A 136,235-nucleotide genomic window follows, 5' to 3' on the forward strand; every position below is an offset into this window, starting at 1 on the left:
TTGATTTTATATGTAGCAGTTAGCACTTTAACACTGTAAATTAACCAGATGTCTCTAACAATCACATTTATGATTAATTCCATTTATGTGAAATCTATTTTACTTATTTTTTTAAATTTTTAGTTGTATAATATATTTTATGTATTTATGTGGTGCAGAGGATCAAACCCAGAGCTCCACATATGTGAGGCAAGTGATATCCTAGAAGCAATGGATATTATATTCTATACACTTTATAGAAACTAACACTCTATTACCTGTCTGATGACCTAGAAAAACTTGTGAGTTAATAATTTTAAAGACATCTTTATTTTCATCTGTTTTTAAACTGAAACTCTTTTTTTTTTAAAGACATGTGAACTAAAAGATAGTTGGTCCATTTCTCATTTAAATTTTAATTTGAATGCTCATTTATCCATATGCCAATTTCAATACCACGTACGTGATATATGGACACAAGCACATGTGGACACAACCACACAATGCATAAGTGTGCACACATACACACACACACAAAATAAGAAACGAAGATCTTGTAGCTTTTTATAATTAGATCTCTGCTTCAATGGTACAGAGGTTTATTAAAGCTTCTATTAGATGTATTTCCAGCATCACCATTTCTATGTCTTACTTAGAATCTTTTTTTAAATATAAATTTTTTTAGTTGTCAATGGTTCTTTTGTTTTATTTATTTTTTTATGTGCTGCTGAGTATTGAACCCAGGGCCTCATCATGCCAGGCAAGTGCTCTACCACTGAGCCACAACTCTAGCCACCAGCTACATAGAATCTTTTTTTTTTTAATTTTTTTTTTTATTTTAAAGAAAGAGTGAGAGAGAGTGAGAGAATTTTAATATTTATTTTTTAGTTTTCGGCGGACACAACATCTTTGTCTGTATGTGGTGCTGAGGATCGAACTCCGGCCGCACGCATGCCAGGCAAGCGCGCTACCGCTTGAGCCACATCCCCAGCCCCATAGAATCTTTTAAGAGGAAATTTTCCCAATGTATTTGGGAGCTAACCTTTGAAAATTGGCCCCTGAACAAACATAGAATGTAAAAACCTCTATAGTCAGATAAAATAAGGTTGATCAGAAAAATGTATTACTCTAGGCATGCAGAATCAAAATGTGAATTCACCATAAAACCATGATCTCAAAAATACAGAATTTTTAAAAAGAGGAGTTCTAAAAAGAAACGACACAGCTATAATTAGTAAAGGAACATGCAGAACATCTTTATCAGATCCAGGTTTACTTTTCAACTCAGACTAGAATGAGTTCAGATATTGAAAGAATGAGAGAATCCTTAGGTAAAGATTCACAAGGTAAAGGAGACTTGTATATATGAGACCACTAGATTGCAAGAAGGAGATAAACCAGCCATTTAGGTCTCACAAGCACCTTGGATTTAAAAGCAACACTTTTTTTATAATATTTATTTTTTTAGGTGTAGATAGATACAACACAATGCCTTTATTTTTATGTGGTGCTGAGGATTGAACCTGGGTCCCGCCCATGCTAGGCGAGCGCTCTACCGCTGAGCCACAATCCCGGCCCCTAAAAGCAACACTTTTTAAAAAAATATTTTTTTAGTGTTGATGGATCTTTATTTTATTCATTTATTTATTTGTGGTGCTGAGAATTGAACCCAGTGCTTAACACATGTGAGGCAAGCACTCTACCACTGAGCCACAACCCCAGCTCCTAAAAGCAACACTTTTTCCTTAGGTCCCATATCCAAAATTGGTCCCCTGCAAGCCCTACTGGACTCCACAATTTACATTTAATGCAAGCCTTGGGGAGACAGAGGCCTGGCGGAGGCCAAGGGAGGCTGCTGTTTTGAGCTCTCTTCAATGTGGTCCTATAGTCCATGCTTCCTCTGGAGGCCAGTTTTATTGCCCAGTTGATGATCAGCCCAGGATGGATGCAGAGGCTGGTCAGGGGGTCAGACTTATCCGGGTACGCAGGCTGGTGGTGAACCTGGCATAACTTTTGAGGATGAAGCTCCTTCCGACCACCTCACGAACACAGGAACCAAGCAAAAGGCAACAGGGCCTGTGGTTGTCGGCCCCGAGGAGCTGTCTCTTTGGTGTGGGGACGTCTCCCCATAAGGCTCGCCACAGTGGCCCTCCTAGGAGCTTCTGAGGACCCAGCACGTGGACTCTCACCACATGATCTGCCCAATCCCGATGCTGGCTCCATTGGCACATGCTAGGCCTCTGCTTTGCCCGGTGCCAAAGACCTGGGAGAATTCAGACTTACAGGCATTGCTGACCTTTCCTGCCAGTATCAACTTCCAAATGTGATGACCCATGAAAAAACCTATGATGGGGTACATTGCTCTGCTCCGTGGGCTACAGGAATCTCCGGAGGGTAAGGAGGACAGTTAGAGCTCGTTAGACCTTAACGTCCTCTTCCCAGAGGAGTTTACGGGAAAGGACAAAAATGCCCGGCTTCTGTGGCCAAAGAAACTTGCTGAGCACCTTGGAGCACAGAGAGTACAATAGGGAAAAGCCTACAGGCTTGTCAAGGCTTAATCTATGACAAAGGAAACCCAGGGGGTTCCTGGTGACCCACTCCAAGCCCGGGTCAACCCAGAGTCTGAACAGCTGGCGCTCGCCTGTAACCCCAGTGGCTCAGGAGGCTGAGGCAGGAGGATCGCAAGTTCAAAGACACCCTCAGCAACTTAGTGAGGCCCTAAACATCTCAGTGAGACCCTGTCTTTAAATAAAATAGAAAAAAAAAGGTCTGGGGGTGTGGCTCAGTGGTCATGCACTCCTGGGTTCAATCCCTGATATTAAAAAAAACAAATAAAAGCCAAATTAAAGATAAATAAGATTTGATGTTTAAGTAGTGACAGGAATCATTGCTGCAGATTTCATTTTTCCTTCTTTGGCAATGGAACCCGGGGCCCAGTGCTTGCTAGGCAAGTACTCTATCATTGAGCTACACCTCACACCCTGGATGATTTTTAATGAAATATAAAAATTTGAGCTTTGTGTGGCTAAGGCAACTGTAGATTTGATTTGCTCATTGAATAACTCATGGGCAGGCTAGGACTTGGAGCAAGCAACGTGGAAGACCAAGAGAGGGGCAGGAACAGGCTGCAGCCACACAGCAACTTTATTGGGATTCCACACTGGCAGGGAGGTGATGTGGTGTGAGCTCACTCTTGAGAAGCTATCCATTTGGGGAGGATCCCAGTTCCATCCCCAGTCTGGGACCTGATTCTGGGGAGGACAGGATGCCAGGAAAATCCTTCCACCTTGCACTTCATGCCTCAGGTGAACCTGGAGCCAGCTGAACCTGAAGCTGACACAGCCATGGGTGGAGGAGGAGGCAGGGCAACCCACAGGAGGCAGTTTACCTACTTCCTGCCTGATCTTGCAGGAAGATTCAGCCTGGCTGCTTGACAAGTCTCCTGCTGCACTGGAATGAACAGGAATTTAGGGCCTCCCTCTTGGCCCCAATGTGGATGTCAAGATCAGCAGGGGTGAATGAAGCAGGCCTGGGAGGGGGCGGGGCCCTACTTCCTGGCCATTTAGAACAGTCAACAGAACCGGAGATGGAGCCTGGAGGAGGAGGAGGAGGAGGAGGAGGAGGAGGAGGAGGAGAGGAGGGCGCTGTCCAAGGTGCCTGGGTGGGCTGCGAGGTAGGCAATGGGAAGAGCACTTCTAGGCAGGGAGCTAGGGGGCCAGGGGACTGCTGGATTGAAGTCACCAGATTGAGTTTGTGCAGAGATTCCAGAACCCCTGTGGGAATGGGCTCCTCTGCAGGGTATGGAGATGCTATGAATAGGTCAGGAGGCTGTGCATGCAAAAATGCTAAAAGAAAACATTAGCAAATTGAATTCAGCTGTGCTTTAAAAGACCCGAGGAGCATGCAGGATTTTACTCCAAGAAGGAAGGAAGATTCAGCCTCAGGAAGCCTTTCATTCAATGAAAAGATGAAAGGAGGAAAATACCACAAGATCATCTCACCGTGCAGGAAAACTATCAGATAACACTCAGCAATCACTTCCAGTTTTGTAAACAGTTCATACTAAATGGGATGAGGAGGAAATTAACCTGATCAAAGATAATGATTGGAAGGAACCGCCTGCATCCTGTTGGATGGTCAAATGGGAGAGATGACATAGTCCAGGATGAGGCAGGGATGCCCACAGTCATGGCTAATACTTACTGCTGATGTAGAGGCATTGGCCAATGCAATAAGACAAGAATTATGACCAGATAGGATCATCAGTAGAAAAAAAAAAGAATAAGTAAACAAAGTAAGACCAATAGAGGAGTTGTCACTATTCTGTATGATACTATGATGGTGAATGCATGTCATCATGCATTTGTCAAAACCCACAGAATGGCTGGGCATAGTGGTGTGCAGCTGTAATCCCAACAGCTCGGGAGGCTGAGGCAGGAGGATCTTGAGTTCAAAGCCAACCTCAGCAACAATGAGGCACTAAGGACATCAGTGAGACCCCATCTCTATAAATCAAATACAAAATAGGGCTGGGGATGCGGCTCAGTGGTTGAATGCTCCCGAGTTCAATCCTCAGTATCCCCCCAAATTAAGAGGGACCTGATAATAAATAAAGTCACTGGGTAACTTGGTGAATGGCACCCACTGCCTGTCACCTGGGCAATCTCACCCTGACCTTTGTTGGCTAGGTTTTGGTTTGCAGCTCTGGGGACGAGCCTCACACAGGCAAGGCAATCGCTCTACCGCTGAGACACACGCCCAAGTCCCACTGGTCTTTCTAAGTCACCTGCCAGGTCTTCTATGTCCTGAAAACACCAAGTCTTCTAGGTTTTCATGCTGCACATCTGAGGAGTCGTTTTTTGTCCCCCCCCCCCCCACCGCGCTTGGCGTCTCCGAACCCCCGTGTACTCACCATATGCAGGGGCCCTTCCTCCAGCCAGGGTTGGCTGCCATTGTGTGGAGACTCAGTCCCTGATCTCTGCTGAGGCTGGGGCGGGCTGCTCTAGGGCTGGTCCCGGGGCGCAGCGCAGGGGTGGAGCTCCGGGCTGCGTGCACCAGGTCTGCGGTGGCCCACTCCAGCTCAGGAGGGGGAAAGCCACCTGGGAAGATGGAAGCCTGAAATAGTGAGAAATAAGGGGCAGAGTCGGAAAATAGGTTTTAAAAGCAGAGCGCCCAGGAGGTTCTCCAGCCTGGGTAGGCGCTGGAGCCGAACAGAAGTAGCAAATGGCTCTGGTTCCTTATTTACAGGAGGCACATCAAGGGCAGGGAAAAGGTTTTGGTGGAACGAGTCTGGCTTCTCTGTGTGGCAGGAGACTTGTAGCAAACAGGTTGACTGGCATCTCAGCAAGCCACACCCATCTCTGAGAGGCTGTGTGTCTCTGCCCCTTCCCTGGGCCACCATCTCTGGTGCTGTGAGGAACCTGGCAGAGCTGGATAGGACTTCACAGATGTGGGTCTCTCCCCAGCAGGGGCGGCGCGGGGAGTTCCCAGATACCAGATTTTCCTATTCAATGGCTTCAGTGCCAGTTTGGTTCATGCACAGTTCACAGAGAGCTCTCGACAAAGGTCTTGGGTTGGATCTCCAGCACCATCATCCAGGGACAATTCTTCACCCATGGGACATTGGCAATGTTTGGAGACAAGTTTGGTCATGATAAATGGAAGGTCACAAAGAATGATCTGGCTGAAATGTCAGTAGTGCTGAGGATCAGAAACTCTGGCATGGAGAAATACACCAGTGCACCAACATAGGGAATCCAGAAATAACTCCACACATGTTCTTTTTTTTTTTTTTTAATACCGGGGATTGAACTCAGGGGCACTCAACCACTGAGCAACATCCCCAGCCCTACTTTGTATTTGATTTAGAGACAGGGTCCCACTGAGTTGCTAAGCACCTCACTATTGCTGAGGCTGGCTTTGAACTTGCCATCCTCCTGCCTCAGCCTCCCAAGCTGCTGGGATTACAGGCGTGCGCCACCGCACCCGGCTCCACACATATTCTTACCACTTGAATTTTGACACAGGTGCCAAGGAAATTCAATTGGGATTGGAAAGAAAATTCTTTTCAACAAATGGACTAAATCAACTGGATATCCATTGGTTCCCTACCGCACACCACACAAAAAGTTTAACTCTTAACATAACAGCTTCTAGAAGAAAATACAGAGGAATGTGTTAGTGATATTGGATTAGGGAAAGATTTCTTAGGTTGAATGTTGGGTGTAGTCAGTGGTAGAAAAATTGCCTAGCAGGCTCAAGATCTGGGATTCCATCCGAAGGACACACACACACAACACACACACACACACGCACACACACAATTTTTTAGATTAAACACAAAAAAGCATTCACCTTAAAAATAAACTTTGCACTACTCTGATTAAGCTGACAAGTGCATTATAAAACAACAATAGTAACAATAAAAACCAAAGTGATAGACCAACTTGCTCTATGAATATTGTTGCAAAAACCTCAACAAAATGCTAGCAAATCAAATTCAGCAGCACATCAGAAACTTCAAACAGAGCTGCGGATGTGGCTTAGTGGTGAGGTGCTTACCTAGCACAATCAAGGCCCTGGGTTCCATTCCAGGCACTGCAAAAACAAAACAAATGAGGATTGTACAATGTGACCAAGTAGCAGTTATTGTTGGAATGCAAGAATGACTCAACCTATGATACTCTGTCAAAGAAGTGTACAGATTAACAGAATGAATGGGGACACATGACCATCTCAACTAATGTAGAGAAAAACATTAGACAAAACTCAGCACGAATTCCTGATTAAAAAAACACTCACCAAACTGGAAATAGAAAGAAACTACTGAGCCAAGTGTAGTGGCTCACACCTGTAATCTCAGCTGAGCCAGGACAATTGCAAGTTCAAAGCCAGCCTCAGCAAGTTAGCGAGGCCCTAAGCAACTTAGTGAGACCCTGTCTCAAAATAAAAAGCTTAGTGATTAAGAGCCTCTGAGTTCAAACACTGGTGGAAAAAAAAATCTAGCCAAAGGAATTAGCATGAAAAAAAAACAAAAGACATCTAAATTGGAAAGAAAGAAATAAAATTGTTTTCAGGAAACATGAATTTTTTGTAAGTAATGGGAATGAAACCTAGGGACTCATACATTCTAGGCAAGTGTTCTACCACTGAGCCACATCCTGAGCCTTGATGACATGTTTTCCTTAAGATTCTACCAAGGGGTGGCTGGGGATGTGGCTCAAGCGGTAGCACGCTCGCCTGGCATGTGTGCGGCCTGGGTTCGATCCTCAGCACCACATACAAACAAAGATGTTGTGTCCGCCAAAAAAACTAAAAAATAAATATTAAAAAAAAAAGATTCTACCAAGGGGCTGAGGTTGTGGCTCAGCGGTAGAGCGCTCGTCTAGCTCGTGTGAGGCCTGAGTTCGATCCTCAGCACCACATAAATATAAATAAATAAAATAAAGATATTGTGTGACATTTGACCTGAACTGAGTGAGCCTTGGCCAACTACAACTAAAAAATAAAATATTTTTTTAAAAAAACATTCTACCAAAAAAAAAAAAATAGAAAGAACCTGGTAGAATAAGCAAATTTATTGGGTACAAAATCAACAGATATTGCATTTCTATACACTAATAACAAATAATCTGAAAAGGAAATTGAGAAACAATTCTATTTACAGTATCCTCAAAAAGAACAAAATACTTAGGAATGAACTTAGCCTAAAAAGAGAAAACTATAAAACATTGCTGAAAGAAAGAGATAAATGGAAAGACATACCATGTTCATGGATCGGGAGGTGTATATATATAAAAATTACCTCCAAATGAATCAAAGACCTAACATAAGAGCCAAGACTAAAGAATTCTTAGGAGAAACTTAATGACCTTGGATTTGATAATGATTTCTTAGATAGAACAAAAAACACAGACAATGAAAGAGAACAACAGATAGGCTGGACTTTATAAAAGTTAAAGAAACAACCAAGAAAGTTAAAAGACACAGAATGGCAGACTATCTGCATAAATATATATATTAATAATATACATATTATTAAAGAATGGTTACTAACATCTAAAGACAATCAAACTCTGAGAGGGTACATTGTCCAAGAAAAACTGGGACCAAAGAGAAAACAATAATAAATGTATTAATAAATGTATGTATAAATGTATATATATATAAAAACATACATTTATTTTTTTCAATGCTGGGAATTGAACCCAGGGCCTCACACATGCTAGGCAAACACTCTACCACAGAGCTGCACCTCCAGTGCCTAGAATATATATTTTAAAAATTCTTAAGTCATCAATAAAAGCCAGAGCCGAGTGTAATAGTGCATACATATAATTTTAGCTACTGGGAAGGCTGAGGTAGGAGGTTCACAAATTCAAGGCCTGCCCAGGCAATTTAGCCCGACCCTACCTCAAAATAAAACATAAGTAGAGCTAGGAGTTAGGTGCAGTGGCACCTACCTATAATCCCAGCAGCTTGAGAGGTTGAGGCAGGAGGATCTTGAGTTCAAAGCCAGCCTCAGCAAAAGTGAGGCCCTAAGCAACTCAGTGAGACCCTGTCTCTAAATAAAATATAAAAAAAGGGCTGGGGTTATGGCTCAGTGGTAGAGCACTTGCTTAGCATGTGTGAGGCACTGGGTTCAATTCTCAGCACCACATATAAATAAAGTCCATTGACAACTAAGAAAATATTTTTAAAAAAAGAATATGAAAATCTGCAGTGTTCAGGTCCCTTTTGTGAAATGATGTATTTGCACAGAACTTCCATGCCTACTGCCATAGATTTTCACATTTCTTGTGTTTGGGCCAGGCTATGTGGGCAATGACCAAACTGACGCCATCTTACCCTGAGACTCCACTTCATGGAAGACAGGCTTCTCCCATGGGAAAGCCCCGCCTCCGAGCCCATCAGCAGTTGCTTAGCATAGAATGACAGCATGTTTGGCAACACAAAATGGCAATTCTTATACAATGTAAAATTGTTCTCTCTTTGGTTCCCATTTTTCTTGGACAATGTATGCTGTCAGAGATTGATTGTTCTTTAACTTGTACTCAACCCAGATAATTTTTAACCCACTTTCCCTTCTGCTCCTGATTTTATATCTCCTGACGTTTGTTTATGGTTTTGAATCATAGCAACAGCCACTTACAATTAATGTGGTTTGGGACTATAAATATTCACTCTACCCTTGAGGGGGTCTAAGGGTGTAGACTGGCAGCCTGCCCCTTAGCCCACCAGCTGGTGGATCTGGACCGCTGGCTGGTGAATAAAGTTTCCATCTCCTGATTTAAGATTGACTCAGTGATTTATTGCAGTCTCACCATAACACCTGTAATAACTAATGCAATGTAAGTGCTGTGTACATATTTGTACATATGTGTACATATAAACAGTAGGCTGTATTGTTTAGAGAATCATAACAAGAAAAAAAGTTCATGCACATTTAGTAAAGATGCAATTTAAAAAAAAAAATTCGACCTGTGGTTGGTTGAATCCACAGATACAGAGGCCTGGGTATTATGTCCACACAAGACTTGTACATGAATGTTCATAGCAGTTTTATTTGTAATAGCCAAAAGCTGGAAACAATTCAGATGCCCATTCACTGAAAAAGGAATGACACACTGTGGGTCCATCTGCACAATGGAATACTAATCAGCAATAAAAAAGGATGAAATATTGATACACACAACAATGTGGAGAAATATTGAAACAGCTGCTAGATCATCTTGTTCTGCCCTCAGGGGAACCTCAGCCCATCCCTGTCCTTCATGCCTCTTCCTGTCCCAGACTGTTCTAAGTGAGGACCATGAACAGGTGGAAGGTCTAGTTCCCCAATTATCCAGTCATTGATTTTAAAGTTGCGATGGTCAGTTCTAAGTTCAAATCTAAAGGTATCCCATCAACACAGCTTGCATAGCTAGATCAGGTGGTGTGTATGAGCTTCCTGCAGCTGCTGTAACAAATTATCATAGACCAGGTAGAAGAAAAAAGCAGAAATATATTCTTGACTAGTCTGGAGGCTACAAGTCTAAAATCAAGATGTCTATCAGACCACACCCCCCCCGAGGGCTGTAAGAAAGAATCCATATCACGCCTGTCTCCGGGCTTCTTCTGGCTGCGGGAGAGCCTCAGCTGTGGAAGCGTCATGTTAATCTCCATCTGTCTTTCTGTGGCCTTCTGCCTTCTGTGTTTCTGGGTCTCTCCACTTCTTCTAAGGACACTAGGCCCTGGATTCAGAGTTCACCCTATTCCTATGGACTATTCACCTACCCATCTCAAATTAGCTAATTATACCCACAAAGACCCTGTTTCCAAGGAAGTTCACTTTCTGAGGTTCTAAATGAATTGGGAGGGATGCTACCAAAACCTGTTGGGGGTCTCCATTGCCCCGTGAGCAGGAAACATTCCCCTGAGGGTCAAGGGAGCCATATATGGGCAAAGGCTAGGTGTTTGGGCAAAGGTTGGAGGCCAGGTGATATCTGACTCTCCCCCGCCCACCCTGGGAGGGAAAATGCAGAGAGGCGGGGGAGGAAGAGCCAGTCTCCAGCTCCGGGTGAGCACCTGCTTTTCTGTGTGACTTTGGTCAGGGGCTACCCCTCTCTGGGCCCCCTGTCCCGCCTGATTAATGGAGCACAGGTCAGGCCTGAATTCCTCCAAGATCCTCGCCAAGGTTGAACACATTCCAGGGGAAGGTGGGGTCTTTCTCAGGCCCTGGTGTTGGGTCTGCGGGTTTTCCATGCTGTCCAGAAGGGCCACCAACAGCTTTCTCTTTGTGGACAGAGAAAACTCCGGTCTCATTTTGAGGGGCAGGAGCGCGAGGGAGGGCAGCCTCTAGGACTAGAGCCGAAGCCGGGAAACCACCACCTGGAGGCGGGGCCGACCTCCTGGAGGCGGGGCCTTGGGCCGCGCAGCCCCAGGCTTATTTGCATCTCATGCCCTCCAGCCAGTCAGAGGCCGGGCCTGTTGGCTGGTGGCCTGGGATTGGTCCATCCTGAGATTCCACCCCAGGTGGTTGGGCCAGGCCGGCCCTGCCTTCAGAGGTTCGTCTCTCCATGGTCATGGCCACCAACGTGTCCAGGGCCAGGGGTCCCTTCCATCTCCTGCCCCAGGAAGAGCGGATGGTCCTCATCGTTGGGCAGGGATCCAGGGGGCTTTTTGGTTCCAGGAAGGATTTCTTCAGGACCCTGAGGGTAGGGGAGAAGAAAGACCCCATCAGAGATCCTGTCCCCAGGTGGGGATCCTGATGACCTTGGAGGACCAGCAGTGTGCAGGGTCACACAGTATCTCCTTGTCCAGTACTTTGTCTAGGCCTGTCCCCTCTGTCTGCAGAACCTCTCTTCTCTGTGCCTAGGCCACCTACAGTTCAGGCCACTGATACTCGCTCGGACACCGTAGCTCCCTCCCACCTCTGCCTTTCTATTTCCCTTTGAGAAAAAAATATTTTCCCACAGCAGCTGGAGGGAACTTTAAAACACTCGGGCCAAACCATTCCCTCCCCAGCAGGCCTGTCTCTGCCGGGGCTGGTGCACCCGCTGTGACCTCCCGTGTCCTTCCCTAGGGCTGGCTCCTCCTCATGGGCGGCCAGACCTACCTCTTCCAGAACACCGACCTGACTTTTCTGGCTGCAGATGCGCCCCACCACAGCACCCCGCTTTGTTATCTTAGCCCCCACTGCCTGCTGGGACCCAACTTGTTTCTTTTTGTAGATTTCATCTGCTCCCACAGCAATCACATGGTGCTGGCCAACGGCCATCTACCCCCATCGTGTGTCTTATGTAAGATTTTTCTCTGAGTTGGCTCATTTTTGAATTAAGTCATTTTATCTTAAGAGATTATATATAAATATCCTAAGAGCAAATCTCTTGGCCCTGCCAGAGGTAGGAAGTCATCATAAAAAAACAGATACAAGCTGGTCACTGCGCACACACCTGTGATCCCAGAGACTGGGGAGGCTGAGGCAGGAGGATCACAAGTTTGAGGCCAGTCTCAGCAACTTAGCAAGACCCTAAGCAACTCAGTGAGACCCTGTCTCTAAATAAAATATTAAAAAGGCTGGGGATGTGGCTGGGGACGTGGCAGATGGGCTCAGTGGTTACATGCCCCTGGGTTCAATCCCCAGTACAAAAAAAACAAAACACAGATGTGAGAAAAGTAAACAGTATTGAGCCCCGCTTGCTCCTGTGACAGGAAACACTGCATTCTGTTGAGGATGACCCTGCATCCACCTGAGCCTGTCCACAGGAGGGAAGACAGGCAGGGACAGATGGGGACTCACCACATCCCTCCCCTGAGTTATGCCACCCGCCAAGTGCCCAGAACCACCGGGCAGTCCCTTGCTGTGCAAGCCCAGCCTGAGACTGACCTTCACCAATGTGTCGTCCAGGGCAGTGATCTCCTCCTTGGGGGCCACTGACGCCGTCTGTCGAGCAAGGTCCCACCAGAGCAGCCCAGGGCCCAGGGCACTGCGCTTGGTGGGGCCTGGGGGCGGGGAATTGAGGCCATTAGTGAGGAGGCAGTGGGGGCTGGGACGGGGCCTGGGGGTGCAGGGGAGGGCCTGGGGCCAGCGTGGGGTGGCTCCAGTCCCAGCCCCAGCAGCTCTGCCCCTCTCTGAGCCCGTCTCCTGTCTGCACAGTTGCTGGCCGGGGCGGGGCGGTGCCAGCCTGTGTGTCGCCCAGGGCAGCATCCAGGTGTCTCGAATAGCACCTGGCACAAGGAGGCTCAGCGAGGCCTAGGGACTGGAAGTCTGCCACTCGGGGAGTGGGACTGCCACTCTGTCGCTATTCACCTCTCTTGGCTTCTTTCTATTCTCTGTGGGAGTCAGAAATCCGCGCGTAGTCACCGCGTCGCAGAGAGAAAAGGCGTTTCAGCACCAGGGACAGCGCCCGCGCCCCCTCCCTCGCCTACAGCGGGGACTTGTGTGGAGAGGGGACAGCTGGTTCCTGCTTCTGCAGTAGGGCCAGCCTCGGAGGTGGGGACTGTCCCCGAGGTGCAGCACAGGGGTCCCAGTGTCAAGCCTGCAGACTCCCTTCTTCCTCTCCCTGCCGGGAGAGGCCCTGAGGCAGGGATGACCCAGATGACCCAGGTGGCCCTAGGTGGCAGGCCCGCTTACCGCTCAGGTAGCTGACCAGGGCCCCGCCCAGCATGGTGGTCAGCGTGCCCAGGGCGCCGTAGTACAGGTAGGAGATGGCGTAGAAGCTGTCAGCTAGAGCCGGCCTGCCCGGGGCCACCCTGGAGCTGGAGGTGGGAAGCGTGGGCAGGAGCCTCCCGTCGCACACCTGTGTCCCTCCCAGAGCCCTCCCAGGCCTCCCGCTGCTCTCCACCTCCACGGCCACAGCCTGGCCCGGAGGACCCCTCAGCGCTCACTGGATGTCCTCAGCAGCCAGCCCTGCTCCCAGGGACCCACTCCCAGGCCCCGCCCCGCTCAGCAGGAGACCCGGGCCTCTCCTGCCGCTGCCCGTCACCATCCATGGCTCCCTATTGACCTCAGAATCAAACCAAATTAAACCCTTGGAAGAAAATGTACACATAGATCCATGAAGATGGTGTAGGCACTGGGCTCCTAGACGGGACAAATCAGGCAGAAACTAAGGGGGGAAAAAGATGAATTGGACTTCATCAAAACTAAGAACTTTCACCGGGCATGGTGGGGCCCCCCAGTAATCCCAGCAGCTCAGGAGGCTGAAGCAGGAGGATGGCAACTTAGCAAGGCCCTAAGCAACTCAGCGAGACCCTGTCTCAAAACCAAATTAAAAAACGGCTAGGGATGCGGCTCAGCCCCTTGGATTCAATCCCTGGTACCAATAAATAAATAAGTAACAGCTTTTCGGCTGGGGCTATCGCTCTGCAGTTCAGCTGGCACTTAGCAAGCTCAAGGTCCTGGGTTTGATCCTTAGCACCACCGCAAAGTAAACATAAATACATAAACAAATAATTCTAATAAGAAGGAAAATGCAAATTAAAATTTTCTTTGTATCAAAGAACACTGTCAAGAGAATAAAAAGATAAATTATAGAAGGTGAGAAAATATTTGCAGAATCACACATCTGATAAGGGTCTAGTACCCAGAATATATAGACATATATAGATGATGTAAATTAAAACTCAACAACAGAAAGACAAAGGACTGCTGGGGTTGTGGCCAGTATCACTATGGGGAAATGTAAATCGACCCCCAAGGAGAGGCCCTCCACCCTCTAGGAGGTCTGGGTATTTTTTTTTTTTTTCTTTAAGAAACAGCAATGGAGAGGATGTGGAGAAGTTGGGCCCCTGGTCTGTGGCTGGTGGGAGTGTAATTAAACAGAATTACCGTATGACCCAGCATTTCCACACCCAGGGATACACCAAGAGAGAGGAAAACACATTTCACACCAACGCTCATGCGCAGATGTTTACAGCGGTTCATGATCCCAAGGAGTGGACAACCCGCGTCCATCAGCAGATGAGCAGATTAACCAAACGTGCGGCCACCCCCACTGCAGATGTACTCGGCCACAGGAAGGAATGGAGTCAGCCTGGCTGAGCCTCGAACTAGGCTGAGGCCAAAAAGGTCACTTTGTCCAATTTCGATTCCAGCTACATGAAATGCCACAAGAGGCAAATCCGTAGCAAGAGAAAGAGGAATTGTGGTTTGCCAGAGGCTGGGGATGAGAGGAAAATGGAAAGGGACTGCTCATGGGATAGGGCTTCTCTCTGAGTTGATGAAAATCTTCTTTGTTAGACGGTGCCGATGGCCGCATAAATTTTATCCATGTACGACCAGACCCCCTTTTAATCCAATCTGTGGTATGTGACTCCTATCTCAATTTTAAAAACTAGAATCCAGTTGAACTCCTCTCCCTGCATGTCTCCTACCTTCCCTCCTCTCTGCACCTGGGCTGCAGCAAGCTGAAACGAGCCTCAGGGTCTTTGCACTTGCTCCCCTGTCCTCCAGGAACACTGTTCCCGAGCCTCGCTCCTTCTTCCTCAGGGTTCAGGATTCCTCCCTGACCGCGCACGCTCAGGCCAAGTGTCTGCCACCTCCCAGACCAGCCTGCTCACCTGGAGGTCCTGCTGGAGGCGTTGGTGGTGAGGGTCAGCTCCAGAAGATCAGAGGCGTTGGCTGAGAGAGTCCCGCAGCCGTAAGTGGATGATGGCAGGACTCCCATGATCTGGGCGCTAGGCGGGTAGAGCGAGGCGCCCATGGCCACCCACAGCGAGAGCGCCAAGCCCATGACTAGGCCAGAGAGGACGCCCTGGAGGCGGAGCCAGCGTCAGGGAAGGGGCTGCCAGGCCACGCCCCCAGGCCCTCCCCCCCCCCGCCCCACTGCCCCCCCCCCGCGCCCTCCCCACTCACGGGCGTGTTGCAGGCAGGCAGGAACATCCCCAGCATGAAGGCCCCTAGCAGGGGGCCGCTGATGACACCCATGACCGTGAAGGACCCCTGTGAGAGTAAGGGGGGCAGGGCTGAGGGCAGAGCCGTCCTCAGGTCACCCACTGGGAAAGCAGGACCCAGGGGTTCCACCCGGGGCTCCAGCGTCCCAAAGGAAGGGGAACCCCTCCTCCCACTTCTCGGAACGGTGACAAGGTGACAAAGAGTCTTTCTCCAAGGCAGGGAAGTCCTTTCAGTCCCCAGGACAAAGCCCCCCACCTCCCTTGTCCCCTCGCCGCAGGAAGCATCCTATCCAGTTCTGCGCGACGTCGGCGACCCTCTCTGAGCCTCAGTTGGGCCGGGACGATGCCCCACGTCTTGGGGAGATCGGACGGGGTGGGGTGCAGAGCTCACCTGGAGGACACCACCCCCCAGCAGCGAGGACAGAGCCGCCACCGTGAGACAGACTGAGCCGTAGATGAGCGCTGCAGGGGACACGGGGTGGCCCGTCAGTGGGAGGCACCGCCCCGCTCCCGTGCCCTAGGTGCCCCAACTCACAGAGTCCCTTGGAGATCAGCATGAGTTTCCGGGTCGCCAGGTTGGGCTTCCGGGGCTTGATGAGGTCCTCCACGGTGACCGCGGCCATGGCATTGATGCTGGTGGACGCCGTGCTGCGAGGGGGGAAAATGGGAGAGGGGTCGGCAGGTAGGGCTTGTCACCCCCGCTCTGGGGTCCACCTGTTGCACCAGCCACTCAGCTACCAAGTCCAGCTAGGCTGCCAAGACCTCGCCCATCAGGAAGCAGAGGTGGGGGTGACCAGAGTCCCCAGGGAGTGGAGGAGCCCTGCAGTCCTGTCCTGCTCCGGAGACAGGAGATACTCCCAGGAGAGCAAGGGTACTGTGACCAAGGTCACATGAGACAGAAAGGCTGGTTGCACCAGGGAGACTGAAGGCATGTGTAAAACCACCAGTGTGGGTAGCCCCAGAGGGCAGGGGTGGGGTCAGCATGGTCAGGATGCAGGACAGCAACACTTGCCTCATAATAGGTGCTCAATAAACACTCATTTGAGAAGGAAGGCAGAGGAAGAGGGCAGTGTCCCTGCTGGAGCTGGGGTCCCTGTGCTCAGAGCCCACACTGGCTGCCATCAGGGCAGTGGGCAGGAACTGTGAATGGGTGGATGTTCCAGCATATTCCAGCCCCGGGGAGACATCAAGAGCGAGGACGCCCTTGGGGACTTAGATATGGCTGCTGAGCAAGTCGGAGGCTCACCTGAGGGTGCCACTGTAGGCACAGGCAAGGAAGAGCCCGGGGACTCCAGGCAGGTCCTTGAAGATGTCCAGCACGAACAGGGGCATGTACTGGGGGAGGAGGAGCCGGGGTCACCCTCTAGGACAGCAGCGTCCCAGGGGAAGCCTCCTCTCTGTCGTGACCCTGCATGTCCCCACTGCCCAGGACACACGGGACTCAGAGTGACAATGTAGATCTGAGAACTGTCCCTGAGCCCCACTGTGTGCCCAGTGACACAGGGTCCCCTGCCATCAACATTTTACTCACGAGGACTGTAGGGCCAGAGTGGCACCATTATGGGGCCTAGGATCTGACCCCGTTGGCGGGACAGCAGATGGGATAGCCTTGTGACCTCTGCCAACTCGGAACCCCATGGCTTAAGCTCCAGCGGGGGTGCCACCCAAGAAGGGGACCTGGTCCCAGAGCTGCCCAGCCTCCTGCTAACCTCAGGTGCATTCTTCCCCTCCGAGCCCCAGTCTCCTCCTCTGTAGAGGAGAGCTGCGGCAGCCTCGCCCTCTCCACTCCGGAAGAGCTAAGGGCTCGCTGACGGCTTGTGAAGGGAACAGCATGAGGAACAGCAGGTGCTTGGGACATCAGTGTCAACACCACTTCATGCTGGATCACATTCCCATATCCTCCTTTTTTTTTTTTTTTTTTAAATTGGGGATTGAACCCAGGGGCATTTGACCTACAACCCTAACCCTTTTTATTTTTTACTCTTAGACAGGATCTTGCTAAGTTGCTGGGGGTCAAGGTTACGAAATTGCCAAGGTTGGCCTCAAACTTGTGATCCTCCTGCCTCAGCCTCCTGAGTAGCTGGGATTACAGTTGTTTGCCACTATACCCAGCTCCATATCCTCCTTGATGTCCCCTAGGGGGTCTCTGGGACTCTCAATATGAATGTTCCCCTCCCCTGCTCATCGGGCTTCCCATTGCCTCCCGGACTCATCTCCCCCTTATCCTACATCCTCCTCTGAGCTGTTTCCTGCCTCCGGGCCTTTGCACAGGCTGTTCTTTCTGCCAGGAAGGCTCTTCTAGCTCCATCCCCCAAGATTAAGAAGTGGGGCGCAGGACTGCCAAGGGCGGGGGGGGGGGGGCGCTCAGTGGGACTCACTTGATCTGGGGCAGAGATGCGCCCTGTGAGGAGGGGGTCACAGCTGTTGTAGAACACAAACATGACGATGCCGCAGAAGGCCGCACTGGACACGATCAGGACCAGGCCCAGCTGGTTGATGAGGAGGGCCCTGGGGGGAGGGGCAGCTCAGGCCAGGGAAGGGGGCCGCGGCCCGGAGGCCTCCCGGGCCCCGCACTCACAGCTTGGCCTGCCTCTCCGTGCGGCAGGCGACGTAGCGCTGCACCTGGGCCTGGTTCACGCCGTACACGGAGAGCCACACCAGCGTGCCGCCCACCACGAACGTCCAGAACGTGTAGCGGCTGCGAGGATCAGGGTCGAAACTGGTAAGGACAGGGCGGGTCAGCCATGTGCACATGTCACATTGACCTCACCTTCCCCAGGACCCCAGATGGCCATCCTGGATGTCCTGGGCCCTCGGAGAGCCTCTGCGGCAGGCCCTCAGTGTGAGAGCAGTTTGTCTGATTGAATGCACTCTTTATTCCGAGTCACCTCCGGAAGCATTCAGAAGACACTCTCTCTGTGCAGCTCGGTGCTAAGGCGCTTGCTCACCATGCATAAGCCCTAGCTTCCATCCCCAGCACGGAAAGAAGAAGAAAAGAGAAAAATAGATCCTTCCTTTGCTGTTGGGTGTGGAGGCGCAGGCCTGTAATCCCAGAGGCTCTGGAGGCTGAGGCGGGAGGATGGCAAGTTCAAAGCCAGCCTCAGCAACTTAGCGAAGCCCTAAGCAACTCAGCGAGACCTTGTCTCTAAATAAAATATTAAAAGGACCGGCGACGTGGCTCAGGGGTTAAATGCCCCTGAGTTCCATCCTTGGTTCAAAAAAAAAAAAAAAAAAAAATCATCCTTTCTTTGTCCAGCTGGGAGATCCAGGAGGCTTCAGTGTCCAGGCTGGCCTGGGCACAAGGGACAGAGCTGGATGTAGACCTGCCTCTCCACCCCCCAGAGCCAGTCCTGGCCAGAAGGAGGGATGGGGCTGGAGGGGTGCAGGGTGGCAGAGGCAGGGCTCAGTCTGCAGGGAGCTGGGGAAGGGGCAGAGAGGCTTCCTGGAGCAGGCAGCATTGGCTGGTCCCCCGGGGCACAAAGGGGGTGTCCTGCTTTACAGTTAACTCACTCCAACAGGTTGATCCTCGAGTGATTCTGAGCGAGTCTGAGCACACGCCAGGGCCCTCCCATGAGCACGGTGCCACGGGCCAGGATGGCCCAGAAGCCAGCAAGCATCACCACCACCTGGAACACATCCGTCCAAATCACAGCCTTCATGCCGCCCTGCAAGGAGGAGCAGAGAGGAGTCAGCTGGGCGCCTGACCGTGGCTGGCCCCGTCTGACTTGGGGACCAATGTGTCTCTCTGCCTTAGTTTCTTCATCAATAAAATAGGGTTAATAGGGCTGGGCTGGGGCTCAGTGGCGGAGCGCTTGCCTGGCATGTGTGAGGCCCTGGGTTCAATTCTCAGCACCACATACAAATAAACAAAACAAAGGTCCATTGACGACTAAAAAAAATATTTTTTAAAATACAGTAGGGTTAACAATGCTTTTGTTTGTGAGATCTAAATAAGTTAATAAGTGAAAAAGACTCAGAAGAGCACCTGGAACTCAGGGACTCAGTGAGCGATTACTGCATGACTATGCCCATGACTCTACTGTCATTACTAATTATTATTATTATTGGTACTGGGGATGGAACCCAGGGGCACTCAACCACTGAGCCACATCCCCAGCCTTTGTTTGTATTTTATTTAGAGACAGGGTCTCACTGAGTTGCTTAGGGCCTCGCTAAGTTGCTGAGGCTGGCTTTGAACTTGCCATCCTCCTGCCTCAGCCTCCAGAGCCGCTGGGATCACAGGCCGACTCCACTGGGCCCAGCCATTATTAGTTACTTCTTACCCAGCCAACCTGGTGGCTTAGAAGTCCCTGATTTTTCTTTGGAGAAGACCCTCCCCTCTTGCAGGGCAGCTTCAAGAATAGCCAATCAGAGCGCCCCAGACCCTCAAGCTGCCTGGAATGTTTCAGTCGGGACCTGGGACCACGGTGAGCCAGAGGCTGGAGAGGCGGGTGCTGAAAGGGCCCTTCTGGGCAGGAAGCCAGAAGAGGTGGGAGCCTGGACCTGATGGAGCCCAGAGAAGTGGGAGAGGGACCCCGTCGGAGGCCCTGATTCAGCCACGCCTGAAGCTAGCCTATTCCTGGGTTCTCAGCAATGAGCTTTTCAGATCACTTTTCATTAGAAAGAAGAGAAAACCGAGACCCAACTAGGACCGGGGCTGACTTGGGAGATAGCAGGTCAGAGATGAGCTGGCGGACCCCAAATCTCCCCACAGAAGACCCAGTGGGCATGAAGCCCCCGCGTCCCCCCCCATCGGGGACACTCACCACAGTCGTGTAGAAGGTGCAGATAATTCCGGTGGACAGGAGTGACGCCCAGATGTCCAGCCCGGTCACTGTGCAAATTAGACATCCCCCAAATTAGTCGTCCCTGCGGGGAGCAAAGTGGCCCTCGGAGTCTTCGGCCCTCCTCTCCCTCCCCCTCTTCCTGGCTAGCCTTATCCGCCGGGACCCCCCTCCCCGATCTCCCAGGCGACCTTGGTTCAGGATGAGCGCAGGTGCGTAGATCACGATGCCGGTGTAGAGCACCTGCAGGCAGAAGGCGGGCGGGTGAGGCAGGGCGGGGGCGGGACCGGCCTGGGCGGGGTGCGGGCAGGGTCCTGTCGGTGGGTGGGAGGGGCCTAAGAGGCGGAGCTAAGTCGCTATGTGGGCGGGGCCTGGGGCTGCGCTGGATTGGGGTGGGTCGGAGGAGCTGGGGACCGGCTGTGCGCGCTAAGGTTGGAGCCTACGGGGTCTCTGGGTTGAAGGCGGGCGGAGGCCACTCACTGTAGCCACCAGGTACTGCACCGTCCCGCAGAGCCGTACCACGCGGCTGAATCGCAGCTCCAGGTACTACAAAAAAAGGAGCCGAGGGCTTGTGGTCACCGGGACAGTCCCGAGGAATCTGGGGTCCCTGCCCGGCCTCTCGGTTTGGACCCTCCCTCCGGAGGCGAACTGCGCTGGCCCTACTTTTGCCCCAGCGCCCCGCGCACACCCGGATCTGTCCGCGCACTCGTGCCATCTCGGTGCCTTGCACAGGACGTGTGCCCTGGAGGAGCGATCCATACTTGCACACCTGTCTTCCCACTCATGTCTGACCGCCGGGGTCGCCCTTACAGCGAAGTGCGACAAAGCACAATGCAGTGCCGGGTGGCCAATGGCATTGGAGGCTACTGAATACCGGACACGATTACCGCTTTACTCTCCGTCCCGGGGCGGGGGGCGGGGGGAATCATATCAACGGCTCACCTGGGACAGGTAGAAAGCCCGAGCAGAGAAGCGCCCTTGCTCAAGGTAGAGGTCAAGAGTTAAGCTGGGTTTTGGACCCAGAGCAGGGGGTCGCCCCTCTAGAGTGCATAAGTATGAAAGTTTGGGACACGTTGGGGACAGGTGTGTGCCTGCCCACACGCGAGTACACTTCGGGCTGAGGCTGCACCGCCCTCGTGCGCCCGCACCAAGGAACCAGGACACCCTCTTCGCTTCCTCCTTCCTGCCCCTCGCCCCACTGCCTGGGGCTCTTCCCAGAACCCTCCTGCAGGTCTGCCCGGGGCCCCACCAAGCGCCAGGAGCGGATCTGCCTCCCGCTGCACAGTAGCTCGCAGCCCAGGGCCTCCAGCCCCGGTCCCGGGTTCCCAGACAGGCAGGTCCCCTCCGGGTACCTGGTAGGTGCTGGTGAGGCCGAGGCGGTAGAAGACGGGCATGAAGAGCAGCGCGGTGAGCAGCGAGTTGAGCATCTGGCCCAGGCACATCCAGAGGAACTTGAGGCCGTAGCGGTAGGCCTCGGCGGGCACGCCCAGCACCTGCACGGCCGACATGAAGCTGGCGGCCAGGGACAGGCCCACCGGCAGGGCCGTCAGGCTGCGGCCCCCGGTGAAGAAGTCCTCGGCGCTGCGCTGCCCGCCCCGAGCCAGCCCGACCCAGAGCCCGATGCCGGTGGACACGAGCAGCATGAGGGCGAAGACCCCGTAGTCCCAGGCTCCGAACGTGGCCCGCGCTGCTGCCTCAGTGACCTCCATGAGGGCAGGTGCGACGGCCACCGGTGTCCTCGGCCAGGAGGCTGCAGCGGTGTGGGCGGTGGAGGATGCAGGGGGCCTATAGGGGAGTCCCAGCCTGTCCCCCTCCGTGTGGGGTGACAGCAGCAGGAGGGGCAGGGGCTCCCTGGGCCGGGGATCTGCGGGTCCTCGCGGTTTGTCCCTCTGCGCCTCCGTCTATCTGTCCACTTCACCCCGCACTCTGGGACCAGCTGCCCGACCCAGCTGCGTGCGAGCAGCTGGCCAGTCGGACCCCCTCCCCGGGCGCTGCGCCCCGCTGACAGCGGGAGGTCTCGGTGGGGCTTAAAGAAACAGTTCCAGGTTGTGGGCTGCGGATTTATTGGGCTCAGGGGTCAGAGTGGCTCCGCCCCAGACCTGGAGGCGGCCGGACCCGCACCCTTTCGCGTCTGGGGCAAACAAGCTGGGAAAGGCCACGTGGTGTCTGCTGGGGGCGGGGGCGCGGGGTCCTCCCCAAAACTCCACTCCCCCCCCCACCCCACCCCCGCTTCCTTTGGAACTTTTCCCTGACCCCTGCCTGTCCATGCCAGCGGTGGACCAGTAGGGAAACAGACTTAGAGCGGGCCTGCCATTTGCCCAAGGCCACGCAGCCTGCTTCAAGCACTCAAAGTCCCCGGGCGCTCATTGTCCCACAGGTCGAGGTTTCACTTCAGGGTTTTGTGGGCGCCAAAGGGAAAACCGCTGAGCTTCAGCCGCTCGCCCCAACTAGTATCTGGATCTACTGTTTCCCCGGAGTCTCTGGGAAAGGACATCATCAGCCCCTGCCCTCTGGGCACCTGGGCGGGAGGCATTCAGGGCTCAAGTCCTGCGCGGGAGTCCTTGGGGGATTCTTTGCTCTTTCTCTAGGAAGAGCAGCATTCCCTGGGGCTCCCGTTCCCCATCTGTAAACGGGAAAAAATAGCCCGCGAGGAATGAATTGAGCCTGGTAACGTCGCCTGGCCGCGGGGTGCTTGGTCCGGTGACCTGGAGTCCATTATCTCCCACTCACTGCCTCCTTCAGCAACCGAGCAGGGAAGTCATCTCGGGCCAAGGGAGGAAAGTGGACCACAGAGGTCATGAGGTGACTGCTGTGGCTGCCAACCTCAGTACCTGAAGACCTGCTGCTACTGAGGAGGCCCTAAATAATCCCTGCAGCTTCACTTGCTCTTTAAAAAAATATATTTGTATTAGTCGTTGATGGACCTTTATTTCTTTATGTAATGTGGCGCTGAGAATCCGGCCCAGTGCCCCACACGTGCTAGCAAGCACATGGCCTCTGAGCCACCGCCCCAGCCCTTCACTTGCTCTTAATTGACTTAAAAAGCACTGGCCGTGGAGGCCACACAGCTGGACAGGACATCTCTGGTCCCTCTCTGGCTTTGCTGCAGATCACACCTCTGATCTGTGGGTCCGATGATAACAGTTGCCTTTAGGGACTGGAAGGTCACTTGCTGCAAACACCAACTCTTCTTTTGGGCCCACGGGAGTGTGCTGGGTGGCTGGAGCCGGTGGGATGCCCGGCCTCCCTGCCTCCACATTGTCTGTGTCTCCTTTAACTTAAGGAGCAGGTGCAACGCCACTCTGCACGGAGACATGTGGCTGGTTTGAGTTTTGTCCAAAACTCTCCCATGGTCAATGACTGGACTCTGGGGCTCTCTCTGCCCCTTCCGGCCCCCTTTAAGGCTAAGCACACCCACCAGCCACCTCGACCCGAACAGCAGACCAAGAAAGGAGTGACCGGAGGTGAGAGCCAGTTCCTGGAAGACCTGCACCTCTGCCCAGAAGGACAAGAGGACTCCTCCCCTTTCCAGCCGGTCCCTCTCCCTCATTATTCCTGTCCTATGTTCTGTCCCTCCCCTCCCCCCCACCCGGCACAGCCCCAGGGAGAAGCGGTGGTGAGCTCTCTTCTTTCTGTGGCCACTGGACACGCCCTGCTCCCCACACTCGTCTCCACGACATCACCTTTTTTGTGGGCTCGAAGCACCTTGACTACCCAGGAAGGAGGGGGGATCTGGGGGTCTCCACTGTGCCCACCGCTCGGAGGAGGGACAGGAGGCTCAGGGTTGGAGGTCTGCTGCCTAGGGTCGTGTAGCCACGGTCCCTAGGAGCTGTCATCTCAGCGCCCTTCCTGGTGGACCTGGGGTCTCTCTGGGTTGAGGTCCTGCTGGGACCCGATTTCCCAGGGGACCTCACTCTGAGAGCTCAGTTCCCTCAGATTACTGTCCTCTTCTCCAGCTTCCGTCGCCCCCTGGTGGCATCCTGTGGCCTGCACATGCCACCTGGCAGGGTCCAGCACCCCCCAGAGGTCCCACCCTGGACAGTCTTCTCAGGCCTTCACTCCATGCTGTCACACAGGCAGCTGTTGCCTGCTGGCCTGTCCCTCCACCAGGGTGATCCTGCATGCACCAGGCTTGGGCTGTGAAACTGGCTCATTGAGCACCTACTGTGTGCAGGGCGTGTCAGGCACTGTGACCCAGCAGCACCCAGGAGGGCCTGCCCTTGTGCTGCCTCCTGACGCTGACCCAATCAGCAGTCATTTCAGGAGGTGAGGTGAGAGGTGGAGACAGCCTGGGGGTCCTGGGAGTCCCTCCCGGTGGAGACCTGCAGGGTGCACCTGCTGGAGGCCTCGGGGAGGGAGCTCCAGGAACAGCACCTGCTGTGGGAAGAAGCAAGCAGGGAGGCCACTGTCCCCCTGGGTCATGGGGACAGTGCTGGGGAGCCACTTGAGTCTGGGGCAAGTGACCATATCCAAGATGGAGCTGCAGGCTGGATTTGGACATGTTCTGGAATCCTGGGGGGAGGCTGCAGGGTGGGCGGGGCACTCTCCTGTGGTGGTGGGGACGTGGGGGAAGGAAGGACTAGCAAGATGCACACAGGGTGGGCGGCCCCAAGTCAGGAGCTGGCAGGGACCACGGGCAGCTGCAGATGGTGGGGTGGAGGGGGCTCGGGTGCTGCCTGCCCCAGGCACCCCAAGGCTCCCTGAAGATGTGGCAGAGGCCAAGGGTGACAGCTCAAACTTCTGTGAGGTAATGATAATCCCCACAGGGTTTGTCTCCAGGATTCTGTCCCTGGGCTTCAGGACGTGGGTCTGGGCTCTCCTGTGCCCCTACTTATCTCACCTGCTCTTGGCATTGCCCTGGCTCAGGAATGGAGGCTCACACCCATCTCCCACGTTCCCCAGCCCTGTCCATGCCTGACACCCGGCACTTTGGCACCCAAGAAGAGGGCTCTGGAGAGCCTCAATACCAAGAGGTGAAGGGGTCCCTGGACCTTCCCCCTGCTCCTCCTTGGGCCCCAGCCACCCTTCCATGCCCGCCCTGGCCAGCCCCACTCATGGCCATGGGGAAGGCTTCCCTCCTCGCTGGCCACATCTCCAGCCAGCAACCCTAACGCCTGTCAGACTAAAGAGGGTAGAGATGTCCCCAGCAGTCTCTACAATGCCCTGCCTCCTTCAGGCCCTGCTTTAGTTAAGTCCCATCTAACAGGGCAGCCCCCGACCACAGCCTGGTGACTTGACATATTCTAGTTTTGAGGAAGTGGGTAAGGCCCAGGGGTGGGGGCACTCTACGGGGTCAAGGTACCAAAGTTCCTCCCACAGTGTTGCTGGTCTTCCTCATGGTCCAAGAGGATTGCTGGAAGGCTGGCCCTATGCCCACACTCTGACCCAATGGTTATTTCCTGAAAATGGCTCACATCACAGAGCCACCTGATAGGGTGGCATTTAACTAGGGCGATCCTGAGAAAAGACAAGCAGGTTAACTAGGAGTTTCTGTCAGAAAACACGAACATTAACAAAACCCATTAGACAAGTTTTTTTAAGTTTAGCCACATCTCCACTAACATATGCTAAGGAACATCACAGGTGTCCTGCAAAACAGCATCTGGGACTTCCCCAAACAGCCCAGTAGAGCAACGAACCACTGGGGAGGTTTGTAGTTTTAAAAACCAGCAAAAAGTGCTCAGCTTCCTTCACAGAAAGAAAACAAGACAAATTCAAATGTGACTTAGAATAAGGTGACCCACGGTTGGAAGTGGCCTGTTCTTCAGTATTGTTGGGAAGGTAAACTGGTCCATCCGTAGAGAATCTTCAATGTTAAAAAAAACCCAGGCTGCAGGCCGGGGCTGTGGCTCAGTGGCAGAGCACTTTCCTAGCAAGCGTGAGGCACTGGATTCAATCCTCTGCACCACATAAAAAATAAAGGCATCGTGTCCATCTACAAATATTAAAAACCAAAACAAAATCCCTGGCTAGCCAGCCACACCTGCAACCCCATGGGCTCAGGAGGCCAAGGCAGAAGGACCCCAAGTTCGAGGCCAGTCTGGGCAATGTGGTTAAGACCACAGGAAAATTAAAAGGATGTAGCTCAGGGATGGGGTTGTGGCTCAGTAGCAGAGCACTCGCCTAACACACCGGAGGCCCTGGGTTCGATCCTCAGCACCACATAAAATATTGTGTCTAACTTAGCACCCCTGGGCTCAAACCCAGTACCAAAGCTGCGGGATGGGGGTGGGGGAATGGGAAGAAACAGTAGAATGAATGGGACGTAACCTGCCTGTCCATGTGTGAATACACAGCCAGTGTACTCCACACAATGTACAACCACAGAATGGAGAACTCATGTATATATGATGTGTCAAAACGCACTCTACTGGGCCAGGGCCGTGGCTCAGTGGTAGAGCGCCTGCCTAGTAGTATGAGGCACTGGGTTCGATCCCCCCGTACCACATAAAAACAAATAAAGGTATTGTGTCCATGTATTATAAAAAACCAAACAAAACCAAAAACCCCCCACTGACATTTAAAAAGAATTAAAATAACCCCCCCAAACCCTGTCAACCCTATCCAGCAATTTATTAGCAACAGCACCCCACACGGTAAAGGGACATCCATTTCCCCCAAGACTTGCCTCAGAGAAAAGGTCCTGAGGTGGAGGAGCCAGCTGTTGAACAGGGACAGGGTGACCAATAGGCTTCTGCAGGGTCCCACCCCCAGACCTCTATTTCCTGTGACTCCATGGACACAGCTCAGCAGGCCCAACTCCTGGGCCTCTGCAGGCCCACTGTGGAGAGGAGTGGGGTGCTCTGGACACTGCAGATCTAGGGGTTGCCCTCTCAACCTGTGGGTCTCTGGGATATTAAGGTAGGCCCCGTAGCCTGTCCCCAGTGTTCACATGGTGGTCATTTTCCAACTACTGACAAAACAGTAAATGTCATGCTGACCTTCAGATGAAAATACTAGGCTCCAGAAAGCCAGGGCTGCCCAAGGTCACACGCCAGGGGAAGGAGGCTCCCCAAACCAAGTTCTTGGCTGAGCCTCTGCTCCATCTCTGCAGGCTTAGCTTTCTGCTGGTTGGGGGCTCAGCCAGGGTGGCGACCTCCAGGGTGGGATTAACTTGTGCCTGGTATTTTCCAGGCCTGAACTTGTTCCCTGGAGACAAGCACCTATGGGGAGACCTTAATCTCCTTAGGCAAGATTAGCGCTACCTCACCCAAGAGAGCAGGTCCCCAGGATGGCAAGCAGGTGCCCCCACGTGCCTGCAGAGAATCTGGGGAACTGCAAACCCAGTTAGTTCTAAGCCAGGGTCAGCCAAGAGGGTGAAACCTCAGGAGGTGGCAGGGAATGCTGCCCCACCACCTCAGAGGACTCTGGCCATGGGCAGGAGATAGACAGGGCTGAAGCCTGTGTCTCAAACAGAGTGGGGACAGATCCAGGGAACTATGACCTGCAGCTCACAGCCCTGGACTGGCTGAACAAGCAGGAGGGAGTTCAGGGGACTGGGGAGATGTGGGTTGGTTCGTTTGCATTGAGGACTTTAGTACGCAAGGCTCAGCTCAGTTGTCCCCCAGGGAGGTGACCCGGCTGGATTCCTCTCACTGCTCAGTCTTGAGTTCTGCAGAGCGTGCAAAAGAAAACACAGGTCTGAGCCTAAGAATCAAGTTTATTTGGGTAACGCCTGGGGGGGCCCTGAACCTAGAAGAAGGTGTTGGGCCTCTTGGTGGTGAAGCGTGGCTTGTGCTGGCGACGCAGGACCCGATGGGGCAGCGGGAACTTGATCTTGGAGTCCTGTGGGGAGAAAGTAGTGAGGGGATGGAAGCCTCTTACCTGCATCTTCTGGGGCTCACCCAGGTGTGACAAGCCCCCTGTGCGGGGCCCCCTAGGTGCAGCCTGCCCAGCAGGGCCCTTAGGGCACTCACGTGGAACTGCTTGACCGCCGGCCTCCGGCACTTGCTGGCCGCAATCTCCTCCACCTTCATGATCTGGATGGAGTGGGCCCGGGCACGGTGCCGGGCGCCCATGTCTCGGTCTGCACGGGGGGAAGGGGCAGTCAGCCAGGTAGTAGCCTGGGGGCTCCAACTGGGGGATGACTAGAGGTCACAGGCTCTGGCCCCAGCAGGCCTGGTCAAAGGAGTGTAGAACCTCCAAATTCACTTTGAGGGGCACAGCCACAGCCTCTCAAAGGCGACGAGATCCACTTGCTGTGCGCACCTCTGTTTAAACCACTGCTACGAGAAACAGCAATTCTTGGGTTGAGGTGCAGGTGGGAGGCACGGGGAATGGAGCCAGCCGCCAACAATGGACAGGGCCGGGCCAGTTCTTGGTGGGTCTGGAAAGACGTGGGGAGGACTCTCTAAACCGGGGAGGTTGGGCATGGGTATGATGAAAGATGGCGCATGATCCACACAGCCAGGGGTTCTTCCCTCTGAGCTAAGGTCCACCTGCTACCAGGGTCCAGACAAAAAAGCCCCCTGGGGCCTGAGCCCCTCCATCCGTCCTGCCCTGGAGTTCTGGTGTGCCCATGTCAATGGCCTGAGCACCTCTCTTTTGCTCTGAGAGTCAGATGGAACTGGAGATGCCTGTACTATTAGCCTGAGGTAGGCGGCGACACCAGCAACTCACAGCACTGGGTGACAGCGCCCGCGGTGGTCAGGTCGCGATATTCCCGGTACATATTGTGGGTGCCACTACGGGAGTCGTAGCGCAGCCAGATACCAAAGTTCTTCACCCGCAGTGGGGACTTCTCAAACACCTGCCAAGGCAAGGGGTGGTCAGCATGAGGTGCAAACGGCAAGCAGGCCTCCCCCGGGTCCTTAGTCCTGCCTCGGAAAGACAGCCCAACCCCCAGGGCCAGACTCTGAAGCAGCAGTTTCCAAGTCTTGCTCCTCTAGGCACCCTCAGGGGGCATACTAAGTAAGGGAAATACCCCCAAAACCCAGTGTAGAAAGGGTTCAGGCAGGGCTGCCTCCTAGCACATGGACACAGCTGTGGACAGTCCCCAATCTCCAAAGACAAGCAGGCCAAACTAGCCACTGCCTAATGTCCACTACAGTGCACCTGCCCAGTTACAGGACCTCTCCCTACTTCACAGACATGGCCTAAGAGTCTTCACCAAGGAGTCCCGCGACGCCAACTACCCTCCCCCCAGGGTCCCAGGCTATATAACTATGGATCTGCACAGGGAAGCCCATCCCACATCATGGCTCCAGGTCTCTGAAGACTGCTAAGCCTGTAGATATGCCCAGTGCCGGCTGGAAGGCGGAGATCCACTCCAGATCGAGTGCCGTCTCAGACTCTCCATACCTGCCCACAGTAGACAATTTCCCCTGAAGACTTCTTCATCTTCTTTAGCTGAGATACAAAATACCAGAAGCGGGACTTGGCAACAACGTGATTGGGTGCAAAGATTCGCATTCGGTAGAGAGGTGGGGTGTGGCATTTGGGGGTGAGAAGGCAGCGGCCCACCACCTTGTATTCTCGAAGCTGAAAGAAAATAGCAGTAAGGCCAGGCTAGCACCCAGAACCAAGCCTGGCAATAGCCAGATATAGGAAATGGACGCAGGGTTCTCCTAGGACCTCCAGCAGGAATTCAGATGTCGTGGATCATATTCCCACCCCGACCTTCAACCACAAACCAGAGCAGTGAGGATTCTGGGTGCATTTCAAAATTTCTGATGCGCATTTCAAACCTGCTGTCCCTCCCTTTCTTTTTACAAGTGGGAAAACTGAGACCTAGATTGGCAGCCTCCTTTCTCAAGCTTTCATCCCTAACTGCTCTGTGATCCCTGAGAGTCACTCTGCAGTTTAGCAATCATCCTCTTCTATCCTGGGGTCTTGAGATCCGGGACAACTCAGGAAAGAACCAGGACAAGAACCCGGGGCCCTCTGCAACTGTGGTTCCCTGCAGAACCTTTGTCTACAGGTGTAAAGGTGAGGATGTCTGCCAAGTCCACAAATGGCAACGCAGCCTTTACTGACATCAATGAAAAACAGCCACAACTTTCCAAGACTCTGCTCCTACTTTCTGCTCTGGGCAGATCCACTGGTCTTGTGACCACCCACCTAGGAAGGGAAAAATGGAGCTGGCCCACAACTGATCCAGGGAGGAAACTGAGGTTGGAGGTCTGTACCTCACCCGTTCTTTTTTCCCAGAGGCAGAGTCTTGCTAAATCGCCCAGGCTGACCTCGAACAGGCGATCCTCCCACCTCAGCCCTCCGAGCAGCTGGGACTGCAGGCGTGCGCCATCGCGCCGGGCTGGCCGTACGTTTTCCCTGGTGCACTACAGTGCCCCGACTCTGCCCGGCGCGTGCACAGTCCTAAGACCCGCGCTCCTAGTTTGCGCTCGATGTTTGCCATGTCTCCTCCCAGCCACGCCAGGGCAGAAGCGACTGCTATCCCCTACCAGGTTAACTTCGCAGACGGGCAAACTAATGCTCAGAGACTAGAGAAAAGGCCGCGACACAGCCCCCCACGCTGTGCGACGTGTCCCTTCCCCTGGGAAGCGGACTCGGCCTCCCTGGGCCCTTGCGCCGGCCCAGGCCACGCGCAGGCCTTCCCACGCGGCGCCCGCACGGCCGCCATGTTGGCAACACCTCGGGGCGTCGGGGCGCGGCCTAGGAGGACCCAGACAGGAGCACGCACCGCCGACTCGGCCTGCGCCACCGACCCGGGCCCCTGGTGCGTTCCACACCGCGTTCCGCAACCCCAGGCCACACAGCGCCCATCTTACCGTGCCCGAGGCCTTCATAGCGCTCTCTCTGCGATCGCCGCCACCCACAAAAGGAAGTTGCTTCCTTCGCGCAGCCGCTCACCATGAGTCCACGGCAGGAAGTCCCGCCCCCTAGAAGCTATGCGCTCATTGGCTTCTTGTCTCGGCGCTCAAAGAGGTCCGCTTCCTCATTGGCTTCGAATCCATCCACCAGTCCCAGCCCGGCCTCGCCTCACCGCGAGACTACATTTCCCAGGTGCAGCGAGCGTCACCTGTTCCGGGGCCGTGACCCAACGTCGGCGCCAGCGGCACTCGAATGGTCTCGTGTGGACTCCAGCTTTCCTTTCCCCACAGAGCCCAGAGGCAGCAGAGCCTACGAAGCACTCGTGGGGATTCTTCCAACCTGGCGCCTCTTCTCCCCGGAAGTGCGTTACGGAGGTCTTGAGTCACGTGCCTAAGAGTTCTCATCTGTAAAATGGGAATAAAGATGTTTTTCTCCTATAGATGTTCTACACCAACGTTGATGAAGCGCTGAAATGCTAGTTGTTTTTGGAGGCCTGATTCGTGTTTTGTAGTAGCTGGGATTCAAATCCCACCTGTTTGCTCCCGGTTCTCACAGCTCCTGTGGGACCCGAGGATGGTGGTGGAGGACATTGGGACTGATCAAGATTCAACCCTTAGGGATGAGGGTGTATCTCGGTGGTAGAACACCTGCCTAACATGCACGAGGCCCTGGGTATGATCCGCAGCACAGAAGGTGGGGAAAAGACCCCCCCAAATCCAAGATCCAGTCCCCATCCTTGAGGGGTTTCTGGCTTAGCAGTTTGCTCAGGCAGAAAGAAGTCTCTGGCGAAAAGGAAATAACTACAAACAACTTACTGATAACAGGTTATAAAATAAAGCAAAGAGGAATAAGTACTTATTTTCGAGCGGGGGTGGGGCGCGGGCTCCTAGAGGAGATGACACTTGAGCCCCATGAGCATTTTTCCTTTTTTAAATTAAAATGTAGTAGCAGCTGGAACTGAAGTAGAGCGCTCCCTGTCACCAAAACAAAACAAAAAAGTAAAAATAAAATGAAATAATTAATAAAGGTTTAATTAAGATTCCATACAGTTCATTGAACGTGTACAATCTACTGGATTTAGTGGTGCACACCTGTTGTCCGAGCTATTCAGGAGGCTGAAGCAGGAGGATCACTGGAGCCTAAGGTTTCAAGGCCAGCCTGGGCAGTGTGGAAAGACTTGACTCTTTCTATTGGAAATAAATTGTACAATCCAAGGACTTTTAGTACATTCGAAGATGCACTTTCATATATCTTTCATATATGTACAGTTGTGTAAACATCACATTAGAATATTTTTACCATCCCCAGAAGAAACCCTTTACCAATAGCTTTCACTCCCCATTCCCTCCCCCAACCCTAAGCAAATTTGCCTATTCTGGACATTGCACATAATCCTATAAGATGAGGTCAATTGTGATTGGCTTCCTTTACCTAGCATAATGTTTTTTTTTTAAATATTTTTTAGTTGTTGTTGGACTTTTATTTTATTCATCTGTATGTGGTGCTGAGAATCTAACCCAGTGCACCACAGGTGCTAGGCAAACGTGCTACCGCTGAGCCACAGCCCCAGCCCCAGCATAATGTTTTTAAGGTACATTCACGTTGGAGCATGGCTCAATACTTCATTTTTTGAAACCTATTTGTTCTTCTTAATTATACATTACTGTTGAGTGTATTTTGACATATCATGCATATGTGGAGTGTAACTTCCCATTCTTGTGGTTGTACATGATACAGAGATACACTGGTCGTGTATTCATATGTGAACATAGAAAAGTTATGTCTGATTCATTCTACACTAAAGTTATGTCTGATTCATTCATACACTACTATTTGTAGTATGAAACTACAAATGGAATCGATGGGTTCTATGGTAGCTCTGTTTCCTATTGCCATCTACCCTCCTTAATTAAAAAAAATATTTTTGGTTATAAATATATGTGATACCTTTATTTAATTAATTTATCTATTTTGGGGTACCAGGGATGGAACTCAGGGGCACTCATCCCTAGCTGAGCCACATCCCTAGCTCTGTTTTATCTTTTATTTAAAGACAAGATCTCACTGAGTTGCTTGGAGCCTTGCTAAGTTGCTGAGGCTGGCTTTGAACTCGCCTCCTGAGGTGCTGAGAATTGAACCCAGTGCCTCACACATGCTAGACAAGCGCTCTGCCACTAATATTACTAAAAATAATAGATTGTACGAATACATTATGTTTTGTTTATCTGCTCAACAGTTGGGCAATTTGTTTTTTTTTTTTCCCCTTTTGGCTACTGTGAATAAAGCTGTCAGAACATTTGCATACACCTCTTTGTGTCAACCTGTACCTTCAATTTTCTTGTGTGTGTAACTACAAATGGAATCGACGGGTCCTATCGTGGCTCTGTTTAACCTTTGATGACTGCTAGGTTCTTCTTCAAAACACCTGCATCAGGGCTGGGGCAGAGCCCCTGCCTCGCATGTGTGAAGCACTGGGTTCCATCCTCAGCACCACATAAAAAAATAAATAAATAAAGATACTGTGTCCATCTACAACTAAAAAATTGCCTGCATCATTTTATATTCCGACTATCAACACAGAAGGGTTCTGACTTCTCCACATCCTTTACAATGCTTTTTATTATTTTTCTCTCTTATTGTAGCCATCATAGATGTGTGAAATAGTATCTCATTGTGGTTTGGATTTTCATTTCCCTGGTGGCTAATAATGTTGAACTAATTTATTTATTTCCTTTTTAAAATTTTTACGGTGCTGGGGATGGAAGCCAGGGCCCTTGGGCATGCTAGGCAAGCTTTCTACCACTGACATGCAACCCCAGCAAATATTTATTTTATTAATTTATTGCAGAACATCTATCCATTTGGCCATTTCTATATCTTCTTTGGAGACATCTCTATGGAAATGCTTTACCCAATTTTAAATCGAGTTGTCTTGTTCCTGTTGAGTTGGAAGAGTTCTTTATTCTATAGATACAAGGTTCTTATCACACATGTGTCTTGTAAGGTTTTTCCCTCCTGTGGGTTGTCTTGTCACTTCCTTGATGGGGTTGCTCTGAGATGTTAAAAGATTCAATTTGCACTAAGTCCAGTTTATCTTTCTTTTTCCCCTTTGGCTTCTTGCGCTCTTGGACACATCTAAGAAACTATTGTGGAATCCAGGAGCATGCTAGGTATGCCCAGGCTCTCCTTAGAAGAATTTGTAGTGGCAGCCCCTATCACTACCTCTTCCCGGGTTAGGACCCACTTTTCCTGGCCAACATCAGGCGAAAGGCAACTCGGTTCTAAAGGCGCTGCCGCCAACGTCCACCAGGTGGCAAAAGAGCCCTTCTTTCGTTGTGCGCAGCGAGGCCGAGAAGCCAGACCGCGGTGGGTGCGTGCTCCCGGTCCTCTGGCGCTTCGCCCCGCTGGGCAGGTTTCTCCACCCGTAAGATGAGGCCAACACCAGTGCCCAGCCCGCAGGGTTACTGTGAAATTCAAGTGGCCGCCGGATTATTCCTCCTGGGAAGGCGGGGACCCCCGCCCCGCCCCTGGGCTTAAACCTGCGCCTGAGCTGCTGCAAGGGGACCGGATGACAGAAAGAGATCCTGCAAACCCGACGACCGAGTCTCAGGTTGCAAAGGGATCCTGGGAGCTGGGGAGAGAACCGGGAAGGGAATTAGGGCAGGGGCGGGAGGGGGTGGGGGGGAGGGCCGGTGAGCCTCAGCCTTGGCCCTCCGCCTTGTGCTTTTATGCGCGAAGCCTGGGTCGCAGTGACCCGGGAGAGGAAGGAGGCTGCGTGGGCGTGGGTGCTCGGGGTGGGGTCCTGGCCTCCGCCCATTTACTTATAAGTTTTATTTGCTTGTTCCCCACTCCCCTCTCGGACCTGCGGGGGCCCCTACCTTCCCACCACACACCCTCTGACCCCCCAAGAGCCTCTCCCCAAGATCTGTCCTCAGGAATCTAGGCCTGGCAAGTTGGTCCGGACACCTGCTGAGTGACCTACCCACCACCCGCTGTGCGTCCTGGCTGCCTCTGTCACCACGGCTCACCCAGGTGTGGTGAGTTCCTGGTTGGCAAGGCGGTGGCCAAACACCCTGTCCCCCTGTCTTTCTTCTCCGCAGGACCTTGAAGGCACCCATTTATTAATCCAGGGTACAGGGCCACACCTCAGCTTGGATCGTGGCAGGGTGGCCCAGTGGGTTTGTCCCCTTCCTACTCACTGCAGACTCAGGAGTCGCACCTGTGCCCAGTCAGCTCAGCGCAGGATTCTGCTCCTGGGACCGTGAGTTCAAAGCCAGCCTCAGCAACTTAGCGAGGCCCTAAGCAACTCAGCCAGACCCTGTCTCTAAGTAAAATACAAAAAGGGCTGGGGAGGTGGCTCAGGGGTCAAGTGCCCCTGGGTTCAGTCCCTGGTACCAAAAATAAATAAATAAATTTAAAAAATCTGCTTCTGGCTCTTGACCCTTGATCTCCAAAATGTCCCGAAGCCACGTCCTCCCCTGAACCCCAGGTGCCTCTTGACCCTGATTGTCACCTCTCCTGCTCCTCACCTGCCCAAGGCTCCTTCTCTGAATCCCTTCCTTCCTTCCCTGCTTTGACCAGGCCCTGAACTGGCCCTGAGGACTCAGCTGGAGCCTGGACAAACTAAAGCCCCAGGCCCTTGGCTGGGGTGGAGCTGGGGGGGGTACAGCTTGCCTAAGGGAGGCCCTGATTTTACCCCCAGTCCCCCCCCCAAAAAAAAAACACCAAAAACAAAAACAAAAGAAAAACACACACACACAAAACCTCCCAGTCCTAGAGGGGGCCAGGGACAATGATGGGGGTAACAGACAAAAGCCAAAACAAATGAGTAAAATACACCCCTGGCAGAGTGGGCCGCGTGCCAGGCAGAAAGTAAAGGGAGGAGGGAGGGGTGCCGGGCCCCATGTGGCTCTTCCCCAGGCCCCTTGACCCTGTCACTTGCCTCAGGGCCATGGGTATGAGTGAGTCTCTGAGATTGTTGTGATGTCAAATGAACGGCTACTTGGAAAGAGCCGCAGTTGGCACCTGGGGAACTGCGGACACTTGATCTGTTTGCCATTCCCATTGTTAAACTGATTGTTTTGCTTCCTGGCCAAGCTCAAGGTGACGGTTTCAATAACTCTCATTTTCTTCCGTTCCATTCAGTTGATTGTCTCTCTTTTAACCAAACAACTTCCCTTTAAACACGATTATCATGAAATGCGCTTACAAACAAGAAAGGTCAACACTATGAAATGTCTCCCTCCTTCGCCCTTCATGGCTTCTGGGTCCCCTCCCAAGCTGACAAATAAATTGTGTTCCCTTCCGGAGACAGTTTGGGCAGATCCAAAGAGGTCTTTGTTGCCAGCCTCATCTCATTTAAAGTTTCTGACCGAGGAAGTCTGCACCTTCCTCTTCAAAGTACAGTGAACATCTTTCCATATCATATTATCTTTTTTCTTTCTTTCTTTTTTCTTTTTTTTTTTTTTGTACTGGGGATTCAACCCAGAGGTGCTTAACCACTGAGCTACATCCAGTGGGGACCACGGGTGCATGTCTGTCATCTCAGTGCCTCGGGAGGCTAAGGCAGGAGGATTGCAAGTTTTGATTCCAGCCTCAGAAACTTACTGAGTCCATCTTTCAAAATAGAAGATAAAAAGGGCTGGGGATGTAAGTCAGTGGTCGAATGCCCCTGGGTTCAATCCCTAGTACCAATATATAAATAAATGGGAAATGCCAGAAATAAACAAATTACAAACTTTAAATGGTGCACTCTTTTGCATAGTATGATGAAATCTCTTGCCACCCTTCTCCATCCCACCAGGAACAGGAAGTATCCCTTTTTCTAGTGTATCCACACTGTATCCCCTACCTACCCGTTAGTTACATAGTAGCTGTGTCAATTATCAGATCAACTGTTGAAATGTGTCAGTGCTTTTGATCAAGTAACCCTAAGGAATAGCCTATTGCTACTTCACATTGCATATGTCACCCACCTCATTTCATCTCAGATTATCACAAAAAGGGTGAGTACAGTACAATAAGATATTTGAGCTGGGCTTGGTGGCCCACACCTGTAATACCAGCGAGTGGGGAGGCTGAGGCAGGAGGATTACAAATCAAGGTCAGCCTCAGCAACTCAGCAAGACCCTATCTCAAAAAAAAAAAAAAAAAAAAAAAGGGCTAAAAATGTAGCTAAGGGGTAAAGCACCCCAGGAGTCAATCCCTGGAACAGGGAGGGGGGACCCAAAACATGTATAGGGAAAGACCCAGCATGTATGGAGTTTGGTATTATCCAGTTTTCAGGCACCCACTGGGGTTTTAGAACATATCCTCCATGGTGAAGGAAGTACTCCTATATTCCACAGTAAGACTGGCCTTAGCTTTGTCAGAAAATCCCCTTTAGCTGGGCATTTAGGTTGTTTCCAACTGGTTGTTGTTATAGAGAGATACATTCCTGGAAGTCCCAGTTCCTGGAAGGAGCGCAGCTGGGTTCGAAGGCCCGGGCTTTTGCTAAGTCTTCCTTTCCTTCCCCCCCTCCCTTCTTTTTCTTTTCTTTTCACCAGGGATGGAACCCAGGGCCTCACACAAACCAGGCAACCCTCCCACCCCCCAGAGCCATTTTTTCTTCCTGCTCCTCCCTGATCCCATCCCCAGGGCTGGGTCATTGACACTCCCAAGAGCTGGGGATGAGGATTCCCATCTGCACACCTTTGCCAATATGCGGAGTTCTCACCTTTTTCATCTGTGTTAGTCCAACAGGTGGGAGACGGGTTCATGTGATTGCTCTCCTGCTCCCTTGGCCATTTTTCAAATTACTGAGGTATATTCTGAGTATTAAATTACATGGTTTTAAAACACATCACTGAGCCAGGAGCGGTGGTGCACGTCTGTAATCCCAGCGACTCGGGAGGCTGAGGCAGGAGGATCACGAGTTCAAAGCCAGCCTCAGCGATGGCCAGGTGCTAAGCGACTCAGTGAGACCCTGTCTCCAACTAAAATACAAACTAGGGGCTGGAGTTGTGGCTTGGTGGTATTTTCCTAGCATGTGTGTGGTACTGGGTTCGATCCTCAGCACCACATATAAATAAATGAATAAAATAAATGTCCACCAACATCTAAAAAAAAAAACTTAAAAAAATACAAAATAGGACTGGGGATGTGGCTCAGTGGTCCAGTGCCCCTGAGTTCAATCCTGAGTACCGCCCCCCAAAAAATACCACTGAGATGTAATTGGAGTACAAAAGTCATGTATTTAGGATGCACTGTGAACACAGTTTCGACAAGTATGTGAACCCATGAAACCATTGCCAAGGTCAAGGTCCTGACCGTCATCATCCCCAGCAGTTTCCTTGGCCCTTTGCTGTGATTCTTCCCTCCTCCTCCATCCTTACACAGCTCTGATCCACCTTTGGTCACTATAGAGTCATGTGTGTGTTCCAGAATTTTATATAGTGTCTTTCTTTCTTCCTTTCTTTCTGCTGGGGACGGCACCCAGGTATCACACATGCCGGGCAAGCCCCCTACTGCTGAGCTACATCCCCTGACCATTTAATATTTAAATTTTGAGAGAGGGTCTTGCTAAGTTACTGAGGCTGGCCTTGAACTTGTGATCCTCCTGTCTCAGCCTCCAGAGTTGCTGGGCAACTCACAGGCATGTACCATTGCTCCCACAGACTCTGAGAATCATTTTGAGATGAGTCATCTTAACAATATGGAGACTTCCAAACCATGAACATGGTATACCTTTCCATTTATTCAGGTCCGCATGAATTTATCTTAGTAATATTTTGTAGTTTTTAGTGTTGAGGTCTTTTGTTAAATTTTCCCTAACTATCTGTCTTAGTCTGTTTGGGTTATAACAAAGTACCATGAACTATGTAGGTCATAAGCGATAGAAATTCATTTCTCTGTTTTGAGTCCTATGAAGTTCAAGATCAAGGTGCCAGCAGATTTTGAGGCTGCTGAGGGCCTGCTTTCTCATAGCTGGTGCCTTCTCTCTGTGTCTTCACCTGGTATAAGGGGCAAGGCCTTTCTCTGGAGCTTCCTTTTTAGGGACACCAATTCTATCTATCTTCTCTTATGACCTAATCATCTCCTAAAAGTTTCTGCCTCCCAATACTATCCATTTGAAGGTTAGGAGTTCAACACATTAACTCCCTTCTCCTCCGCAGAGCTAGAGATGAGATGCAGGGCTTTGTGCATGCTAAGTATGTCTTGTATCACTGAGCTATGTTCCCAGCCATCAGCACATGAATTTTTGGAGAGACACAAACATTCAGACTGGAGTGATATTTTACTTCCTTTTACATATCCTATTACAAATGGGCCTTTAAAAAAATTCCCCTCCCAATTGTTTTCTGCTAGCATATAAAAATTTAATTTTATTTCATATTGAATTCAATTGCTTTTTGGGGGGGGCTACTGTAGATTGAACTGAGGGGCACTCCACTACTGAGCCATATCCTCAGCCTTATTTTGTAGTTTTTAATTTAGAAACAAGGTCTCACTGAATTGCTTAGTACCTTGTTTTTGCTGAGGCTGGTTTTGAACTCATGATCCTCCTGCCTCAGCCTCCCAAGCCACTGGGATTACAGGTGTGTGACACTGCATCAGGCTCAAGTGCTTTTTAACCAATGCATTTGCTAAATTCATTCATTACTTTTAGTATTTCTCTTTTTTTAATATATATTTTTTTAGTTGTCAGTGGACACAATACCTTTATTTATTTATTTTTATGTGGTGCTGAGGATGGAACCCAGTGCATCGTACATGCTAGGCAAGTGCTCTATCACTGAGCCACAACTCCAACCCCTAGTTCTAGTAGTTCTTATAGATTCCCTTGGGTTTTCAAAATAAACAATTGTATTACCTGCAAATAGCAATTTTTACTTCATCTTTTTGAGTCTTTATGCCTTTTATTTATTTTTCTTGCCTTATTACAAGGGCAAGGACAATGTTGAATAGATGTGCTAAAACCTGCCATTCTTGTCTGGTTTCCAGTCTCAAGAGGAAACAATTTGATCTTTCACCATTAAGTGTAATATGACCTGCAGGGATTTTGTAGATGTTCCTCATTTCATACCTAATTTGCTGAGAGTTTTTCTTTTTCTTTTTCTTTTTTTATTTTTTTTTTTAGTTGTAGATGGACACAATAATTTTATTTTGTTTATTTATTTATTTTTATGTGGTGCTGGGGATTGAACCCAGTGCCTCACACATGTTAGGTGAGCGCTGTACCGCTGAGCCCCAGCCCCAGCCCCATCTTTTTCTTTTTTTGGTACCAGGATTGAACTCAGGGGCACTTGACCACTGAGCCACCTCCCCAGCCCTATTTTGTATTATATTTAGAGACAGGGTCTCACTGAGTTGCTTAGTGCCTCACCAATGCTAAGGCTGGCTTTGAACTTGAGATCCTACTGCCTCAGCTTCCAGAGCCATTGGGATTATAGACATGGGCCACCACACCTGGCCTTGAGTTTTTTATTTTCAATCATGAATGAGTATTGAATTTCTTTAAATCATTTTTGCATCCATTGAAACGATCATGTGAATTTATTGCATTTTAATACACATTTCTTTCATCATGCGCTGTGTGTGCCCACCATGGTGTACAAGCTATACAGCCAGGTGACCATGAACTGAAACCTCTACAAGTGTGAGCCAAAATAAACCTCTCTTCTTTTTAAGTTGAATGTCTTAGGCATTTTGGTACAGTAACAGAAAGCTGACTAACACATTAAGAATGAGGCTGAACCTTGTTCTTGTGCTTAAGAGCCATTTGCACTTCATATTTGTGTGATGTCTGGATTTATATCCCTCTAGGTCATTAGCATTTTCTTTCTGCCTTGTACATGTTGCTTATATAAGGAGAACAGGTCAACTTTGCTTTTCAGTTTCATTTATTACTTTTTGACATTATTTATGAAGCTTCTGCCAGAAGAAAATTTAAGGTGTATATACGTCACCTCTGTCCTGCTCTCAGGTGATAGCTTGGCTTCAGGTCTCTAGCGATGGCAACACAAATGCTGAGAGCTAGTCACAGAGCAAAGTGCTGCCCTCGTGAACCAGGAAGCACAGGAGGGGGGGAAAGCAGCAGGCCCCTGGATTAGGATCTAGGGACCTCCTACTTGGCCCATGTCCTAGAGGTCCCACCCACTCCCAGTACTACCACCAGGGACTAAACTTTCAACACATGGTCTCTGAGGGGGACACTCTTGGTCACAGGGTGGAGAAATCTGAGAACGGTGACTCGTGTCCATGGCATGGTTGGTACCAAATTCCAAAGCAACCTTCCTGCTCGGCCATTAGAAACCCTCAAGGATTTAAACTTATGAAAAAAAGAAGAAGAAAAAAAAAAAAATATATATATATATATATTAATGTTTGTGTCACTGAGTTCCCAGTTTTCCCTGGGCAGGTTTCGGGCTTTGTCCCTAGACCTTCCTTATGGGGCTTCTCTGGGGCTGAAGGTGTCACCTCTGTCCTGCTCTCAATCTTCTTGCTCATTCTCAGAGTATTGCAGAGAATGTCACCCAAGGTTGTCAGTGGCCCAGAAACCGGCCAGTCCTTTTGAAGGGCCGAAACCTCAAGTTTGGGGCCAGAGAGGAGGACACAGGTCTGTGTCTATGGGCTGTGGCTCACAGAAAGTGAAAGAAAAACACTGAGCTAAGCCCCCACCGGCACTTCCTGCCCCACGAGGGCAGCTCCACCGGCAGGGGACACATGTCTACCCGCGTCCCTCTGTCTTATGCTCCAAGTGAGGCGCCCTGAAACCTGTCTTCTCAGGAACACCCTGATCACCGTCACCCTGACCCCGGGGGCCCTTCCCGGAAACCTCAAATCACTCTGGCTCCTCCCACTTGTCAGCCTGTCCCAACCCGGCCCTTCCCGGAACACCCTGATCCCATCCACCCTGATTTAGTGCCCTCCTCCCCAGAAACCCCCAAACCTCAAACCACTGTCTGCTCCTCCCGCTTGTCCTTGGGTTTCAGTCTCAAAGTCCTTTCCTCCAGGAAGCCCTCCTGGGAGCTTGGCTCCGAGGGTCCCCGAAATCGCTTCGGGGTGACAATCTACCTTGGCCTCCACTAGACCGCCAGCTTTTCTGGGCAGGAGCGGGGCCCTCCTTGTCCCCCAGGCCTCACACACAGGTGGTGTCTGGCAAGCACCCAGAGTTAAAGTCAACAAAATACTCATCAAAGTCAGGACTTACCATGGGATTACAGAGACAAAGAAGAACTCTTAAATCTGTCCTTAAAGCTCTACTTCCTCTTGAGGACACTGGCTCAGCTGTGTGTCTGTGTATGTGTGGGTGCATGTGTGTGTGTCGCAGTACTAGAGATTGACTCCAAGGGTAGCTCCCCCTGAGGTACACTCCCAGCCCTTTTATTTATTTATTTATTTTTAATTTTGAGGTAGAGTTTGTAAGTTGCTGAGGCTGGCCTCGAACTTGTGATCCTCCTTCCTTAGCCTCCCAAGTCACTGGGATTTCAGGGGTCTCTTGACCTGGATGCTGCCCAGGCTTAGCCCCTCCTCCTCAAGGTGGCTTCAAGGCTCTAGTGAATGCCACCAGCCCCTGCTTTGTACCTTCCTGTGGCTCCTGGTTACTCTTAGAACAAAATCCACCTTCTCCTAAAGACCCTGAAGTCCCAGGATCTGGCTCCTGCTGACACCCCGGCCTCCCACAGGGGTCTCCTGGCTGTCCCCCTGAACTGCTAACCCCCCTCTGCCCTGGCTGTGTCCTCCCGGGTACCCCTTCTCGGGCCAGTTCTTAGCCCTGCTTCAAGTCGGGACCCCTTTGTGTCTGTCTCTCCTGTCACCACGCCTTTACTATCCTGGATAATTTGGCTTGTCCTGGTTTGCTGCCTCCCAGCCAGGCTGCCGACCCCGAGGGGGCAGGGCTGTCCCCCTGTCTTTCTAGGGCCAGAGTCCAGGGAATGATGGGGAAGTGGCTGAGTATTAAGAAGTCTCCCGAGAGAAGCACCTCAGAGGAGAGCTTGACACTGCTTGGCCCTCTGTGTCCTTCCCGGGGAAACCCAGCCCCTGCCCTTCCCTAGGTGCCGATCAGTTCTACTGGGCACCAGGCCACACTCGTCACCCGTGGGTAAACCCCAGCACCAGCGGCTAAGCCACGAGTGGACCTGGGGCCCCCCGACCCGCTGACATGACCTGGGCCCCATCTGTGCGTCGCCCCTTCCCCCGAGTCTGGCTCTCCAGCAGCTGGACTGAGAAGGGCTACCCCTGCCGAGTTCTGGAACTTTCTGCCCCTCCCTGGCCAGACCCTGCCGCCTCCCCTCCCCCACCCCCACAGAGGGCTCTGACTTTCAGTAAATGACAGAGGCTCAGGAAACCAAGGGGCCCGCACAGGAAGGAGCCAGCGGGGCTTTCCTGCCTGGCCTCCCGGCCTCACTGGGCCTTCCTTAGTCCAGGGTTCCCACCGCCAGGTAAGAGCTGGCGGGGCCACAGGCTCTGGCCACCCCTGGGGGGACGGTGGTGGCTGGGGACGGCTGGGCTGGTGGAGGGACTGAGGAAGCCAAGGAGACCCGGTCCTCAGGCGCCAGAGCAGCGGCGGCTGGGCCTCTTCTCCAGGGACAGCGCATCTCTCGCTCTTGGGGTCCCCGCGTGGTCCTGCCTAGAAGAGCGCCCCAATTCTAGCCCTGCGCCCCTGCAGGAGGCATTGCGCATGCGCCGGGCCCCAGGGGGCCGAGGTCGCAGCCCCCACTCCAAGCCCGCCCGAGACTAGAGGGCGGCCTGGCTCTGACAGGGGACCTCGGGGGCTAAAAAGAGGGGCATTTTTCTGGGCCCAAATTTTACCTGTGACTTTTACTTTTTTACTTTCAATATGCTAAAATATATATATATATATCTTAAGATTTATTTCAAAAACAACAGTACTGTGTCCAGGAGGCCCTGTGATGCTGGCCTCTGGTGACACTGGGGTGTCCCTTGGAGAACATTCGCTCTCCTCATGCCTCCAGCCAAAATGGTACCCACCACACCACTGGACCAAGTGTCCTTCCCGTCAGTGGACAGGCATTTGTTGGACACTCCCTGGGCTGGCGTGGAGGACTGTCCCACCATGTCCTCGCTGTGGGCCTGGGTTGGGTCCAGCCAGTCACCTCCCCGAGACTGGAGGGGGTTCGGCCCATTTTACAGCTTGAGAAACTGAGTCCATGAGGACGAGATACGGCAGGGCTGGAATTTGAATCCAGAGCCTGGGGGCTTCACGCGTCCCCAGCAGGAGGCTATATTATGGGGGTGTTAAAACATCATTTATGCTGTGTCCCGTTTCCTGCCCTGCGGGGGCCCCCCATTATTTTGGAGCATACACACAAAAAAACTTTTTTTAAACCCAAGGTTCTCTCTGGGTGTCTCCTCGGGTCAGCTGCAGTCCATCTTGAAGACCTCTGTGTTTTTTCTCAAAGCTCCACCCCTTGTCCCGCCCAAATGGGGTCCCTGAGCTGAGGCGGTTGCGCAGGAAGGAACCACAGACTGGGAGGTGGAGGGGGTCGATTTCCTCCTGGGCCCATCCAAGGAGCTTTCTTGCTATGGGAGCCCCGTGGAGCATGGGGGTGGGGGACCCTGGCGCAGGCCTGCAACCCCAGCAGTTCTGGGGGCTGACTCAGGAGGATTGCAAGTTCAAGGACCCCCTGGGCAATTTAGCCTGACACGGGGGAGGGAGGCAGAGAAGACCCAGAAAGCACTGTCGGTTGTCACCTGACTGGACCCACCCCCAGGGCACATGGGGCACCAGGTGCAGAATCCTTCAGCGGTGACCTCAAACCCACAAGGAAGGATGGCCGTCCCTATCCCTCTAAACCCCACAGGCACAGCCAGCAGCCCTTGGCTTTTTGGTCCAGCGAATCTGCACAGCTGTGATTGGTTGCTCAAGCTGCCCCGGGCGGGGCGGGGCGGGGCAGGGCTGGTTGCAGACAGGTGTCCACCCGGACCCAGGTGTCCAGCCCCAGCACAGCACTCACCGGGGCTGATGGCTCCTTCCACACCTGCCCACTCAGCTCCTTCTCCTGACTGTGTCCCTCTCCAGCTCTGCCCTCCCCGCCCAGAAGCCCTGAGCCCTCTGGAGAGGACTAAGCGCCCCAGGCAGGCTGCACCCATGGCACCTCCAAGTGAGGAGATGCCCCTGATCTCCCAGCGCTCCTGCAGCCTCTCCTCCTCGGAGGCTGGTGCGCTCCACGTGCTGCTGCCTCCTCGGGGTCCCGGGCCTCCTCAGAGGCTGTCTTTCTCCTTTGGGGACCACTCGGCTGAGGAACTGTGTGTGCGGGCTGCCAAGGCCAGTGGTGAGTGGATCCCTAGAGGACTGGGTTAGAGGGAAGGACAGGGCTGTGTGGGGCCCAGACTGGGAGAGGAAATAGTTGCCTACAGGGATCAGCCCTGGAGCTGGGGCTTTGAGGGATGAATAGGAGTTTGGTCAAGGAGGAGGATGGACATTTGAGACTCTGAAGTGTGATGGCACATGAGAACAGCTGGTCATCCTTTGAGATAAAAGAAAGCAGAGGGCAGCCGGGCGTTGTGGCTCACCCCTGTAATCCCAGCAGCTTGGGAGGCTGAGGCAGGAGGATCTCGAGTTCAAAGCCAGCCTCAGCTACTTAGGAAACCCTAAGCAACTCAGGGAGACCCTGTCTCTAAATAAAATCCAAAATAGGGCTGGGGATGGGCTCAGTGATCGAGTGTCCCTGGGTTCAATCCTGGTACCAAAAAGAAAGAAAGAAAAGCACAGAGTTGGGGAGGGCTTAGAGGGAGGTTGAGTGACGTGTCCTAGCTGAAGGTGAGATAGAGCCCTGTGAGCCTGCGTGGGGGTGGCCCAGCAGCCCTGGTGCTCAGGAGGGAGCTCACGGCCCTCTCCTAGGCATCCTGCCCGTGTACCACTCACTCTTTGCCTTGGCCACGGAGGACTTGTCTTGCTGGTTCCCTCCGAGCCACGTCTTCTCTGTGGAAGATGTGGGCACCCAAGTCCTAGTCTACAGACTGCGGTAAGAAGCCCCTCCCAGCCCCAGGGATCATAACATTTTATTGTCTCCCTGAACTTTGAGGACATGATCACAGCCCAATTCATAGATGAGGCTAAAGAGGCCAGAGAGGGTGGTTCACTTGCTCAAGGTAACACAGCAAAGCAAGGGTAAACGACCTGGGCTCTGAGAAGCCTTGACCAAGTCTGCTACAGCACCCCAAACCCTAATCCTGCTGAGGCCAGGTTGCCCGTTACCCAGGGCTTTCTCCTTTCTCACGCAGCTTTTACTTTCCCAACTGGTTTGGGCTGGAGAAGTGCCACCGCTTTGGGCTACGCAAGGACTTGGCCAGTGCCATCCTGGACCTGCCCGTCCTGGAACACCTCTTTGCCCAGGTGGGAGTCTGCGGGGCTCAACCCAGAGGTGGGATCCCAGGGTGACATGGGCTAGTGACTAGTGGTTGCTGACCTTCGCTGTGGCCTCCCCCAGCACCGCAGTGACCTGCTGAGTGGGCGCCTGCACGTGGGTCTCAGCCTCCAGGAGCAGGGCGAGTGTCTCAGCCTGGCCGTGCTGGACGTGGCCCGGATGGCCTGTGAGCAGGGCCAGCGGCCTGCCCAGCTCCTGAAGACCATCAGGTGAGGCCTCTGCTGAGCCTGGCAAGGAGCCAATGTGGCCCCCACAGGGCCCAGCCCCCAGTGGGGCTCCCCGACCAGCCTGTGTGTCCATGTGACTCAAGAGTCTCCATGAACTCGGTACCCCCCACCAGGGCTCCAGATGGACGGAGGTCTCTCCTCCTGAGCTCAGAGACCTGTGAGGTCCTTGTTTGTCCAGTGGATGCCAGTGGCCTCCCCCCCACCGAGGTCCTGCCTGCCTCAGTTGTGTTCACGAATGTGTCCCTGTCTGCCTCGTGTCCCCACGGAGGCTGCAATTGCCCCTAAAGCTTGGTTTGTGTGTGACCTTGGAGGACCCCTCCCCGTGCTGTAGGCCACCTTGCTCCCCTCCAACCCCCACAGCTACAAGGCCTGCCTACCGCCTGGCCTGCGCGACCTGATCCAGGGTCTGAGCTTCGTGACCCGGAGACGTATTCGGACCACGGTGCGCTGCGCCTTGCGCCGTGTGGCGGCCTGCCAGGCGGACCGGCACTCGCTCATGGCCAAGTACATCATGGACCTGGAGCGGCTGGACCCTGCTGGGACCACCGAGACCTTCCGCGTCGGTCTGTCCGGGGCCGCGGGTGGCCAGGATGGGCAGGGGTTGCTGCGTGTGGCTGGTGGCAGCGGCATCTCCTGGAATCCGGCAGCACAGGAGGTGCGCGCTGGCACTGGACCGGGTTGCACCGGGACCAGCTGGGAGGGAGGGGCCGACTAGGGGCGGGGCCTAAAGGAGGGTGGGAAAGTGGGCGAGGCTCAGGAGGGGCAGGGTTGGAGCCATTGGCAAGTGGTGGTGGGCGGGGCTTAAACAGTGAGGGAGGGGCGACCCAGGGGCGGCAATGGAATGGGAGGAGCTGAGAAGGGGAGGGGACTTAGTGGTGGGCGGGGCCAGGGGGCTAACAGAGGGTCCAGGAAAAAGGCGGGACTAAGGGAAGGGGCGGGGCTCCAAGAGCTAGGGACCCAAGGACGGGAGGAGGCGGGGCTTGGCAGGGAGAAGTAGAGGGGAGAGGCCAGGATGGGCGTGGTCGGTGGGATCCAGGCTTCCAAGAGGGACTGAGACCCCCAGCCTCAGCCCTTTCCCAATTTCCCAGGTCTTCCAGCCCTTCTGTGACTTTCCAGAAATCGTGGACATCAGCATCAAGCAAGCCCCACGGGTTGGCCCGGCCGGGGAGCACCGCCTGGTCACTATCACCAGGACAGACAACCAGATCCTGGTGGGTACAGCACCCCTTGCCCTAACACTTCCCCAGAGTGGCAGGGACACGGGACCCCGGGGCTGCACCGAGCGCTGATGGGGGTTCTGCGCAGGAGGCCGAGTTCCCGGGGCTGCCCGAGGCGCTGTCCTTCTTGGCTCTGGTGGACGGTTACTTCCGCCTGATTTGCGACTCCCGCCACTTCTTCTGCAAGGAGGTGGCACCGCCACGGCTGCTGGAGGAAGTGGCCGAGCAGTGCTATGGCCCCATCACGTAAGGACTCACCCCTGCCGGCCAGCTCAGGGTCACTCCCCTTCTGGGCCCTCAATGTCCCAGCTTTTCAGGAGCCCTGGACCAGCGGTCAGGTGCTCAAAACGCACAGGTGGCACTCCATGAGGATCTGCCTTCTGCTGCCAAGGGCAGCCTCTCTCCTGCTTCCGACCCGTGGGACCCCAGGGCCATTTCCTGGAAAGGCCCTGATGCCTGGGTTCACCTACAGCCTCTCCTTAACCTCCCAGATGAAGTCCTCTGCTGACTTACGCAGGGGAGGGGGGACCTGGGAGAATGTTCCTTGATGAGGGTCCAGGGCTTCAGAAGGATCAGAATTCAAACCCAGTCTGGCCTCTCCGCCGCCCTCTGTCTCTTGCTGCCATGGGCTCCCTCTCCGTGTCCTCCCCCTTCACTCCGCCCTCCCTCAGCCTGGACTTTGCCGTCAACAAGCTCAAGGCGGGGGGCTCACTTCCCGGCTCCTACGTGCTGCGGCGCAGCCCCCAGGACTTCGACAGCTTCCTCCTCACTGTGTGTGTCCAGGTTGGTGCACCTCCTGGGGCCAGGAGGCCAGAGCGGGCTGCCTGGAGAATGTGACATTCGACCTGAACTGAGCGAGCCTTGGCTCTTGGGGGAAGGGGAAAGGCTTGGAGACCCAGTGAGCGGCCGGAGCTGAGGGAGGAGGGAGGAGGGGAAGTGCGGCCCAGCCCCCACTCAGGGTCTCTCCCCTTTGCAGACACCCCTCGGCCCTGACTACAAGGGCTGCCTCATCCGCCGAGACCCTGTAGGAACCGTGTCGCTGGTCGGCCTTGGCCGTCCTCACAGCAGCCTTCGGCAGCTGCTGGCAGCCTGCTGGGACGGCGGGCTTCACGTCGATGGAGTTGCCCTGCAGCTTAGCTCCTGCTGCACCCCCAGACCCAAAGGTGAGCCCACCCTCTCCCCTGAGCGGGGCCATCCATCTGCAGCCCTGACTTTCTACACCTGTGACAACTCTTGTGTGGTGACAAGTGGCAGAAACCACAGGTCCGGGTGGTCTCTTGGCCCCTGGGCTAGCGTTCAGCCTTCAGGTACAGGTGGATCCAGGCACAGCTGGATCTGCGTGATACCAATAGCATGTACTTTCTCTCCGTCTCCTTCCTCTTGTGGGTGACAAGAAGAGGAAAGAGTTTTGCTCAGACAAACCCCTCTGAAGGGACAGCTCCGTAGGAGCACCAGTCGGTGCTCTGGTGACACCCCCGAAGGGCTCCTTCCTCCCTGCTCACATCCCTGACCCCTTCTCAGGATCTCCTTTCAAATAAACTGTGTCCCCTGAGTCTTCATCTCAGAGGACCCCAAACTAAGAAAGCACGTTGATTCTTGGGGACCTTTCTCTGACCTCTGATTGTCTCCCCCCCCATAGAAAAGACCAACTTGACTGTGGTCCGGAGGGGCTGCGGCCCACCCTCCACCTCCCCTGCTCAGCCCCAGTCCCAACATAAGCTGAATCAGATGACGTTCCACAAGATCCCTGCCAACAGCCTGGAGTGGGTAAGGGTCCCAGGAAGTGGGGGGCTCCCTCAGCCTGGGGACCAGAGACTCAGCTCAGGTCCTCCTGTCCTGCGCAGCCTCGGGCTGTAACCTCCCCAGCCTCCGTTTCCCCATCTGCCAAACGGGGCAGAGGCCGAGCCAGGAGCGGGGCCCCACAGGAGCCCCTCACTGGCCTCTCCTGCTGTCCCCTGCTCCAGCACGAGAACCTGGGCCACGGGTCCTTCACCAAGATTTACCGGGGATGTCGCCACGAGGCTGTGGACGGGGAGGCCCGGGTGACGGAGGTGCTCCTGAAGGTCATGGACGCCAAGCACAGGAACTGCATGGAGGTGAGCCCAGGGGGACAGATGCTGGGGCCAGGGCTGGCTGGAGGGAGGGAGGGCCTTGGATTCGGAGAGCTTAAAAGACACACAAGGCTGGAAAGCAACCAAAGCGCCCCTGCGGTCCCAGCTGCTCAGGAGGCTGAGGCAGGAGGATCCCTTGCACCCAGGGGTTGAAGGCCAGCCTGGGAAACAAAACAGATGGCTAAGTGCATGGCTAAGGAGGCGTGAGGAGGCCAATTGGCCGGAGAGGAGAGCAATGCAGTGGACATCAGCAGGGGCTGGACACACAGAGGAAAGTTGAAGCTCTTTTCAAACCCAATTCTGTGTGGGACTTCCGCTCCCCATCAGAAAATCATCATCAAGTGTTGTGTGCATTGATGGTGAACTTCAGGACCAAAGGGGGCCTGTGGCCAGTTCTCCTGGTGCGGGTTTTTGAGCATTAAGTCCGGGGTCCTCGGTTCCATCCCAGAGTCCAAGGAACTCATGCACCTCCTCCCCCTTCCCGCCCTCTCCAGTCCTTCCTGGAAGCTGCGAGCTTGATGAGTCAGGTGTCCTACCCGCATCTGGTGCTGCTCCACGGCGTGTGCATGGCTGGAGACAGTGAGAGCCCCGCACCCCACCCCGGCACCCCGAGTCCTGGCCGCACCTCACCCCCACTCAGCTCTGGAGCGGCAGCACTAGCGATAGCTGAGCCCCTAGTTGGCCCCCAGGGTCCACCAGGTTCCCACCAGTCTCCAGAATGATCTCGAGTCACGCGGACCTTGGTCTCCACCTCAGTGAGCTGTGTCCTTGCTGTGCTGCCCTGCACGGCTGCATAACCTCTCTGGCCCTGGGTTCCAGTAGCTCAGCTGAGAAGCTATTTTTCCGGAGTCTGGTGTGTGCCAGGAGCTGGCACACGGCCTGGAAGGTGACAGACAGAGCAAGAAAGGGCACTGTGGATGCTCAGGGGACCCTTCTGGGTAGGGGACCTTTCAGAGAGTCAAGGGCGAGGATGGAGAAGGGGGGGATGAGGCAGAGTTCTGAGGGCAGGAGAGGCTCGAACCCGAGGTGAGGAGAGGGTGGGGATGGGCGGGAAGGAGGTGGGCGGAGCCAGCGCTAGGGATCCTCCCACAGAGCGGGGTGGGCGGAGCCTGCCATCACTGCGCACCTCCCTCACCCTGCCCCCGCTGCCACCAGGCATCATGGTGCAGGAATTCGTCCTCCTGGGAGCCATAGACACCTACCTGCGCAAACATGGCCACCTGGTGCCAGCCAGCTGGAAGCTGCAGGTGGTCAAACAGCTGGCCTACGCCCTCAACTACCTGGTGAGTGCACTCCAGTTGCGTTGGCAGGAGCTCTGGGTGGGATGTCAAAGAGAACCTCATGCAAAACGTGAGCAAGGGTCTTAACTGCAGGCTGAGGGCTTTGGCTTGGACCAGTGGGGAGACAATGGGGAGCCACAGGTGGGGTGCTTTTTGAGAGGGGGAGGGACACAGTCAGGTGGGTTAGAGGAGCCAAGACAGGACACCAGGAGTCTGGGGAGGTTGCCGGAGTCCATCAGATCTGTAGCGGGTGGGCTTTGAAGGGTGTGTAGGAGTTTGCCAAACAGGATTCACTCATCAAACCCTGGCTGGCATTTCCCATGCCCCGCCCACTCAGGAGGACAAAGGCCTCCCTCACGGCAACGTCTCAGCCCGGAAGGTGCTCCTGGCTCGGGAGGGGGCTGACGGGAGCTCGCCTTTCATCAAGCTGAGTGACCCTGGTGTCAGCCCCACTGTGCTAAGCCTGGAAAGTAAGTGCTTAAGAAAGTGGGCTCTGGAGGGTGTGCAGGAGTCTGCCAGGCAGAACGTGGCTCATCAGATCCTTTCTGCATTTCCCTGTGCCCGGCCCACTCAGGAGCACAGAGGTCACCTCCACGGCAGTGACCCCTGACCTTGTCCCTGTCCCTCAGTGCTCACTGACAGGATCCCCTGGGTGGCCCCCGAGTGTCTCCAGGAGACCCAGACGCTTGGCTTGGAAGCCGACAAGTGGGGGTTTGGTGCAACAGTCTGGGAGGTGTTCAGCGGGATCCCGATGCCCCTCAACCACCTGGACCCCCCCAAGGTCAGCACTCCCACTGGACTGAAGTTCAGCTCCGGGAAGTTGGTGGACTCAGGTGGGGGGATCCTGAGGATGGACTGGGGGTCACCACCACCCTCTCCTCCCTGCCTCAGAAACTCAAGTTTTATGAGGACCGGCAGCAGCTGCCGGCCCCCAAGTGGACAGAGCTGGCCCTGCTGATCCAGCAGTGCATGGCCTACGAGCCAGGCCAGAGGCCCTCCTTCCGAGCTGTCATCCGGGACCTCAACAGCCTCATCACTTCAGGTACCAGGCGGGGTGGGCAGAGTGGGTGGGGCTGCAGTGTCCAGTTGGGCCAGTGGGAGGAGCATGGTTTGCATTCGGAGCCTCCCAGGTGCCTGGCAAGGTTGGAGTCGGTGATGACTGCTCACAGTCAGCATGAGCCATGAGGTCTGCTATAACAAACAGGCCCCTAATTCAAAGTTCAACTCACTGGATATTTAGTTTTCATTTGATGAGGGTGTCCAGATCCATAGGCACTTGGCATTTTGTGAATCTACCCAGCTGGCTTTCCAATGGCCGGAACTGGAGGAGCACCAGAACACCTCCTGCATCGGTCCCAGTTCACTCAAATTCTGATCTCATAGGAGATGGGCAATGGGGTCTCACCAGGCCCCTCTGGGTCTGTACCATATATGTGCACTGGGCAAGGGGGCTGCCTTGGCCAGAAGGTGCCTCTTTCCATTTCCCACGAGGTACTCTTTGCCTTGCCATAGTGCACAGAGACGGGTAGTGTGCAGATCTGCAGTTACACAGCAGATCAGCTTAGGTGCCGCCAGAATGAAATGTGCCGCTCACCACTCTCTGTGCCCCTAGACTATGAGCTCCTCTCAGACCCAACCCCTGGTACCCTGACGCCCCGCGATGGGCTGTGGAGTGGTGCCCAGCTCTATGCCTGCCAGGACCCCACGATCTTTGAGGAAAGACACCTCAAGTACATCTCACAGTTGGGAAAGGTGAGGGGGCTGGACTGAGGAGGCAGGGCAGACCCCAGGCTTGAGGATACCAGCTCTGTCTCTCCCCAGGGCAACTTTGGCAATGTGGAATTGTGCCGCTATGACCCGCTGGGTGACAACACGGGCGCCTTGGTGGCTGTGAAGCAGCTGCAGCACAGTGGGCCAGATCAGCAGAGGGACTTCCAGCGGGAGATCCAGATCCTCAAAGCCATGCACAGTGACTTTATTGTGAAATACCGTGGTGTCAGCTATGGCCCCGGTGAGCCACCTCTGGGAGCTCTTCCAATTGCACCTACTCCTGCTGTTACTTCATGTGGGCTCAGAATGCCAACCAGGAACGATTCACGTTTGGTAATCTAGACTCAGATGGACATTGGTTCAAACCCTGCCTCTGCCCCTTACCAGCCGGGCAAAACCTTCAGCAGGCCGTTCAACCCGAGTCTCGGTTTCCCAACTGAAAAACGAGCTATTATGAGATTTAAATGTATCAATGTATGTTGTAGAAGGTGCTCAAGAGAAGTACCATTGTTGCTGTTCCTATTTTGTGGACAGCAACACTGAGGTAACAGGACACAAGGAAAAGTGGGAGGTCGGCTGTGGTGGGGTGCATCTTTAATCCTAGCTGCTCAGGAGGCTGAGGCAGGAGGATCCAAAGTTTGAGCCCCTGCGAGACCCTGTCTCAAAATAAAAGTAGAAAAGGTTGGGGATGTAGCTCAGTTTACAGTGGTTGCTAGCATGTAAAAGGCTTGAGTTCCATCCCCAGTACTGAAAAAACAATCAAAAACACCAGGGGAGCTGTCAGGGCCGGTGGGCCTTCGGTGACACCTCTCACCCTCTGCAGGTCGCCAGAGCTTGCGGCTGGTCATGGAGTACCTGCCCAGCGGATGCCTGCGTGACTTTCTGCAGAGGCACCGCGCACGCCTGGACTCGAGCCGCCTCCTCCTCTACGCCTCGCAGATCTGCAAGGTGCGGGGCCGGAGTAAGGGTGGAGCGACCCCAGGACCTTCGGGGCCCATCTGGTGGGGTGCAGGCCGAGGGGCGGAGTTTGGGATCCAGGTGGGATTGCGGGGTGGGGTCGAGTTGGGCTCTGTCAGAGCCGAGCCCAGGAGTCCGGGGTAGGCTCCGGCTTGGGGTCTGGGTCGGGGTGGGGTCGAATTCCGACCCAGTTTGGGGTCCCTCGGCAAGTGCACGCCGCCCACCCGCAGGGCATGGAGTACCTGGGCTCCCGCCGCTGCGTGCATCGCGACCTGGCGGCCCGGAACATCCTGGTGGAGAACGAGGCTCACGTCAAGATCGCCGACTTCGGCTTGGCCAAGCTGCTGCCGCTCGACAAGGACTACTACGTGGTTCGCGAGCCCGGCCAGAGCCCCATCTTCTGGTAGGGACCCACCCTGGGCGCCCGGCCCCGCCCCTACCTGGCACCGACCACGCCCCTTGACCGTAGCCCCGCCCACCACCCGCGGCGCCCCGCCCCGCCAGAGGCTCCTCCCCCTCTCATCTCTAGCCCCCAGCCCAGGCCCCGCCCCGCCCCACCATGGCCCCGCCCACCAGTAAACACTGGCCCCGCCTCCTCCCTCTACTGGCCGGGCCTCCAGCCTTAGCCCCGCCCCTCCTCCCTACCTGGCTCAGCCCCCACCCCTCAGGGTCCTGGCTCCGTCCTCTCCCGCCGCTTAGCGCCTGGCCTTGCCCTGGCGCCAGGTGGGGTCGGAGAACCCCCCTGTCCTCCAGTCAGGGAACCAGACCGCGGGGCGCGACTGGCCTCCGAGCCACCACCTACGCTGGCAGTTCCCTGTCTCGCGTCCGTCCTCGGCCCCCCACGAATCTCAACTCCCGTCCCCCCCCCCCCCGCCAGGTACGCCCCCGAGTCCCTCTCCGACAACGTCTTCTCGCGCCAGTCCGACGTCTGGAGCTTCGGGGTCGTCCTCTACGAGCTCTTCACCTACAGCGACAAGAGCTGCAGCCCCTCCGCCGTGAGCAGCATCCGCACCCCGCTCCCTGGTGGCCCATCCCCATCCTGCCTTCTGCTGGGATCCCCTAATTCTAGGCCCCGTGGGGAGGACCCCCTTCCTGCCACCCACACCCACGGACGGCCCCTCCCCCTTCCCTCCCCCTTTCACTGCGGCAGACCCCCAGCCCCCCACCCGCCGCCCCTTCCCCCCTCGTGGATGGCCGTCCCCAACGCGGGCTCTCCCTTTTGGTCCCAGGAGTTCTTGCGAATGATGGGGTGCGAGCGAGATGCCCCTGCCCTCTGCCGCCTCTTGGAGCTCCTGGCCGAGGGCCAGAGGCTGCCGGCGCCCTCCGCCTGTCCCCGTGAGGTGAGCGCTGAAGGGCGGGCCTCGGGTTCCGGGGTCTCGAGCTCCCCACCGCCGTGTCTCTTGATTGACAGCTGGGACTGGCTGTGCGGCTGGAGGGGATCCTGACCCCGAGGTAGCCCCTAGCGCCCTGTGTGGCAGCTCACAAACGCTCATCAGAACCTCAGTTTACTCATTTCCAAAATGGGGATAGTAAGGTCTCCTGGGGAGGGAGGCTTAGGCTAGGCAGTGCCTACAAGAGCCCAGCTCCGAGCCCTGCCCCCTGTGCGTGCTTCATGAGTGATGGTGATTCTCACGGTTTACGACCTTGTGTGTGTGAGACAGGTGGGTGGTCATGCACAAATTCATCCACTCAGGTCACCATTCATTGAATGCCAACTGTGTGCCAGACCCTGGAGTGGGTGCCGGGGACTCAGTAGGTAGAGAAGAGACAGATACTCTCTGTCTTCAAGTGAACAGGAGCACCCCTGGGCATGGGCGCCTTGACATAAGAAACAAACAACAAAAACCTTGGAAGAGATAAACAGGGAGGAATGGTGGAATGGGGTCACCAGGAGGTCCTGTTAGAGGGGGTGATGCCTGACAGAGGAGGAGAAGCCCATCCCTGGGTACAGATGGGAGAAGGGATCCCAGTGTACATACAGGAGGTGCAAAGGCCCTGAGGTGGGAATGACCTTGGTGCGTTTAGATAACAGTGAGGCAGAGGTAGGAGTGGCTAAGTGGAGCAAACATGAGAGGGTGTGGGGGGGGGGAGATGCTAGGAGGAGGGCTTCAGGGCAGGGATCCACTGGGAGCCGTGGGAGGAGAAATGGGATGGAGATTAATTTCTGTTTTAAAACTGAATGGGAGTCCCGTCCTTCCAGCTGCCTGGGCCTGATCCCACTGTACTCCCGTCCTTTCAGGTTCATGAACTTATGAAGCTGTGCTGGGCCTTGAGCCCACAGGACCGGCCGACCTTCAGTGTCCTGGGTCCCCAGCTGGACGTGCTGTGGAGTGGAAACCGGGGGTAGCAGCTGAGGGCGTCAGACCTACGCCTTCTCCGCTGGCTCATCCCAAGGGCAAACCTGTTCCCCGTCCTCTTTATATCTCCAGAACTCAGATCTCCGTGTGACCTCAGGCAGAGGACTGCCCCTCTCTGGTCCCCTGAGGCCTTGGGAGGGTCCCCTGCTTCATGAAGATCCCTCCTGGGGCAGATGACATTGGTCAGCAGCCTGGTGGCCCCAGGAACTTGTAAAGATGCACGGCAGATGGCTCCTGAGCCCTGCCCGCAGATGCAAGGGACAAAATTCAAGCCCCTCCTGGCTTCCCATCCCTTCTTGGTGTGGCCCTGAGTTTCCTTTCTTCTTCCCAAAGTGGATACGATGTAACTTTAAGTATATGATCTCAGCCATTGCTTTTTGGGGGGTTCTGGGGATTGAACTCAGGGGCACTTGACCACTGAGCCACATCCCCAGCCCTATTTTGTATTTTATTTAGAGACAGGGTCTCGCTGAGTTGCTTAGGGCCTTGCTAAGTTGCTGAGGCTGGCTTTGGACTCATGATCCTCCTGCCTCAGCCTCCAGAGCACTGGGATTACAGGGGTGTGCCACGGCGCCTGGCGAGGGCATTGCTCTTTGACCCAAGGATGAGAGATGCTGTCCTGCTTGGGGTTTGCAGGACAGAGCCTGTGTCTGTTCCAGATGGAGTAAGGGGACAGGAGGCTGGGGTTCCAGTGTCCCCCTAGCCATGCCTGAGTGTCCCTGGACTTCAGTTTCCCTAGCTGTCAGTAGGACCCTTTCTGTCCTGACCCTCTAAGGTCACACAACAGATGATATGAGAGCCTGGTGGGAACTTTTGAGGCAATTGAGAGAAGGAACAGCATTCCTGGCAGAGAGAACAGCATGCCAAGGGTGAAGGGGCTCAGAGTACGGAGGTGAAGAGCCCAGGTTTTGGAGCCCACCTTTCCCCCACTTACTGTGTGAGGGTGGGCAAGTTGCTTCTCCTCTCTGGTCTCAGTTCTGCAAGGGCAGAACTGGCCCTTTGGTGGTAGAGGCAACTTCCTGAGGCTGGTGAGGAGGTGTCTGGTTCGGGTTATGCTCCCGTCACTCTTCTTTATCTGAAGGGTTTTCTGTTACTTTGCCTCCCTGTGAAGCTCTTATTCATCTCTCAAAACCCCAGCTGTCATGTCCTTCTGTGTGGCCCCCACACACGCTGCGCCGGCCCTGTCCTGCTCTCCAGTCCAACCGCTGACATGGGGGGCTCTTTGGGGCCTGAGCTGAGGTCTTCGCTCAGGGTGGGCACACAGTGGAGTCTGGGAGTTTGTTGAATGAATAAAGGATTCAGTGGGAAGGAGGATTTGTTGGTGTACTTGGCGTCTGAGGGTCTGACAGGGCTGTGGGCCAGGACACTTTGGGGGTCCACTGTGGGATTCTTGGGCCAGACTGGGGAGGAGGGCAAGTGGGGGAGATCTTGGCCAGAGGACAGGCCTCCTCCCCTCCAGCCCAGCTGCCGGCCTTGGCTCAGACCGTCCTGGGAGAGCTGATTACAGGTTCCTGGGGGGCGGAAGGAACAGCCTGCTCTGGGGTCAGAGGGCAAGGCTGGACAGCAGAAGGCAAGGCTACCAGAATGGGGCCAGCCTCAGCTGGGGCAGGCCAGCCCCCATGACGCAGAGACGGAGAAGGGGGGAGACAGGGAGGCTAAGCGATGGAGGCCAAGAGACTTAGAAGCAGAGACCAAGGACCTCAGAGGTCTCCATCCCTGCTCTCTCAGCCCCAGCAAGGCCCCGATTTGATGGGAAAAGGGAGGGAGGGGGCTGCTCTGGGAGGGAGCCAATCCGCTGCCCACCCAGCTCCCCTCTCTCAGCCTCAGTTTCCTTCTTTGGCAAAAGGGAACCATAAGATTCCCCCCACCCACCCCCTGGGCCTTGGGCAGGCCCAGGACACACGGGCTGTGCCGGTCTCCAGCCTGGCTCCTGGGAGACCCTGTGTGTGGAGACCCCCGCCCTGGGGCTTGGAGGAAACCCAGGCCCTGCTCAGTCCCCTGGGGCCTTGGACAGGCCTGGGGTCCCTGTGTGGACCTCCGTTTCCTCAGTGTGCAGTGTCAGGGACAGGAAGTGTCTGAATGCTGCTGAGCTCAGGAGACCCCGTAGCCCCCCATGCTGGCTGGCTTCCCCCTTTCTTTCTCTGTCTGCTGTCCATCTGTCTCTGTCTGTCTGTCTCTTGGGGACTGACCCAGGTCGGGTGCATTCATTTGCTCACACAGGCCCTGATCCCACCCTTGACCTTGGCCCCGCCGGGAAGGCTGTGTTCCTCCTCCAAGGGCCCCCAGCTGGGGCGGCCCAGGCCCTATAAGGGGAGAGTCCCCGGTGGGGCTGGACGTCTTCTGCCACCATGGACCCTCGTCTGCCCGCCCGGGCACTGGCGCTGCTGGTCGCGGCCCTGGTGCTGGCGCTGGGCCCCGCGCTCGCCCTGGAAGCGCGCGAGAAGCTGTGCGGGCAGCACTTCGTGCGCGAGCTGGTGCGCGTGTGCGGGGGCCCGCGCTGGTCCCCCGAGGCTGGGAAGCCGGCGCCAGGCGGCGACCGTGAGTGGGGACGGGCGGGGACTGCGCTCGGGGATGCCTGGGTGGAACAGGTGCAGGCGGGCAGCGGTGAAAGTCGCCAGAGGCTGGGTCCCCTGCGGGTGTGGGGACCGTGGGCGCAGGAGAGCAGGACATTCCAGTGCGCGGGTGGGACGCTCTGTATATAACAACATTTTGATTTTGATGAATTTTCCCCTTAATTTTGATGTATTAAAGATTTTTGTTTTGAGACAAGGTGTCCCGAGCTGCTCAAGGCCTCGCTAAGTTGCTGAGGCTGGCTCTGAACTCGCCATCCTCCTGCCTCAGCCTCCGGAGTCGCTGGGAGACCCTGACTCTATATACAACAATAAGAGAGGGGCTGGGGATGTGGCTCAGGGCTAGAGCTCCCAGGTTCAGCCCCCAGTGTACATGGGAGGGTTATTGCTTTATATTTTTTTATTGTCATTGTCGTGGTGTTGGGGTTGCCGGGCACCAGCTTTACCACGGAGCCCCATCCCCAGGCCCTAAAATATTCGTCTTGGTTTTTTGCTGCCTTCTCTGTGCCTCTTCCTCCTTACTCTGTCCCTGAGTCTCCTGTAGAGGGTGCTGGGTCCCTGGGTGTCCCCTTCCTGCACACGTGTGCACCTGGAGGGGCCCCACCAACTCTGCACCTTGGGGAGTGTGTGGCTCCATCTCTGACCAGGTCTTGGACCTGCTGGGGAACCAGCACCATCTGCAGCTCCAGGAGCCCAACATTCTTTGGGTCGGGCTTGGGGCACGCAGGTGGCAGGTGGGGACATGTACAGCTGGGGACGTAAGTGTGGGCATGAGAGTGGATGACGGAACAAACAGCTTCCTGTGTGTGCAGGGGCCCCAAATAAGCAAGCCAGTTTCTCTCTCTCTCTTTCTGTACCGGGAATTGAACCCAGGGGCCCTTGACCACTGAGCCACATCCCAGCCCTATTTTATTTAGAGGCAGGACCTCACTTTTGCTGAGGTTGGCTTTGAGCTCACCATCCTCCTGCCTCAGCCTCCTGAGTGCTGGGATGGCAGGTGCGCACCACAGCACCAGGCTTTTATTTTTTATTTAGAGACAGGGCCTCACTAAGTTGTTGAGGCTGGCCTCAAACTGACTTTCCTCCTGCCTCAGCCTCCTGAGCCGCTGGATCACAGGCGCTGCCACCGCACACAGCCACTCCCTGTTCCCTGTGCATGAGGAGCCTCTGGTGGGTCCTCGGCTGGGTGCACACAGTGTGGGGTGTCCTCTGGGACCCCCGTTCCCTGCTGACTTCTGCTCTGTCCCCAGGTGAGCTGCTGCAGTGGCTGGCGGGAAGACACCTCCTTCACGGGCTGCTGCTGGACGGGGACACTGCGCTAGTGCCCGGCCCCGGGGCCCTGCTCCCAGCTTCTCACCGCCGCCGACGGGAAGTGGCCACCAACCCCGCAAGGCGCTGCTGCCGCAGTGGCTGCACCCAACAGGACCTGAGGGCTCTCTGTCCCCACTGAGCCCTCCCTGGGGGTGGTCCCAGGGACAGGCCCAGAGGCACAGAGCACTGTGATGACCGGGGGCGGGGCATGGGGGTTGCCTGGGACAGGCGCTCACCACCTCTGCAGGCCACTATGAGCTGTCCTGTGAAGCCACCTGGGGACACACCGCAGCCTGGACTTGAGGATCCCCCGGTTCATGGAGCTGACACACGGGGCGGCGGGGCAAATGTCCTCTTTGAGAGGGGTCCCAGACGCTGCCCTCCTTGTCCCCGATGGGAAATAAACAATCCAGAGCAGCTTCGCGTGTTCTCTAGAGAAAGGGACGAGCCTGGGTCTGCCCTGCGTGGGCCCGTCCTGATGCCACCCTGAGGATCACCCAGTGCAAAGGGGGAAATTGAAGCCCACAGAGGGGCACCCAGTAGCCCGCTGCAGGGCTTCTCCCAGCTCCCCTCCAAGGGACCCCCCACCTCCAGCCCTGGAGCAGTGGACACAACCCAGAAATTCCTGAGTGACCATCAGAGTGGACATTTATTACTCCAGCTCTGAGCGTTCCTCTCACCGCAGCCTCCCTCCACCCTGGGTGGGGGATTGTATGATAGGACCCTTTCGCAAGACTAGTGAAGCATTTGGCTCAGTGACCCATTTACCTAGTGCCCAGGGCTGCTGTCACCAAGGACCACAAATTGGATGACTTAAACCACAGGAACTTATTCTCCTTTGGAGGCCGCTGGTCTGGAGGCGAGGTGTTGCAGGGTTAGAAATCCTTAGTGTCTCGGTTTGTGGCCACATCGCGCCACCGCTCCTCCATCATCACGTGACCTTCTGCTCTGTGGGTGTCTTTCAAACACCCCTGCTGGGTTTAGAGGCCACCCTAATACAGCCCTCAATATTTACCTTAATTCCATCTGTAAAGATCCTCTTTCCAGATAAGGCTGCATTCTGAGCTTCTAGGCGATATGAATCCATGTGGGAGGAGGAGGAAGCGGCCCAGGACTGCAGGGGAGCCGTGGGGCAATGGGGAGCCAGAGAGGGTGTGTGAGTGTGAGCAGGGACAGGGCGGGGGCAGTTGTGGCCTGGATGTCCCCACCATGCTGGGTCCCCTCACCTGGTTTTGGGTCTCCAAGCCCTCACCACTCTGGTGCCTGCCTGTTCAGTCTTTGACAGGTTTGCCTTTTTGTTACAAGGTGGGTCCGAACGGGGACCCTTCCCCCAGGAGGCAGGAGGAGCACCCGGCAGGGTGTGAGGCACACAGTAGGCGCCCAGTAGATACTTGGGGGAGGAGAGGAGGGTTGGAGATGCGCAGCCATTGTCCTGGTGGGAGGAGAAGCGAACGGGGCCGGATGGTGGCCCCACAGGATTCAGAAGGGGGTCTAATGTCCCAGCTGTCAGGAGCAGTGCCACCCACCGCCTTTCACTCCAGGTCCTGCAAACCCACAGCCTGAATCAGCCTTGGCAGATGTGAGCTGGGGGCAATAGGGAGCCACAGAGGGCGTGTGAGCGGGGCTGGGGTGAGGTCCATATGCCTGACAGAAGCCCTCTGCTCCCACTTTCAACCACCCACTGCCGCCACGGGTACTTCCTCCTGAAATCTGAGACTTGAAGAGACAGATGTCGACCAGTCTCTCGTTAACACTTAGAAACAGCTTTTTTAAAAAATAAATTGATTTCCAGGTTTTCACAAAATGCTTTATTCCCTGAGGACACTCTGCCCAGCTGCCTCATCCCCACGGGGCCTGGGGAGCTCAGGTCCCGCCTGGGGGCAGCAGGGAGTCACCAGCTCACGTGGACCCTCCCACCTGTAAAACACACTGGGGCCGCCTGGGGACCTGTCACCCCTTCCCTGGGCAGTGGGTGGGTGAAAGTTGGCCCCACTCTGAACTGTTCCCTGAGCTCTTGGGGGGGTGCAGGTGTGGGGACAAAGCCCTGCTGGGGACCCGGAGCCACTCTGAGCTCCCACAGCCTGACGCGGACAGCTGTGTCCCTCCAATGACACTCGATGCCACAGGTGAGGCGGGGCGGGCCGGTCTCTCTCTAACTGAGGGGCCTGAAGCCCACAGAGGCATTAGGAGTAGAGCCGCCGGCCCAGGCTGACCACTGCTTCCCACTCCAGTGGACACAGGGGCCCCTGGATGGCCTTGAGCTGTGGCTGGAACTATCTACCACAAAATGACCAGAGCACCAGTTGGAAGGAGGGGTTGTGTCAGTCCAGTCTGTGATTCAGGTCAGAACTGGGAAGTGGGGCCTTCACCCAGGGGACCGGAGGCATCCACAGCTGGAATCCTGGCAGAGGGGCTTCCCGTCATCAGACACCATGGAAAGGTGCCGGTCACATTGCCTGGGTTTGCTCCCGACGGGAGAGGGAACTCTGGAGCACAGACCCGGAGGGTTTTGAAGGGTGTGTAGGAGTTCGCCAGGCAGCGTATTCACTCCTTAGACCCCAGGGCTCCTTATGCTCAGCTCCCCTGGGAAGACCAAGTCCTCTGCCTCCCGCTTCCCAGGAGGAAGGGATCCTTCGTTTTTTGTTCAAGTGGAGACAGGAGCTCAGTGGCGGGGGACCTTGAGGTGACCTTAGAAGACCTGCACCCGCTTGCCACAGGTGAAGTCAGGCTGGCTCAGCGCGTCCCACATGAGCAGCATCTCGTAGGGCAGGAAGCGGTGCACCAGCAGCAGCTCCCGGTAGAAGCAGGGGTCAAAGGAGGACAGGCCGGTGGACGGGGCTTGCACCCCAGCTGTGCGGATGCCGCTGTGGGAGGTGGGCTTCAGCCCCTCGCGCTCCAGGCACATGCCCAGGAAGACGTCGTCAATGGGGAAGAGGTCCAGGGCCGGGGCGGCCCTGCGCAGGGCGGCGGCGGTGAAGCGGGACAGCAGGAAGCCACCTCCCCCGCAGTAGGGAGGGTAGCGCTCCTCGCGCGTCACCACCTGGGGCACGTAGTACTTGCTCCAGGGAACCCGGATGGGGCCCACGTTCTGGATCAGATGCCCCACGAAGAGGTGTTGGTCGGGGTCAAGGCCCTGCAGGTAGGTGACCATGTTGTCAGTGTGTGCAAAAACGTCATCGTCCCCGTTGAGCACGAAGCTGGCGTGGGTGCACCTGGTCTTTTGCCACTCGAGGAACAGCACCTGCAGGGCAGGAGGGGTGTCAGCTTGAGGGCTGGAGTCCCTCAACAGGGATAGCCTGTTACTGCCACTCTCTGGGGTGACCTGGGTCTCAGTTCCCAACTTTCCCACAGGCCTCATTATGGCACCTGCTTCCCCAGTTGGTGGAGCTTTGTAAAGAATCAAGATGTCCTGAAAATTGTGCCATTTATATTTATTGTGATTCCTTTTAACTCCACCTGGCTGAGCCCTGTAGTTACTCATGTGACTACTAGTTGACACCTACCTTTCCCACTGGTCTCTGGGCTCCCTCAGGGTGGGACAGTGTCTTTCCTTTGTATTCCATCTCCCCAGCACCCAATATGGGGCCAGCATGTCACTAGCGCTAGGTGCATGCTTGTCAAGGTGAAATTTACTGCACTTATGCTTTAAGAAATCCCAGCTACTTGGGAGGCTTGAGCAGGAGGATCTCAAGTTCAAGGCCAGCCTCTGAAACTTAGTGAGGCCCTAAGTGAGTCGGTGAGGCTCTGTCTCTAAACAAAATACAAAAAGGGCCGAGGATGTGGTTCAGTGTTAAGCACCCCAGGGTTCAATCCATGGTGCCTCAAAATGTGACCTTGGGAGATAGGTGTGGTCCTCAATCCTGGTAAGGGAACAGACAGGGCATTGAGCAAGGTGACCCATGGAGAAAGAGTCACCAGAAGCCTTGGCTCCAGGCCTATGTGCCCCTGTGCTGTCCCCTAATGTGTCTCCACTTGGCTTTGCTCTTCCTGCTGCCCTGGGCTGGGTTCTTGTCCATCCAAAGGTCCTCATTGAGCACTTACTATGTGCCAGGACTGAGACACAGACCCAGCCTCATGGGGAGATAGAGCCAGCACAAATAAGTGAGAGGGAGCCCCTGTCACTGCCAAACTTAGCTGAGCACCAGTTGCCTGTGGAAGTGCCTTAGGGTTTTGTTTGTTTTGTGATGCTGGTGATGGAACCCAGGGCTTCAGTCATACCAGGCAAGTGCTCTACCCCTGAGTGACATCCTATCCCAAGATGCCTTACTAATACTGTCTTATGTAGTCCCCAGAGCAGCCCTCAGAGGTGGGGGGGGGGGTGTCTAATTCACATCCCATTTCCCAGGTCTGGAAAATAAAGGCACAGAGAGGCAAATGAACTCCCCCAAGGCCAAACAGCAACCAAGAGGCAGAGGCTGGATTTGAACCAGTGTCATCCCAGCAGATCTCTGCAGGTCATCTTAATCCCTCTGCCCTTCCTCCCAGTCACCCAGGGGAGGAGCAGGTCACTAAAAGGACAGCGAGGTCAGAGGAGGGGCAGTAGAGGGATGAGCGGAGGTTTCTGGTCCCCTGGGCCCCTGGAGGCAGGAAGGATCTGCCAGCGCACCGCCACCCGGCGCCCGGTCGCGCCCACCTGCTTGAGCGTGAGGTTGAAGAAGGAGTCGTGGAAGTCCCACTGCAGGATGTCGCCGTGCGTCCGCGCCTCCAGCTCCAGCAGCCGGTTGACCTTGCGGGCCTCGTGCTGGTGGCCGGCGCTGCCCACGAGGAAGAGGCGCCGCAGCTGCGCGCCCCGCACCTGGCGCTCCTGTCCCCACGTGCGCCGCACCAGCTCCCGGCGCTCGTAGTTGCTGGGCGACGACTTGATGGCCAGGAGCAGGAACACGGGCCGCGCGCACTTGTCGGGCGACGCGTCCTGCAGCAGCGGGAAGCTGCGACAGTGGCGGTACAGCAGGAAGTCGCGCACGTGCCGCGGCTGCCCCGCAAAATCGGGGTGCGCGGCGGCGGAGGCGTTGGCGAGGCACGGGGCGGGGCGGAGGCGCGCGGGCGGCGAGGGCCAGGGGAGGACGTCGGGGGTCCCCAGGGGCTTCTCGGGCAGCAGGCAGCTGGGCGGTGTGGACACGTGCAGGCTGAAGAGGACCAGGACGGCGAAGGTGGCCACGGCCAGGACCAGGCCCAGGTCGGGCCGCAGGGGGCGCGCACACCTCATCCTGGCCAGCCGGGCCCGGGTCCCAGGAGCAGGCCGTCGAGGGCTCCTGTGGAGAAGGACGGCCTGGAGGGCTGGCCACCGCCGGGCACCCCCAGCCACCTGGTTTATCCGGTCTCCCCCCCCCCCCCCCAGGCTAATCATGTCCAGAATCTCTCACCCAGCCCCCAGCCGGGTTCTCCCCACTCCTGCTTCAGAGAGCACCAAAGAGCCACCCGGGGGGAGGCAAGGAAGCCTTTAGATTTTGTGGTGCTGGGGGTTGAGCCCAGGGCCTGGTGCATGCGGGACAAGCGCTCTACCAACTGAGCCACATCCCAGCCGGAACCGCTTTGTGACAGAGGAGGCGGCTGGGATCCTTTCCACCTCCCCACCAGGAAGCTTTGAGCTTCTGGTTACAACAGTTCCCATTCTTCCTGTTTCTTTCTTTCTCTTTTCTTTTCTTTTTTGGTACTGGGGATTGAACCCAGAAATGCTGAACCACATCCCCAGCCCCTGCTTTTTTAGTTGTAGATGGACAAAATATCTTTTTTAGATTATTATTTATATGCAGGGCTGAGAATCCAACCCAGGGCCTCACAAGTGCTAGGCCAAGTGCTCTACCACTGAGCCACAACCCCAGCCCCCTTTTTATTTTTTATTTAGAGACAGGGTCTCACTAAGTTGCTTAGAGCCTCCATAAGTTGCTGAGGCTGGCTTTGAACTCATGATCCTCCTGCCTCAGCCTCCTGAGTCCCTGGGATTACAGGCGGGGGCCACTGTGCCTGGCCATTCTTCCCGTTTTTAGTGGTCCTCTAACCTGACCACGGACCCTGGCTCTGCTTACATCCTTCAAACACAGCAAGGCTCAAACAAAGCCATCTTCCCTGGCAACCTCCTACGGATGCCTCAAAACCCATCCCAAATGGCCCTTTCTCCAGCAAGCCCTTGTTGGTCCCTCTGTAAGGGTCCCGGTTGGCCCTTGTCTCTAGTCCTTCTCTCCCTCCCTGGCCCGGTCCTGATTTCCTGGCGGTGTCCATGTCTGGCTTCATCTTTCCCAGTATGGAGGCAGCTTGTAGGTTTGGCATCACCCAGAATGAGGCAGACACACGGGGAGGAAGGGAACGTCTACTGAATTCACAATTCACTCAGTGTCTCTCTGGTGAACTTATATGTAGCCTTCAAAACCCCGGCTGTCATGATCCTTCCTCCTGTAAACTTTCCCTCCACGCATCCAGGCAGAGCCCACGATGTCCCTTTCAGATTCCTTCCCCAGGCTTCCCCGGGCACCTGCAAAATCCTTTTGTTGGGCCAGGTGGGTCTGTGTTGTTCTCCAGCCTTGAATTGAGGATCTACTTTCTGGTGAAGCATGACAGGACCAGATTAGACTCAGGCAGGACTTTTCTATTCAGCAAATACATACTGGCACCAGGGAGACCCGGAACATGGCAGTCTCGGAGAGCACACTTTAGGGTCCAACTTCTGGGTTTGAAGTTAATTCTCTCATACCCTGGCTGGGCCTCTCATTCCCTGGGCCTTGGGTCTCCTCAGATGTAGAGGGGACCTCCAAGCAGCCCCCAGCTCACAGGGTTGTGTGGCCACAAAGGGCACCAGCCACTTGTGCATAGTGGCACTTGAGTGTTTGTCGAATGAACATCTGAACGTACTCACCTTGGACTGTCTTGGGGTGCCTGTGCTGAGCTGGGGTCTCTTCTGTCTCCCCAATGGCACCTGAAAGAGTACAGGGCGGTCAGAGGGTCCTGTCAGGCCTCTTTAACCCCGAGTGACCCCCCTCCCAGCTACAGGCTGGGAGCAAGGCAGAGAGTAGCTTCCTGTTTCTATCTTGGGTAAAAACTTAGCATGGAAACCGGGGACAGGGCTTCCCTTGCCGACCCACGAGGCCATTTCCCAACATGTTCCTCTCAGCCTGGCCAAGGTCTCCTGGGCCAGATAGACATGTGCAGCCCCCAAAACAGGGCTCAGATTCTACACCGCAGGTTCCACTGTGTGACCTTGGGAAAGCAGCTTGCTGTCTCTGAGCCTCAATAGAAACAAGAAGAATCAACCCTACTAAAAGTACCATGGACAGTTTCTCCTCCCATACACCGGGCGTGGTCCTGCCTCAGGACCTTCGCACATTCTCTTCACTCTGTCTGGATTGCTCTTCCCCCACCCCCTAATCCCAAGCAGTTCAACTCCTTCCTGTCATTGCACAACTGTCACCTTCCCAGGAAGACCTTTGTGGGTGGGACACTAACTATTCTGATCTGTATTCATCTTACTACTTCTTTTTTCTGTAGCACTAGTCACCGCCTAAAATACATAATGAAACTTTTTAAAGGGTTTTTTCTTTTTCCTTGACCATTTCTCCACCACAACGCGTTTTCCCATTTTATTCCCAGCCTCTATGTGCATAGTAGGTGCTCAATAAACGTGTGACTAATGAATGAAAGAATGTTGGGTCGCCACAGCCCCTGGAAAAAACCCCGATTCTCAGGATAATGCACCACATCTGTTCATGGCCTGCGCTCCTCTAATACACCAGGAGCTGGGGACGCATCGGTGGATAGGCGCGGGGGACACGTGGGTCCCGCCACTGTGGGGCCCACACCCTGGAGTGTGGTGAACAGCAAGTAACTAATTCAACCAAGGTGACGGGAGAGGAAGACTCAGGGGGGAGTAGAGAAGCAGCTCAGGCTGGGTTCCTGGCTGGGCACACACCACGTCACCGCTGCAACCCACGACGGGTGGGGACTTCTCACCAGCCGCCAGGCGGTCAGCTCTGCAGTGGACACCTGCGCAGCTTCCTCTAACCCAGTTCTGTTCTGAGTCTCTCCCCCCCTCCCCCGAGGCGGCTCAGACCCCACAGGCCGAGGCTCAGCCCCCAGCTGGCGCCCCATGCCCAGCCCCAGCCCCAGGGGGTGTTCTCTGGGCTTCTGGCTGCAGTCGGGGTCCCGGCCCTTCCTCGGGTCTGGTCAGTTTGCTCGAGAGGCACCTGCCCACGTGGAGCCCTGCCCCCAGACTGCCAGCCTCCGCCCTGTGGAAGAGCCTGGCCTCGAACCTGCGTCGTCCTGCCTCAGCTCCCTGGAGCCGCTGTGAGGACAGGTGTGCCCCTGGCCCAGCTGCAGCTCTTTTGCAGGTGTGGTGGGGCACGCCATCATCCCAGCCGTCCGGAGGCTGAGGCAGGAGGATCGCGAGCTCAAAGCCAGCTTCAGCAACAGTGAGGCCCTGAGCAGCTCAGTGGGACCCTGTCTCTAAGGAGAAGACAAGATGGGGCTGGGGACGGGGCTCAGCGGAGGAGCGCTGGCCTGGACCGTGAGGCCTGGCTGGATCCCCGGCTCAGCACAGAAAAATGAATATAGAAACAGGCCGCGAGCCGCCTCCGACTGAACCAATCAGAGCAGCAACACGAGCCTGGAGTCAGCTCCCAGATCAAGACAGAGTCACACGTAAAACTCGACACAGAAGGGACGGGACCAGGTGTGCACAGAACCCGGGGAGTCCTGAGCGGTCACCAGGACCCCAGGCTGAGCAGCTGCTGGAAGGTGGCGTGTGGCCAACAGCCGAGGCAGGGGAGCAGGAGCAGGGGGTCCCGGGCAGAAACCCAGGTCCCCTGTGTCACCCGGGACGGCCTTGCCACTGGTCTGTCCGAGAGGCTAAAGGGGAACCCAGGGAGGACCATGTCCACCAAGGAACCCAAACACAGGATTTCCAAACGTGTCAGGGACGGGGAGGGAAGTGACACAGTGACCTGGCCATCCAACCAGCGTCTGCCACAGGGCCTGTCACCCAGAGGAAGGAGGGACAGCCGGGTCTTCCCTTCCCTGCGGGCTGGCCGGCAGTCAGAGGTCGTCCAAGTCCCTGCGCTCCGGTGCCTCTGATCCGAGACCGGCTTAGACCAGAGGAAGAGCCGCCCCGGCTGGAGCAGTAGGACTGAAGGGCCGCCTTCAGGTTGCGACTCCCAGAACTGAGGGGACATGAACGTGCTGTCCTGGGGGGAGGGCAGAGTGTCCCGAAGGACGCGGATGGACAGGCTCCCGGTGCCAGGCACCCTGGGAAGGGCAGGGAGCTCCCTGGGCGTGCCGCTCACGGGAACCTCCGTCTGTCCCCACCTGAAGCCCTGGAAGCCTGTCCCTAGGGGTCCGGAGGCTCACCCCCAGGCAGGGCTGCCGAGATCCTTGGCCACTGCCCAACTCAAGCCTTAGCCCCTCTGCCCTTCCCTGAGGTTGGGGGTAGGGATGAAGGTCCCCAGCTTCCTCATTCTGTCTTGGTGAGCAGCCCCTACTTGAGAGGCTACCTCAGGGCTGCTGCCACCAGTCACCTCATTAGCATACAAAGACACACTCCCTGGGAGATTCCCAGGATTTTAGGAATTGTATTCTAGGGAATGGGAAGAAGACCAAATGTATTTCCCAATATCCTAGGAGGAGATGGGGTCTGGGCTGGTTTGATTTTAAGGTCTGGTTGACATCTGGGCTGAGAGATGAATGAAATGCAAGGAAAAGCCAGGATGGTGGCCACCTGGGAGGGAATAGCAGGTGCAAAGGCCCTGAGGTAGGAATGGGCTGAGTAGCCGAGGGCCCTTCAGGAAAGCTGGGCGCCAGCCCTGGGGGCTCAGCCTCTGGAAGATAGGTCCAGGAGATCCAAAAATTCAAAGAGCTGAATGCTGAAGGAGATTTCAGTTTCACAATGGAGACGGTCTCCCAGCCACATCCTGCGCCTCCATAGAAAGACCAAGTCACCAAAGAGGAAATCACATGAAGGAAGCCAGGGCATCTCCTAGATACCCCAGCAACCAGGGTGCTCAGATGGTAGGGAAGAGGGTGAGTCATGAACCTAATTTTAGGGCATGAGATCCAGTGGGTAGAAATAGGACATTCAGGACTTTTGAAAAGTTTGGGGGGTGAGGCCCTGCCCCATCTGCAGCTTACAATCTAAGCCAATCTCTCTCTCTTTTTTTTTTTTTGGTACTGGGAATTGAATCCAGGGACCCTTAATCACTGAGCCACATCCCTGTCCTTTTCTATATTTTATTTAGAGACAGGGTCTCACTGAGTTGCTTAGGGCCTCACTAAGTTGCTGAGGCTGGCTTTGAACTTGTGATCCTCCTGCCTCAGCCATCCAAGCCGCTGGGATTACAGGTGGGCACCATTGCACCTGGCTTAATTCTTAACAGAGTAACTTAGTCCCAAGGGACACCTGCCTGGGGACATTTGTGTGTGTGTGTGTGTGTGTGTGCGCGCGCGTGCGCATGTGGTTTTAGGGATTAAACCCAGGAGGGCTCTACCACTGGGCTACATCCCCAGCCCTTTTATATTTTTATTTTGAGACAGACCCTTGCTTAGTTGCCTAGGCTGGCCTTGAACTTGTGATTCTCCAGCTTCAGTCTCCCGAGTTGCATGGACAGCTGCATCCAACTGTATGGGGACATTTTCTTAAAAAAAAATCAATTAATTAAAAAAAGTTTGTTTGAGCCAGATCTCAGTATGTTGCCGGGCTGGTCTCAAACTTCTGGGCTCAAGGGATCCTTCTTGAGCCTCCAAGGCCTTGGCCTCAGCCTCCCGAGTCACGGGGACACAGGCTCGCGCCACCTGGCCTGGCTTGGAGATATCTTCGGTTGCCATGACTTGGGGGGCGGGCAGGGGCCTGCTGGGGACCTTTTGGCTGGAGACAAGCACATTGTGTAACATCCTGCACTATTATAGCCTGCTCCAGCACAACACCCACCCCAACGGATACTTGACAGCTTGAGGAATTTCCATCAAAACCAACAGATAACCCAGAAGAGAGAATTCAAAGTGAGGGGCCAGGTGCACAGCTCAGGGGTCGGCACTGAGACCTTGGTTCCATCCCCAGCACCGGAAAACCAAAGGAGAAAAAACCTAAACCAAACCAAGACGACGACAAAGCCCACCAAACAGCAGCAGCCACAAAACCCCGGGGAGGGGGAGGGGCAGGAAGAAGGAAAAGGAGGGACAGTTCCTGAAACTGGGGCTGGGCACCCAGGGGAAATGGAACCTTGGACACGGCTACTTGGCTTTAACGGATTCCATAACTGCCTATTCTGTTGCTTGCGTTTTATTTTCATGTTTATTTGTAAGAACTTTTTAAAAGTTTTTTTTTTTTGTAGTTGTAAAGGCTCACAATGCCTTTATTTTCTTTTGATGCGGCCGAGGGTCAAACCCAGCGCCCGCCTCCCCGGTGCCACCCGTGCCACCTGTGCCAGGCAAGCAGAGCCCAGCTGCAACCCCAGCCCAGAACTTTTTGCTTAATCTTTGTTGGCACCTCTTTTTCTCCTCCGGGTTGTTTTCTCTAACTGGAGGGATTCTGGGGGCTACCCTCGTAGATCCTGGCAGATCCCATCACAAAACTCACAGATCCCCCATTCACCCAGCAGGTGCGGCGGGGGCGACGGGTCTGAGCGGGAGTGGGAGGGGCCAGGTTCTCTGTCCCTTCCTATCCCCTAGGGTCCCCTACACGCCCATTAATGCAAACTGGATCCTCTTTTTCTCATTCACCAAGGCACCCACTGAACTCAGATCCCTTAAGGCTTCACACCCGGAATGGATCTTCGGAGCCGGCCGGACTGGAGGGAGCAGGCACCTGGGGCTCCTCTCAGTAGGAGGCTGGACCAGGGCACCACACTGGGCTGTGCCCCTGCGGTACCCACCCATCCGCAGAGGTCTTGCTATCAGCGGGGTCGGGACCCCACACCTGCCCTGGGAGACACGGGGCGCAGGGTTCCCTGGGGGCCAGGGTCGGCTTCCTGGAGGAGGTGCACAGGGCTGGGTGTTGGTGGGCAGCCCCTCGAGGCCCGGGTTCGAGTCTGTGGTCCCCAAGATCCTGGGGCCAGCAGCCTTTCCTAGAAGCCCCTACCTCAGAACACACACGGAGATCACTCATTCATTCCACAAGCACGTGCTGGGTGCTTGTCACCACCCTGGACGCCCCCCCACCCCCAGTCAGATGTGTGTGTACCTGGGGGACCTTCCCGTACACCCCAAGCAAGCTGTGGATGCCCTGGGGCCGCCAGCTGGGGTCCTCTAAGTCAATCCAGTTCGGACAACCAGGTACCTGCAGTCCCACAGGTTGAGGCTCAGTCCCCAAGACTGTCCCCTCCCCCCACTTCCAATGCCCACCATCAGCCCAGGTGGGTTTCCAGGGTTTCTCACCCACTAGTTGGAAATCTGTGCTCCCAGACCCCTCTTTGGGTCCCGTTAATTTGATGGAGTAGGCCACAGAGCTCACGGGGCAGCGGGGGTCGGGGGTGCAGAGATGGCGCAGCCCGAGGGGCGGGAGAAGGGGGCGGGCTTTCCCACCCTCCCCGGGCAGCGCTGATGGGTTTTCCCCTGGCCTCCTTGCACAGGTATGATTGGCAGCACCATCGGCCAATCAACTCCCCGCCAGCCCCCTCCCCTCCCTGGAGGCTGGGGTGGGGCCGACAGTCCCAGCCCTCTAATCCTGCTCCAGGTCTTTCTGGTGACCAGTGTCCCTCCAGGAGCTACCCACAGCTGCTGCCAGCTGCCTCATTAGCATTCAAGACCCTGGGGCTGCAAAGATTCCTCAGGTGTTAGGAGGTGCGCCAGGAACTGGGATGAGCCCTAATCTGTGCTTCCAGCTAAACCCAGGACCCCACTGCAGGGAGGAAAACGTTCAAGGGGTTCACGGGAAATGCTGGGAAGCCGGGTGGGTGGCTCCGCCTGTGATCCCAGCAGCTCCAGCTGCAGGCTGATTAGCGAGGCCCTGAGCGGCCCGGGGAGACCCTGTCTCTAAGTGCAATATAGGGGCTGGGGCTGGGGCGCTGCCGGCAGAGCGCTTGCCTCACGTGCTCAAGGCCCGGGCTCGATCCCCAGCACCGCACACACACACAAAGTGAATAAAACATAAGAAGGGCTAAGGACGTGGCTCAGTGGTTAAGCACCCCGGAGTTCTATCCCCAGTACAAAAAAAAAAAAAAAAAAAGTGCCTGGGGAGACCCCAGGACCCCCCCAGACCTCACCTGGCCCCTTCCCAGCGGGAAAGAGAACTTGGCATCAGATTTTAACTCCATCCCGAAGCGGCCAGGTCCTGTTTGGCCCTCAGTTCACCCCGGGGGGGGGGGGGGGGGTCCTAACCCAGAGATGCCGAGAACCCACCAGGTGTGTGTGGAGGGGGGGGAAGGGACAAGGGTTTGGCATATGTCACCACCATGCGGTGGTGGCCTCAAAAACAGTCAGGTCATGGTCCTGGCTCCTTTGGTCCCCCCAGAAGCCCCCACTTACAGCTGGGGACACTGAGGCTCAGCATGGAGCAAGCTCAGAAGCCAGAACTCTGAGAAGGGCCTGCCCCCCACCCCCCCAACTGCCTTCCAGAGCCAGTCACAAGGAGTTGTGTCGTGGGTGACACCAAACGTGGAGGGACAGAGAGCCTGGGGACACAGGGGCACCCACGCTGCATTGCCCACCCCCGCGTGGGCGGCCTGTGAACCTGTGGCACACAGGAGCCCAAGTCTTATCTGACGCACTGGCTGCTGGGCCATGGAGCACTTATTGAGCACCTACTGTATGTACACTGGGTTCTGGGGCCACCCGCTCTGCCCTGTGACATAGTAACCAGAAGCAGCTTTTATAAATGCTGTAGGGGGAAGAGGAAGCAGCAGGGGACATGATCGAGCGGGCACCAGGGAGATTCTGAAGGATATTGCGGAACCCCCCCGGGCCGGGCCCTGGGGAAAGGTCACTGGAGGCAGAGGGCACAGTATGCACAGAGCCCCGAGGTGGGCACAGGCCTAGGGTGCTGGAGGGGGACATGGAGGAGACAGGAGGGTTTCTGGACCAGCCTGGAGTCAGAAAGCAGAACCGGGCCGACCGGGAAGAACCTCATGTTCCATGCGGGAGGCGGCGGGGCTGCGGGGGCCTGAGGCCTGAGCCACTCCATTTTAAAAACTCCAGTTGGAAACCTGCAGTGTCAGCAGGCACAGCCACAGGGCCCCCAGTGTGGCTCAGAGAAGTCACTTCCCCTCACCCTGATAAACAGAGTCAAGCTGACCTCGCCTGATAAGAGGGAAAGGCGAGAAGATCAGGGTGGGGACCACCAGACCAGATGCTCCTGTCCCCAGAGAACCTCCTGTCCCACGGTGGTAGCTGATAAGGATTGAAAGGGGGGTCAAAAGCCCCCAAATGTTGTATAAATAATAGAGCCGAAGAGCCTGAGGAGGACCTGACATCCCGTCACTTGTCCTCACGCTGATCCTCTGTGTGATCCTCACTCCCTCAAACTCTACCGCCTCGTCTGGCCCCGGGTGAGAGCCGCAACTTCTCCCGACGACCCCCTCCTCAACCGGCCGCCCACTCCACCCCGGGAAAAGCCTGCCTTGGATGCGGACCTGTCACCGCGCTCCGAGTGAGTGTGCATCTGCTGGACTTGGAGCCTAAGGCTTGCGACTTTGGAGCTTAGCACACAGAGGGACCTTCTGTCGGGAGACTATCTTGATCAAGTGTGTTTGCAGAGCTTAGACTAATCTAGAAGGGTTTGCTGTGAGTGGGTCATGTCGATTGCAGTGCCCAGCCTCAGGGACTGCCATTTCCTTGGTTAAGAACCTGTGGAGTGAAGCTGTATGGAGCGATTTGAGGAATAAAGCATTGACGAGGGCAGAAGTGCATGGACATTCTTCCTCTCCTCCCCCTGGTGATAGGGAGCCATGGAGGGTGTGTGAGTAGGAGAGGAGACTTTTAATTTATGCTTTTAAGAAGTCCCCTGTGGCCACCAAGGGGCAGGGGTAATCAGAGCAGGAGGAGAGGGCAGGGTGGCATCTAGGTTGAAGTACTTGGGTCTGGGAAAAGGGGCAGGTTGGCGGGATACAAGAGTGGGCGGGCTCAGGTGACATGGGTGTTGGAACCTGGATGTGGGCGTGGACAAGAAAGCGCGCGGGAACAGAACGGGAGCAGCCTCAAGTCTCACTGGGACGCGGAGGGAGACCCAGCCCAGGGGCGGGAGGGAGCAGGTGGACCAGCACAGGCCCCAAGGCCCCTCAGGCTTGCAAAGGTCAGGCCTAGCCTGGGGAGCCCCAGGTGAGAGGAGGGGACTCACAGAGGACAAGGCCACAGCAGTGACATCCGGGATGACACTCCAGGACCCTTATCTGTTCCACATGACCAGACCAGTCAGCTTCCCCCAGGCTGTTTGTCTTCATGCACCAGTGCTGCTTTGCCCAGCCCAGAGTCTGCTTCCTTCAACACACACAGAAAAGCCACTTCTATTCACTGGCCAAGACCCAGGAGCCTCCCCTGGGGGTGTGGCTGCTGAATGTGGCCATCTCAGCGCCCACAACCTCTGCCCTGCCCACCAGCTCCAGCCACACTGACTTCCTGAGCAACCTTTAAGCATCCGAGCTCCATGCTGCCCCAGGGCCTTTGCACATGCTGCTGCTTCCACCTGGGACTCCCTTCCCTCTAGCCCCTGCCTACCCGGTTCTCTTTAATCTTCAAGTCATAGCTCAAATGTCACCTCAGCAAAGTTCTGACCTTCAATCTAAACCACCCACCCCACATCTGCTCTTCCCTGAACCATTTCAACCAGAAGTCACCGGAAACTGACTTGCTGATCTTCTGTGGGTCTCCCAGCCAGCCAGGAGCCCCAGAGGGGACTGGGTGCTTCGTCCTCTATGGCTATGTTCCTACCTAACACTCACCAGGTCATTTTCTCTCGTCTCACTTCATCCTCACCCTCCCCTTCCACCAGTGTTCGGCTTCAGAAAATGGGTAGATCTGTAGCTTGAGGGAACACACGTCATGTACAAGGTCCTGGGTTCCAGCCTCAGCATGAGGAGGAAAAAAATAAACAAGTAGAACCTGGGCTGGGGTGTGGCTGGGTGGTAAGAGCCTTGTCCAGCTGGGGGGGGGGGGGCTATAATCCCCCCGCAGCTGCAGAGGCTGAGAGAGGAGGATCCAGAGTTCAAAGTCCAGCCTCAGCAACTTAGCAAGGGCCTTAGCAACTCAGAGAGACCATCTCTAAATAAGAAATAAAAAGGGCTGGGATGAGGCTCAGTGGTTAAGCTCCCCTGGGCTCAATCCCTGGACGACCCCCCCCCCAAGAAAAAAGTCACCCCATGTTTACCAAAAACACAAACATAAAAGAAAACAGAAGAAACAAACCAAAAACTAAGGGGGGGTCCAGGTGGACCTGAAGGGCAGGTCCTGGATCCAAGTCTTCTGCAAGAAATGGGCAGCTCAGGAAGGCCGGTCACCGGAGTTTGTCCTACAGGAGGCGCCCTGACCCCGCCAGCCCTGACCCCGCCAGTCCTCAGCAGGACCACGTCCAGGATGGCTGTGGCTCCCTAAGTCCGGGACGCTCAAGCGCCTTCTGTAAAGGTGCAGTGTTTGCATAGAAACTACGCACAAGGTCCTGTTGACTTTAGATGACCGCAGACTCGCTCCCCCTAGGGCAGGGAGGACACCCGAGGACGCAGCGTGGCTAGGGAATCACGGCCCCAAAGTCTGTCCGTGTTGAGTCGGAGCTGCCTGTGAGGGACCCCTGGGCACCTTCGAGATCCGGGCACACTCTGTACCCGGGATGAAGAGAGACAGTCCCCAGGCACCAGATGTTTGTGATCTCTAAATATTCATGAGGCGTTGTCCACGGAGCACTGAATATTCATAATCCATTGAATATTAACAAGCCCTGAGATACGCAGAAGTGCCGACCACCCAGCTGAATTCATTTTGGGAACCCCCCACCCGCCGCCGTGACAGCACGGCAACCTCATGTCCCTTGCCATCAACCCAGGTGATGGCCAACCTGAGTGCTTGTCCTGGGTAGGTGTCCCTCCAGGCACTTCTGTCCTCCTCAACAGGAGGCCAAGTGACAGGAGGGGTTGAAGGTTGCACGGGAGGCAAGCCCCGCCCACTCCCACAGCCCAGGCCCCGCCCCCTCTGACCTATGCCCACGCTTGACCCCAAGGGCCCCCTGCCTGACCCCAACTTGGGGGCCTCCACCCCCTCATGACGCTTCCACTTTCCAGATGAGAAACTGAGTCTCAGAGTCCTGGAACCTTCTCTAAGCCTGTCCCACCTGCGCTTTTACCCCCAGCCCAACTCCAGCTTTGGGAGGGGAGTAGCCCAGCCCCAGCCCCAGCCCCAGCCCCAGCCCCAGCCGGTCTGTTTCCCTATCAGGAAGATTGGGTCCTTGAAGTAGCCATGGTGGCCCTTGGCAGCCCACTGACCACCTGTGGGGCCCAGGACAAGTAGCTGGGTCCCCTAGACCTCGGAATCTTCCAGGGGGATGGTGGCAGCTGCCAGCCAGGTCCCAGCGGCAGCGGGTGCGAGCACTCCATCCACATCAGTGACAGCTTCTGCACGTTCACCAGCCCTCGTCTGGGATTTGAATGGGGGCATGGAACCTTCTGAGGACTTTCTCAGAATGTTCTGGAACACTCTCACACAAGTGAGGGGTCAAGGGTGATGGAAGCAATTAGAAGAACCCCCCCTTGTGTGCATAAGGGCCACGCGCCAGCTCCGCATGGTGACCTTTCTTGTAAGGGACATGTCTGTGAAGGGCCACCGGTATGTTAATATCAACAGCAGTCACTGTTGTCACCTACATGAAGCCCTGACTCTTGGAACAAGTGCTGACCTCCTCCTGAGTGTCCCAAGCTGGGTCTAGGTTTGGGGGACTCAGCCAGGATAACAGAACAGCCCCCAGGCTCATGGAACTCAGGTGCGCATTGGGGAGAGAAAGGTAGCAAAGGGTAATCTCTGGAGCTGGACTCCAGGGGGGAAGAAACTCTTCCCGCCTCTGAAGGAGCCCCAGTGCCTCCCTCGGGGCCTTCCAGGGGGTCTTGGTGGACAAGATGGGCACAGAGAAGGTGCCCAACTGCCTGAGGTCACACAGCCCATGGAGACTGGGGCGGCTCCTCGCCTGTTGGTACCGGCTTGCTCTACCCAGGACGATGGGCAAGCCCCTTTTTATGAAGAACGGGAGTCACTTTTACAAACAGAAAAGAAAGAAGAAAACTCCCAGTAAAGATAATTCCTTAGACAGGCTCATTATAGCCAGAGCTGCTTCATAAAACCATGTGCTGCCCCAGGGCTCCATGTCGACTGTGCCCCGGGCTCTGGGCGAATACCTGGGTGTGGAAAGGGTGGGGGACGTCACCCTTTAGACCCTGGCTTCCTGGTTTCCAGGTCAAGGCTCAATCCCCATCAAGGCAGTTGCGGTCACAGTGATTCATTTAGAGAGCTGTCGTCCCTCTCTGGGGAAACTGCCCCGAGCCCTGGGGATGGATCCAGCGTGAGGCAACCCCAGCCCGGCTCCCCTGGGCTCCCCTGCTAGGGCGGGAGACCTCCCCTTAGAAGGTGGGCTGGGCTTCCCGGCTTAACCCTTCCTGTGTTCCAGGGCAGATGGGGGACACTGACGTCTCATGGGCCCCACTTCTGGGGACTTCCTGGACCCCACACCTTCAGGCTGGGCAGTGTCCTATGGTGCTGCAATAAGTCGTGCTACTATCACACAAAGATAAATACCAAACCAACGGGTCACAGAGCTGTGTGATCAAGATTAGAGATCATGTGAGCGCCCACGTCTGGCCACCTGGCCACCGTCTGCCTGTCTACACCTGTCCTCACAGGACGGCAGGGCTGGATTAGACCCTTTTGTATCGAGGGGGAAAATGAGGCACAGCACCATCAACTCATCTAGGGGAGGCTGGGTGGAGGCCCAGGCGGCCTCCCACTACCACTTGATGGCATTTCCTTTAATTTGCTCTGTCGATAATGAGCTCCCCGTCATGGGAGGTGATCAAGCCACACCAGAATCCCACCAGGCAGAGATTGTTCTGGACCTCTCCCTGGCTCATGGGGTGGCCCCAGACAAGTCCCTTCCCTGCTCTGGACCTCAGAGGCTGGTGGCAAGAGGAGAAGTCACTTAGACTTTCCCAGTTCCTCTTGGGTCGACCCAGCTGTGCCTCTGAGCAGCCTGAGCGGGCTTATGGGGGTTCTCTGAGCTCACAGGCTCCAAGGCCCCTTCTCCTGGTTCCCCAGAGCCAGAGCAGCGGTCAGAACCTGCCACACCTTGGGAGTGAGGGACGGGGAGAGGGAGGGCGACGTAGCTGGGCCAACAGGACCTGCTCATCTAAGCCAGGTGGGGGCCCAGCTGTCCAACTCAGGGGCCACACCTTCTCCTGACTCCTCTGCGTGTGGTAGTGGCCTTGGGAACTGCTAGGCGTCAGGAAGGGCTGGCCGCCCAGGGCTGGCCCCAGAGCCGGCATTGAGGCAGCTCCCCTTGGGACCTGAACCTCTGATCTGAACTACAGAGGAGGGTGTCTTCCCGCTGGGAGGGCGTGTCTCAGTTTCCACATCTAAAAATGTGGCCACACACAAAAAAAAAATGCCTCTGAAGGGAAGTTGGTCAGAAGGGTGACCCCATAATTATTATTAACATAATCATGGTGACGGCTCATTGCCCCCTGAGCGGCCACAGTACTTTTCCACCCTCCTCCACAGGGCGCCTGCCAGGAGACCTGCTTAACACAGAGGGAAACTGAGGCTCCAGGCTTAAAGTCACGTGTCTAAGAGTCCCTCGTGGCCAGCAGGACACCCCATAATAAAAATTCCCTTCCTGGCTGAGCAGTCAGGCACCCTCCTCAAATCCGGGTCACTGTCTCACCTCAAGGAGGAGAAACTGAGGCCAGGCGACCAGGAACAACTTTACCAAGCCACAGAGCCGGGACCTGAAGGAACCCCGGGAAACCTCACGTTCCCGAAGGTGGCCCAGCCCCGGCGCAGCAAGAAGAGGTCGGGGATCAACCGCGGTTCCCTCCAGAAACGACAATCAGCGCCCTCAGGAGCTGGGGGACAGTTCCTGGACAGCCACCCTCAGAGGGCTAACAATCGCCACAACTGGAACAGCGACCGGGTGGACGAGGGCTGAGTGCCAGCCGCTCCTCCGGGAGAGCCGGCCCAACCCTGGCAGGAGGCGGGGAGCAGGGGTCCCCGGGGTTAGGGAGGCTTTGCTCCCCGGCCAAGGCCACAGGTGGCCTTGGAAACGCCGGGGATCAATGCTGCCGATGGGCGGGGCCAGCCGAGTTCCTGCGACTCGGGGCTGCAGGATGTCGCTACATCTTCAGGGACTTGCTAGTGGCTCCCTGGACCCTCCTTGCCTCCTCCCGGTGCCCACTCCCGGGAGCCGCCAGGTCCTCAGGGTCCCTAACACTTACCCGCCAGGCGACCGTCCAGGCCCTGCCCTCCTCCCCTGGAGCGGAGAAGGGCTCTCACCAGGCGGAGCCCCCGCCTCCCGGCCTCGCTCCTTCCCGCTGCAGCCTGCGAGCCGCGTCTCCCGGACGCGCGGAGTCTCCGGGTGGCCCAGGCGCAGCGCCCTCCGGCCCCGCCCCCGACACGCCCCCGACACGCCCCTTCCCCCCCGGCCCGGGCCAGCGCCGGACGCTCGGGGCCTCTCCGCTCCTCCCGGGCCCTGGAGCCCACCTGGGTCCGGCGCGGCCAGGGAGGGGGCTCCCCGCGGCTGGAGGTGGCCGCCGCCCTGTGCAGTCCCTCGGCTCAGGGCCCCGCGCTGCGCTGGCCCAACGTGTGCTCAATGAAGAAATGATGAGCTGGGAGGCAGGCTGGACCCAGGGCTCCAGGGTCTCTGCAGAGGGTTGGAAGCTTCCAGAAGCCCCAGAAACCTGTCCCTCGCACCTCCTCCCCCGGACTTCCGGAGGTTTTGGGCTTGACATTCAAAAAGGTTCTGGAAGTGGAAAGTCAGATTTGGGATTGGGGGGGCGGGGCTGGGTTTGGGGAGGATTTGAACTCTGTCCCCTGCTGCCTCCAGGGTCTATAGAAGTTTCTAGGCTTGGAATGTTGGGATCAGGAGCTGTGGGGTGAGGGTCCAGGTGTATGTAGGCTCCATTCATCCTGCGTCCTCCCATCTCCATTGCTTCCTGAGAGGAAGGGTGAGGGGCCTGGCTGGGACAGAGCTGGGACAGAGCTGGGGAGTGAACTCTGCTTGGCGCAAAGTGATTGCAAAGAGAGATGGTGTCTCCTGTGGCTGCCCCATAGGGGCCCCAGGACATCAGGGGCTCCAGATACACACCTTCCTTGCTGAGATAAACACTTGGACTTCGGTTAGGAGCTTATGGACACCCCATGGGGCCCCAGGAAGGACCTGTCACATTCTTTCCTGTGGGAGGTCCCTGCCCATTCCCCACCTTCACCCGAAAGGGGCCCTTTCCTGGGTTGCCCCGGAAACGTGCAGAACCACTGTAAGTAGAGGAAGCCCGCTGAGTCCTCAGAACCCTGTCCCCTGCTGCCTCTAGGGTAGACACCCAAATCCTGGTCCTTCCAAACAGGTGCGTCCAGGGGACCCTGGACACAAAGGTCAGAGATCTGGAATCAAAAGCAGGGAGTGAGTAGCCTGCCCTGGTGAGGCATGCCGGGAATCCCAGCGGCTCTGGAGGCTGAGGCAGGAGGATCCCAAGTTCAAAGCCAGCCTCAGCAACTTAGCAAGACTCTTCAGCAAAATAAAAAGGGCTGGGGGTGTGACCCAGTGGTTAACCGCTCCTGGGCTCAACAAAAAAAACAAAGATGAAAAAGAGAGATGGGGTAGGTCGACTCTCCCCCGTGAGAGTCCACATGCTCCCAGTGGCAATTCCAGGTGAATCCAAAACAGCTGTTCCAGCAGATCCTTGTGCACACGGTCAGGGCAGCACCATTTACAGTGGCCAGGGGACCGAAGGACCAGTGTGTCCATATCAGGGCGGAGGGATAAAGGAACTGGTCCATCCACATAGGGGAAGGTCACTCAGCTGTAAAAGGACCAGGCCACAACGATGAAACTTGAAATCATGACGCTGTGTGACAAAAACCAGGCCCAAAAGGCCACAAGGGTGTGACTCCCTTGACATGAGACGTCCAGAACAGACGAGTCCAGAGACAAAACTCAGGGGCCTGCCAATGCGGTGGGGGTCTCCTTTGGGGAGATGAACGTGTCCCAGAGGGAGACGGAAGCCCTACATTTTGAATGTCCTGAGCGCTGCGGGGCAAGTTCACGGTCAATTTTCTGTTGTGTGAATTTCACATTTATTTGTTTATTTTTAGTTCGGGGATGGAGCCTGGGGGCAGTCCGCCACTGAGCCACATCTCCAGCCCTTTTAAAAATGTTCTCAATTCTGAGACAGGGTCTCCCCAGGTTGACGGGGCTGACCTGGAGTCGGGACCCTCTTGCCTCAGCTCCCTAAGTCGCTGGGATCACAGGTGTGTGACGCAGGCCTGGCTCACCTCAGTCGAAACACGCACACACAAGCCCACCAGGGGACTTGACGGAGCACTGTGAGACTGGTCACTGTGGCAGAGCAGAGATTGGGAGCCACCCAAACTGGGGAGACCAGAGAATCTTAAACAGCTGAATGACACCACGCCCTCTGGGGTTGGCCAGTTTAATGGGTCCCTGCCCGCTCTGTTGGGACGCACCCTCCTGAGATAGGCGCGTGTCACACAAGCAGGGCAGGGCAGTTAGGCGGTCACTCCCAAGAAAAATGCCTCCTGTGTTTTAAAAGGTGCCCGGCCTTACTCAGGACCCAGGAAAACAAATTCAAGGCAGCATGAGGTACCATGTTCCTGCCGCTTATCAGATGGGCCGGAACCCAAGCCTAGATAAGCCAGTGTGTTGGAGGTGGCAGCAGATGGTGGCATTCAGACAGCAGCTCCGGGCTTGCAGATGTCACCCACACCATCAGCCCCATGGCCACACAAGACTCTCTGGGGGGACCAAGGCACCAGCCCTGCACACACGTGGATGGTGGGGACACTGCCATCGGCTTTGACCTTCTGTGGGGCTATGGCTCCCTCCCCTCCCCCCAACCCACTGTGAAGTCAGGAAGGTGCCCTGAGGACGTTCCCCCCAGCTACAGGGCTCCCCCTTTTTTTAACATATGGAGAAACCGAGGACAGGAGGACGGGAGGGGATATTATCAACAGGGTTTTGAGGTGTGAGTAGGAGCTTGCAAGATGGGGAAGCGCCTCCCCTCCCTGGCATAGCCAGCCATCCCCCTCCTCTTCAGACAAGGAGGGAGGATCAAAAAGTGCAGGGCAAGTCTCAAGCCACATCCTGCTTCCTGTTTCCTGTTTCTGAAACTCCATTTGGTGCAGGCTTGGTTCCTCTCAGGTTGTAGGATCCCTCAGGGTCAGACTGAGTGACGGTCCCCAGGTGCCTGTCAGGACCCAGGACCATCTGCTGAGCTCAGACCTGCTCCCCAGCACTGTCTGTTACCACGTCTACCCCGGCCCCACCAGGCCACTCTGCTCCCCCCCATCCTGGCACTCTGTGCACGCAGCTTCCCCGTGGCCACCATGAAGGGGGCTGCAGATGAGGACACCTAGGCTCAAGCCGCTCATTCAAAGTCAGTGATGGCCGAGTCGGCTCTGGACCCAGGCCCCTGCTCCCAAGTCTTTCAGCTTCCAAGAACTTTGTCTTGCTCACAGCTGCGCCCCCTGCCTGGCCCACCCCAGAGATCATTTAATGTTCATGTATTGACTAAAAATTGCTTTCTCGTGGAGCTCAAACTCTGCCTGGGGTGCCCCGCCCGTCTTATAAACTCCTACTCAAACGTCAAAGCCCCATTTATGATGCCCCTCCCTAGGACATTTTCTTAACTCCTTGGGAAGAGCTCTGGGTGCCCCAGTCTGGGCTCCTGTAGTCCTTGTCCCTCCCACTAGCCCAGTTCTGAGCCCGTGGGCCCTGGGTCTGGCTTTTGTCCCTCGAAAGCTTACAGGATAAGCAAAGTGCAAGGGGTGGGGCGAGATACCCTAGAAACACCAGGCGGCACCCATGCAGCTCTGCCCCTCTCCACTCCGACTGTATGAAGGAGACACTCTGGAGCAGGATAAGGTCTCCTTTTTTATTTTGTTAGAAAATAAAGTGTTTATTCGAAGAACGTTAAAAGGCCAGGACCTGGGGCGTTGGCGGGAGGAGGCCGGTCTCGGCTCAGCCGGGCTGGTGCGGGGCTCCTCTCCAGAGTCTGGCCTCGTGGGGGCGACAGCGGCCCGGCTCCCAGCAGGAGGGCGGGGGGTGAGTGAGCACCTCGGTCCCAGCTCAGCAGCTCACCAGGTACATCCCTGTGGCAGTGGGGACAGTGAGGAGGGCCCTGACCTTCCGGTTCCCTTGGCGTCCCCCCCCGTCCAACGTTCCCATGGTCTGTGCCTCGGGTCCCAGCAGCCCCTTGTGGGGCGGGAGGACCGAGTGGGGGTGGGGGCGGGATCTGGTTCCCTGCCCTGGGTCCTTCCAAGGACGCCCCGGGGGTCAACCCGGCCCCTGTTTCTCCCTCTTTACTTGCAGTGCTGGGGGGACCGGGACCCCAGGCCTGCTGGGCAGCCCCCGGCCCCTGAGCCAGACCCCAGCCCTGCTTCTACCTTGACTTCTTCCTTTGGGGCCCTGACCCCCCAACCTACTTCCCCAATTTTGGGTCTCCTGGCTCCCAAACCTTCAAACGCCCCCTCCTGCCAAATTCCTCCCAGCAGCCCGGCAGAAGCAGGTGACAGGGCCCAGCTCCAGTGCCTGGTGGCAGGTGACCCTACCTGTGGCGAACCTCCTCTTCACCAGCGACATGCGGTAGCCGTTGCCCACCAGTTCCAGGTCCACGCCCGACAGAGTGGCCCCCTCGCTGGTGAACTGTGCGGCCACAGGGCTGGGCGTGCTGGGCCCAGACAGGGGCTCCCAGCTGGCAGAGAGGTGGCCAGAGCCTAGGGAGGCCTGAGGTGAGTTGCGCCCCCGCCCAGGGCTGTCCCACCGTCCCTGCGCTAGAAACCCTTTGCTCTGTGGCTCATCTGCCCCGCCCACCTCCTCTTGCACCCATGCACCCTTTTCTTCTGGCCCCGCTGGTTGACACAGCAGTCCTACCACAGGGTCTTTGCATCTGCCATGCCCATCCCCCTGGACTGTCTTCTCCCACATTTTTCAAGCCCACTTCTCACCACCAGCATTCTCCCCAGTCTGAATAAGTGCCTCCCACCTGAGCTCTCCCCGTCCTTCATGCACACCCATAACTCACCTGCTGCCTCAGACACATCTGGAAGCTTCCACATGAACCGCTTCTCCTCCAGGCTCCTGGCAGTGAGAGAAGTTTAGTCAGGTCTTCACCAGAGAAGATGCTAGAAGCCTGTGGGCACAGTTTGGCCACTTCCTGGTCCCCTGCGTGACCCCCACAGGCCCACTTCCCAGCCTTCCCCATCTGTAAAAGGGGTGGGCATGGAGCGGCTGATGCCCGACAGCACTTTGAAAAGGCGCATCCAATCCTCCTGCACAGCAGGTTCCGCCTTTTGTACAAAACGAAGGTGGGCCCGGGCCTCGGCTCAGGGGTAGAGCGCCCACTGTGTGCCTGGGGCCCTGGGTTCCAACCCCAGCACCGCAAAAAATTGAAATAAAAATAATAAATTTTAAAAGTGGTGGCAGGCCAGACTGGCGGCTGCACCAGGAATGGGTGGACAGTCCGGTTTTGGTGTGGCCTCAGACAAGCCAAGGAGCCTCCGGTGCCGGTCTCCCCCTCCATAAGTGGGGAGGTGAGAGGCCACACCTGGGGCTGCGGAGGGACCAGGACCGCCCGGCAGAGGCCTGCTCACGGCTGCTGTGGAGGAAGCTCCGTCAGGAATCATTAGTTTTTAAGTTAACTGTTTTGTTGTTTGTTGGCGGAGCTGGGGTGGACCCCAGGGCCCCGCGCATAGGAGGCGCGGGCTCTGCGGCTGAATTTCTTTTTGAGATGGGATCTCTGGTGTGGCCCAGGCTGGGCTCAAACTCCTGAGCTCCAGCCAGCCTCCTGTCTCAGCCTCCACATAGCTGGGACCGCAGGTGGGTGCCATTGTACCTGGCTCCAAAATTATCTAAATCATCCCCAGTTCTAAGCAAGGTAGGCGCCGTCAGGGGTCCAGCCTTGGCTGGACCTTTGGCTGCCACAACTCTGGGAGCCATACAGGTCCCCACGTGGGAGAGGACGGCAGGGGAGGGCAGGGCTGGGCTGGGCGTCGGTCGGCCTCGTACCAGGTGGCAGCAGGCTGCAGGCGGACATTGGTCACAGGCTCCCCCACGGGCAGCAGGATCTGGACGTTGGTGAGCGGCGTGGACACGGCGGTGGCCCCAGCGCGGTAGCTGTACTCCACCGAGACCTGGGTGAGCGAGGCCGCGCACTGCCAGTGGACGCTCAGCTGCAGAGGCAGGGACTGGGGGCCGGGGCGGGAGAACTGGGGGGACAAAAGCAAGAGAGACACAGCTCGGGTTTATGTCCTGCCACCCCGTGACCTTGCCTCGCCACCCATCATTCCACCACGCTGACAGCGTCACACACATATCTTCCAAGGACCCCAGGCCGGTGCAGGAGAACTTAGTGTATTACACTGTGTGTCCAGCAGAGGGCAGGCGAGCACCTCATTTTAACAAAATCGGCCAGACAAGTGCAAGCCCAAGGTTTGGGGCGGGGCCTCTTCCAATTTGCATAATTGTACCATCTGCACCAATGAGGGAAGGCCCCCCAGGGCGCGGCGAGGCCCCACCCCGGCTCCGGGCCCACCTGGTATCGCAGCAGCACCACGTTGTAGTAGGAGGCCGTGGGGTTCTGCTCCGCCTGGCGCTGCAGGGCCTCGGTCAGAGCTGCCATATTGAGCCAGAAGTCTTTGGTGTCCGGGTCGCTCTGGGAGGGGTCACTGTGCAGACAGGGACTCATCACCCCCAGCCCTCAGGAAATGCCCTCCCAGGGCTTTCTTCTATGCCAGCGGCTCCCTAAAGACGTGATTTCTTGTCCCACCCTCGGCCCAGGAAAGCCCTACTTGGGCTGGAGGTGAGGACACTAGAGGAGTCAAGGAAGGCAAGGTTCAGAGAGGGCAAGCAGCTTATCCCAGGCCACACAGCAAATCCCAAGAGGCAGAGTAGAAATTCAGAGCTCGGGAGCCGCTGACCCCCCAGTGTAAGGCCCCTTCCCACTGGGCGTGCCCAGTACCTGAAGAGCAGGTCAGCACTGGGCTGGAAGTGCTCGATGGGGGCTGTGTGCACGAGCCTGAAGCTGAGGACGGGTGGGGGTGGGGTCCCGTTGAACACTCGCATGATACCAGCAGGAAAGGTCATGGTCAGCTCCCCAGTGACTCGAGCCAGGCAGCTGGGGAGTGGGGGACGTGGTGGCTCAGGGCTCTGCTTGGAGCCCTATCCCCGGCCCCTGAGTCCACCACAGCTGGGGGTTCCCAGTCCCCAATCCAGCAAGACCCTAATCAAGCCTGCAGCCCTGTCACCCCTGCCTGGACGAGAAGAAGCCACCCAGGACTGAGGGAGAAAGAAGGCCCCTCCCGTTTGCTTTTCTCCTAGACCAAGACCTCAAGCCACAATGGCTGCGCGGTGCAGCGGTCCTCAGCCTGGGCTTGGGTCAAACACTTTCCTCCTCCTTGTGGTGTGACAGGAAGGTCCTTCCTGCTGATCCACCCAGGGACGTCGGGCCAGGCTCTGGCTCCCCAGCTCACCCCACCTGCCCCTGACTGGGCACGGCTTCTGGTCCGCTCAGCCTGGTGGCACAGTGGCCTTGGGGAGCCCCAAGCCCTGCTCTAACGCCCTCTGGGGCTCCCACTGCCCTCCAAGGCCGAGAATTGTGTCTGCTACTTCCTTTGAGACCCAGACACCAGCCTTGGAGCCCTCCCTGTATCCTTCCCGACCTTGTCACACCTGGGGCTGTGGCCACGGAAGTAGGCGTGGACGTACTCCGTGAAGGCTGTGGCCACAGGCAGGGCATCCTGGGAGCCGAGGACCACAGGGCTTGGGCCCCGGGAGACTCCTGGGGTGGCGAGGAAGAAACGGGTCACATGAATGCGCACAGGCCCTGACGACCCACCCTGCCACAGCCGCCAGCTACCGCCCAGACCAGAGACAGGGTCCCCGAGGCTGGGGGGCCAGAGCTGCCCCACGTACCGTGTCCTGTCTGGGAGGAGAAGCCGGGCCGCTCCGAGGTGATGCTGGGGGCGGAGGAGCCCAGTGGGGAGGGGCTCAGGGGCCGAGACTGGAAGGACAGGGGTGGGGGCTAGAAGTGGAGGCCAAGAACCACCCAGGCCACTCCCAGCCAGTTCCTGTCACATCCTCACTTACCAGGTCACCGTTGCTCCGGGTGAGGGGGCAGGACACCTTCCTGGAGCGCGGCCTCCGGGGTGGGGCAGCGAGGCCCTCCCTAGAGGTGCCATCGGCGGGTGGGGGCACCAGGTCTGGGAGGAGCGTGGAGAACAGGTCCAGATGAGCCACCGCCCTGGGTCTCACCCTGGGTCTGGGGAGGGACCCGCCAGGGGCAAGGACTCAGCCACAAACAGGGGGAGAAGGGCTTCAGGAAGACGAAGCCGGGAGTTGGGCAGGCACCACCCACAGCCCGAGCCTCCAGACACTGGCAGCCAGACAAGGGCGAGTGCCTCGTCAGGGGGTGGGCAAGCAGGGCTGGGGGCCACGGTCAGCAGCGCTATGACACCCACCTCCGAGGGTGAGGGCCGCCTAGGTGACCTGGGTCTGCCTCTCACCCTCCTCTGTTAATACACGGGGCACGTTTGGCCCCTTGAACTGGCTCAGCCAGGTTCTTTCCCATGGAGCGCGTCAGCAGCGCTGGGGACAGTGTGTGGTCAGAGCTACCTCTGGGGCCAGGGGGCCACCCCTGCCTGCTCCCTTCCTCCACCCGTCCTCGCGCCCCTCTGGCCCTGCCTGCTCAACCCCAGGCTCTCCTCCCTGGGTGGCCTCCCTCCCTGCTCTGATGACATCTTCACACAGTTGTGACATGCCACCCTTGCCTCACCACCCCCCACCCGTGGCCCCTTCCCCACCTGGCTGGCCACCTGGCTGGCTCTTCTCCACCCTTACCCGAGGCCACTCTTCCTTCACCTTCCCTCCCTCCCAAGCTGCCAGAGGAGCATGTGACCCCAAAGTCATGCAGGTCCTGTGCTTCCTCCATTCGAAGCCCTGCAGGGCTCCGCTTCCTCAAGGAGCATGTCACAGTCCTCCCCAGGCCCAGGCGCTTCCTCCCGCCCCCCCCCTTCTCCCTGGGGGTTCCTCAAACGTGCCCAGCAGCGCCCGCCCCGCCTCTTCCCAGGCTGTGGCGACACCTCCCAGCAGCCCCACCCATCCAGGGGCCCCGCCCATCCTCACCGCCATCAAATCTTAGCGCAAATGTCCTCCCCCCGCCCAGGCCTCCACCCAGCACCGTCATCCCTGCCTTGTTGAATATCGACCTCGTTATCACCCCTGTAGAGGTGGGGGTCACCTCATCCCGCCTGTGTCCCCAGAAATCCGATCAGGCCCTGCCTACAGGGGGCACTCAGTCCCCTCCAATCTCAGGGACAAGGACACTGGACTCACCTCCTCCGGCCTCCAGTCCCCAAGGGCCTGGCGATGGTGCCAGGTGCTGCGGAGAGTCGGGTGACGGTGGGGGCCGTGTTCCCCTGGGTTCAGGGGGCTGTGCCCTACAGGTGGGCGGGCTCTGCGGGGTGCCCGGGCGGGGGACCCAGGAATCCGGGGAGGGGCCGGGTGCTGCATGGGAAGGAGAGTCGAGGCCAGAGTCTTCCACGTTTTCAGGTGACGAGGAGGAGAAAGGGGAGGGGCTGGAGGTGAACCCGAGGCTGCTGGAGCCTAGGGGAGCCAACAGACGGTCAGCGTCGGGCCCGCCCACACGGAGCCCCCGCCCACCCTCCTTCAGGCGGGAAGGTGGGTTCCCATTCTCGGTTGTCCATCTCCCTAATGTCCTCTCCACTGTTACCCACCACTGTTACCCAGACCCAAGCACAGACCGCCACCCTCTACGGTCTGTCCCACTCGAAAGCGTCCATCAGCTATAGCCCCGCCCACTCACGTGACAACCCCGCCCACTTATGTAAAGGTGCCCATCTTCTCTCCTAGGCTGCCCCTCGACAGACCAGCCTACCTTCCCATTGGCCCTGTCTTCCCTCCTCCTGGCCTATCCTTGCAATGGCCCCACCCACTCTCTCGCTAGCCACGCCCTCACCCCTGTTCCCATCACCTGTAAAATCTTCATGGTCAAAGGCTGACTCCAGGGGTGGCCCAAAGAGATTCTTGGATACCTGCTCGTCCAAGGGCAGCTTTTCTGCACAGCTGTGGACCAGGAGGCCAAGAGGGGCGGGGTCTATTGGCTGTGTGCCTTGTCCGCCCCCCCCAGAGCCTTTGCGAGGTCTACTCTGTCCTGAGCTGTTCCTGCAGTTGTACCTATGGCCACTTCCTACTCCTCCTCGGGGTTCAGCCCAAAGCCAGCCCTCGGGAAGCCCCCATCCCAAGTGAAGTTACCCCTTCCTGTCTGCAGCGCATCGCGGCCTGAGCTTCTCCACAACACTTATGAGCATACTTAATTCATTTGCTGGTCATTTTAATGAGCCACTAGAATGTGACTGAGAACAGAGACCTGTCTTGGTCACGTACCCCAAAACCCACATGGGGCAAGTATACAGAAGGTGCTTCATAAGCCAGAGGCACAAGGCAGAGACATGGGGAGGAGGTAGGGGCGGCCCACACCTGCCACACCAGTTAGCTCCATGTCCTACCCTGTGGAACCTACCTGCTGGTCCTTGGGGCAGACCGAGGCCTCTGTGGTTTCCCAGCAGCATCCCCTGTGGGAGATACCCCCCTTGAGCCTTCCTGTCACCCTGCCTGCAGCCTGCTCATTGCCCACACCACGGCCCTGAGACTCAGGGGAATCAGAGGTTCAAGAAGGAGCCAAGACAACCTGTCTCCAGGTGTGGGCTCCTTTCCTAACCCCAGCTTCTCCTTTTAATTTTATATATATATATTTATTTATTTATTTTTTTTAGTTGTAGTTGGACACATACCTTTATTGTATTTATTTTTATGTGGTGCTGAGGATCAAACCCTGGGCCTCACACGTGCGAGGCAAGTGCTCTACCATGAGCCACAGCCCCAGCCCTCCTTCCAATTTTCATTTAATTTATTCTTATTTTACAAAGGAGGCAACTGAGGGTCAGAGTGGTTAAGCAGCCTGCCCCATGTTACAGCAGAGCTGGGGTTCAGATTCACACCCAAATCCAGGACCAGCTTTCCCTCCAAGTGTTCTTACCCAGATTAAGACGGAAGGCTACTCACGTGAAGAATGGCGTTTCATGGTGCCCTGTGGACAAACGAGGCAGGGTCAGGCACAGGTGCATCCAGCCAGCCCTGCCGCACACCCAGAGCAACCCTCCCACACCTCACCCCTGGGCCTGGAGGTAGGATGAGGCTGCCCGCTGTGGCCCTGAGCTGTGCCGCTGCAGCCTCGGGGTTACAGGACGGAGCCCGGGCTGGCGCGGGCTTGATGTGCACGTGGAACTTCCGAGGCTCCTCATCGTCAAAGTCGGAGTCACTAGAGGAGAAACGAGAAGGCTCGGCCGTGCTTAGGCCTCAGTCAAGGAGCCAAGCAGATCCTAGCAGCCCTCAGATCCCACCTGTCCCTCCCTGCTCAAACGTGTAGAGACCCCGCACAGTCCCTCTGCTCACACTAACTGGCAAACTCCTATTCAGCTGCAAAACCTCAACACTGGTGCCCCTTCCTCCAGGAAGCCCTTGGACTCTCCCTCTGGGACAATCCAACTGCCTCTCTCACTCTTGCCCATCCCTGACCCCACAGAACAGCTGTTTACATCTGGATGGGTTCCCTCCACCACGGAGGCCCTCTCCAGGGTGGACACAGGGGCGGTTGCTAGTGGCAGACTGGACAGAGCTTTGTCCCTGCTGTGCCAACAGTGGTTCCCAGGGACATCAGAAGGATATTGTTCTGGGTCACATCAGGTCGGACGGTGAAACCTTCTTCATCCACCTCTGGACACATCTGGGGGTGGAGAGTGATGAGGTGGGTCCCCCGACTGAACTTTTCCCCTCCAGGGCCTGGCTCTGACCCACACCACCTGCCCCTTCCCCGGGTGTGTGGCAGGTTCCAGGGGCACGCTGAAGTGCCATGGGGTGTCAGTCCTCCCACATGGCCCACAGGTGGGATCTGAGCCCAGCCCCAAGCTGCACTTCCTGGGGTTCCCACCCCGCCCAGTCTCACCTGGGATTCAGGTGAGAACAGGCCCCTCCCACCGCAGCCAGCCCCTCCCAAGCCCCTCCTTGGCACTCACCCCTGAATCGGGTTCCAGGAAATCTCTGGGGAGGGAGGGAGAGGTGTCAGCGTCAGCGCCTCTGGGACCTGGGGCACCTGCCCTACCGCCTAGGCTAGCCCTGGGGCCGTGGGACCTGGGCTTGCTCGGGTGGGGAGTCTGGAGTCAGCCGATCAGGACAGCCTGGGAAGGGAGGCCGCTGGAGCTGGACTTCAGGGCCGGCCTGAGAAGCCCGGGGACGTGGGGGTATCATTGGCAAGGCCACGACAGGGCTGGCATCCTGGACCGGCCGGGGCAGGGGTAATCCTTGGCCACTCTGGGCCAGGAAGCCCCCGGCCTGGCCTTGGTGCGTGGACAGACTCCAGCCAGGTTGGGCTTTGGCACCGCGGCACTACCCTGGGGCAGAGGTTCTTGTGGGCCAGCCTGGGGAGAGGGAGTCCTGGGCCAGCCTGGGACAGGGGCTACTCCGGAGCTACCCACAGAGGTCAACGGGCAAGACTGGGCTAGCCTGGGATAGGGAGACTCCTGAGTGGGGGATTTCTGGGCTAGCCTGGACCGGGACCAGGCAGGGCCTTCCTCACACGGCGGCTCGAGGCTCCCGCTCCCGCCGGCTTAGTCCTGGAAGGCGGAAGGCCTTGGATCCCCGCAGGCGTTTCATTGCTGAGGACAGATGGAGGCGGCTGAGCCGGACGGGTGTCCCTTCCCAGGCAGGTCCCTCCTCACCCGGCGGTCTAGCCTGGGCGACCAGGCCCAGACGTACTTGCCTTCCTGCAGCGCAGCCGCACTGTAGCTCTCGAAGTCCAGAGGTCCTGAGACAGGGAGGTGGAGGTGGGCGGGCCTGGCACGGGCGGCCGGCAGCTCTCGGCCACTCGGCTTGGGCCCGCAGTCAGTCAGGTAGGTAAAAGCGGAACAGCCCAGCCAGGGCGTGGGCAGGTGGGCTCAGGGGCTGCTCTGCCACTGGCTGGGTGGTGCCACCTGAGCCATCTAGACACTTGCAGCATTTCTAGGTGGAACTTGGGTTGGGTCAGGGGATTGACCAAGATGGGCCTGGACACCCAGAGGAGGAGCTGGGACTCTCCCAAGATGATGGGGAGGCAAGGGGCATGTGTGAGGGCGGCAGAGCTGGGGCCAATCAAGGGCAAGAAGGGGGGGCCACATAAGGAGGGGCGGCCTGAGCAGGGCCTGAGCCGTAGAGACAACAAGGAGGAAGGACAGGCCTCACTGGCTGAGTAGGCTTGGGGACAGTGACGTAGTTAGTGGACACCTACCCATCAGATCACCGAGCACTGTGAGAATTACTGTGAGTATATTCTCAGCCTCACTTTCTAGGTGAGGAAACTGAGAAGTCAAGACACATGTCCTACGTCACACAGCCAGCAAGGAAGAAAGGACCCAAACCAGGTCTGATTCTCAAACTTGCCCTCAGCTCCTCTCAGCCCCCACATCTGGGCTTTTCCAAATTTGTCTTTTGCTCAACAACACTCAATAGCTCCCTGGGGCCCTTGGGGTGAAGTCTGAACTCCGAGCGTGGCTTTCAAGGCCTCTCTGGGATCTTCTAGACAGACACACCAGACCAGCCATCAAATTCCCTTCCTACCTGGGCTGGAGACTTGGAATTGTCACCAGCCATTTTTCTGATGAAGAAACTGAGGCTCAGGGAGGCCCAGTCTCCCGCCTCTTTCTCTGCGGCTGTGGCCCCCAGCCTGGCCGCCATCTCTGCGGACTCACCTGGCTTCTCCCGACCCGTGCCCTTGCTCTCAGCAAACTTCCTGAGCAGCATCTCCACGCTGACGTTCTCTATGTTCTGCTTAAATTCCTCATGCACCTGGGTGGGTGGGCGGGCAGGGTGTGTGACTGGCAGGGTCCTCTTGCCCAGCACCGGCCCCAGCCTCATCCTGCACACCAGCCCGAGTCACCTGCCCAATCTGCACGTGAGTGTCCTCCACAGAGTGTGCGTAGGAACCCAGCAGCGCCTTCATGTGTCGCAGGTGGGTCTCCTCCATGGCTTGGAAGCGCTGAGGCAGGAAGAGAGGAGTGAATGGAAATGTAGAATGGCCATGTGACCAATCAGAACATCCCAGCTCTCTGGCCTCAGTGACTGATTAGAGAAAGAACCAATGAAAGTCTGCCCTAGGACTTTAGCTGGAACTACGAGAAAAGATGCTTCATTCCTGAGCCAAAGAGTATTGGGATACAAATGGGGGCAGCTGGCAGCCACTTTTCTGTGTGCACACACTGCACATGTGAGCATGTACACACACACACACACACACACACACACACACACACACACTGGCATGTCTAATGTCTGCCTAGGGGTCAAGTCCCCAGGGAAGACGACTGACTAGAGAATCAGAGAGACACAAGCTTCCTGCCAACACCATTTGGGCACCTGAATCCATCCATGCCTGAAGCCTCCGCACCCCCTCAAAAAAATTCTTCAGTTCACTGACCCTAAAAAATTCATCCATTTAAATAAACATTTCTTTCTTTTTTGGTATGGGGGATTGAACCCAGAAGTGATTTATTTAGAGTCAGAGATTCACTTAGTTGCTTAGGGCCTTGATAATTTGCTGAAGCTGGCTTTGAAATCACAATCCTCCTGTCTCAGCCTCCCGAATCACTGGGATTACAGGTGAATGCCACCATGCCAGGCTTAAATAAAAGTTTCTATTACTTGCAACTTGAAAAAGAATTCTTATTCTGAGTCCTGAGATTCTAGTCTACTCTTGGTCCATGTGGGTAGATGGAGACCCAGAGAGGTGCAGTAACTTGCAAAGTAACACAGCTCTTGAGGGACAGAGGCTGTGTGGCCTTCCAGCCACCAAGGAATCAGGAGATACTTGGCTTCTGAACTTTGCCCTTCTTCAAAAATCTCCCCAATAGAATGGAAATAATAATAACAGCCTAGGGAGTGGCTTCTGTGTCCCTGGTACTAGTCTGAAAACTTCAGAGTTGCTCATTTAACCTTCGCTGTTCTATGAGGCAGGCACTATTAGAGTCTCCGTTTTACAGATGGGGAAACTGAGGCACAAGATAATTTGGCTTCTGAAATAATGTCAATGACAATAATAGGACTTAGGCCTATGACCCTAAGCACCCTGGGACGCGGGCGGTCGGGAGGTGTCCCGGGCCAGGGACGCGCAGCCGTCGGGGTGCGGATCTCTGGGGCCGGCTTCCTACCAGCGCCGAGTCCAGCATCTTGTGCTCGAAGTCGGCCCTGGCCGAATTGTACTTCTCCACCGCGCGCCGCAGGCTCTCCGCCGCCTTCTTGGTTTTGGTTTCTGCCTAGGAGGCACAGGGAGGGGATGGCATTGGGATGGGGACACACAGAGGGCTTTCCCAGCCCAGACTTGTCACCTGGCAGGTGGGTTCCTGGGGTACCCAGGGCTCAGTGGCCACACGCAGGCCCAGTGACCACCTCTGTGCGACACATTTTCGTTCTGATCAGGCAGCCCCAAGGCCCTGCGGCAGATCCCTCAGACCCGCGCGCTGCAGCGGCCGCCACCTGCACACCTTGTCCATCTCTTTCTGGCTAGTGTTCTCTCTGCGCAGGCGCTCCTGGTCCATGCAGCGGCTCAGGTAGTTCTCGCGAGACTTGGGCAGCAGCTGGCTGACGCCCGAGAGCACCTGCACCGCGTCCAGGGTGCCCAGCGCTTCCTCCTTGCACTGTAGGGGGGGGGGGGGTGTGAAGGGGCGCGTGGGTGCCACCTGTGCCCACGCAGGGACCGTAATACTCTGAGTATTTTATTTGTCCCAGAGTATTTTGGCCGGGCCTGGTGGTGCTCGCCTGGAAATCCCAGTGGCTCGGGAGGCTGAGGCCGGAGCACCGCGGGCTTGAAGGCAGCCTCAGCAACTTAGGCCCGGAGCAACTTTGCGAGACCCTGACCCTAAATAAAACGAAGAGGGCTGGGGATGTGGCTCAGTGCTTAAGCAGCCCGGAACCTAATAATAATAATAATAATAATAATTGCAAGTTGAAAACACTGTACATGGGGACTGTATCGATTCCGCCCAACCCACCTGCACCCTGGCTTAGCCACAGGGCACACTGTGGGGTCCCCGTTTCATGGCTAAAGGATGCTGTGCTCCTGCAGCTGCCCAGCTTCACAACAGAGGATCGGAGCAGCACCTAACTAACCCAGAGAAAGTTCCGAATTCACAGCTCCAAGTTCCATTTCTACTGAACGCAGGTCACTGCTGCACTGTTATGAAGTTAAAAAAAAAAAATCGTTCGCCAGCATTCTAAACTGGGACCCTTTGTAAGTGCAAAGAATTTTTTTTTTTTGTATAATTACAAACTTCAAAGGTATGGGATCCTGAGTTTAAGGCTTGGATCACCCAAGATTCTAGACCTTTGGGTTTTGTTTTATTTATGTTTGTTTTTGGTACCAGGATTTGAACCCAGAGGCGTTTAACCACGGAGCCAATCCGCAGCTCTTTTTATCCCTGAGTTGCTTAGGGCCTTGCTGAGTTGCTGAGGCTGGCTTTGAACCCACGATCTTCCTGAGACGCTGGGATTACAGGCGTGCACCCGGGTCTAGGTTTTTAGGTCTAGAAATGTTAGGTATCAAGCCAGGCACCGTCCAGGGCTCTACAACATGTCGGCGAGCGAGCGCTGTCTGTACAGAACAGAGAGTCAGTGTGCTGGGCTTGTCCCCGACCTGGACTCTCCTTGTAGCACAAAAGCAGCCCGAGACACTATGCACAGGAATGGCGAGGCTGTGTGGTACGGGAGTCTGCATGTCACAGTCTCCACGCGGCAAAGGACAGCATCTGCTCCGAGCTGTGCAGAAGCCTCCGGGGCTGAGGCTGGCCACAGCCTGTAGGTGCGACTCCAGTTTTGCCCAGGGTCCCCACTGAGCCCCGTCCCCGCCCCCTGCTGCTGCTGGGCTCTGAGAGGGAGTTCATCAAGCCCAGGGGGGTCGCGTGTGTGGAGGTGGCGGGCATCTGGGGGCACCCCCAGGTCTGGAGGCCGCAGGAGGCCTGGGACCCGGATGCGCTGGCCCCGCCCCCTGGCACGCACCCTCTTGTGGGCCTTGAGCTGCTCCTCCCCGTAGCGCAGCACGTCCTTGATGAGGTCCTGCAGCTTCCGCGTCAGCTCCAGGTGACACAGCGCCAGCTTGTCGGAGGAGACTCGGAAGACCTCCCAGAGCGGGGCGAAGGTCCTGGGGGCAGGCCGGGGTTACCCCCAGGGTCCGCGAGGACCACCCCGCTGAAGTCCCCGCACTCCCGGGAATGGCCTCGGCTGCACATGTCCTGCGGGCCTGGCCCTGCGAAGCCTCGCTCATCTTCATTAGTATATATATTTTTTAATTTTCCGGGGTTGGGGACAGAACCCACGGCTTCCCATGCTAGGCGGGCGCTCGGCCACTGAGCCCCATTCTTAGTCCCAAAGCTAGAACTTAAGTCCTATCCGGGGACCCAGGAGTCCTTCCTGGGCAGTGCACAGTCCCCTGGTCTCCAGGCCCCAGCTGATTATTCCCACTGGGTGAGACTCCAGGTGGGCAGACTAAGTCCCCTGTGGCCTTTGCCCCTCGCAAGGGCTCCTCCAATGCTCCCCCCACACACCTTCTCTCCCTGCTGCTTCCGCCCCAGCCCTCCCCATCCTGTGCAACCACAGCAACCACAAGGAACTCTGCGAATGCCCAGGGGACCACATCACAGGTGGCTTGTGCCTGAGGTCCCTATGGCCTTTCCACCTCCACTCCCCTCTTCCCCCATCATTCCCTCCTCACCCCCCAGGCAGCCAGGTGAGCCTCCTTGTTCTTCCTTGCACAGGCCACGTGGGCTGCTGCCTCAGGGCCTTTGCACTGGCAGGGCCACCTGCCTGGGTCTCTGGCCCTCAGACACTCCCAGGGCCAGCTCCTTCTGCACATTAAGGCCTGGGCTCACTGCAGCTGAGTCTACTCCAGAGGAAGTGCCCACCCTCTCACGGTCCTGCTTCGTTTCCTGCCTAGCACTTCTCACTCAGGGAAAGGACTTGGTTATATGTGAGTTTAACTTGTGTCTCATGAGACATGGGACAAAGGTCCCATGGGCTGTAGTGTCTGGCTCTCAGAAGGTGCTCAACAAATACATGTGCAGTGAACATATGAAGAAGCCAGGGAGTGAACTCTACATGTCATGTCATGTCACATGAGTAAAGACACATCCACCCCGAGAAGGCTCCCGATGCCCCAGGCCCAGCGCCCTGGTGACCCCTGCCCCACTCACCCCATGGGGGTCCCGTTGCTGGCCAGCTTGGAGAGTTTCGCCATTGCCTTTGAGTACGTCTCCTCGATGGTGGCTCTGGGTGGGAGCACAGGGAGGCGGGGAGATGGCGGAGGTTCTTTCTGGGCATCTGGGAGAGCACTAGCCCTGGACCTCCGCTTCCCCATCTCCAATGTCTAAGCAGTGGCTCTCAAGGAGGGCATTTTGGAAATTTGGGCAAGAGATCCGTTTCCGCTAAGCAATGCCCTTGGCCAACAACAGCAGTGTTGGTAGCAGCCGGGAAAAACACTGGAGCACATAATGGGCACCGAGTGGAGTGCTTCGTATGGTTTGTTTCACTTAATTCCAGGAGAAAAGCTCATTTTTCCGTTTTCCCTCTGGGCAGATCCTGCTAAATGCTGCCTCATGTCTAGTCACATCTTCCTTCAAACAAAACCTCAGTTTTGCGGGGCATCAATGTATCCACTTGGAAGCTACCCCAGGGGCTGGGGCTGAATGGTAGAGGCTCGCCTAGCACGTGGGAGGCAGGGGTTTCACCCTCAGCACCAAAAGACAGGAGAAGAGAAGAGAGGAGAGGAGAGGGAGGGAGGGAGGGAGGGAAGGAAGGAAGGAAAGAAAGAAAGAAAGAAAGAAAGAAAGAAAGGTATTGTATCAATGTATAGCTAAAATAATAATAATAATTTTTTTTTAAAAAAAAAGGAATACCAGCTGTATGCAGTGATGCATGCCTATAATCCCATCGACTTGGGAGGCTGAGGCAGGAGGATCACAAGTTCAAAGCCAGCCTCAGCAAAAATGAGGCGCTAAGCAACTCAGGGAGACCCCGTATCTAAAAGGGCTGGGGATGTGGCTCAGTGGTTAAGTGTCCCTGGGTTCAATCCCTGGTACCAAAAAGAAAAAAAAGTCATACCAGTGGGAGCGGAGTTTGCCTGGCCCTGCAGTTAGTTCATCATGTGCGCAAGTGCGTGTTGGAATGTGGACTATTCTAGCATATGTGTTTTCATTCATCATCCTCAAGGCGCGAGATGGAGTTTAAAAATCCCCCCATCCAAGTAGGTTCTATCATCAGAAGGGAGGCTTTAGAACCAGGGTGGTTATTGTTTAAAAGGGGACGTGGAGTTCACAGGGCCCAGAACCATTGGTCTCAAGGGTCCTCAAGACCCTTTGGTTCCTCGAGGCCCCGGGAATTTGGACCTGGCGGGTGGGGGAGGGTACCTGGCAAGGCAGGTGCAGGACCTGAGGGGAGGTGGGCGGGACCACGGGGGTGTCACATGGCTGTGGGCGTGGCCACATGGTAGGTAGGGCTTGGGGACCTCACCTCTCCCGGATGAAGTCAGCCAGCTCCTTGGTGGAGATGGGCCCCTGCTTCACGCTGTGGTACAGGACCTCAAAGCCATGATTTTTCTCACCCTGAGGGGATGAAGGTGAAGATTAAGAAAGTTGGTGGGAGATGAGGCTATCAATGTTGCCTAGCAACGGAGGCAGGGCCAAGGAGCAGGAGTCCATCCCTGGCTTGAGCCATGGGTCTGTTGCACTTCCCCTTCGCCCCAGTTCCTGGACTTTAAATTGGACCAATCAGAAAAAAGCCTGGGGTTTGGAACCTGTAGTTGAGGGAACGAGAATCTCAGTTGTTCTTTGTGTCTCTTTTATCTTTGGTCCTGGTCTTTCTGCTTCTGTTTGCCTCAGTGTCGTAAGTTTTTCCCCCTCTGATTTTTCTCTCTCTCTCCGTCAATGAGGAATAGTGGTGACAAAAGATATTAGAAGCCAAGAGAAAACCATGAGCCTTAGAAAGATGCTGAACCAGAAGGAATCGAATAACATGTGTGTTTAGTCAAGTTGCTGGATGGAACCAAACCTGAAAGCCACATTGCCACACAGCTGTCCACTTTTATAAGCCAATGAATACAACCCCTGCTGTTTAAGTCACTGTAGTTGTGTTTTCTATTCTTTTCAACATGGAAACTCCCTCTCTGAGGCTCAGGTCAGGGCCTGGGTCTGAGTTCTTTCTCAGGACCCAGAAAAGCCCAGCACGGGGTGAGGCCCAGAAAACACAAGTTTTTGAGAATTTTGAATAAGTGAACAAATGTTATTTTGCTGTAAACAGTTAGTGCTGGTAGGAGCTGAGCCTCTACCCTGCGCCTACTTATGCCTCACACGAAACCTCTTTCCTCCGAGTTCTGGGCTGTCACTGTCCCTCGTCCACCTCTTACATGGGAATGAAGATTGATATTTGTCAGGGTCCCCAAAGCCCCAAAAGCAATTCTAGTTTTTGCTAATTCTCTGTTACTTAACATTTTAAATCTGTTTCTTCTCCAAATGCATTTATGTAAGGGCAACTTTTACTGCTATTCAAAATAGGACACTGGGACCCCTTTCCATATGAAAGTGTAGGAAAAATGACTTGACTTTTTTGGGGGTGGGGGGATTCCGGGGGTTGAACTAAGTGCACTCGATCCCTGAGCCACATCTTCAGCCCTATTTTGCATTTTATTTAGAGACAGAGTCTCACTGAATTGCTTAGTGCCTCGTCATTGCTGAGGCTGGCTTTGAACTCAGGATCCTCCTGCCTCAGCCTCTCTAGCCACTGGGATTACAGGCATGCGCCACTGTGCCCAGCAGGTGACATTTTAATGCCAGCCAGATCCTGTCACCTGTGAAGGGTGCCATGTCTGAACACTGAACTGTCCATTCAGAAGGGTGTTACGCTGGGGTCTGAGGGAACTTGGAAAATGTTAGCACCGATGATGCTTTGTAATCAGGACGGAAAGATGAGGTGGAGAGATCCAAGCCTTCTTTCTGCCTGTCTGTCTCTCCCTCTGCAGTGTTGGGGAGGGAACCCCGGGCCTTGCACAGCTAGACGGGGCTCCTCCGCCCAGCCCGGCCCCCGCCCCACGCCACTTAATTCCCAGTAGAAGTCCCTGGACCCTCCCTCTGGCCGCACTGGGCAGTGTCTTCCGTTCACCGGCCCAGTCACCTGGAAGCTGGAAGGCTGGTCAGAAGTCCTCCCAGATGACCCTCTTGCTGCACACACGGGAGACTGAACCAGATTTAGCGAATGAGCAAAAGCGAGAATTGCCTTTGGGGCTTTGGGGACCCTGACGGAGATCCATCTGGTTCATCCCCCTGAGAGGTGGCTGGCTCCCGGCCCCAGCTAACACGGAGCTACCCAAGGCTCGGAGAGGGTCGAGGCAGCCTCAAGCCCAAGGCTCCCGACAGCCACCCCTCACTCTAGAATCACTGATGGCGCTGGTCAGTGGTCCATCAGCTGCTCGAGTCCAAGTTCCCTTGGTTTGGAATTGCTTTTCCAGCCTCAGCTCCTGGTTTCTTCCCGCCTCGCCAGGAAGGCAGTAACCCATGCAGGGACACGTGGTCCCTTCGCACTACACCTTTGCCCAGGGGTTCCACCACCAGCCCTCCACCCGGCCAGCCCCGCCCACCTCAGCCCCGCCCACCTCAGCCCCGCCCACCTGCCAGTCCCTCCCAGCCTCCAGATCCTCCCGCCAGCCCCGCCCACCCCGCCAGCCCCGCCCACTTCACTAGGGCCCTTCCAGACCAGCCTCCTCCCAAGCTGCTCAGAACCCCACTTCCCCGGGCGCTCTGGTTGTCCCTCCAGCTTCCTGTCTAGACCTGTATTTTCAGGCTCCAGTGCTAAACCCCCCTTACATGCACTGAGTGTCTTAGAGTTGGTGACTTCGCCTCTCTGGGTCTCAGTTCCTCCTCCGACAGTGACAGCACCCAGCTCCCCAGGGTCTTGGTGAGGGGGCCTGGCACAGCGCTGGGCAAGGGGCCTCCTGGGTCAGTGTGAGGGCCTGGCAAACAGCCGCGGCAGCTCACTGCCCCCCGGGGATCCTCGGGTGAGGCTGCTCCAGGCACTGTCACCCAGGCCAGCATCTGGGCCTGACTCTGAGCCAACCACTGGCCTGGTTCCCAGGGCTGGCAAACCCCGAGCAGTGTCTGCCTTCCTCAGAGTGGGCTGGCAGCCGAGGGTCCTAGGGGTCTGTCTTGGGTGTGTGTCTCCTTCAAGAACCTCTGGATCCCAGTATTGCCCCAGTGCCTACTGGGGCAGGACCTTCCAATCACAGCTTGATCATGGCCCTCTCCTGCTCACACTTCCCCCATGGCTCCCTAGTGTCCTCCATGCCTCTTGCCTTGCCCGGCTCAAGGAGACTGATGCATCCCTGTCTGTCTTGATCACCCCTGATGAGAGAGTCTCCTTTGGACCACCCAGAGCCTCAGCCCTGCCCAGCCTGTGTGGGGGCTCTAATGCAAGCCACTGATTGAAAGAAGCATTACTAAGGGCTGGGGTGTGGGTCAGTGGTAGAGCATTTGCCCAGCAGGCCCCCGGCCCTGGCTTCAATTCCAGTACTAAAAAAAAAGACCTCGCTGGAGTCTGGAGATTTCTGTCATGGACAGGGTCCCCGAGGCACTCCCGTGTCCCAGGAAGATGGAATTCCAATGCCCTTTCCCACACGGGGTAACTGGGCTGGAGGAGGCAGAGTCACCTGGCCAAGGGCTCCCGCAGAACCAAATTCCAATCCGGAGCTCAGAGCTCTGGCGCGGGAGCTGGGGTGTCTTTAGGTGGGGGTGGTTTCTATTTTTTTTTCTTTGCTGCTCATCTGATTTTCTATGGAGAGTCTGCGCACTTTGTGCAATTAAAAAGGACTTAAAATAAATGTAGGTGCCTCGTACCTTAAAAGACATCTTAAATAGATGTAGGTACTGCTGTCAGGGCTCCAACTTCTGATGCTCTAACCATCAACCCCCTCCCACAGAGGTCCTCATGGGGGCTCAGAGACACAGAGTCCCCCGGGGTCACACAGCCATTCAAAGGCAGAGCTGGAGAGTCAGACCCCTGGGGAGAGGGTGCAGGTCAGACACCGCCCCCAGGTGGCAAGAGGGTATGGTCCCTTTAAGAAAGTGAAGGCGGGTAAGAGGAGCCCCAGCTGGGAGGGGAGAAAGGAGGGAGCCTGCTTGTTGCCAGGGGCAACTGGTTGCCTAACAACAGGCTTCCTCTGGCGAGCCCAGGGCCTGCAGTTGAGGAAGGGGCTTTCTGCAGGCCCCTCCGGGCCTCTCCTGAGGCTCACCCTCCTTAGCCACCTCTGCAGGGGGCGTCCTGTTCTCTGAGCTGGCCACCAATGTCACACTCTGGGCTTCCACCCAGCCTGCCCCTTGGCCTGCAGGACACAGCCGCATGCTGGCCGCTCCCCGGGTGCCCCTGAGCCGGGCTTGCCCTGGCCCTGCAGGGGGGGGTGTCCGGCTGACTCGGTGTTCTCGAAGCTGGACGAAGGCTCTTGGGGGCCCCAGCGCCTTCCAGAGCAGGGGGTCATGGGGCCAGAGGGAGGGAGTCAGCGAGGGAGTCCTCTCTGTCCCCCTTCCCGTTCCCATCCTGGGTGGGGAAGGAGCGCAGGGGACACAGGGGTCAAGCCAAGAAAACTCCCCAACTCTCCGGGATGGGAAGGGCGCGGGAACCCCCGGCTGGAGTGACCCCGCGTCCGGTGGCGCTCGCTCTGGCCCAGGTTGGTGTCCTGAGCCTGCACTTTTTTGCTGGGCAATTTCAGCTACCAGATTCCTCCTCTGGGCTGTGGCTTCCTGACTTGCCCAAGGTCACAAGGTCTGTGAGGTCTGAGGGTGTGGATTCTAACCCAGCCTGACTCTTCCTGCTTTGACTTCTACCTGCAGCAGACCCTCTCCCTGTCCACAAGACACTCAGTCTCCCCAACTCCATAAAAGTCCATATGGCCCTGCCAGAGCCCCCACCAAAATAAGAGTAGGTCTTACCCAAAAATGTTCCCCAAAGTACGACATCCTGATGGCCTCTGTGGAGACCCCTGCAGGCCCCCTCCGATATCTGTCTGAAGAAAAAGGCAAGTTTGAGCCACACAGTCCTGACAAGTGCAAGCCCCAGCCCGAGTAGGGGAAAGTGGGAGGAGGGAGAGGCGGATGCCCTGAGGCTGGGCTGGGGTGGGGACCAGGAGTGGGGGGCGGTGGTGGTGTCTGAGATGACTGGGCTCTGCTCCTGCAGCCCCTGGTCTACGGGAGCAGAACTGGACACAGATGCCCCAGTCTCATGGGGTCGGTCGGGTCTGCACTAGATGGAGGGACAGGTGGGGAGCTCAGGTGGGGAAGGAAGGGCACGGGGCTCGGGGTCTGAGCAGGTGTAGGAGTTCGTGGGCAAAGGTGGGAGTGGGAGTGGGTGAGCTCGGCCCAGGCGAGACGCTCAGGCCCAGGTCAGGGATGGGAGAATCCAGTCCCGTCTGAAGAGGGAAAGCCACTTGCCAAGGTCCCGCAGCAGGAAATGACAGCAGGCTTGACCCTGCCACGGCGGAACTCAGACCTGCCCTCAGATGCTCACGGCTCCTGTGGGAAGAGAGTCTGGTGGGGAGGGTGCTGGGGTCCCTGGAGTGTCCCTGAAGGTCCCCCTGAGGTCTCTTGAGTCCCTCTTCACAGTCCCGGCCGCAGCTCATTCAGCAGGGAGAGCTTGCCCCTGCCCTGGTGACCCCGCCAGCAGCCCCTGGAGGCCGGTGCGCACTGTCCTCTGAGCCACTGTCCAGCCCCAGGCCTCAGTTCCCCTCTGCAGCCCACGATGGGCGCCCGGGAGGGTCTGGCTGGGGAACCCTGGCTCTGCACGGGGCTGGGCCCGGCCGCCCGGTGGGGGAGGGCCGCAGGGTGTCCTTGGCATGTTCCGAGACCAGGCTGGTCACTGGAGCCTGCAGGCCTCATCCATAATTCATGACCCCATGGGCAGCTCGGCAGCAGCTGGGAGCCTGGGAGGCACGGTGGCAGCGGGGACAGGGCCGGGTCACTGCAGGCTGGGGAGGCGCCCTGGGTCCCACCAGGAAAGGACTGAGCAGGATGCTGGGCATGGCCGCCCCTCTCTGAGCCTCAGGTGACCCATGCAGCCCCGGCCCCTGGTCCTCGCATGTCTCTCAGCACCCGCCGAGTGCCCGCTCCGAGCAGGGCAACGCCAGGACCTCTGAGATGACAGCCCTGAGCCTGGCCCCCCAAAGGCCCCCAGTCGAGGAGGGCAGAGCCGGACACAGGCGTCCCTAATCTGCTGTGGTCAGGGAGGGGCCGACCGAAGGACAAAGGCTGGACTTCAGCAGGGGCCACGGGGGCTGAGCCTGCGGGGTACACCTGCACCTGTCATGCCAGCCACCAGGAAAGAGGGGGCAGGGGAAATTGCAAGTTCGAGGCCAGCCTTGGCAACTGAGGGAGACCCTGACTCAAAACTAAAATAAAAACACAGTAAGCACCAGGGAGAGAGGCTCGGAGGGAGAGCGCCCCGGGTTCAATCCCCAGCACTGCAAAAAAAAAAAGAGAGAGAGAGAGAGGGGCATGATAGTTGGGGTTTTAAAGCATCCACAGGAGTTCACCAGGCGAATCATTTGTTTCAGCAAATTTACCCCACACCATCCTGTTCCGGGCAATGCTGCCGCCCCTGAGGAACTTCTGCTCCCAGGGGAGTCCCTAGCCAACCTAATTTGGCGAGATGAGGCACTGCAGGCTGATGTCCCAAGGGAGGAAAGTCCCAAATGCTCAGATCATCTCTGGCCATGAGCGGGACCGCGAGCCGTGCTGAAGGAGACGGGGCCCTGTAGCACCAGGCGGCGACTTAGTGTAAAACTAAGTAAAACTGAACCCAGTTCCCGCCCGGCCTGGCGTGTGCCAGCCTCTTCCCGGGGCCCAGCGCCAGGCAGAGCAGACTCAGTTCTGCTAGACGCACGCTCAGGGATCCCAAGTTCCCCAGAAACCAACCGTCTCACTCCCACCAGGCACCTGCCCCTCTCTGTCCCCTGACACCCGTATGTGCCCTGCTGTGCCCAAACCCTCACACCTGGCCATCACCCCGCCTTCAGCCCCCAGCGGCCCCCATTTCACGGACGAGGAGATAGGCACAGAGGGAGGTGGCCGTCTCTGGGGACAGGGTTGTGCTCCTCTAACCCCGGCCTGGCTGCGGGCAGTCTCCCACGCACAACCTCCTCTGTGGCTCTGGCTCCTTGTCCCCAGCCCCCACCACCACTCAGAGCTCTGGGGGCAGGAGCCAAAGCGAAGGATGGCTCACCCTGAGGTGGCCCAGCCCAGGAAATGACACCACTCCCAGCCCAGGCAGAGGGCTCCCTTCTGCTCCTGATGGGGCCCAGGAGGGCCGGAGAGCCCCAGGCCGGGACTCAACTCACCCAACAGGGCGTCCCTCAGGGCAGGCACTAGGCGATGGCCACAGGCCCCTGTCACTTCCGTCACCGTGTGGTGTGTGTGGGGGAGACAGGAAGCTCACCCTGCCCCGCCTACCACCCAACTGCCACCTCACCTCCCCGCCCTGATGGGTCCCCAGGGACCTCTCTGAAACCACAGGGAGGCCGTGTGGGTGGGTAAACTGAGGCTTATGTGCTGGGGCCCAGCCTGGGGCTCTCATCACTGAACAAATCATAACCACGACAAGGACCCTGAAAGAGCAGCACCCACAGCCGAGCACCAGCCCTGGCCCCGCAGCCCTGAACCCGCCAGCCCAAGGTGGCTCCCTCCCTCCACGCAAAGAAATTTTAAAATGACATTTTTCAGCAGCGTTGGCACGAAGACGAGGATATTAATCTTATATACGAAAAGGCTTCCCTGGACCCCAAAAGTTCTCCTTCCTTTTTCTTCTGATTTGGAAAGAAGTTAAATGGCCCCTAAAAATGCCAGGAGTCTGAGATACTCTGCTGACCGCATCCCATCGGCTGCCCGGCCTCTGCAGTGCCCTGGCCGAGCCCAGAGATGGATAGACACTTGCCCAAGGTTACACAGCCGTTTGCCAGCTGACCCCAGATGCCCCCGACCTGCTTTCCCAGCACCAATTCCCGAAAACCTGGGACTCAGATGTGTGAGCCGCCCAGAAGCAGATGACATGGGACAGGAACCAAGTCAGCAAAGAAGGCATGGCCCAAGCTCCCAGCCTGGGGACCGGGTCGGGGCTGGTTGGGGGTCAAGGCCCCTGACCTTTTGCTGGATGACCTGGGCTGTCCCTGCCTTCTCCGGCTTCCAGGATCCTATAAACAGAACCAGACGCGTCCTGCTGGGCTGAGCGGGCACACGTTAGAATGAGAGTTTCTCTTCCTCCCCACTGATGGGTCCTCATGGATGCCACGCCATTTCCAAGATCAGCTCTGTCACCAGGACTGTGACCAGTTACACAGACCGGCTGGCTTCTCACCACGGTGTGCCCAGGCAGTGTCTCATCTGGTGGGGAAACTGAGGCACGGGCCCAGGTCCTGCCATGGCTCAGCCGAGGGAGGGCTGGCCTCTGAGCTGGCGCTCGGGAAAGTATTCAGCTTTCCCTACTGGTCCCCTCCCTCTCCATCGTGTCCTGTGGCACACACATCTATTGAGTGCCTACTGAGTACCTGACTTTACAGACAACACCCCTTGAAGACGCCCCTCCCTCTGTCCCCTTTCTGGTCAGCTGTGACACCATTTAGTGAGCAGCAATATTATAATTAATATGATAATGATCACATCTGCATTACAGCGCCCCCTCCTCCCACGGTCTCCTCTGGTCTTCCCAGAGGGGTCAGCCCATTTCACAGAGGAGCAAAGCAAGGCAAAGCCACAGGCAGGCAGAGGCAGGGGTCTCAAGTCTCATCCTGGAACTCACCCCTCTGCCCACTGATGGGACAAAGCTGCAAAGGACAGAGAGAGGCTGGCCTGTCACCTCCCACCTCTTCCTCCTGCCCAGGACCCAGCCCAGGAACTGGCTCGCCCCTGGCGTGGGTGAAGGTATGTGGGTCAGGGTGTGCCCCAGGCAGCTCCACTGGTGAGACCAGGGTCGGGTCCCTGTTCTGACAATTGCAGCTTGGTCATGTTTTACTAGTGGACAGGACTGTCCCCTTCTTATCCTCAGCCCTCTGGCAATGCCAGAGTGTCACCATCAACCCATTTTGCAGTGCAGTAAACTGAGGCACAGAGGCCAGTAAGGCTCATTGAGGGGTCTTCAAACCCCACCATTCTCTTGACCCCATCTTAAGCAAGAGGAAAATCACAGTCCACCCAAAAGAGGGGAGGTGGGTTCAGAAGCCCCCAATCTCAACTTTCAAAAGAGAGGAAACAAAGGCTCAGGGAGGTGCTGTCACCTGCCCAAGGTCACCAGTGAGGCAGGTCCATTGTGCTGCCTCCTGGTCCCCAATGCGGCTGGGGCAGGTGATCAGGGGATGGAGGCAGATGGAGGGGCTGCCCACCACCCAGCACTCCCCCGCACCCCACTCCCAGCCAGCCTCAGGCAAGATCTTAATTTACCTCCATTTATTTTCATCCCTAGGAACAGATGCTGCTGCTCCCCCTCACACACTCACACACGGGGAGGGACCCCTCCAATCCAGGCTCCAGGCCTTTCTAGGCCAGGCCTGGCCTGGCCAGTCCCCGCCAGGAGGGGACCCCACACTATCTCCTCCCCAGAATTCCAACCTCGGGGTCCCATAGAGGATGCCAGGGGAAAGACCTCCGTCCCAGCTTTAAGGTGGATGCCGGGTCGGACATTTAGATGTGGGGAGAGGAGACCCCGGGTTCCTCCAGCTGCCAGGCCTGAATAGGGGTTCACAGTGGAGAAAAGGGGAAGCAGGTCCTTCATCTCAATCCCTAGGGGTCTGCAGGCCAAAGTTGGAAAGAAAAAAATTGGGAGTGGTTCCCACCTCGTCTGCCCAGGTTTGCAGGCTGGAAGGAGAGTGGCGCCCCCATCTTTGAAGCCCCAGAACCTAGGCAAGATCCAGGCTTAGAATAAAGGGATTTGGGGAGGGGTCTTGCTGTACAGCCACCCCGCTGCACGCTCTAATTCTAGGCCAGGAGATGGAGTGCTGGGGAGGGGGTCCCCATCTTTGCCTCTGAACCCCCGACTGCCACCGCGGGGGGGGCCGGGGCGCCCACCGCGCAGCCCCCTACCCCGGCCGCCAGCCCTCGCGCGCCGCCGCGCCTTCGCCCGCCGCAGCCTCCAGTGCCGCTGGGCACAGCGCGCATGGGGGAACTGCGATGCCCGGGGACGCCGAGGGGTCCCGGGGACAGCACTCACCTCTCGAGCTCGGGCAGACCCCGCGCCCGCCGCCACCTGCGGCTCGGTTGCTGACACCCGAGCCCGCCCCGCCCCTCCCTCCGCGGCTGCGGCGCGGATGCCTAGTGGCTCCGCCCCTGGGGCGTGGTCGAGAAAGTCTCCACCCCCGTGGCGGCGCCGGGAGGCAGGGGCGGGCTCAGGGTCCGCGCGGCCCAGCATTGGGCCATTTAGGCGGCTGGCTCCTTCAGTCCAGGGCGCTGATTGGCTAAGAAGAAGAGGCTCCTTTTTATCTATCCCTCTATGCGCGCGCGCGCACAAATACACGCGCGCACACACACACACACACACACTCGCGCACACTTACGCCACCACCCGCAATTCATTTGCATAATTTAAAGAGACAGGCGTCGCGCCGTCCGTCTGAGTTGGGAAGAAGCAAAGTTACCCCAGCATTTATTGAGCGCCACTGTATGCCAGGCATTGAACAGAGCTCATTTGCTTCCCCTTACAAGGATGTCAGTGATACAATACTGATCCTCATTTACATTTGCTCCAAGAGGGCAAAGACAGGGATGGAGGTCACCCAGCAAGTCGGCAGCCTCCAGCCCCTCCCAAAAATGCCATCATGCCATATAGCAGTTCTGACAGACTCCCATCTAGCTCATCTGAGTTTTCATAAAATGAGACTTATATAAGGCCTACCAACCCAGAAAAGACCTTCTACTCAGGGACAGACACCTGGCTGGTTTCTGGAGCCCCGGGCTTGCTTACCCACCAACTTCCTCAGCTCAGCGAGGGCAGCCCAGGAGCATGGACCAGAGGATCCAGACACCCTGAAAGCCACCTTTCCCCTCACTGTTATCCGTCAGTCATGCACACTCTGTGTCTTTGAAACACCCCCAGTTTTCCCATTTTCCTGCTCCCTGCAGTGGCCCAGGTCAAGGCCAGCTCACTTGCAGCCTGGATGCTGCCTTAGCTTCCTCAAGGGGCCTCTGTTTCCTCCATCTCTGTCCCAGACAATCCCTGTTCCCATGGCAACCACACCCATCTATCCATCCATCCACCTATCTGTAGCTCTGTGTATATTTAAACATTTTATCTTAGAGCAGTTATTTACAGAATAATCATGAAGAAGGGCAGAGCCCCGGGCCCCATGCTTAGCTTCCCCATCATCACATCTCACCCGCACGGCTCGCTGGGCACCGTCAGCAAGTCAGTGTCAAGCACAGTAATTGGGGCTGGGGATGGGGCTGGGGCTGGGGCTGGGGCTCTGTGGTAGAGCGCTTGCTAGCACGGGTGTCACTGGGTTTGACCCTCAACACCACATAAAAATAATAAGTAAATAAATAAGTAAAGGTATCGGGTCCATCTACAACTAAAAATATTGGGGAAAAAAGGGATGTTGCTCAGTGGTTAAGTGTCCTTAGGTTTGATCCCAGGCCAAAAAAAAAAAAAAAAAAGAAAAAGAAAAAGACACAATTATTAACCCAAGTTCACACACTTCAGTCACATTTCCTCCATTTTCTCTGAATGTCCCTTTTTCTACCCTAGGATCCCACATGACCTGAGACAGTTTCTCAGACTTTCCTTTTTTTTTTTTTTTAACGGGCAGGTGTCCTGTCCTTGTCCCTTCATTGGCTGGATTTGTCAGATGTTTTTCTCTTGGTTAGACTGGGATAATGGGTTTGGGGGAGGAAAACCACCTAGGGGAAATGCCCCCCATCTTTTGAGACAGGGTCTCACTCAGCTCCCAAGGGCCTCACTAAGTTGCTGAGGCTGACCTCGAACTTCTAATCCTCGTGCCTCAGCCTCTCAAGTCCCTGGGATTACAGGCATGTGCCACCATGACAGCTTGAAGTGCCCTTCGTGTCACATTGTAGCAAAGGTGAACACTGATGACATGACAGTTCACAGCTGGTGTTGACCTTGAACCCCTGGCTGAGGTGGTGTTTGTCTGGGTTCTTCACTGTACAGTCACCCTGCGGTCCCCATTCCGTGCTGAGAGGAAGTCACCACCCTCCCTTCCTTAGGAGTGGGGGCTTATGGCCACCTCCTTGGAGCGCTGAGAAGCTCTGAAAATTACTTGTATTCTACCCAGGAGAAACACATCTCTCCCCACCCCCTTTTACTTAATTATTTATATCAGTGTGGATTTGTGGATACTTATTTCGCACTTGGATTATAATCCAATACTACTCTATTGATTTTGAGGCTCAGGTTGCTCCAGTTGGCTGCTGGGAGTTCTTCAGGTTGGCTCCATGTCCCTTTGACTTTCCCTCTTTGCTGATTTTCCCCCCGTTAGCACATCCTACATTTCTGTCACTGTAAGATGCTCTGGACGTGTACATTTCCTGCCCTAGTCCCAGGACCCACCTTTTTTCCCCAAGAGCATCCCTGGTGCCTTTGGAGAATGGCCGTCTTCATTTATTTTCTGTTGCTGTAACAGAATACCTAAGACTGGGTAATTCTTTTGGAGGGGGTACTAGTGGCTGAAACCAGGGGCTCTTTGGCTGTAAACCACATGCCCAGCCCTTTTTATTTTCTATTTTGTAACTGGATCTTACTATGTTGCTGAGGGCCTGGCTAAGTTGCCCATGCTGACCTTGAACTTGCAATCCTCCTGCCTCAGCCTCCCAAATCAGTGAGATTACAGGCACGCGCCACCACACCTGGCTGAGACTGGGTAATTCATAAAGAACAGTGGTTTATCTTGGCTGGGTTCTGGAGGCGGGCACGTCTGAGAGCATAGTGCCAGCACCTTGGCTTGTGGTGAGGACTTGGTGCTGTTTCAACTTGGGGTGGAGAGTCCAGGAGGAAACAGGTGCATGCAGAAGAAACAGCACCCGGGAATTACACAATGTACACCGCAGTGCATCAGAATGTTACATGGAACCACATTAATCTGTACAATTTTGTTTATATGTATCAGTTCAAAAATAAACTTAATTGCTAAATAGCCCACAAGGGGCTGCCTTGCTTTATAGTCGCCTGTTCTCCCACTCCCTAGAGAAATACGGTGCATCCCCGTGAACGCCCTAGGGGCCTCTTGACGAGTCCACCCACCCTCACACGCTTCCCTTGGGAGTCAAATCTCCACATGAGTTTTGGAGGGGGACGCAAAACCGAGGGGACAGGAGCAGGCTGTGCGCTGCTGGGTGTTGCTTGTGGCCCCTGGGGTGAGAGCGAGGGAGGACACTACTTCCACTCACCTGGGGAGAGACAGAGCCCTAAGTATCTCAGTGCCTCCTAGGCTGGCCGTGGGTGGGTGCTGGTGGCTCCCCGCCAGCCCTCGGCGCGGCTCCCTCTAGCCTCCTCCCCTTGCTAGTCTTGACCTTCCACTTCACCAGTGAGGAACCTGCAGTGGCGTGCAGAGCGGTTCAGGATGTCAAGCCACACCAGGGCAAGGGGACCGTGCAGCCTCGTCCCCCAGAGGCTTCCCCGTGTCCCCCAGCCTCAGGGTTGCTGACCTCTGGTTCCTCCCCCAGCTCAGGCCTTCGCCTGGCCCTTGCCCCAGGCGGCCCCGCCCCGCCCCAGGAGAGGCTCCCTCCGGAGCGTCCTGGGGAAGCCTCCTCGGACCCCAGGCCACCGGGGACACTCAGGACCCCAGGCTTGTCGCTTCCTGGTGTGTGTCTGACTTTGCCCGGACCCGTCCACCCCAGGAGGGCAGCACCCCATGTTGAAGGCTTGCACGGCCGGGTGCTGGGGTTCCGGGGAGACCACGGGGTGGGAAGGCGACCTGGAGGAGATGGGAGGGGCGCGCTCCTGCTGAGCAGGCCCCGGGGGTGGCGCCCCGCCAGGGTCACACGAGAGCAACCGCCACCTGCTCCCTTGGAGCTCCAGGGTCTCGCGGGCTTTGGCAGCAGCCAGGATATTTTTAGCACCAGCTGCTGCAGAGGCGGGCTGGGCTGGCGGCTGTCAGGAGGGGCTGTGGGGTGGGGAGAGAGGGAGAGACCAGGGGGCGGAGGGGAAGGAGGAAGAGGAGGGAGAAGGGAGAGGGAGGCAGGGGTGGGTCTCCCCGGTTTGGCCCTCCACAGCCCACAGGCCAAATCCAGCTCACGCCCTCTTTGTAAATAAAGTTTTATTAGAACGCAGGGGACCATTCATTGGTTCAGCTCCAATGGTGCCGTTTAGTGGTCTCAACAGACTGTGGTGGCTGCCCACAAAGTGGCTTTCTGGCTCATTACAGAAAGTTTGCTGTTGTTCAGGACAAAAATGACCTCTTGGGGGGAAATTATTAGAAGTTAGGGGTGATTATTACTCCCGTGATTTTCTTCTTCCAGTTACAGTGAAGGGGGCTCAGGGTCCCTGAAGTTAGGGTCATGTGACTTGCCTTGGTCAATGAAATAAGAGCAAAAGATGTGTCAATTCTCCAGTTTCCTTAGAGGCTGACACCCTGCCCCTCTCCCTGCTGCGACCTCTGCGATGTTCTTGGTGGTGGATTTTTTTTGGGGGGGGCTACTGGGGATTGAACTCAGGGGCACTGGACCACTGAGACACCCCCAGCCCTATTTTGTATTTTATTTAGAGACAGGGTCTCGCTCAGTTGCTTAGTGCCTCACTTTTGCTGAGGCTGGCTTTGAACTCACGATCCTCCTGCCTCAGCCTCCTGAGCCCCTGGGATGACAGGCATGGGTCACCGCCCCCCAGGTGGTGAATTCTTCTTGATGCCCCACTGCTGAGTTAAGTCACCAGACAGAAGGGTGGAAGCCCAGACCCACAGCTTCAAACTACAATCAAAGTTGAGGTCTTTCTAGGAATGTAAGGATACATCAACGTTAAAAATCTAAAAATACATTTTAAAAAAAAAGAGAAACTATGATCCCCTCTCCTGATCTTTAACTTTCTTTATATTTTGAAGTTCCATTACTAGGTGCATATAAATTTGAACTATTTTATCTCCTTGGAACTCAAAGCTCTGACATTCCTTATTTCTAGTAATATACCAAAAATATAACTAATAGCTTGACTGCCATAAGAACATTCTAGATATGGGGTATCTTAAACAAGAGAACTTTATTTTCTCACAGTACTGAAGGCTGAGAGTCCAAGAGCATGGCTGCATTGGGGTAAAGGCTCTCTACCTGGCTAGCTTTCTACCTTCTCCCTGTGGTCTCACCTGGTGTATCCCTTGGTGAATGGACATGAATAATGACAGCAATTTCTGTCTTCCTTTTCTTGTATGGTCATCAATACTGTTGGTTAAAATCCCAACCTTTTGACTTCATTTAAACTTAATTATTTCCTAAAAGCCCCATCTCAGAGGTGGGGCGGTGAAGCTCAGCAGTGGAGTGCTTGCTAGCATGCCTGAGGCCCTGGGTTCCTTCCCAGCACCACACACAAGCCCCATCTTCAAATACAGTCCCATTTGGGATTGCAGAGTATCAACAATATGACCTTTGGGGACACATGCTAGTCCACAGCAATAATTATTTGTTTGGCTGTATTGGCTTTAATTTTCTTAGTTTTTTAGGATTCACCACGTTATTTTTTGCTTATCCTTTACTTTCAAGTTTTCAGCATCTTTATATTTACATGTTTTTTTAATAAATCACATAACCCTTGAATTTAAACCATAAAAAAATCCCGAGTCTTTTGTCTTTGAAGTTTTTTGTCCATTTATGTTTAGTGTAATTACTGGCAAGTTTTATGAAATTTCATTCTTCTTTTGAGCTCTTCTTCCCTATGGACCTTATTTTCAATTATATTTTTTACCTTCTAATTTTCACCCATCAACTAATGTGGAAGATAAAGAGGAGTTATATTCTCCTACTATTTACTGTAAAATTTTTAGCTGGGCACGGTGGTGCATGCCTGTAATCCCAGAGGCTCTTGAGGCTGAGGTAAAAAGTTCTGAGTTCAAAGCCAGCCTCAGCAACTCAGTGAGGCCCTAAGTAACTCAGCAAGACCCTGTCTGTAAACAAAATGTAAAAAGGGCTGAGGATGTGGCTCAGTGGTTAAGCACTCATGGGTTCAACCCCAGTACCCCCTCCCCCAAAAAAAATTTCCCCTATGCTCTCCCAAGTAATGTTACCCTCTTTACAAACAACACCAGGATTTTAAGACCCTCATCTTCCATTCGGCTGTTCTTATTTGGCCCTGTTATCTAAACTGGGTTGTTTTTAACCCTACATGTGGGACAGTATAATTACCAATGGAAACTAGGGCAGTGGCATGCATCCAGGCCTGTCCTCCCAGCTGCTCGGGAAGCTGAAGCAGGAGGATGGCCTATTAGTGGAGGTGATGGTTTGGATGGACTCATCTATCTCTTTCTTTTTTGCTGTTTCCTTCCATGTGGCGGCTCATCTGCTCACATCACCTGAAAAAACTCCCTGGAAGTTTCCTGGTGGGGGTCACAGTGGCAGATCCTCCTCCAGGCACTGTGGGGTGGCCTCTCTGCTCGTGGGTGTGAGTGCTTGTGGGTGTGCACAGTCCACCCTGCTCCCACCACCAGACTGGGGACGGGGACTTGGTTCTATGAATCTCACTTTTTTGGTTGACTGTTTTTTTGCACTTCCACTCAGTTGTGTTTTTTTAATATATCCTGCTTGGGATCTTTGTTTTTTTTTTTTTTTTAATATGTACTTTTTAGTTTTCGGTTTACACAACATCTTTGTTTGTATGTGGTGCTGAGGATCGAACCCAGGCCGCACGCATGCCAGGCGAGCGCGCTACCGCTTGAGCCACATCCCCAGCCCAGTGCTTGGGATCTTTGATTTACTAAATATGAATTTGTTCTAGAAAGTTCTCAGTCATTATCTCTTTTCCTCTGCTTTTCTTTTTCTTTTTTTCTTTTTTTTTGTTCTAGGGATTGAACCCAGGGAGTGCTTTATCTACCACTGAGCTATACCCAGCCCTTTTAAATTTTTTGAGACAGGGCCTCACTAAGTGGCCCAGGCTGGCCTTGAGCTTGTGATCCTCCTGCCTCAGCCTCCTGAGTCACTGGGATGACAGGCCTGGATTGCTGCTCCCAGTAACTTTACTGCATTTCTTATCCATGTGTTTGGGCCCCCTCTGTGGAGATTCTAGAACCCCCCAGGACGAATCAGTATGTGAAAATAACTGGAGATTTATGAATTTTTTTCTTTCATAAATAAAATTCAAAGGCTGGGGTGTAGCTCAGGGATAGAGTGGTTGTCTAGCTATGTGCCAGGCTTTAAGCTCCATCCCCAGCACCATAAAAATTAAGTTAAAGAAAAAGGTCCTGCCTTATGAACTATTAAGACACATAGCTGGGCGCAGTGGCCCACCTGGAATCAGCTACTCAGAGGCAGAGGCAGAGGATCACAAGTTCAAGGCCAACCTGTCTCAAAAAACAAATATTTAAGAGTTGGGGATGTGGCTCAAGCGGTAGTGCACTCTCCTGGGATGCGTGCGGCCCGGGTTCAATCCTCAGCACCACATACAAACAAAGATGTTGTGTCTGCTGAAAACTGAAAAATAAATATTAAAGATTAAAAAAAAAATTCTCTCTCTCTCTCTCTTTAAAAAAAAAAAAAAATTTAAAAGGGTTGAGGATGGTAGCCCGAGACAGTGGTACACGCCTACAATCCCAGGGGCTCAGGAGGCTGAGGCAGGAGGATCATGAGTTCAAAGCCAGCCTCAGCAACTTAGCAAGACCCTGTCTCAAATTAAATAAAAAGGGCTGGGGATGGAGCTTAGTAGTAGAGCGCCCCAGGGTTCAGCACTGAGACAGGAACATACACAAAGTTCCAAGTAATTAAAACAACAAGGACACCCAGAGGTGGGTGATGAATAGAGCCAATTTAGAAACAGACAGTGACACACAGACCTTACTGGAGGAGGGGACATTCAACTCTGTACACAGCATGTGGTAACTGAGTGTCCCTTGGGGATGAGACACCTCCTGCCCTTCCCTTCATCCCCAAATAAGCCCTAAATGGACAAAAGTGAAAACTGAGGTCACAGACAGAATTACAACCACCGCAACAAAACGTGGGAAACGTGTGCCGCTTCGGGTAGGGCCTCTCAAACACAGGGACATTTAAAGATCACGGGCCTGGGGGGCTGGCTCAGGGGTGGCTACCTAACGTGTGGCCCTTCCTGGGTTCCATCCCGTATCGCAAAGGAAAATAAGTAATCAATAAATAAAGCTTGTGGTTTGGAATAAAGCCTGTGGTTTGGAGACCATGTAAACTGTCCATAAACAAAACTGAAAACACTTACCACACCAAAGTTCACTGTTTCTCACTGAGAAGAAGAATTACACGTAAATGAAAAAGACAAACACCCAAGAGGTGAAATTCACACAGTGAATTAGAAAAAAAGATGTGTTTCTATCGGGAAATCCCCATGACAAGGAGGTGGCCAGGTCACTTGACAGTTTGGCTATGGTGACCAATCTGGACAATCTGGCTTCATGTGTCAGTGGGACCTCAAGTCTAACCTTCTGCCGTGACAACTGAGAAAGGCCATGACCTTCCAGCCAGGCCACAGGGGCCGGGTGAGTGGGAGTCTGTCTGTCCCCTCTCCCAGGACTCCTGCGAGGAGACAGGAGAGTGCGGAAGTGGGCAGTGACCAGGTTGGCGCCGGGTTTCCAGCTGCCCTGCAACTCCTGGCCAGCATGTCTGCTGGGGCCCTGGGCCCCTCCTTGGACTCCTCAGGTCCTCCTGGGCCAGCTGCACACTGGTCTTGCTGACAGGGAGCCACTCTCTTGACATCCAGGTACAAGGCCATGAGCATCCCTGGGCTCCTCCCTCCAGCTATCCTTTGTCACCAGCTGCCCTGTGGCCACTTAAAGCCCCAATATGCCCATGAACACGGCTAGAGAGCAGATCCCACTGGGGGCTCCCACCCCATAACTACCCTCTGGGGAGACCTCCCCACCTGCCAGGGGCCAACTCTGAACTCCCAGTCTTAATGACCAAATGCTAGCTGGGCGCGGTGGCACAGGCCTGTGATCCCAGCCACCCAGGAGGGGGAGGCAGGACACGGCAAGTTTCAGGCCAGCAACTTAGCAAGACCCGGTCTCAAAACAAAAAGTGAAAAGGGGCTGGGGATGTGGCTCAGTGCCATAGGGCAGCTTTGGGGGACAAAATGCTCAACAGAATCCCTACAGAAAGCCTCCCTGGCCCTGCAGGGGGCACCTAGGAGAAAGGTCTTTGGAGGCTCTTTAAGGTTAAATGAGGTTCTAAGGGTGGGGTCACCAGCAAGAGGGTGACCATCAGCACGCCAGGAAGAGCCCTGACTCTGAGTCAGGAATAGCTTCAGCCTGGACCGTGAGAAATGTCAGTCCCGAGGCCACTCGGACTCGGGCTCTGTTGGAGCAGCTCCAGGTGCCAACGCTGACACAGCTGGAGGGAGAAAGCCAAACCCCACAGCTCTGAAGCCCCCAGGGACCCAGGGACCAGGCCAGCACTGTCGCGTGGATACAAGGTATCCCCCAAAGTTCCCTAACTGGGAGCCTGGGCCCCGTGAGCCATACTGAGCAGGGAAGGGAATTTCTGAGGTGGGGCCTGGGGGAGGCGTTGGGTCACGGGCCACCACCTTCTAAGGGTGTTTGCCTTGAGGGGACAGGTTGGATCTTCAGGGCCCCCAAGAAAGTAGGTTGTTCTAGAACAAGTAAGACTTTCTGGGCTCACTCTGCCTCCTCTGGGTGTCACCGTGTGACCTCGGGCACACAATTTCGCCAAGTGAGGCCCTCGGCCTCCAGACTGTGGGGTTGGATAAGCCTTTCCTCTGCCAACTGCCGGCCGAGGGTCCAGGGCTTTTTGTTTCCCGCTGTGCTGGGCCTGGACCCAGGGCGTGGAGCACCTAGGCCAGCACACTGCCACCACCTTCACAGGGTCGTCCTGCACTGTGTCTGTTACCTCTTGTGTGTCTCCCGGGGCCACTTGTTATTGGATTTTGAGCTGACCGGGATAATCCAAGATGATCTCGTCTTGAGATCCTCCAACTAATCTCATCTACCAAGGCTCCTCTTCAGGCCGGGGCGGCCAGCCCGGCACAGGGTTAGGATCTGGATGCGTTTCCTGGGTGGCCAGTCAGCCAGTGTGGACGGCATTTTGTTTTGGGGTTGGGATGGAACATACTGAGCTACCTGCCCAGCCCTTTCTATTTTGGGAGAGTCTCACTCAGTTGCCCGGGCTGGCCTTGAACCTGGCCTCAGTCTCCCGAGCCTCAGGAAGTGACCCTGGGAGTAGAGGGGATGTGCCCGCTCCCTCACGCTCTCCCTGGTGGTTGCTGGCTGGACACGGGGCTCTGTAGTGAGCACCCTTGGGCAGCTGATTATATACCACGAGAGGCTCCTCCCTGGGCCTGGGTCCCACCTGTGCCCCGCGCGAGGCCACTGAGTCTGACACAGCCTGGGCCCCCGCTGAGTCTCCCCTCGCCAGAAAGAGCGGAGGCCACAGCTGAGCAGGTTAGCGGTTTATTTCTGGTGCAGGTCACTTTCAGGACAGAGGCTGATCGGGGGAGAGTGCAGAGGGTGCTGGGGACGGGGCTAGAACTCCACCTTGCAGGCCGGGAAGGCCTCGTCCTGCATGGACACCATGCTGTTGCTGCCCAGCACGGTGATGCCCAGCGCCTGGTGCCGGGCGTGTGTCTCCTCGTACCACTTGTGCATCGCCACTGAGTCGAAGGTGGGGATCAAGGTCACCTGGGGGCAGGAGACGGACCACAGGTGATGGGGTGCCCTTGCCCTTCAGGCCCAGCCCCCGAGCTCCTGCCTTTCCCGGCATTCAAGACCATCTGGCCTTGTGGCTGACCGTCTTCAGAGGCCAGCCTGTCCTTCAGGCCCCTTCTCTTAGCACCCATGGACCCTCTGGGCGCCGCAGCCCTTGGCTCTGCTCAGCCCTTCTGGCACACCTGCCCCCACCCCCAGGCCCTGCAATTCCCTCCTGCCAGCTGTGCCCTCTGCCTAGGAGGCTCCTAGAAGCTGCTGGAGCACCAGGCCACATGCCTGGCAGCTCAGTGTGACATTGTGCATGCACTGTCCCCATACAGACACCCTCAGACTTTGGGGGTGACCCCAGCCCCATGGCCGGATCTCGCTGCAGGGCCCTGCACAGCCCTCCCCAACCCTGCTGGTCATCACCAGGGAGCCAGGGTGCTAGGGTGCCAGGACAAGGGCTGAGCTCACTCAGGCCTGTGCCCCACCCCAGGTGACCACATGGGAGCAGAGTCTGAGGGGCCATCTCGGGTGGAGCAGATGGGACTCCTACTTGCCCTCATCCCCGTCTAACCTCAGGGACACAGCGTGGTCCCTTTGAACCCTGCTGACCTCCAGGGACTGGGAGTGGAGCAGGTCTGCCCCCACCGACTGAGGGTGTTCACCGTCACCAGGACAATCTGAGGGTCCTGGCTGGCACGCACCTGGAGGTCCCGGTCCCACTGCTGCTTGCTGGCCAGCAGGGCGTCCAGGACAGCCCTCATGCCCTCCTCCTTGCGCTGGTCTTGGCCGCTGATGACGTAGCAGAGTGCGCGCACGCGCCGGAAGAATTCCTCATCCACCAGGCGGGCGCTGCTCCCGCTGGGCAGGTAGGCCAGGTCCAGGTAGACAGGGGAGCCGGGCGGGGTGGCTGGCCTGCCTGGCCGGCTGCCAGCTGCCCCTGTGGGAAGGAGGGACAGGTCAGTGGCGAACTCTGGTGACTGAGGAGGGATCAAACCCAGAGCCCGTAGAGTCCCCAGATGGGGACCTTGCCCGCAGCACCAGGCCAGCAGATGGTCGCCTGACCGACAGACACAGCTGGACCCGGCAACGGGGAGCCTGCCTGGCGCCCCTGGGCATCTGGGATCACTCAGGCTGCCCAGCTCAGGGCGTGGCCCCCAGGGAGTGTCACTGGGTATTTGCAGAGTGACCAAGGTTCCCAACTCTGGGCAGCAGCAGCCCTGCCCTGAGCCTTAGAGTCCCCTGTGCGACGGCGAGGATCCTGAGCCTAGGCCAGAGCGCCAGCATGGCTGCGGTTGGCAGGAGGGGGCTGTCTGGGACGGGGCAGAGGCTGGATGACAAAAAGAAGGGGGACCGTGGGCAGCAGGAGGGGCGCGGGGAGGTGGGCAGGCCACGGCTCGCGGCGGGGCCAGCAGCCGCCAGCTGTAGTAGGCAAGTTTCTATGGAGGCCCGTCTGGCCTTGCGGGGCGCAGAGCAGGTGTGGGGCAGGGACAGCTCAGTGAGCCCGGGGCTAGGACGAGACCTGCCTGCAAAGGTGGGAATACACCTCTTCTGGCTGACCCCAGCGTGCAAGTGGGGTCTGCTGTGTCCCCTGAAGGCTCGCGTGTTGGGAGCCTGAGCTATGCATGGTGACGTGAGGGCCGTGGGACCGCACAAGGTGGGGCCAGCTGGGAAGTGGTAGGTCACTGGAGATGTGCCCTGGGTAGGGACCCAGGTGGAGTGCAAGCCTGGCCCCTCCTGTCCCTGGGGTCCATTTCTTCTCTTAGGGAGCAGACAGTTAAGGAGTAGGACTGTCACAAGCAACCCCACCACAGGGAGTTAGAAAGCCACCATGCAGACACAGGAAAGTCACGGTCTCTGGAAAGACCAGACCTTAAATTTACAGCTCAGGCCAATCCTGGGTCCAGAGACGTCCAACACTGACCTGGCCACAGCAGGCCCGGGACAGAACTGTGCTCCAGAGGGACCACATCATTCAATTCAAACACCCGGTTTCCAAAAGCACGACCGAGGCACGCGGAGAAGCCCTGACTGCGGCCACCTTAGACACGGGCACAGCCACAGGCAGAGCCCTCGGCCAACTGTGGAGTGGAGGCCGCCTGGATGTCGTGTCCCCCTAAAGCAACATGGCTCAGAGGTGGAGTGACTGGGTTGAGGGCGCCTTCACCTCATCAGCAAGTCAATCCGACCGACTGGCCTGGCGGACCGGGAACGGGGCCGCCCCCTCAGCCACAGCCCTAGCCCTGCGCCATGAGGCCTTTTAGTCACAGCAGTGGAAAAAGGTGACTAAGACAGGGACCCTGACACAAACGGGCCCAGTAAAATACACTCTGCTCGCCCCTCAGTACCCACAGGGGATCGGTCCAGGACCCTGGGACACCAAACTCCACGGATCAAGTCCTCCTGTAAAATGGCCCAGCGCCTGCGCACAGCCCGCCCGCATCCTGCAGGCTGCACGTCACCTGACTGATTCCCAGAAAACGGATCCAAAGGAAATGTGATGCTGTGACTATGACAACTGAGATGCTCTGGCACACGCCTTCAGGGCCAGCTACTGGGGGGGCGATGGCAAGAGGATCACCTGAGCCCAGGAGTGTGAGACCAGCCTGGGTAGCACAGCAAGACCCCATGTCTCCCCTTCCCTCCCTCTCTCCCCCACTCCCCCGCCCCCCCCCCCTTAACACACACACACACACACACACACACACACACACACACGGCACATTTTCAGTACAGGTGGATTTTTCTTTTTTAACAAATATTTCTGACCCGTTTCAGTTGAAACCACGGCCGCAGGACCCGTGCCCGTGGGGGTGAGCCCTATTAAACCGACTTCCCCAGGCCTGGGTGCAGCCAGGGGTAGAGCACTCCCCAGCACGTGAGAGGCCCTGGTTCTGTGTCTGGAACCATAAAATAAGAAAACAAGTTTGAGTTTGTCTTTTTACTTATTGTGGCCACTAGAGAAGCCACAACAGCAGACCTGCTAACAGCACTCTGCGGAACCAGGGGTTGAACCCAGAGGTGCTCCGCCACTGAGCCACAGCCCCTGCCCTTCTTAATTTTGAGATGAGGTCTCACCAAGTTGCCCAGCCTGGCCTCAAACTTGAAATCCTCCTGCCTCGGCCTCCTGAGTTGCTGGAACCACAGGCCTGTGCTCCTGCTGACGGACGCTCCCTACTGAGGCATGGCAGGTGCCTCAACAGCGAGGGCCAAGTTTTTCTTTTCCAGGAGAAACTGAGCCCCAGAGAGAGCGGGGAGTGGCTGAAACCCCACAGCCCGCAGGCACAAGAGGGCTGCGCTCTCACGTCAGCTCAGCACAGGGCTTCAGCCCCAGGTACTCACCAGATGCGCCTTGAGTGGCAGTCTTGGTGACTGAGGACTTTCTGATCAGGGACGCGCGGCCTCCCTTGTCCATGGGCTCACTCCGGGCGCTGAGGGGTCGGCCTGCCCGGTCCCCACTGGCCAGCCCCTTGCTTCTGGCAGTGGCAGCTGCTGTGGACTTGGGGGCGGCCGTGCCAGAGCTGGGCCGGGCCGGGGGCTTCCGGGTGCGGCCAGGGTTCTCGTTCTGCCGGGTGGACTTGGGGGGCAGCATCTCAGGGTCCACCATGCAGATGCTGGGCGGGTCCGGCAGTGGCGGGGGGACTTTGAGGGGTTCAGGCAGTGGGTCATGGCGAGGGACCCCAAAGCCCACCGTGTCGTCGTCTGAGTCCACGGCCCCGGAAGCAACAGGCAGGGGGTCTGAGTCAGACAGCGTTGGCAGAGACTCACTGACGGACGTGGGTGGCGTCTCTTCGGCCCCGGGGGGCCCTGCCCGCTCCTGGGACCGGGCACTACTGTCATTGGAGCTGCCGGGGGATGCAGGTGCCGGTGCTGTGGGCACAGCCTTGCGGTGCTCAAACTCACAAGGTGACACCAAGCACAGGTCCACGTCGTGCGGGGACACAGAGCGTCGCGCCCGGGGGCCACGCAGGGGGAGGCTCAGTCCAGCCTCACTGGAGGCTGCTGGTGGCAGCACTTGCTCAAAGGATACGGAGAGGGACTCGTCCACCTCTGTGGAGTGCGGGGAGCCCACCTCGGCAGGCAGTGAAGGAGTGGTCAGGGTGGGTGTGGTGACGGTGGGCGAGGCGTCGGGCCCAGTCTCACCACCCCGCAGCGGGCTCAGTGACAGTGGCCCGCTGCCCTCGGCTGGACTCCGGCGGCTCTCGGTGGGCGAAGGTGTGGGTGGACGGGGTGTGCTCGTGGCCAGCAGCAGCTCCAGTGTTTTGTCCTCAAAGCGGCCACCCTCCTCCCCGGCTGGGCTCAGCCCCAGCTCCAGGCTGCTCCCCAGGCTGGGCGTGGCCACCAACTGGGGTGCGGGGGAGCCCCGGGCTGTAGCAGAGGGGCTGGGTGGGCTGCAGGGCCCATTCTCCACGGGTACAGCACCTGCCTGGGGCACAGCAGGTGCTCTACGGGCTTTGGGGGCCCCCTGGGTGCCTGCCTTCTTGAGGCTGGCTGCTGCGTTAGCTGTGCGGCGCACTTCCCGGGGCTGGGCCCGGGGCGCCACGGGCTTGGGGTCCTTCTTCACCTCCCGGGAGGGCCTGGTTTCTTTCTCGGTCTTTCGTGGGGGCTCAGCCCGGACTGGCTCCTTCCGGGCTGCTCCAGGTCGCTCTTGGCCAGGTCTGGGGGCTGTCCCTGTCCGACTCTCTCTCTTTGAACTGTCCCGGGAGCCCACGCTCTCTTTGCTTTCAGCTCGTCGGGGTCCTTCTAGATCCTGGGGGGTCACCACGGGCTCCCGCAGGAAACCCAGATGCTGCAGTCGGACTAGCCCGTCCAGGAGGCGAGCGGGCGGCGTGCAGCCCGGGAAGAGAACACGCACCACCTTGTCGGCAGGGCCTGCAGGGTGCCACACAAGCAGGGCACACACAGAGGCCAGAGTGCGGTCGGAGCCAGAGGAGGGCGGGTGCAGCACGTACATGTCCAGGCGGCCCACGCCCATCTTCTCCAGGAGCACCGTGGGCTTGGCAGGCAGCGGCCCGCGGCTCAGGGGCAGGGGTGTGATGCCCAGCTGGGTCAGGAGGCTCAGCGCCAGCTCCGCCTCATCCTCACCGCGCATCAGCCGCGACACGGCCTCGCGGGCGTTGAGGAACACGACCCCCAGGTTGGGGGAGATGAGGCGGCGCAGCCTGTCATCCCAGGAGCCCCCGCCGGCCGTGGCCACCTCGTGACGCTCAGCCAGCTTGCGTCGCAGCAGACTGTTAAGGCCTGGGAGGCTATCGGCACCCGCGTGCGTCACCAGCACGGCGTCCACTCGGTCCAGGTGCCGCACCAGCTTCCAAAAGCTGGACTTGGGGTTTGAGCCACCGTTGACCAACATGGTGAAGCCGTTGACGGCAAAGAAGGCGGCATCCCCCAGGCCTCCCGGGAAGATGTAGCAGCAGGGCCGCGGGAGCCTGAGGAAGCCCCCAGAGGACGGTGGCTCCAGCAGCTCAAAGGGGGACGGCAGCTCCAAGGACTCGGCCACGTACTCCAGGAACTCCCGCAGGCCCTCGGCAGCCGGCAGCCGCACAGGGGGGTTCAGCCGCAGCTGCAGCCGGAGCGGGCCCTGCAGGTTAGGCACATCGGGGGCCAGCCGCGCCCAGTCTCCAAAGGTCGGGCAGGTGATGGTGAGTGTGGGCAGATCTGCAGGCGGAGGCGAGGAGGCCAGGGTGTCATGGATCTGCAGGGCAGCGGGTAAGGGCGAGCTGGAGCAGGCAACAGCCAGCCCCACGGGAAACCGAGAGAACACCAAGCCCCGCCTCCTGGGGCCAGGAGGGTCCCCCGCCCTGCAGCTGCTCCCCTCAGGCCCACCCTACCTCAGTGCCTTTTCCCACCATCTTCACATCACTCACTACAGTGTGAACAGTGAGCGGCCAGCGCTTGTGGCCCACTGACCCCGCCCCGAACTGGGGCTCCAGAAAGGACCCTATTCGGGTCTATCCTAGCTGGACCTGAAATCTAGGGGCCCTGCAACAGGCCTCTGGGATACCTGCTGAGCGCCAGGCCCAGCCTCACACCACAGCCTGTCCCAGAAGGTGGCACTCCTCCCTGGCCACAAGGTGCACACAGGTAGTCCTATAGGAGGGGAGATGGGTCAGGCAGGAGGGCCCTGTAGCCCCATAGGGACAAGTCAGGATGGCAAGGGGGCAGCTTACCTCTTTGTCCCCCAGGACCTGGAGAAAGTGGTGGGGCGAGAAGCCCCCTGTCTGAAGCAGAAGTTCCCCCGTCTCCTCTAGGCAGGGCCCGGCCAGTACCAGCAGCTTGTGAGGGGCAGGATCCAGCAGGAGGTTCCGGAGCTGGGACAAGCATTAAAGGTCCTTCCTATGCAGCACCCGCCCCGGTTAGGGCTTAACTTCTCAGCCCCAACCCACAGGCAGGCAGCTGCAGGCTGGGAGGAGGAGCGGCCCTGTCCCTGGCAAGCTCCAGCTCCTCCTACAAGGGTCGACTCTCAGGCCCTCCTCCTGGGAGCCCCCTCCCCCAGCCCAGCTCTGAAATGACAGGCTGACAGCTATCTGCATCTGGCTCTGGCTCCTCCAGTCTCAGAGTCCCTTAAGGGAGCAAAAGAGAACTTTTTTTTAAAACATTTATTTTTTTAGTTGTAGGTGGACACTATACCTTTTATTTTTATGTGGTGCTGAGGATCGAACCCAGTGCTTTATGCATGCTAGGCGAGCGCTCTACTTCTGAGCCACAATCCCAGCCCCCAAGAATATTTCTTTTTTAAAACATTTATTTTTTAGAAGTAGTTGGAGACAATACTTTTGATTTATTTATTTTTATGTGGTGCTGAGGATCGAACCCAGGGCCTCGCATGTGCTAGAGGAGCGCTCTACCGCTGAGCCACAACCCCAGCCCCCAAAGGAGCACATTTTTGATCAAAGGAATCAGCTTGTAAGATGGTCTCTAGCAGGGTGCCCCCGGGGCTCTGTACTGTTCATCATTCTGACGTGCAGTTGGGAGACGGGTGCAGACAGACACAGGCCAGGAGTATTACTAAGTCATGTCAGACAACAGGGGGGGGGCCTCAGCTGGAGGGAACTCACAGACAAAGACATCATGCAGGACTTGCCCTCCCCCATCCAGGCCTCTGCTGCTCTGGGACCAGGACTGGGAATCTTGACCCACTCCCCTTCCCCCTCCCAAACCCCAGCCTCCCCTGCTCCCGCCCTGGAGGAGGCAGTGAGCTGAGCTGGACCCTGAGAGGGTGCCTGTGTGTGGAGGGACAGCAGCCCCAGCAACCCACTCCCTCCAGGAGGTCGCCTGCTCCCTACCTCATCACAAAGGGACTTGTCTGAGGGGTTCAGGAGGACCAGCGTCTCCAGGGTGTCTCCACGGTGGTGCAGGCTCCGCTGGCCTGTGAGGGGATCAAGCCAGGCCACCCACTCAGTGTCAGGCTGTCCTGGAGTTAAATCCTGCCTCCCTGTATGGCCTTCAGGTACCACGATTCCCCAAGGAACACACCCTAGGGTCACATGGGACACGGTAGGGCTGTGGGTCAGGATGAAGGGAGACCAGGAAACCCAAGGAGGTCATCCTGGAAACGGGCAAGAGGCCCACGCGTGCTGGGCCTGATGGGCAGCTGTAACCCAGTGGGGAAAGCCACCGTCGCCTCCAGTTTATAGTCAAGGAGCCCAAGTCCAAGGAGAGCCACACCCAGGAGAGGGTACAACATGGCAATGACCCAGAAGCAGGACAGAGCCGAGTGCAGGAAGGGCGGGGAGTGGAGCTGCTTCTGTGATCCCAACCCTGGAGGGTTCCCCAGAGCCCAGATGTGTTTTGATTTATTTTAATTTTTGGTACCAGGGGTTGAACCCAGGGGTGTTACACTACTAAGACACATCCCCAGTACTTTTTATTTTGAGAGAGGGCCTAAGTTGCTGAGGCTGATTTGAACTTAGGAACCTCCTGCCTCAGCCTCCAGAGCCACTGGGATTACAGGTGTGTGTCACGGTGCCCAGCCCAGATGTGTTTCGAACATAAAGCACAGGCCTTGAGTCTGGAGAGCCAATGACCCTCTAGCTCTGTCAACGCTTATCATGCTGTCACAGATATTGCCCCATTCAGGGGGCAGATTAAGGCATAGAGCGGAAGTGGTCATTGAGGTCACACAGTGCAGACAGGATTTCCAGCCCCCCCCCCCCTTAATGCACGAAGGGTCAGGAAGCCACCAGGACCTGCTGGGACAATGAGACGAGGGACATTTCCTTCCCTTCCTCTAGCAGTCAGGAGGTGACTCAACAGGCCAGCCAGGCAGTGACAGTAGTCAATACCCAAGTCCCACCCAGGGGCTGGTCTGTTCACCCTGGGTCACCCCAGAATCCCCAAAGAGCCTAGTGCCAGGTGAATCTCACTCCTTAGCTCCCTCACTACGTTGGTAGTAGTAGAACGCCCACTGTGTCCAGGCCATGGCTGCCATCCAGACTCAGACCCTCCACACTCCAGCCTCCCAGACCTGCCCAGTGACCCCGAACCCTTCCTACCCACACTCCAACCTCAGCAGTTCTCATTCCGAAAGCCTCATCCTTGGAGGTCTTCTTGCCACCCTGCCCACAACACCATGGTCTCCTCTGGTAAATGGAAACAAAACCACTAGGTCCTGTCTTTGGGTTGCTGAGGCCTGAGGTCAGGGCTGCCTGGCTCGGCCACTGGCAGGCCTGGGCTGGATTACTCCTTTGTTTGGTTTTGTTTTTTTTAAACAGCTGCACCCTGCCCCCCGACTGGCATTCTTCGAGCACTTGCCTGATGGACAAGAGACCCAACCTCACCTTTCACGATGCTGGAGAAGGTGGCTGAGTGCCGGGACACAAAGATCTTGAGCTGTTCATCCAGGCTGCAGACTCTAGGATCAATGTCCCAGGACCGGACACCTGGTTGGGGTGGGCATGGAGGCAGTTCAGCCTGGCCACCCAGCTCCCAGAAACTAGCACCTGACAGTCGATGGCTGTGCTAGCACCCTTCCCCTTCTCAATCATCAAAGCCTGGAGACTCAGAACCACTTAAGACCTACAGTTGAGGCATCTGAGTGGAGACCCACCCAGGGTGCATGTGGACAGTAACTCAGGATATCAGTGACGAGGGTGCCCACTTTCTGGATGGTGATCTCATTTCTCCGTCTCCCCCTCCTCACTGCTCCTCTTCCGGGCCAGCCAGGTTGGGTCCACTCTGGACCTTGTCACCAGTTGTTCCCACAGCCTGGAAGCCCGTCCCCCTGCCTCTCCACCTGTTGCCGCTGTCCAGTGGCCCTTCCCCGTGTATAACCTTTAGGTGCCAACAGTGGCTGTCCTTTCAGCCATTCCCACCTGGTGTACTTGAGACACCATGGGAGTTTAAACTTGTTCATCTCCTCATTCTCCTGGGTCCATCCCGACAGGACAGCATGAGCCCCATGAAGTCAGGGCTGGGCCTGTCCACCATCCAGGCCGGGTCCCAGTGCCTGAAAGCCTGGCACACAGCAGGTGCTCAGGAAACATCCTCCAAGCACAGAAACTGAGCTGCGTGCGGAGGTCCCATTTTGCAGCGAGGGGACGCAGGCCTGCGTGCTCCGACCAATGGGACGTGAACGTTCTCCTGACCCACGGGGTCAGCACGCCAGTCCATCCTACCGTGCCAAGTAGCTGCAGGTGAACCTTGCAGGTGCACCTGTGAGTCACCTCCCCAAGTGCCAAATCGCCCAGGGAAGGCCGCACCCACCCACACCCCAATTAGCTGGTCTTCGGATAGCGAAGGAAAGCGAGCCCCGAGGCTGTAGGCCCTCCCTCCAGCACGTCGAGGCTGCAGAGACCCAGGGACCCGCGGCGACCCGGCCTTTTCCTCGGAGCAGGAAGCCGGGGGATTGCCCAATCCAGCGGGTCCCGAAACCAAGGGCAGCGTCCCCTCCGCGGTCCGCACCCAGGCTGGGCGGGGCAGCCAGGCCCAGGCGCCGCTTCCTCCCCGGGCGCCCTCGGCTGCCCCGCCAAAGCCCGCGCCACGCGCCCGGCAGGGGGGAGCCCCGCGCCCCGGATCGCGCCGCGACCCCGCCGCCCCCGCCCGGCTGCAGGCCGAGCCGCCCCACCCCCGGCCCCGGGCGGAGACCACGGCCGCGCCCGCCTCCCCGGCTCCCGCGCCGCCGGCCGGCCCGACCTCGTTCGAGCTCTTCCAGGACGTAGGCCAGCAGCCCCGGGCAGCCGCACTCGCCGCCCACCACCAGCAGCAACGAGCTCGGCACCTCGGCCGCCACGGGCACCGCTGCCGCCATCTTCGCGCCGCCCTGACGCTCTGGGTGCCCGCCCCGCTGGCCCCGCCCCTTAAAGGGGCCGCACCGGAAGGGCTGAAGACCCTCCCGGAAGCTCCCTCTCCCCCCTTTGTTAGCCCCCTCCAGGCCCTTCGAGGTCCAGGAGAGCCTGGGGTGCGAGTGTTGAAAGGTTTGGCGGACACTCAGGTCTCCGCTTTGGTATGCTCCTCCCAAATAACCTTTTATATGTTTATTCATTCATTCATTTAGCAAGCTTTTCCGGAGGCCGAGGTAGGAGGATTGCATGCTTGAAGCCAGCCCAGCACTTGGAAAGACCCTGTCTCAAAATTTACAAACAGAAGAAAGGGCTGGGATGTTGCACAGTGGTGGAACACTTGCCTAGCATGCACAAGGTCCTGGGTTTAATAAAACAAAACTAAAATAAGCTTTGACCAGAAGCCTACTACCTGTGGATCAGAATTTCTGCTGGGGTGGAGCTCCAATCACAGTGAGCCCAGTCAGAATCAGCTGCAGATGAATGCTCATAGCTTCCTAGCTGGAGTTTAAATAGGAAAGAGAAATGTATCTTGTAGGTGGGGCTTGGAGGGATGTGTAGGAGTTTGCCAGGTACAGGCAAGAGCAAGTGAGGCAGCAGTTAAAGTGTAAGCTAAATTTTAGACATAGGCAAGTAAGTTCGTATGTGTTTGGGTTTCATCCAGAGCACTCTGGGCCTGGAGCACTGCACACATTTACTCTGAACCTACTGTGTGACAGGCATTTTACTTGATTAGCTCATGGAGTACGTATACAAAGCTATGAGCCAGACACTGTTATTGTTATTACAGAGGAAAGGAGAGCACACCGAAGTCTGGAGGGCAGATGTCACCAGGCCTGTGTGCGTTACAGCAGATCTGAACCCAAGTGGTTTGACTCCAGATGTAGTCTTTGGCAGGGACCACCTGGGTGTTTCCCTTTGGTACCCCTAACCCACTCAGGACATTCTCATTTGGCTCTTTTGCCTTTGGTGGCCCCTATTTGAAAAGCCATGTTGCCCTGAACTTCTGGGCAGTCACCCGGGCACGAGAAGGACTGGGCTGTTTCCCTCAGGACTGGGCTCCCTGTTTCTGGAAATATATAAGGCAGAACAAATCAGGACAGAATTGAGAAAGGTCCAGAAAGTAGAATCAGCCTCCTATTACTATTCAGTAATTGACTTGTTCAACCCAACTTCCCCCCCATCAGTGTGTAATAGCTGCCAGCCACGTGCGCCTGTAATGTCCCTGCTCTGGGCTTCCTCTTTCTCTTTTCAGCCAGCATCCTTCCTCTGGCCTGGCCCCTCCCACCTGGCTCTCTTCCCTGTGTCCTGGCTGCCTGTGATTTCCTCTGTTATTGCTCTGGGCAATAGTGGTGGCTAGGGTGGCTGTGACAAGCTCTATCTCCCTAAGCTGTGGGAACCCAATGACCAGATAGGACTAGGTTGGGAAGGTCATGATAAAATTTGTTTTTACAAAAGCCTGAATGAGTGGGGAAAATGTCCATTCATCTTCCATTCATTCATTCACTCCACACATGACCGTTGATTGGCACAGGATTCAAGCCTGCAAGCTTCCGACGGAAGTCCATGCTCTTCTTTCTGCCCAAGACTGTGAGTTATGATTATTGGCATTAATTCTCATTGTTCTTAAAGGGCCTGAAGTGCCAAAATGTGTCTCCACAAGGGAGTCTGATTTGAGAGAAAGGTCCCCCCTTAGGCTCTTGGGGGCCAATGTCCTGATGTTCTGGAGGTCCAAGGTTTTCCTGTCCCAGAGTATCCCCCAGGATGGGAATCCTGATGTGGAGAGTGTGGGGAACATCTCCCAAAGGACTGAGAAGCATTTGGGGGTCATTGATGGAATTCCAGGCCCTGGATTCAAGTCACTGTCCTCCTGCATTTATCCATCCCCAGCTCCACGCCTGTTTCCAGGTGAAAAGTCCCCAGGTGGGTCAGGTGACAACATTTGTGGGGAAAACAGAATCCTGGGGCCTTAGGACTGCTGCATGCTCTCATCTTCTTCCCCTAGCAATTCTCCAGTTCCCCTCTCTCTCCCCATCCCCTCTCCTCCCCAATGCTTCGGGTGGAACCAGAGCTTCACACATGCTAGACAAGTGCTCTACCACCCAGCCAGACCCCAGTCACACCCCACTTTTCCATCATTTTTGTCAAGGTTTGCCACCGACATGTGAAAGTTCCCAGACATCGGGAGTGGAGCTGGATTTGGGGCACAGCTTTTGGACTGGAATCTAGTTCTGCTCCAGCTCCTGGTGGTTCCTTGGACCCTCAAGTTGATTCACCTCAAGGTGACCACTTCCCCGACCTTCAGTGCTATAGGGGAATTTTACTTGATTTTGAGCTTCACACAAACAGGATTGCACATAGTTTTCACACCTGCTTCTGATTTTTCTTGCTCCTCATGTTGAGTATCATGTCATTCATTTTCACAGCTGTGTAGTATTCCTGGGTACCAATTTCCCCTTTCTTTTTTATTGTGGTAAAGTACATATGACATGCAATTTACCATTTCAACCCTTTTAATGTGTACTCTTAGTGCTGTGCATTCACAATCTCTAGTTTCAGATATAGCCATCCCTTGATATTCCAATAGAATGAGTTCCAGGCACCCTAAGGATACCCGAATCTGAGGATGCTCCATTCTCTTTTATAAATTGGCAGAGTATTTGCATGGCCCCTACACGCATCCTCTCATGGACTGAACTGCCTTTAGATGACTTGGAGCACCTAATACAATGTCAACGCTGTGTACACCATCGCCACTCTGTACTGTTTAAGGAATAACAAGAAAAACTGTGTACGTGTCAAGTACAAGTGCAATTTTTTTTTCCAATTTTTCTTTACCTAGGTCAGTTGAATCTGTGGGTGTAGAACCCACAGATGCAGAAGGCCCTGCCCCCCTCCTCAGCAGGTACTCCCTTCCCCCAGCCCCTGGGTTAAATCCCACTGATTTACCTCTTGTCCCTAGGGATCCACCTGCTCTGGACATTGTGTGTCAGGGGCATCCCTCCATGTGGCCTTTTGTCTGGCTTCTGTCACTCAGTCTCATGTTTCAGGTTGTCTGGGTTGTGGCCTAGGTCCGTGCTTCCTTCCCTTTCTGACTTAGTAGCATTCTTGATAGTTATTGTGATTATTATCTTTTAGTCTATTTTTTTTCCTCTGGACATTTGTGTATCAATCTGACTACCCACTTTCAGTTCTTATGGGTCTCTACCTAAAAGTGGCACTGCTGGACCATATGGGAATTCTAGGTTCAGTTTTTGAGGAGCTACCATACCGTTCTATACACGGCAGTACAACTCTCACATCAGCATGGCTTTTCCCTCCCATTAAAAAAAAAAAAATCTTATCAGCTGGGCATAGTGGAATGCTCCTGTAGTCCCAGCTACTCAGGAGACTGAGGCAGGAGGGTTGTGTGAATCAGAAGTTTAAGGCTAGCCTTAGTAAAAAAGTGAGACCCCATCTTAAAAAAACAAATAAACAACAACAACAAAAAAAAAAAAAAAAAAAAAAAAACTATACCCACTAGGTACCAATTTTTTGCTATTTGTTTACTTATTTATATTTGGGTACGGGGATTGAATTCAGAGGCATTCAACCACTGAGCCACATCCCCAGCCCTATTTTGTATTTTATTTAGAAACAGGGTCTCCTTGAGTTGCTTAGGGCCTCCTAAGTTACTGAGGTTACTGAGGTTGGCTTTGAACTCAAAATGCTACCGCCTCAGCCTGGGATTCCAGGTGTGCCGCTACCACACTTGGCTTGTGTTGTATTTATTTATTTATTTATTTATTTTTGATGCTGGGGATTGAACCCAGGGCCTTGTGCATGCAAGGCAAGCACTCTACCAACTGAGCTATATCCCCAGTCCTTATGTTTTATTTTGAGACAGGGCTCTCTAAATTGCTAAGCCTGGCATGGAACTTGTGATCCTCCTGCCTCGGCCTCCCACATAGCTGGATTACAGGTGTGCGCCAGGGCACCTGGCTGAGCTGCTCTCCTTCTTGAGTCCCTCTCCCCTCCCAGGGAGCCCGCTCCTGTTTCTCTGCACTCCTTTGCCACGCATACTGATAACATTCCTGTTCTGGGTGCTGGGGAGGGTAAACAAAGCTGCCAATCTCTGGTGTGGATCACTCTCCATCCGAGACTGGAGGGGACCTGAGGTAGGGTCATCGCTTTGATGTGCGAGTTCGTTTTTATCTTTGCAAGAACTGAGTTAACATTTGTGTACCAATGTGTGTACCAATTGGGGCACTGAGTAAGCACGTTTCATAGACTGGTTCCCAGAGGTCAAGAGGCAGATTCAATGACCAGCACTTCAGAATGTGAACAGGGCATCTGAGTCCAGGCCCTTCGACAGGTCCATTCCTTGATTCGCTGAACACGTTGTGGCCGACTGACTGCCCCGGGGTAGGACTGCCCCGGGGTAGGACTGCCGGCATGATAGATCCTGGATGGCGCAGGGAACTCAGAAGTGTGCTGCAAGCCGCCCTTGAACATGCGCTTTGTGTCATCCTCAGAGGTGAGGTCAGAGTTTTTCCCGTCGGTGTATTGAGCACTCACTGTGGGCCAGACCCTGTGCCCAGCCCTGCTCTCCAGAGTCGCAAGCTCAGTTCTTTCTAATCTCCTAATTTTAATTAATTAAATTTAATTATTCCCCTTGACATATTTCTTGAATATGAACGCCGCTCCAGGTGATGGGGGAACAAAGGCTTTCTGAGGCCCAGTCCTGGCTCACTGAGGAGCTCCTAGCCAGCTCTGGAGACACCAAGAAAATCATGTTTTGAAATCACAGGATGCGGAGGTCCCCAGGGCACCGCCACCCAGTGGTAGGAATCAGCGAAGGCTTTCCCGAGGAGGGGACATTTCAGCTAAAAATGGGAGAAGAAGCAGAGTGTACCGTGGAAAAGAGAAGGCAAGGTGCTTCTGCCCGCGGTCTGGAGCGGGGAGGTACATCGGAGAAATCAGACTTCCAAAGAGTCTGCGGCCCAAAGGAAGGTGGAGAAAGAGGGAGATCGGAAGGGCCAATCACTCCTCAAGGAAGGCTTTGTGGGCGGAGCTTACAAGGTGCGCCCTCTCATTGGCCGCTCGCCTACGGCACTAGTCCAATCAGCGGTGACCACAGGGGCGTGGTCGGAGCTGCATCCAGACTGTGTGGTCCAGATCCTGAGCAGGATGCGACCTTCTCCGGTGGATTTTAGTCTTTGGGGGCCAGATGGGGCCAGGCTGGATCCCGATCCGGTTTCCCACCTCTGGCCAGGTCTGAGCTCCTTGGCAGCACCGTGTGTCGACATCCAGACTCGCATCAAGTTAAACTGGTACAAAGGTTCCCGCATCCCCCAACCCACTAATAACCTCAAGGCCAAACAAAGGTTGAAGGAGTTAGGAGTCAGGGCATAGGTGCCACAGATGGCGGGGTTTAAATCCCAGCTCTCTTTGTGGGTCTCCCCTCAGCCGTGCGACGTCTCTGCCTCAGATTCCTCCTTGCTTGAGCTGGTATAATGATAACTCCTATTCTTCAGAGTCATCATGGGGATTAAACAAGTTTTAGGAAGTATGCAGCCCAACGCCAGCAGGCTAAGCGTCTAACACTTCCCAATTTTAGTTATTCTTGTATTTTCTCATTTTGCTTTGGAAACCGACAAGCCACAAGTAGCTCTTTGAGTGGCCAGTTGGCTGCGATCTGACTAGGATCTTCCCAGGGAGAGCATATCCAATCCCAGCCCTGTTTCCAGATGCATCAAAGGAAGTCCTGAACATAACGAACCATCGGTTCATTTGGACTTTGCACTT

The 136,235-nt window shown here is 56.1% G+C and overlaps 7 protein-coding genes, 2 long non-coding RNA genes and 1 other non-coding gene across 17 annotated transcripts; 4 read left to right on the forward strand and 6 right to left on the reverse strand.

Annotated features, from left to right (window-relative positions):
• Positions 1-11,018: 11,018 nt before the first annotated feature.
• Positions 11,019-21,847, reverse strand: Slc5a5 (solute carrier family 5 member 5). The gene is made up of 15 exons (XM_027932227.2): positions 21,491-21,847; positions 20,619-20,684; positions 20,330-20,381; positions 20,121-20,188; positions 18,865-19,019; positions 17,933-18,073; positions 17,733-17,862; positions 16,601-16,689; positions 15,890-16,002; positions 15,746-15,816; positions 15,317-15,403; positions 15,022-15,215; positions 13,094-13,218; positions 12,347-12,462; positions 11,019-11,168 (listed from the first exon to the last, which is right to left on the reverse strand). Exons 1-15 carry the CDS (start codon positions 21,845-21,847, stop codon positions 11,019-11,021), a joined length of 1,914 nt encoding a protein of 637 aa, XP_027788028.2.
• Positions 21,848-27,778: 5,931 nt separating this feature from the next.
• On the reverse strand, positions 27,779-30,976 carry Rpl18a (ribosomal protein L18a). Its single transcript, XM_027932466.2, has 5 exons — positions 30,866-30,976; positions 29,439-29,618; positions 28,758-28,887; positions 28,055-28,164; positions 27,779-27,923 (listed from the first exon to the last, which is right to left on the reverse strand). The coding sequence occupies exons 1-5, from the start codon at positions 30,881-30,883 to the stop codon at positions 27,831-27,833; spliced, it is 531 nt and encodes a 176-aa protein (XP_027788267.2). The 5' UTR covers positions 30,884-30,976; the 3' UTR covers positions 27,779-27,830.
• On the reverse strand, positions 28,267-28,399 carry LOC114090425 (small nucleolar RNA SNORA68). Its single transcript, XR_003582348.1, has one exon. It is a non-coding gene; the product is annotated as a small nucleolar RNA SNORA68 (small nucleolar RNA).
• A 12,259-nt stretch (positions 30,977-43,235) lies between the features above and the next one.
• On the forward strand, positions 43,236-57,510 carry Jak3 (Janus kinase 3). 2 transcript variants are annotated; one of them, XM_027932044.2, is made up of 24 exons: positions 43,236-43,330; positions 44,932-45,184; positions 45,754-45,877; positions 46,137-46,248; positions 46,343-46,488; positions 46,867-47,161; positions 47,595-47,717; positions 47,812-47,969; positions 48,395-48,506; positions 48,700-48,886; positions 49,363-49,490; positions 49,688-49,819; positions 50,329-50,413; positions 50,990-51,117; positions 51,452-51,584; positions 51,744-51,895; positions 52,006-52,156; positions 52,727-52,866; positions 52,936-53,125; positions 53,708-53,832; positions 54,072-54,244; positions 54,719-54,836; positions 55,071-55,181; positions 56,081-57,510. In XM_027932044.2, exons 2-24 carry the CDS (start codon positions 45,001-45,003, stop codon positions 56,186-56,188), a joined length of 3,315 nt encoding a protein of 1,104 aa, XP_027787845.2. In that variant the 5' UTR covers positions 43,236-43,330; positions 44,932-45,000; the 3' UTR covers positions 56,189-57,510. The 2 variants fall into 2 exon arrangements, with proteins under 2 accessions (XP_027787845.2, XP_071457323.1); XM_071601222.1 differs by having other exon boundaries at positions 43,248-43,330; positions 44,951-45,184.
• An 87-nt stretch (positions 57,511-57,597) lies between these two features.
• Positions 57,598-60,496, forward strand: Insl3 (insulin like 3). Of its 2 annotated transcripts, none has more exons than XM_027932046.2 (2): positions 57,598-58,736; positions 60,019-60,496. In XM_027932046.2, the coding sequence occupies exons 1-2, from the start codon at positions 58,547-58,549 to the stop codon at positions 60,216-60,218; spliced, it is 390 nt and encodes a 129-aa protein (XP_027787847.2). In that variant the 5' UTR covers positions 57,598-58,546; the 3' UTR covers positions 60,219-60,496. The 2 variants fall into 2 exon arrangements, 1 of the variants encoding a protein (XP_027787847.2); XR_003582295.2 differs by lacking the exon at positions 57,598-58,736 and adding an exon at positions 58,747-59,938 and having other exon boundaries at positions 60,019-60,108.
• A 1,376-nt stretch (positions 60,497-61,872) lies between these two features.
• On the reverse strand, positions 61,873-80,579 carry B3gnt3 (UDP-GlcNAc:betaGal beta-1,3-N-acetylglucosaminyltransferase 3). Of its 2 annotated transcripts, none has more exons than XM_027932045.2 (4): positions 80,449-80,579; positions 66,930-66,989; positions 64,713-65,331; positions 61,873-63,320 (listed from the first exon to the last, which is right to left on the reverse strand). In XM_027932045.2, exons 3-4 carry the CDS (start codon positions 65,283-65,285, stop codon positions 62,769-62,771), a joined length of 1,125 nt encoding a protein of 374 aa, XP_027787846.2. In that variant the 5' UTR covers positions 65,286-65,331; positions 66,930-66,989; positions 80,449-80,579; the 3' UTR covers positions 61,873-62,768. The 2 variants fall into 2 exon arrangements, with proteins under 2 accessions (XP_027787846.2, XP_071457328.1); XM_071601227.1 differs by lacking the exon at positions 80,449-80,579 and adding an exon at positions 68,024-68,027.
• On the forward strand, positions 69,077-71,318 carry LOC117794786 (uncharacterized). Its single transcript, XR_011704229.1, has 2 exons — positions 69,077-70,399; positions 70,964-71,318. It is a non-coding gene; the product is annotated as an uncharacterized lncRNA (long non-coding RNA).
• LOC139701701 (uncharacterized) lies at positions 72,579-74,893 on the forward strand. The gene is made up of 2 exons (XR_011704230.1): positions 72,579-72,835; positions 73,610-74,893. It is a non-coding gene; the product is annotated as an uncharacterized lncRNA (long non-coding RNA).
• Positions 80,580-84,106: 3,527 nt separating the features above from the next.
• Positions 84,107-109,631, reverse strand: Fcho1 (FCH and mu domain containing endocytic adaptor 1). Of its 5 annotated transcripts, none has more exons than XM_027932057.2 (28): positions 109,563-109,631; positions 104,804-104,884; positions 104,306-104,375; positions 99,846-99,937; positions 98,531-98,605; positions 97,341-97,482; positions 95,831-95,983; positions 95,498-95,602; positions 94,231-94,329; positions 94,043-94,139; positions 93,079-93,123; positions 92,896-92,974; positions 92,336-92,360; positions 91,989-92,046; positions 91,434-91,612; positions 91,326-91,350; positions 90,784-90,835; positions 90,235-90,326; positions 89,577-89,846; positions 88,332-88,444; positions 88,158-88,245; positions 87,915-88,023; positions 87,205-87,360; positions 86,779-86,911; positions 86,253-86,452; positions 85,270-85,325; positions 84,797-84,961; positions 84,107-84,337 (listed from the first exon to the last, which is right to left on the reverse strand). In XM_027932057.2, the coding sequence occupies exons 3-28, from the start codon at positions 104,330-104,332 to the stop codon at positions 84,315-84,317; spliced, it is 2,658 nt and encodes an 885-aa protein (XP_027787858.2). In that variant the 5' UTR covers positions 104,333-104,375; positions 104,804-104,884; positions 109,563-109,631; the 3' UTR covers positions 84,107-84,314. The 5 variants fall into 5 exon arrangements, with proteins under 5 accessions (XP_027787858.2, XP_027787854.2, XP_027787856.2 ...); XM_027932053.2 differs by having other exon boundaries at positions 104,306-104,379; XM_027932055.3 differs by lacking the exon at positions 109,563-109,631 and adding an exon at positions 106,705-106,787 and having other exon boundaries at positions 104,306-104,379.
• A 10,281-nt stretch (positions 109,632-119,912) lies between these two features.
• Map1s (microtubule associated protein 1S) lies at positions 119,913-130,427 on the reverse strand. The gene is made up of 7 exons (XM_027932171.2): positions 130,303-130,427; positions 128,949-129,050; positions 127,455-127,537; positions 126,339-126,479; positions 123,511-125,863; positions 120,873-121,108; positions 119,913-120,156 (listed from the first exon to the last, which is right to left on the reverse strand). Exons 1-7 carry the CDS (start codon positions 130,415-130,417, stop codon positions 120,001-120,003), a joined length of 3,186 nt encoding a protein of 1,061 aa, XP_027787972.2. The 5' UTR covers positions 130,418-130,427; the 3' UTR covers positions 119,913-120,000.
• Between the last annotated feature and the right edge of the window lie 5,808 nt (positions 130,428-136,235).

The sequence above is a fragment of the Marmota flaviventris genome, chromosome 1 (genome assembly GCF_047511675.1).
Source record: "Marmota flaviventris isolate mMarFla1 chromosome 1, mMarFla1.hap1, whole genome shotgun sequence".
Classification (NCBI taxonomy): Eukaryota; Metazoa; Chordata; class Mammalia; order Rodentia; family Sciuridae; genus Marmota; species Marmota flaviventris.

Bases quoted from the DNA above. Each gene is read 5' to 3' on its own strand.
- Slc5a5 (XM_027932227.2), bottom strand. From the start codon at position 21,847: ATGGAGGTCACTGAGGCAGCAGCGCGGGCCACGTTCGGAGCCTGGGAC. The intron at 20,382-20,618 runs GTGAGTGGCCTC...TTCTGCCTGCAG, and splicing joins TGCAGTACCTGGTGGCTACA to GTGCTCTACACCGGCATCGT. The intron at 19,020-20,120 runs GTGAGTGTCCCC...TCCTCCTTGCAG, and splicing joins GCACCTTCTACACGACTGTG to GGCGGCATGAAGGCTGTGAT.
- Rpl18a (XM_027932466.2), bottom strand. The intron at 28,888-29,438 runs GTATGGAGAGTC...TTGCCTTGGCAG, and splicing joins AAATTGTCTACTGTGGGCAG to GTGTTTGAGAAGTCCCCACT. The intron at 27,924-28,054 runs GTGAGTGCCCTA...TTCTCCCCACAG, and splicing joins CGGCGGTCAAGCAGTTCCAC to GACTCCAAGATCAAGTTCCC.
- Jak3 (XM_027932044.2), top strand. From the start codon at position 45,001: ATGGCACCTCCAAGTGAGGAGATGCCCCTGATCTCCCAGCGCTCCTGC. The intron at 50,414-50,989 runs GTGAGAGCCCCG...CGCTGCCACCAG, and splicing joins CGTGTGCATGGCTGGAGACA to GCATCATGGTGCAGGAATTC. The intron at 53,833-54,071 runs GTGCGGGGCCGG...GCCCACCCGCAG, and splicing joins ACGCCTCGCAGATCTGCAAG to GGCATGGAGTACCTGGGCTC.
- Insl3 (XM_027932046.2), top strand. From the start codon at position 58,547: ATGGACCCTCGTCTGCCCGCCCGGGCACTGGCGCTGCTGGTCGCGGCC. The intron at 58,737-60,018 runs GTGAGTGGGGAC...CTCTGTCCCCAG, and splicing joins GCCGGCGCCAGGCGGCGACC to GTGAGCTGCTGCAGTGGCTG.
- B3gnt3 (XM_027932045.2), bottom strand. From the start codon at position 65,285: ATGAGGTGTGCGCGCCCCCTGCGGCCCGACCTGGGCCTGGTCCTGGCC. The intron at 63,321-64,712 runs GTGGGCGCGACC...CCTGCCCTGCAG, and splicing joins TCAACCTCACGCTCAAGCAG to GTGCTGTTCCTCGAGTGGCA.
- Fcho1 (XM_027932057.2), bottom strand. From the start codon at position 104,332: ATGTCGTACTTTGGGGAACATTTTTGG. The intron at 95,603-95,830 runs GTGTGCAGGTGG...TGTGCCTCCTAG, and splicing joins GCCAGAAAGAGATGGACAAG to GCAGAAACCAAAACCAAGAA. The intron at 84,338-84,796 runs GTAGGGTCACCT...CCACTGCCACAG, and splicing joins GAAGAGGAGGTTCGCCACAG to GGATGTACCTGGTGAGCTGC.
- Map1s (XM_027932171.2), bottom strand. From the start codon at position 130,417: ATGGCGGCAGCGGTGCCCGTGGCGGCCGAGGTGCCGAGCTCGTTGCTG. The intron at 126,480-127,454 runs GTAGGGAGCAGG...TGCTTGTCCCAG, and splicing joins ACAAGTCCCTTTGTGATGAG to CTCCGGAACCTCCTGCTGGA. The intron at 121,109-123,510 runs GTGAGTACCTGG...TCCTTCCCACAG, and splicing joins TGCCACTCAAGGCGCATCTG to GGGCAGCTGGCAGCCGGCCA.